This window comes from Thalia democratica, chromosome 2 (assembly GCF_965202585.1).
Source record: "Thalia democratica chromosome 2, ktThaDemo2.hap1.1, whole genome shotgun sequence".
Lineage (NCBI taxonomy): Eukaryota > Metazoa > Chordata > Thaliacea > Salpida > Salpidae > Thalia > Thalia democratica.
Window position 1 is genome coordinate 40605723 of NC_139166.1, and position 125292 is coordinate 40731014.

The 125292-nt window shown below is 26.3% G+C and overlaps 3 protein-coding genes across 3 annotated transcripts; 1 reads left to right on the forward strand and 2 right to left on the reverse strand.

The window, feature by feature from the left end:
* Positions 1-32831: 32831 nt before the first annotated feature.
* On the reverse strand, positions 32832-67677 carry LOC145828585 (uncharacterized). Its single transcript, XM_082936340.1, has 37 exons — positions 67660-67677; positions 67498-67549; positions 65917-66107; positions 55868-56011; positions 55207-55391; positions 54801-54990; positions 54588-54719; positions 53708-53842; positions 53506-53644; positions 53181-53449; positions 52950-53120; positions 52715-52888; positions 52522-52645; positions 51654-51709; positions 51258-51360; positions 51095-51197; positions 50579-50696; positions 50341-50477; positions 50027-50282; positions 49650-49877; positions 49376-49567; positions 49132-49277; positions 47800-47890; positions 47595-47738; positions 45124-45534; positions 44789-45066; positions 44537-44669; positions 43939-44155; positions 42981-43126; positions 42828-42922; positions 42569-42761; positions 36011-36152; positions 35769-35956; positions 35614-35712; positions 34689-34865; positions 34327-34422; positions 32832-32966 (listed from the first exon to the last, which is right to left on the reverse strand). Exons 1-37 carry the CDS (start codon positions 67675-67677, stop codon positions 32832-32834), a joined length of 5808 nt encoding a protein of 1935 aa, XP_082792466.1.
* A 16963-nt stretch (positions 67678-84640) lies between these two features.
* On the reverse strand, positions 84641-95455 carry LOC145849767 (uncharacterized). Its single transcript, XM_082954819.1, has 3 exons — positions 95035-95455; positions 92897-93017; positions 84641-86783 (listed from the first exon to the last, which is right to left on the reverse strand). The coding sequence occupies exons 1-3, from the start codon at positions 95314-95316 to the stop codon at positions 86110-86112; spliced, it is 1077 nt and encodes a 358-aa protein (XP_082810945.1). The 5' UTR covers positions 95317-95455; the 3' UTR covers positions 84641-86109.
* A 26811-nt stretch (positions 95456-122266) lies between these two features.
* Positions 122267-124455, forward strand: LOC145829644 (uncharacterized). The gene is made up of 3 exons (XM_082937495.1): positions 122267-122408; positions 122882-123006; positions 123242-124455. The coding sequence occupies exons 1-3, from the start codon at positions 122302-122304 to the stop codon at positions 123730-123732; spliced, it is 723 nt and encodes a 240-aa protein (XP_082793621.1). The 5' UTR covers positions 122267-122301; the 3' UTR covers positions 123733-124455.
* The last annotated feature ends 837 nt before the right edge of the window (positions 124456-125292 follow it).

The following is a 125292-nucleotide window of genomic DNA, read 5'->3' on the forward strand; positions in this document are numbered from 1 at the left end:
TAATTCGCGGAGAAGGACGTCAGTGGAGCCAAACTTCCCGCCAGAGTTCCGGGGGAACCACTACAAGAAGAGCGGCCGCAGCTGGAGCAACCAGAGAAGAGGAGGAGAAGGCGAGTAAGAAGAGGCCGAGCCTCAACCTCCAGTGGAAGAGTAAGGAACCATCATCATGAACGGTAAACATTGACTTTTAAAAAATTTTTGACTCATGATTGTAATTAGGAATTTGTAAATTTATATTTAAAAAAAAGTCTTTTCTTTACAATTTCTTTAGAATTTCTTTTTTATTTTGTTAAAAAAAGCATTTTTACCACACTTAAAAAGTGTCTTAAGCATTTACTACATTTAAATACTTATAGTTTTAATTTTAATTTAAAAATAGCTAGTAGAGTGTTTAAATCCAGATTTTGAATTAGCTCATAAAGGTTGTTATATGCAAGTACCTTCTAGCACATAAAGTTGATGATCATAAGTATCTCTTAAAATATTATTTCTGATTATTACATGTAAATTATAAAAAGAAAGTTATAAACTTATGTTGCATGCTTATATATCTCTAAGTTGAGTGCTCTAGTGTATAATGGTTTTCACCTTGACTATATTTAAAGTTTTTTTCAGTTTAACAAACGTTTAACACCTTAAAACTAATGTTTATCTAAAAAACCCAAGTTAAAATTCTAAAAATATTTAATAAGAGGGGAAAATGTAACGCCTCTGGCTATAAATTAAATTCAGCAAAAGAGTTTTCTCTAATTAGGGTTTTTTTAATTTGTTAACTTTCTAAATTGCCGCCTTATAAATAGATTATTATTAGAGGTGTGGCAGCTCAAGGTTGACTTTTCTATGTGCTAAATTGTGAATATTGTTATTAATCTCTTATTTTTAGTTCTGTCTCTTAAATTGATATATTTCTAATAAAGTTAAATTGAAGTTAATTTTACTTTGGTTTTGCATAAATTTTAATAAATAAACTTTGCTGTTGATAAAGTTAAATTGAAGTTAATTTTACTTTGGTTTTGCATAAATTTGAATAAATAAACTTTGCTGTTGATAAAATTAAATTGAAGTTAATTTTACTTTGGTTTTGCATAAATTTGAATAAATAAACTTTGCTGTTAATAAAGTTAAATTGAAGTTAATTTTACTTTGGTTTTACATAAATTTGAATAAATAAACTTTGGTGTTGATAATTAATTATATTGAAATTATCTGTAATTTGGTTTTACACAAAATTGAATAAATAAACTTTGTTGTTGATAATTAATTAAAGTAGCAAGCAGCTTTTGGTACTCTTATAAATCTCTGAAATTTACAAACCAACTTTAATTAATTTAAAATAAACTAGTGGGCCACACCTAACTCTTGGTATAGCACAATGAGTAACAGATCCAAGCCCACCAAAAAGGATAGTATGTTCTCTAAAGAGAACATACATCATACTTTAGACAAGGTCATCAACCCCGAAACTCGCTGTAGCCAACGTAATATAAACATAGGGATTAACAAAAGGGGTGTTGACTCACACTCTTCGCGCCGTAGCCAACCTGGTCCATCAGACCAACCACAAGCAACGTGCGAAAGATACCGTGACTAGTCCTTTCAACTTCCACCATCTTGCTCTCAATGGCGGACTATTGTAGTTATTTTATGAATTATGGACTTTTCTCATTAAACAAGGGGTTATGTGTAGCAACACCAACTAAGAAAGCATCATTCAGATACCAACTAGACATCAAAACTTCCAAAAAGCTTAAAATTTACAATTAATACGACGAAAAATTGATTCAAATGTTTTTGTGCAATTTTAGATTTTATTTTATCATTGTTCAGGTATATAACTCTATTTTAACTTAATTTAACTGATTATATAAATAAAATGATTATTCATTCAACTATTACAATTAAGTTTAGGGTAACCTAAAAGTGTGGGAAAATCATGAAGATTAAATCCCCAGGCAAGTATCTGCAGACGCTGCAACAAAAAATACATAAACAATCCAATTGTGTGGTCACTGCCACCAATGTGAACTCACAATCAGCTGTTGAAATTTTAAATAAAAAATATCTAACTAAAAGTATTAAAAATTCTACAAAAGTATTTTTAAATTCTAAAATACAAACAAAAATCATTATTAGTCTTTATATTTAACAAATAAGAAATAAAAAATGTTTAAGAAAAATTTCACAGGAGAATTTGTTTTAAACCTATTCTAAAAGAAGGATAATATGCAAATTTCAACTAAATTATCAAAAAACGAAATAAAATAAAGTTATCTAAAATAAAAGCTAGCTATTCCAATAAAGATTTTAACTGTATGTCTTGAAAAAAAACTACACTTTTCAACAAAAAACTACTTAAACAACATTTTTTTTTTGAATTGTTCATGCATGTAAGAATATTTTTTTTTTAATTAACAAAATTACTTCTCCAGATTTTCAAAATTTCATACAGGTTTTTAAGATTAATTGTTGAAATATGTATAAGTCATTTAAAATTTCAGGGTTGCAAGGTTTTGTAGTGGTATAGTTTAAAAATTCCAGTATTCCAGGTTTTTTAGCTACTCTGATTAGTTAAAATATAATCTTTGAGTGCAGCAAATACAGATCACATTCTACTTGAATCAGATTTAAAAAAGAAGGACTCAACAAATAGCTTGTACCTACTTAATTTAAAAACTAATGCTTTATGAAACTCTTAGAACTTAGGACGTGGATTGGTCTTTCGTCTACCGATATGGTTTGAATGCTTGGCTCATGGGCCAAGCAGGATACAATTCCTTTTTATCTGTCGATTGAACAAATGGCCTCCTATCTTTAACTACAACATATTTGCTGAATTGTACCTCTTTGCCTTTTTTGCTGGGACCTCTGGGATAGCAATGTCATTGCAGTTATTTAAAAAGTGTTTAAAATAACTATTTAATTGTTGGCTACTGAATTTATTTTGAGGAGACTGATAATGAGTATTGTTTTAATTAATCATAGCTTAAAACAATAAATGTATAGTCTTGTAAAGAAGATAAATTGTATGAGGCTCAATTTCACATTTATATTTATTTTAATAGTGTTTGTTTTAAATTTTTTATTATATTACCCTGTTGTTACTAGGACCAACTCGTTATTACTGTTTGTTTCTTATTTTTGTTTGTATTATTTTGTTGTTACTAAGACCAATTTGTTGACAGTTAAAAGTTTACATTCTTGCTGAGTCAGCTAAAAAAGGGGAATCCCGTAATATCAAAAATCGGGCCCCGCCAATACCTGCTGAATATTCCACCAATGCGTCGTAATAAAAAATCTAAAACAACTCTAATAACTTAAACTTAGATATACTAATTTATTCTTTCGAAAATATGTTTTACAAACTAAGTTTCGAAGCTTAGTTTGTAAAATAAATTTTTGAAAGAATAAAATCATTAATTCTCCTCCAGTAGTTTAGATCTCTCTATTTGTTTTCTTTAGGCCTAAACATATAATATTAGATATACTAAGCTAACTTAAAAAATAACTAATTTAAGTAATATAACATTAAACAAATAGTTTTTAATAATTTTATTAGTGTTTTTATAAACCACTAAGTATTAATAATTTTTTTATTAATAACTTATAAAAAACCAAATTTACGTAAATTTTAAAATAAACAATTAAAAGAAACGTACTTTTGGGTTAAAAAAAATCAATAGTGATTAAATTTTTATCTCAGAAACTCAGAAAAACTCAGAAAAACCTATAAACTCGGAAAAATAATAAAAAAACCTATAAACGTTATAACTTAATTAGTTTTAACAAAAACAATGGTATTTAGTATATTTTGTATATAAAATAAACAATAAAGTCGTTTAAACGTCATATATAGATCAATTTTTTGTATGTAAATATCAAAATATTATTAACAGATGGTTTGATGAGAAGTTAATAGAAAAATTAAGTATAAATAAAATTTAACGTTTCAAGGACAAGAAATCATTTTAAAAATATTTTGAATTCTACTTATAACCCTTTAATACATAAATGACAGAATATTGAATATATGGCTAAAATAGGTTTACCAAAGGAATTAAATCAAGATGAACCTTCGTACATTCAAAAACTTTATTTTAAATTCTAATTGCTTGATAACCCGTTTAGTAATGAATTTTATTAATTGTTTGTACTTTTAATAAATATTTTTCATTTGTATCTAAGCTGTTTTTACAGAAAACACTCAGAGAGAACAAAATTTTTAGTAAAAAATAACACAAAAAGGTTATAAAACATCTTGAGTCGAGGTTTTTATCACATATAAACAAAAAAAAAAGTAAAAAAAAAAATTCAAGCAGGTTTTTAATATAAACTTACAATAAATAGTTTTTTTTGGCGAAAGTAAACACAAAACTATAGTTGAAAAGGTTTTAAAATTATTGAAAAACAAAACTTTATAAATAATTAAGAACTAGTTTAATAAAGGAGTAAATTTTATAAAATCCATATAAATTAGACATAAAATGAGTGTAAGGGGTAGGTGTAGGATTTAAAAAAGTTTATTAATTGTAGGTTAAAATATTAAGCTTATACTTAGGCATAACAGTTTAAATTAAAGTAACTACTATTTTTACTTAGTTTAAGTAAGTCAATTATCTTGTTTGTTTTATGTATTAATTTTTTGTGTGTATTACGTATAATTTTTGTTGTTCTGCATTTTTGTAAATAGCAAGAATTATACTTGATTAAATAAAAAGATTAAATTAATTCAAATATTGATTTAGTTAGTTTGTTATGTTAACAAAATAGGTACATAATTAATTATGTTATGATATTTTTATTGAATTATTAGTTATGAATAAACTTCAATGCAAAAACTTTTGAAAAATTGTTAAAATTTTTATATTTATAAACGCAAAATTTGCGGCTATTCCACAGTCATCATGGACGAGCAATTGAAGCGGCTCACCACTTCCATATTTTTACTTATCTATGTAAGTAAGCACATATAATTATAAGAAAATAAATAAAAGGTCTATTATTATTTATCTATTACATTCAAAGAGTATCTTTAAGAAGTACACATTCGTGTAAGGTAAGGATAAGTTTAAGGGCATAGGGGTGTTAAAACACTTTTTTCACATTTTGATCATATTTTATATAGTTTTCACTAAGCTAAAAGATGCTTTTCACAGGTTTTAAAATTTCAAAATAATTTCTGAGATATAGCCGGTAAAAGTTGGAGGCAACAATAGGTTCCTTATGGGAGGCGCAAGCTAAAACGGCAAATAATTAGAAATCACTAAAAATCTATCTCCTCCCACGTTTTTTAGGATAACTACCTCAAATTTTTAGGAAGCGTTCCTTGCAATGTTTACAAAAGTCTTTTGCAACAAAATTAAAAAAAATTAAAAATTTTATAAGAAATAAAAAAACAATATTTAATTTTTTATATAATTTTTCTTAAATAATTTTAATAGTTCTTGCGACAGAATTTTTAAATATTGCAAGGAACATTTCCTAAAAATTTGTAGTAGTAATCTTAAAAATGCTAGGAGATATATTCTTAGTGATTTCTAGTTATTTGCTGTTTTAGTTGTGCCTCCCATATGGAACCTATTGTTGCCTCCGACTTTGACCGGCTATATCTCAGAAATTATTTTGAATTTTTAAAATCTGTAAAAAAAATCTTGTAGCTTATTAAAAACTATACAAACAAGATCACATTGTGAAAAAAGTGTTTTAACCCACCTATGCCCTTAAACTTATCCTTACCTTACACGGATGCGTACTTCTTAAAGATACGCTTTAAATATAAAACGTATATGTTTTAAAAATTTAATGCTTTCCTTACATGGATGTAACCCCCTGGCCTCAACCGTAATTTCCTTTTGTCTTTTGGAAGTATATTTTTGGAAGTATTTCCCTTTTGCTTACTTAATGGAAGTATCATAGTTATAAAATAAATAAAAACATGGAAGTGATTGGCTTTTAATCCCCTACACTAGGAGTGGGCAACGTTTTTAAATCAGCGGGCCGGATCCGTAAAAATTTAGTCTTTTGCGGGCCGGAGCGTTTCGAATTAGTAATTTTCCGGATCCACCCGAATAATGACTTTTTATATCCGAATCCGACTGGATATTAGTTTTAAGTCGAGATCCGGATCCAGTCGGATTCTAATTTAAATAAAAGTTTCGGATCCGGTTGGAGTCTAAATTTATGGATACAGTTAATCACTTTTTTAACCCTTCAGATTCACAAAACTTTCTCATATCTGACAACTTAAGATATAGATTGAGACATGTCAGATGTTTAGATAATGTCTATAAAAAGAATTAACATTAAAATTGAAAAAGGTACGTATGTAAAATATCGTACTTAAAAAAGCACTTTGTTTGGGGTAATTTGACAAAAAGATATATATTCCAACTAAGTTAGAACAACACAAAATATTAGGACAAAATAGTGTGTTTATAAGTACACATTAATTTATAATGAAGTTTTTTAGCATGTTTTAAAGTCTAATTCTTACAGTTTCATTTTGTACAAATATAATACAAAGGTTTATTATTAATTTGTAATATTGACCCTTTGCAGGCCTGTCACTTCGCTCGTGGGCCGGATCCCATTAAAGTTTAAAAAACGGTCGGGGGCCGGTCATTTTCACTCTGAGGGCCGGATCAGGCCCGCGGGCCGTACGTTGCCCACCCCTACCCTACACCCTTAGAAAAAAGACCTTGTGGCAAATCAGAAATCTGTTGTTTAAACAATGTTTTAGATCCAAAACAAAGTTATAAAAACAGTCAGAGGCCTGAGTTACACTGTGAACTTTATTTTATACATTTAACCTGAATTTAATTAAAACTAACTATAACTGTAAATATTATAAGCTAATACTTCAAAAAATAAAACTTTATCTTAATTAATAACTGACCTTTAACTAATCAAAAATTAACTCAGTTTTTTCAAATCAAAAACTAGTGTGTTTCTCAAAAGTATTTAAAAAATTCTAATAAACTAACTCTAATATGAAAAAATTTACCTTAATAAATAACTGACCTTTAACTAACCAAAAGTTAACTCAACCTTTTCAATTTAAAAAATTATGTAAATATTTTAAAAGTATTTACAAAAAAAAAAAAATATTTATTTTTCTAACAAGTTTACAATAAAGTATTTTTATATATTTTTTTTTTCTAAAAATCATTTACATATTTACATAAAAAAAGAAAAAAATATAACTTAAAGAAAGTTGTTCTGTAGTGTGTGTGCATGGTATTTGTGAAAAGAAGAAAAAGAAGAATCATTGTTGGGTGTTTGATTATTGTATTTTCAAAATAGTCATTTGAAATAAGATTTGTATTAGTGATTTCCTCCATCCAAAAATTGAGAAACAATCGAGCATTCATATTAATTTGAATAAATTCTAAAATAAGTTAATAATCATTAATATGTTAATTATAATTGGATAAAATTTCATTAAGGGCGTAGAAGGGGGGTAAATAGTTTTATTGGAAATTTAGTCTCATTTTTTACAAATTTTAAGCTACCAGTTAGTTTTAACATTTTTTTTTGATTAAAAAAATTTTTGAAGCTACAACCAATCAAAGTTAGAGAGTTCAATAGGTTTTTTCTAAAGTGCAAATTCAAAAGGCAAGTACAGAAGATTTCAATAAAAATCTATCGTATTCTTCTTATTTTGAGAAATTGTTATAAAAATGTCTCAGAGTAAAAATAATAAATTTTGAACAACTTGTAGGAAACAATTTTAATTACTCATTATAATGAAAAAGATGATTGTAATTAGAATTATGTTCATAGTTTTTTTAACAGGTATATCAGAATTTCTTCCAGGTTGTAGAAAGTATGATTTATAAAATGTCTCAACTTAAAGATTTTTTGCAACCTTACTCATAATCAAGACACTAATGGCATTCACTAGTGAAACTAACTATGAGCATGATACAAAGCATGTTGACACATTTTTATCATAATTTTTTAAACTCTTTTTTTTAATAATTATACTATCTACAAGTTGTTGTAATATTTAAAAAAAAACTCTGAAAAATTTTAGTAAATTTCTTTAAAATGAAGGAATAAAATATTTTTAGTGACCTTTTCTTTGAAATCTAAGAAAATTGGCTTTGGAAACAATATAAATTAAATCCTAATATATACTTTTTTGCCACTCTTTGAGTCATAAAATCTTCCGTGAGTATCCTTAAACTTCCCGGAGTTTTTTTCAAATCCACTTTTAATAAACTATTTTAATTTTTTCCTGAGGATGTTTTAGAAATCTTGAAACTTCCCTTAATTTTTTACAAAAATCAAAACTGTTTTGAGTTTCCCAGAGTTTTATAAAATTAAAAATTTCGTGAGTTTACCTGAGATTTTGTATAGTTTAAAATTTCCCTGAGCTCATTAGTGTGTGGCAACCCTATATATATTTTATTACATATAAGCCAATGTGAATTCCTAGTAAGTACCTAGGATGATGTTGCACCAATATCTAACTAAAATTATATTGTATTTGATGTATTCTTAACTATAATTTTTGGCTAAAAATTTATATCTTATAAGTACATAAATTGAGTTATATATCATAAACAAATAAAACTCAAATATTTAATCGCTTTTATTAAACAATATAAAGCAATAGTTTTATTTCAATTGTTTATATTGATTATGATATTGTAAAACAAAATCAATCGAATACTTTAGTTTGTCATAAATAAATTTTATTCTCACTATGTATTAAAAGCTTGTTTTAAACAAAGTATATTTTTAGGTTAAACATAGTTGGCATAAAACATTGACTTTTAGCCTAAAATAATGCTTAGAAAGACATTAAATTCAATATAATTTCAGCTTGGCATTGATGCAACTTCATCCTAGGTAATTACTGTGAACTTTTATACAAAAATAGTGGACCCCACCACTCATAAGCTTATATTAGCAGTAGAAAAAAAAGTTCTAATGTAACACTTCAACAGTGTTTTTCGCAGTTGAGGTAGCTTTCTTTCTATTCTCTCAAATTTATCTAACCTAAATTGAGTAACGCGCTTGTTTTGGTGAGTTAGTTTTTAGTGTCTTAGTTGATAACACGTCTATTTCTTGCAAGTGTTGTGTTCCCGTCGTACACTTGTACGTGGCGACTGTTTTTTATATGAACTTTTGAATTAAAGTAGTTATTTGTACAGTTTTCTATATTTTGTTTAGTCGTTTCTATTCATTAATACACCATTTTGTTCAGAGACTCGATTTCTTTATTTAAGTATTTAAGCAATCTAACAATCTTACTACTTATTACTCAAATGATAGTCTAAGTTAAAAGTTGCGTTTAATAAATCGACTTAGCTAAATAACTTAGCTAAGTCAATTCTAAACATTTAAGTAACCGTCACCGATATTGTTATAACGCGTTGAGTCAGATAATATCCAGGTTCGCGTAACTAAGTAACAACTTTACATCATCGGTAGATCGGCAAACTAAGTTAAATTATCATTTAATAATTTTTCTCATCCTACAGATGTATTATAATTAAATTGTATACAAGTTTCAGAAACTAGTAAAGTTTAATATTTGAGAACAGACTTTTGAATTTTAAACCAAGTGTTTTGCTAACTTGTAACAACTTGTAGTGCCAAAATATGATAGTTAGCACCAAAATTCACGGTTGGATAGTTTTATTTCTATGAAAACAGATCAGCCAATCAGCGACACATGTGTAGAATATTCAGCCCAAATACATGACAAAAATGGCCGAAAGTAAAAATTACAAATTAATAAAACAGGCGAATTTGTCACATGCCTAAGAAAAAAAAAACTATATTTAGTGTTTATTACATGTTGCTTGATATTCGGCATAAACAGGGAGGATAAAAGATAAACTTAATAACAAATAAGGATTTTAGTAACAAAAATATAACTACCGAGTACATACTACAAACAAACTAAAAAAATAGCGTAGCTTTTAAACGATGCTAAAAAAAGTTGCAATAAAAAAAAAATTGTAAGATTAGATTGAAAACAAATATCGGCTAAATTATTCAAAACAAATCGTTGACTTTTATGAAGCGTGAGACAAGCCCAAGTTTCTTAACAACAAGTTTTGATCATATCACTTCCATCATCATACCAAAGCTTTCGGTAGACTAAGATCTTGGTTTTGTTATTATTAAAACTTTCCAATGAGTTGAGACCGCAGAAAGCTGTAGTTGTAAGTCTAAAAAAAACTGTCCTGCTTTTCCTAAAGCTACTGCTTTGCTTTTATTATTTTCGCCGATATTTTCTTCTTAAACTATTTACTTAACGATCATGCTAGCTATTTTACTTTTTACCGCTGTTAGACAAGCTGAAATCACTGTGCATTCTAGCAAACTGTAGTTTCATTAAAAAAAAGATCTGTTTGTAGATTGATGAGTACAGCTTGCTTTAGTTACGACTGACTGACTAATAAGTACAAAAAACAGTTTAAGTTCATCGAAAGTCTTGGTCTGGTGATCAAAGTGAAATATTTAAAGTTTGTTGCTTTCTATTAAAAAAAAATCAATTAGCTGATACATAAATTTTTAATAAAAAGTCCATCTCTAGGTTTCAAAAAGTTTATTTTTGCAAATTTATATATTAACTATATCAGTTTATAAGTCTATTAATTCTTACTTGACAAAAGCTTTTTAAAAATAGACTGCCTGATAAAACAAAAATCAATTCATAATTGATAACAAAAATATAAAAAAAACAACTAGTAGCATAGTTTATTTTTAAATCTACTTGATTTCTAAAATTACTCGAGCAGAATGACTTAAGTTTAAACAAACAAAATTTCATTCAGATTTCAGTGTTTAATTGACATTGAAACATTTTAGTTCTTGCAACCTTACCTAGTAACTAAAATCCGACCGTCGTTTACCCATTTATTAATTGCTGCTCACTGAGCTGTTAAAATTGCCCATTTTGTGAAGCCCTAAATTATGTCCTAGAACTCATAGTTTGTATAACTTTAGTTTTTTCTACATCTTGAGGTTGCTAATGCTCTGGTTTATTTCTATAGGTCGTCTTAGGCCAAGTCTTGACAAATTAAATACAGGAAACTTTGAGTTTTAAACCCGCAAGATTTAAAAAAATTATTTTGTTTGGTTTTAACATTAAAACTAGTTTATAGTTAAATGACAACTATCTTGGCACTACAACTACTGTGAGCAGTTTCTCTAGTTAATAGACACTTTATTTAAAATCTATTTATATACAAAACTTAAAGACTTTAATTGAACAAAATATGTACAGTAGTCTTCCATACTAATTAATTTGGGTGGGTGTCACTTTTACACGAGGGGACTTTTTTGCACGGCGTCACTTTTGAACGAGTGGAAAATTTTTCACGACGACTCTTTTGTACGAGCATCACTTTTTCACGAAGGGACACTTTTGCTTGAGGGTCACTTTTGTACGGAGACACTTTTGCACAGGTTACAAATTTTTTTATGGAATTTTTATTTAAAAATCGACCGACGGAAAGTTATTACTTATATTACGCGAAGCTGGTTTTTATCTGACTCCAAGCGCGTTATAATAATGTCGGTGATGTTATTTAAATGTTTAGAATTGACTTAGCTAAGTTATTTAGCTAAGTCGACTTAATGAAATGTGAGTTTAAACTTAGACTATCATTTAATGCTTAGCCTAATTAAATAGTTAGATTGTTAGAATGCTTAACTAATTGTATATAAAGAAATCGAGTTCTAGAAATAAAAGCTGTATTACGAAGAAAATAAACTGCGATAAACATAAAACAAACTATACAAATAACTACTTCAATACAGAAGATAATAAAAAAAGCAGTCGCCTTCGTACAAGAAGTACGAGGCGAACACAGCCTTTTAAGCACGATATGTTATTATTACAAGCTAAAACTAATTGGCCAAAAATAAGCGCTTTTTCTGAATATAAGCGGTTTAAAACTTTGAGAGAAAAGAGAGAAAAAAAAACCGCTTTCGACTTTTAGCAAACAGTGCTAACACTGTTACATTTATTAATTTCTTCCTTTTTTTTGCTATCCTATTTATCCCTAACCTTTATCCTTGGTCGACAATTTTTTTCTTTTTTTCTTTTTTATGAATTTTATAATTTATTTTTAATATATCTTTTACCTGTTTTTTTCCATTAGTAATTTTTATTAGATATATATATATATATATTATCATTGTTACCCTTAACCCTTAACCTCGGTCGGTAACTTTTCTTTTTTTTTTGTTTTTTTATTAGGTTTTTTTTAAGTTTTATTTTATTTTATTTTATTTTTACTATCACTATTACACCTAACCCTTACCCTCGGTCGGTAACTCTTTTTATTTTATTAATTAATCATTTTATACATTTTTTCTGTTATTTTTTTTACAATTCAAATTTATTTTATATATATTTCTTACTCTCGTGAAAAAATTATTCTTCGTGCAAAAGTGACACTACGTGAAAAAGTGTCCCCTCGTGCTAAAGTGACGCTCGTGCAAAAGAGTCGCCGTGCAAAATTTTCCCCTCGTGCAAAAGTGACCCATTCCCAATTAATTTTATAAATTGTTGAAACTGTCCTTTGTAAAATCAAGTGTCAGTTCACTAATTAAGAAATAGTTCTATTAAAACTTAATAATAAATTAGACCACGATTATAAGTAGTCATAACTCATACGTATGTTTTGAACTTTAACTAGCTTTTTTTTTAGTGTAAGTATTTCTTTATTGCTACCTACTTAAAATATAAAGTTTGTATTTAAATTAGTCATTTTGAAAGTTTATTTAATATTTTTATTTAGCTTTGCTCAGATTAATGCTAAAACATGACATTATCATACTGAAAGATTAAAGTTTAGTACAAAAGCTTTTGAAAACTTTATTTTAAGTAGTTACGTCATATATAGTCAAATGTAAATAGTATGTCTATAGATATTAGTTTTAAGTTAAGTAACTTTTTACCAATTTAATTTTTTTTTTTATATATTTTTAAATATATTAATTGAACCACGAAAAATAATTGCTTAAAATATTTGGTCCAAGGACCCGATGCACAAAAAAACCTTTCGGTTATCGAGTCGCGCACCACTTGGATACCTTTTAACGTCTTGTCAGGACATAGTTCCAGGATTTCAGGAAAATTTTTAAGTATAAATTATAAAATAAAATCATTTAAGATTATAAGAATATGTAAACCAGTGACCTGTCTTAAGGGATTACTTTCAAGAGTGACAAATAGTTTAATCTCTTTTATTTTAAATTTATAACAGCAACGAAAGAACAATTTATAAATATATGTACAAAATTAGTCCAAATTACAATAAAAATAACTTTATACACAAATAAAATATCCAACACATCACGAAAATGGCTGAAAACAAAAAAATACTTTAATAATTAAGGGCAGTTTATTACAAATATACTTAAATCTTAATAAAAAAGTAGAATGTTACAAAAACCAACAACAATAAGAACACTAAAAACACACACTTTATGTAGTTTTAAGGGGTGCACGACTGTTCAAATTCCGACAATTCAAATTAGAAAAAAAATGAAAGGGTCACATTTAAAAGTTAATGTATATTTGTCAAATATAAAAAATAAATATGTAGGTTATCGCTAACGGGGTGTTCTACTTCTACAATGTTAAGGGTCTGTTTTACAACGTGCGCTTTAACTTATATAATAGACGTCCTCAAGCTAACGCTTAAACTTTAGTTGATAAATAAACTAATATGACTTACTTATTATTTACTAAAGGTTTAATAAATAAGTTACCTAATTGTTTTTCCAATGAAAATTGATTTTTTAATAAACTTTACAGACCTGATGACTGGTTTAAATAAAGGTGTATTAATAACTACCTATAGGTGGTTGTGTTTTGTATCCTGCTTGAATTTCTATTAACAATAGTTAATATAGGAAGTTGATAAAGCTGTAGATAACTTATACTAGGTTTATAAAGTTGTCGATAACTTACACTAGGTTTATAAAGTTGTCGATAACTTACATTAGGTTTATAAAGCTGTGTATAACTTGTACTAGGTTTATAAAGTTGTGGATAACTTATACTAGGTTTATAAAGTTGTGGATAACTTATACTAGGTTTATAAAAGTTGTGGATAACTTACACTAGGTTTATAAAGTTGTGGATAACTTAAACTAGGTTTATAAAGTTGTGGATAACTTATACTAGGTTTATAAAAGTGTGGATAACTTACACTAGGTTTATAAAGTTGTGGATAACTTACACTAATTTTATAAAGTTGTGGATAACTTGCACTAGGTTTATAAAGTTATGGATAACTTATGCTAGGTTAATAAAGTTTTTTAATAATGTTAAACGTAATTCGAGACTGTGATAATGAATGTATTTACAATAAAATTGCGAAACGAAAAGATGGTACAATACTGTAAAACATGAAACTAATAAATCGAATTATCAATTCTTTTAAAAGACTAAAATACATGAATCAAAGAAGCTGAAAACAAAGAGTTCGTTTTAACAAAACTCATAAAGTGACCTAAAAGCGAACTAAATTCGATAAACAAGATTGAAACCATTTACAACTAAGTGCAGCGAAAAGCCGCAACGACTTAAAGTTAGCTGCTACGCAGCCAAAACTAAAAGCCAGTTTTAAGCGTAACTTTACTTTAAGTACAAGATAGCGCTCTCGAAAAGGAGAAAACGCCAATAGCATTACAAGGTCCTATTAAAAACTAAAACGATTAAACTATATTTAATTAATTTGACGAGACGGCGGAACAACTTGAAAACAAGACTAACTTTTGTTTCAACTTGCTCGTACAAGTTTTAAAATTCACTTTAAAAAACGCTTCAACGATGAATTGCGATAAAATCATACACCACAAATACATTTTAGTTCTAACACATGTCGGTTAGCCTTTCCCAAACCACTTTAACATAAAATTAAACACAATAAAACTAATTATCATTAGAAAAAAACAACTCAAATCTATCACAAACTCGAACTACTTAGTTATTTTTCCAACTAGAAATTTTAAACTCATTTTTATAAACTTTACAGACCTGATGACTAGGTTAAATAAACACCATAAAGTTTATCAAATTTATACTATTATTAAATCAAGTTTATTCCACTCTGTCCCCATGTCACCATCTAAAAAACGTAGAAATTTTAATGAAGGTATCTGTGTTCAATTCCAGCTTTAACTAACTGGACGTCCGGGTCATCATGTCGCTAACCGATGCTTCTACTTATACACTATTGTTGGCCTGCTTTATAACGCAACGTGCGCTCTAACTTGTATAATAGAAGTCCCCAAGATAACGCTTAAATTATAGTCGACTTAAATAAACTAATATGAATTACTTACTATTTACTAAAGGTTTAATAAATCAGTTACTTATACTAATTTAAACTCAGTTCAAATCTGTGATAATGATTATATTTACAATGAATTTGCGAAACGAGAAGATGATAAAATACTGCACAACAACACACTAATAAACCAAATTATCAATTCTTTTAAAAGACAACAATACTCGAATAAAAGAAACTAAAAACTAAATGTTTAAACCAAACTCAAAAAGTATTCTAAAATCGAAATCAATTCGACAACAAGATTGAAACCATTAAAACTTAAGTGCAGCGAAAAAGCTGCACTGAGTTCAGACCGCTTCAATGCAGTAGAAACTAAAAGAACTCTATATTACTCGAGACTGTTGAATTCATACTCGCTTGAGAAAAAAGAAGAAATTAAAAAAGAGACATTTACCGCGTAAGCAGCACAGAACATAATTTTAATAAAGTTACACAGAAGTTAAAATAGACCAACTTTATAACTGTTATTACAGTTTATTACAACTTTGTAAAATAGTTAAAAGTATACTTTTTAAATTTAATTCATTTGATTGTATTTGTTTAAAATAAAAATCACAAACAAAGTTTATTTCTCATGGCCGACACGCTTATCTTGTATGTTTACAAAAATAAAGTTCAGAAAACTAGCAGTAGTCTTAACAATGTAGCATAAAAAAAAAGATTGTAAAATTGTTTAATTTTTCTTTAAGCGTGACGTATTTTTGTAAACTTTTTGTAGAAAAATAATCTGCCATAAGGTTATATTACAGCGGTGCGCTATATTAATTGCGTACTTTTTGAGTCTAAATTCTTATGAAGTTAATGAACTTATAAATTTTTTCCTTATGGAGTTTTTCATCAAAATCGGTGCGCATTTGCAATTACGCACCGAATCAGTATATTGAGTAATAACATGTACTTTCCTAACTTGTCACTAATTGGTATTCAACTTTTTACTTTTTGAATACTAGATAAACATAGTTGAAAAAAAGGCAAGTTAAGCAGAAAAAATAAACTATAAAGGATAAAGATATTACATTCTTTTTTTTTACATTTTTCTTTTTTTGGGTGGCACGCATGCGCCAGTGTCCCTCCCCACGCTACGCCCCTGCTTCGTACACGATTTTTCACCGCTGGAAAATTAAACTAAGATGTTATTGAAACTTTACGGTTAATTAACTCTTAAAGCGAAAATTTAAGAATTCCAAAAGAGTAATGAATTCTTAGAACGCAAAGTTAAGACCCCAAGAGAGTAAATTATTTTATTTAATTATAGCAGACAACTAGTCTAGGAAGCTTTCTGAAGAAAGCTTAGTACGAAATCGAGTCATAAGAAATTAAAGGAGTATTTTTTAATTTTTTTCTTTAACTTATATTTTATTCTGAGCTCTTAATAATACTAAAAAAAATTGCCTTAATTTGTTAAACTTAATTTCAATTTGTTTTCTAACAACAATTTTTTGTTCAAACTTCGAACTATAGTATCTACAGTTGTGCTATAATAACCTTAGTGATTGCAGATAAAAAAATTTATTACCATGTTTTTTTGTTGTTATACACTGCAGAGTACTTATAAAAACACATTTTTAATAAGGTCATTCGAGCTATTAAAAATCTTATTCAGCATTTTTTTAACTTTCCTAGAATATTAAAGTTTTAAAAATTAATACAAAGTTCAATAGCTATATATTTTTACAAAACAAATTTAAACTTTTGAAATGCATGTAATTGCTTGTTTTGTCAACTAACGTGTGTTAAATGTAAAATGTTTTTAATACGCTAAATTTTGTATAAAAAAAATTCGTTTCAACTAAAGTTATAAATGTTTTTAAGTTTCTTATAAACATACTTGAAAGTACTTGAAAATACTTAAAAAATGTCTTCTTTATATTTTTTACTTGTAATTAAATTAATTTAAGTAGTTGCTCACACTCTTTTTGTACTTTCGCACGAAAACGGCTCGAGAATCGAAAGCCATCAACAAGTCGGCGAAGGAGACACAGGGATCCGATGTACCATCAGCACGGTCGCCGAGGGGAGAACAGATGAGGAGACCAAGCATGACGAGGAGCGCGTACGAGAAACAACGAAGCGCGAGTACTATCAAAAAAATTTCTAAAAATTCTTTCAGTTTTTTTTTATTTTGTAAATTGTTCAAAATTTCTAACTATTTCCGCACGTCATCTACGAATTTTAAAGCATTTTGAGTAAAGTAATATTTTTTACAAATAACAAGATATAAGTCGACGACAGCCGAAGGTCATTTTTCATTTATGTTTTATATTAGAGGTTTTTTAGTGTCTTTTACAAATTTAAAACTAGTTAAAGACAATATTTTCTTAAAGATAAGTGTAAATTCCAAAATGGCGGGTTTAAGTCGAGAGAATGTAACTGTTTTAGCACTGTTTTTCTAAAAGTCGAAAGCGGTGTTCTTTTTCTCTCTTTTCTCTCAAAGTTTCAAACCGCTTAAATTCATTTATGCGTTGTTTTTTATATGAGTTAGTTTTTAAGCGTGCTAGTGTTAGCATTGCTATAAGTGTTGTGTTCGCATCGTACTTTTTAAGTACGATGTCGACTGTTTTTTGTATGAACTTTTGAATTGAAGTAGTTTATTTGTACAGTTTGCTTTATGTGTAATCGCATTTTCTATTCATTGTAATACAGCTTTGTGTTTCTAGACTCGATTTCTTTATATACAATTAGTTTAAGCATTCTAACAATCTAACTATTTAATTAGGCTAAGCTTAAAAGATAGTCTAAACTTAACTCGCATTTGATTAAGTCGACTTAGCTAAATAACTTAGCAAAGTCATTTCTAAACATTTAAATAACATCACCGATATTGTTATAACGCAAGGAGTCAGATAATAACCAGGTTCGCGCGTAAATATAAGTAACAAAATTATTAGTAAATCGGAATTGTTAAAAAGTTATTAAATTTTTTTTTTTTTTTTTTAAACATTATGATTTTAATGACTTACGTAGAAAACATTGTTAGTATCAATTTAATTTTTAGTATTAATTTAGCATAAGTTTACCTCATTTTGTCCTACACATAATTTCAATTTTATCATATTTTTATATTTTTTTGTTCTTTCGATCTACTTTAACAGACGTTTTTCGTTAATCATATACAAATCACTTAATCGTTTACTTTACAATATTTTGAACTATTCTTTTTTGTATTTTAAAGTAAGCAGTTATATATATATTTAAATTGGATCTTATAATAATTCACGTGACTATAATAACTTAAATATAAGCAAATTGTAATAAGTAAACCTTTATAATTGTTATAAGATACAAAAACCTTTATATTATGGTCTAAAAATACATTGTAAGTCTGTTGTAAATGTTGTACTATTGCTGACTAATGTATTAACGTTTTATAGTAGGTTAGTTTTAAGTTTCATTTTAATAACTTTAACAAATTGTTTTACAACTTTTATAAACCTATTAAGATAATAAAATTCAAACAAACACTAGGAGAAATTAAATACTTTTGTTATACTAAGTAAAAAAGTATGATTTTTAGGTATAAACTAGATATTAAAACTAGTGATGTACCGAACCCACAATTTCAGGACTTTTTTTTCAAATTAGGATCCGGCCGGACCCGGACTTTTTTTTCAAATTAGAATCCGGCCGGAACCGGATCCGGACTTTTTTTTCATATCAAGATCCGGCCGGATCCGGATATCAGACAAAAATGGCAATATCCGGCCGGATCCGGATCCGGATAGTGAGTCCGGTACATCACTAGTTTTCACATAAAAAGTAGAGCTTACATTTGTAGTTTCAAAATTTTATTTCTGTAAAAGCTTTTGTGATAAAAAAAACTATGAAAAACTTTAAATTTAGTATAAGGAAAATTGATAGAAAGATAAAGTACATCACAGAAACAATATCTGGTAGCTAAGATTAAAATCTATTAAGTAAGATCAACTTGTAAAATTAAAGGAGGACCCCCACTATAGCCTTACCAATCTAAAATCAATTAAAATCAAGTTCTTGAACAAAATTAACTAGAAAATCACAAAATATTGAAAACTGGATCAGCTTAAACTCATTCAAAATCTAAAAGAAAACTAGCCTGAGTTTTTCAAAAAATCTTAAAATTAGCCTAACAATTTGGTAGTAAAGTTTTTAATTTTACAACATAGGTAAAGAGTTGCATTTCTGAAATATTTATTTCATAGTTTAAATTTAAACAAATGTAAATTAGTCACGTGTTCAAAATGAGCCAATCACGGTAGGTGTTTAATTTTAACTGACGAAAATGACTCTTTTTAATTTACAAAGGGTTTGTTTTTGAAAAAATAATTTTCTGTATGTTCTTTTTTACTAACTAGATCCGAATCGGCCGGATCTCTGTTAGGATCCGGCCGGAACCGGATCCGGACTTTTTTTTCAAATTAGGATCCGGATTTTTTTTCAAATTAGAATCCGGCCGGAACCGGATCCTGACTTTTTTTCATATCAAAATCCGGCCGGATCCGGATATCAGACAAAAATGGCAATATCCGGCCGGATCCGGACCCGCATAGTGAGTCCGGTACATCACTAATTAAAATAGTTATGTCATATAACAAACCGAAAAAGTATGTTAAATCGATTAACCGTCTTGATTTCACATCATTAAAAAATCTAGTCCTAGATAAAAAAAATTAACTAATAATTAAACAGACATGTTTAATTGTGTAACAAGTCCGAGGTTAGCCAAATCTCGCCCAGGTAATCTTCTATAAAACATTCACCTAAATCTATATAGTATACAAAATGTTTCAATTAAAACTTAAATTAGTACTTTAGTTAACAAAAATTTCTTCAAAATTTACTTTATTATGTTCAGTTGACATAATGTAAGTAAAAACGAAATAAGTACTGAAAAAACATTTTAAAATAGAGTAATAAATTAATTATAATTAAATTAAGTATAACTAGGAGCAGAAGTTTAGAAAAAACTCCATCAAGTTCTTTGTTTTCTTTAATCAACTATTTTTTCAGAGGATTATTACACGCAACGTATTTACTTTTTATTACTTACAGTAAAGCCAGCATGAAGTTTTTTAACTTTATTCTCGGTTTTTTTTTGCACCTCTAAATTTATATAAATGTCATGAGTTTTTTCTTTGTTGGAAATTTAAACTTATACTAGAGTTTCTCAATACAAGCAAATTTTATTATATATTGTAAGTTTTTAAGTTATATAAAATAATCAAACAACTTATACTTATATTTCATGTGTGATTATCGCTAAATAATCTTAAGTTTTTGTGTTTTTGGAAACCTGTGAAAAGTGTTTTAAAAGATATCAACATTTTTTTTGAAGAAGTTTCTATTATTAATCGTGAGGAACTGTTTTTGCAATTTTAACTTTTGAAAACTTTTAAATTTACATGATAAATGTAAATTTATCTTGCTCTATATACATCATATTTTGAAAGAAAAAAAAGCAAAACAATAAGTCTTCGACACTTAACTTTTATAGGTAAGTTTATTATATAATATATTTTATTTAATCTTTAAATATAATTAACTTTTGGCTAAAAGAAAGAAAAATAAATTTAAGTTCTAGTAAATGACAGATTCTAAATATTTAAAAATCACGTCTACCTCTACTTTTGATTTATTAAACAGTACATACTTTCGTTTTAAAAACTTAGAATTTAATAATGATAATTTTAAATGAAACCACAATACTAATTACGATTACTAGATTTATATTAGCTGTATTATTTCAAGTTTCATAAGTACTATATTAATATTGTTAAAAAGTTGTATTTCGTATAAATTCGCCCAAAATTTGTATGTAACTTGCCAATCTGGTCTCCATACTTGAAAAATATATATTAAACATATAGAATCTCTTCAAAGAAAAAGTACGGAGTAGTCTTTAACGGCTGCAATACTCATTATATTTCTTACATTGGCTACAATCAAAACTAAATATTTAATCTTTAGAATTCAAAAGACTTATACTTTTCCTAATGCTTTTTAAAACTAATTAACTACAACTAATTTATAATCTATTTTATACCTTATTAAAATAATTAATTACCACGAAAATAAATTTAAAAATTCATGCAGTTATAATTATATTTCAGTTTAAATGTGAAATTAGCTTTCAAACAAAACTAATTTTTGCAAAAAAAAATTGAACAACTTTGATTTAAGTTTAGTTGATTAAGATAAGATACTTTATACTAGAAACTATTAGTAATTTAACAAGTTTTTAAACTTATAAACCATTGATTTAATATGAAGAATTTGGTTCATTCTATAATTTAATTTTATTAGCAGCGCCTTTCGTCTGTAAATAATAAACCGTTTTTCTAATTTTTTCAATAGATATTTATTTGACCTGTATTCTTGCTTTGGACTTTAAATTTTTAGTTTAGTGGTTAGTTAATGAACTTGAATTTTAGATTTTATTTACAATTGTATGTACCTTAATTTTAAATAATGTTTATTTAAATTGTATCGATTATGCTTTGGCAATGCGACAAAAATAATTGATAAACAAATAATGAAATACCAAACGGTTGCACAAATGTACAGAACCTAACTCTAAAAGTCAGAATGTTTATATCCGGTTGATGTTTAAACAAGAATAAATTTTGTTCATGAACTTTTGTAGTTAGTTTGAATTATGATATTCTAGTATGTTCTAAATGAGTTTTACAAAAATAACCATGAACCTTATTCTAATGAAGAAGTGCGTGATTCAGACTATTTTGCTGATTGCTGCACTAAAATCATTAAAACAGTTTACTAAATCGTCTCAATATGTGTTGCTGAATTTTTAAGAGAAGGTTTTTTGTTAAAAAGAAATCGGAAGTTTATTTTAAATTGAAAGATTATGCAGCTGTGTGTGTTTTTATCGGGACTCACTGATCGATGAAAGAATTGATGTTAAACTTGCTTATTAAAGAATTAAAATCAAATTTGTTATTGTGTTGAAGTGATCGGGTTAGAAGTGATCAAATTAGAAGTGATCGGGTTAGAAGTGATAGCGAGTTAGAAATGATAGTAAACCCTCTTAGATATATTCCATTTGTTAAGTTTTCAACTCCATTTTAAATATACTATAAGGTAAAGTCTTTATATCTTTATACTGAAAATAGATTTTATACTATAGTAGCTTTTATCAATTGGTATGCCTAGTTTATTTAGTGTAGGTTAGGTATCATATAATTAGGATTATTATTTTTATTTGTTAATGCTTGATTGTTTGGATTGAAAATAAATCTTAACCATTTAACCATACTAAGTTTCTTAATTCAAAAATCTTTAAATTTCAGTTGGTTTTAAAGTAAATAAAAGTACAACCTAAAATGTTTTAGAAAAAAGAAGATACCAACAAAGATTTGTTTAAAAAATATCAATGTGTTGCTTACTCTTACAAAGATTAAGCGAAATTATAAAGTTGATTATCAACATGACCCAAGTAGTACGAGTCTTAAAAGGCTACGTGAAGCTAGAGAGACTTCTGAAAGGCAACATGAGCGCTAAGAAGTTTTTTTTTTAAAGCTAGTGCCAGTTTCCAAGCTGCTGCTGAAAGGGGTGACACCAAATCAGTTCATGAAAAATTGGAAAAGTGGTTGGACTCACAAAAAACTTATAGTTTGTCTTAAAAATATCTTATAACTTAAAAGTTTAAGTAGTTAATTTTTACTCAGCTTAAATTTTTTTAAGACTTATTCTCTTATATTCAACTCATGTAAAGACGTTTTGATTTTGTTTAAAAACTTTCTAAAGCATCAAGTTGTTAATGTTATTATTTTTAGCATGGTTCATTTTATCACAATATAAACACTTAATCTGTTATGCCTAGTTTGTATAAAATAGCTTTAGTATTATACAATATGTTATTATTTTTATTTATTTATGGTTATTTATTTGAACGTCCTGGACAAGAGGTTAAAAGGTATCTAAGTGGTGCGCGATTTGATAACCGAGAGGTTTTTTCGTGCACCGGGTCTTTGAGCCAAATATTTTAAACACTTTATTTTGGTCGTTCAATAAACAATTTTATATTGTATAACAAACTTTAATCCTAAATATTGATCAAGTTTGAGTATTTGCTCCGACTGCTTTGATTTTTTTTTTCGATGCTGTTTAATAGCGATTTTGAAACGTCAACTTTTAAGCTACATACAAAAACTAATGGTTGCCTATTTATTCTTGCAAGTATAAGAGCAAAGCAAAAGGTAAAAAACTTCACAGTTCGAAATATTATCTATACTAATGATGCTGAATTTGTAACTTATTTTGTCTAAAATTTTTAAAAGTACTTAGTCAGTTTTCTTTAGCATACTCAAAATTCGACCTTATTATTAGCCTTTAAAAAGCTTTAAAAATAAAATAGTCAAAAAATAGATACTCTACCATCGATATCCATGGCAAGGATTTTGAAAAAAAAACTTGGCTTTAATATTGCGTCAAACTCATCTTTTGAAACAAAAACAAATTGTTGCTTTGGTAAGGCTTCAGGCATGCAGTTAGAGTGACTTCAAGAGTTTGGGATAATTGAAATTTTAGTGTTCTAACAAGTTCTAACATTTATTGAACTTGTTTATGAAGTACTCTGGTTCTGGTATACAGTAGCAAATCGTTGGTCTTATTGAGTGAGCAGGAGAAAAATCAATACTATCCACCTACGATGCTCCGTCATATCCTTAGAATTGAATGGCAATAAAAGATCCCAAACAAAAAAGTGTGAGACGTATTGGTCTCGCTAGTATGTATTATAGTCCCAGCTAGCGCAGACTTTAGAGGCTTAGTCATGTTCTGATAATGAGCGACAAGTAAATCAAAAAGTTTCTGCTGTACAACAAGTTAGTCGTTAGCAGACGCAACTGCGGTCAGGCAACATTACGTTTTAAGGATCTCAGCAAGCGCGACCTGAAGAGCTTGAATGTCAGCATTGATGAATGGGGTTATTATATTATATCTAAAAAGGATTTCAAAATATGTTAAAATCAGAACCAGGGTAAATTATTTTTCAAGATTTTGAAATTATAATTTATAAGTTTTTATCATTTTGTTACATTATTGTGTTTGTTTTTATATCATTGCAGTTAATTTTAGAAAGATAAGTTTTTTATAGTACAACAATGCATAGTAGATTTCGGCTGACTGCGAACATTAATTCTATTACTTTTATGCTTTGAAATTAGTTTAAGCTTGTGGCTTATAAATATATATTCTTAATTTGATAGGAGAGAACAAATAAAACAATAAACCAGAGCGTAACTATTTACTTAGTTTATAAGTCATTAATTGAAGCTTATCTTTAAAAAACTAGCTAGCTAACATTTACTAACAAGTAAAACATGTAAAAATTAAAGTTTAATCATCAGAAATATCATCAAATTTCATAAAAGCTGATAATTTTTGATAAGATAAAATGTATACAGAATAAAAGTTGAAAATTTTATAAATTTGCTTAAGTTTTAAAAATAAGTACCGCTTAGGTATAGTCAACAATTTTTAAAGTTGTTAGTTCTTCTTTGTTGAAGACACAGTATTTTTAGATATTGACATGGAGTAGTTAGAAGAAGAAACCCTATCTTCATTCGATCTAGTTACTGCCTGAAAAATAAATCTAAACAAAAATACGTAATTTTCATGCTTTAAAATACTCTTAATTATTTTATTCACAAGAAAACAATTTTTTTTTTAATTTAGACGAGAAAAACAACATGCGGCTTATAGAAATTAAAGTGTATTAAATAAAATAAAATTATAAGATATAAAAAAGGTCTTTTTAATGGTATAATACTATTTAGAATTTTTGAATTTTTAACCAGGTAGGTATTTAACTTGATCTTTTCTAACATAATACGTTTCTAACTTTTTTATCTCTAATATTTTTTAAACCTTTAAGATAAAAAAAAATGTTTAGTTGTACAAAGTTAAAACTAAATTAATTAAATTTTTATGTTCTTAACGATTTTAATTTGCCAAACATAGACTGGAAAACTCCTAGCACAGACTTCAATGATTGCCATGAGTGTTTTCTTAACTTTTACACGGATAATTTTTTAATTCAGGTAATCAAAATTCCAACTCATAAAAATGGAAACATACTTGATATCTTAATTTGCATTAATTTTGATCTAGATAGAAACATATCTCATTCAATAACTTTTCCATAACATGGTAATACGTGTGACCATAACTTGATTTTTTAAAACTAAAATTCATAGTCAAAAAGTTATCAATGCTAAAAAAGATACATATGATTTTAAAAAGGCAGATTTTGAAAATATCAATAACTTCCTGACAATAAAGTTGGACCTCATTATTTAACAAGTCAACAAATCTCCAACATTTTTATGACCAGTTTATCAGCTCAATTCAAATCTCAATTAAACGTTTTACACCACTTTATTCTAAAAACAACAAAAATAAGAAATATCCATCTCACATTAAAAAAATTTTAAAAGAAAAACTTATTCTGCACAAAAAAAAAGTAAGACAAAACAATCATTTTCTAAAGATTATAAAAATAAGTCAAAAGAATATCAGTTAGCCGTAAAAAGAATACAATCTTGAATATGAAGAAAAGTTCTGCAAAAACTCAAATTTGAAAACGTTTTATAGTTACGTAAGTCTCAACTTAAATCAAGTACTGCAATACCCGTTCTATATGAAAATAGTTTAGATAAAACAATAACCTCAGATTTTAATAACCTCACCGTTTAGTTGAAGTTTTCAAAAAGTACCTAAAAAAATGATAACCACCAAAGTTTTAAACTAGCTCAGAAAAGTTGTAGTAAAATTTAAAGCTTTTTTATAACTTATGAAGACATTAAAAATTTAATTAACCAACTAAAAGATAAAATCATTAGAACCCCAGAAAATATCCCGCCCTGTTTTATTAAGTCTGCAATTCCAATAATAATTTTTCCACTTGCATTGATTTTCAATTGCTCTATAGAATTAGGTGAAGTACCAAAACAATGGAATTTTTTTTTTGTCATTGCAGTTCATAAGAAAGGTAACAAACACAATGCGTTAAACTATCAGCCAATATATTTAGTTAGTGGCTTTTTTCGAACTTTTGAACACATTTTATCTATAAAAATTTTAAATCACCTTTTTGACTATAACTTACTATCTGATAAACAATTTGGTTTTGTCCCTAACCGCTCGTCAAACAATCAACTATTAACAATTCATGGATAGTTCCTTATCTAAAAAACTATTATATTAAAGTAGTTTACACTGATATCTAAAAAGTTTTCGATTGAATATCACACAAAGGATTATTAAAAATATTGAGTCAGTATGGACTATATGAATCCTTAGTGTAGTGGTTCAAAAATTTTTTTACTGGTAGATCACAAAGAGTGGCCATTAATGATACGCTGTCAGACCTTTTATTTATATATAATTGGAGCCCTTCTTTTTTCAATTTACATTAACGACATTAGTTATTTTATTATTATTAAAGTTTATTGTCAAACGAAGTTCAAACATTGATATCAAAAGTGATATGAGTTTATTTACAGATGATTCAAAAAAATTTAGTGAGTCAATTATCTCTTTAGAATCTACTCTAGATAATATCTACAAATGGTTAAAAACAATAAATTCGATTTAAATCCTACTAAATGTAAGATTCTAAAAAATTAAGTAAACCAAACCGTTTGACCCTATTGACCTATTAATCGATAAAACTAAGATACCAACTGTTAAAGTTTTTAAGGATTTAGGAATATATATATCTTTGAAAAATTAAAATGGAACGTACACATAAGTTATTCATATAATGTTGCAAAAGCTTCATCCTAACAAATATCAAAAAGTTTTAGAACTAATTCAGCTACTATTATGATAAAACTATTTAAAATATACGTTCGTCATAAGCTTGAATACAATACACAATTTTGGTCACCCTATTTAAAAAAAGACATTAATAAATTTGAGTTTTTGCAAAGAAATTTTACCCGGTTGATATACAGCCGTTGTAACATGTCATACATAACGTTCATCATATAATGATAGACTGGTTAAACTTGGATTGAAGTCTCTAGAGTATAGAAGATGGGAATTTAAGCTTTATAAAATTATTTATGGCAAATATAAGGCTTTTTTCAGTCAATTTTTTAGTTTTTCCCATAATAAGTATCAATTAAGAGGAAATGTAAAAAAAAATGTATAAATAATTTTAAAAACAGTCGGTGGCAAGGTTCATTTTTTAAAAAAGCAAAGACTAGGTTGTAACAAATTACCACAGGATGTGGTATCGTATGAAAAGGTTGACTATTTTCGCTTAATACTATGTAACGCCACTGCGTTTAAATAAAAAAGGGCGCTAGAGAGTTTTCTCAAATTAGGGACTTTTTATCTCTTTGTTTACTTCTCGAACTGCTTTAGCATGACGGGGAGTCTAGTTTTTATCTTGTATTAACAACATATCGTTTTAAAAGACTGTGTTCGCCTCGTACTTCTTGTACGAAGGCAACTGTTTTTTATATTATCTTGTGAATTGGAGTAGCTTATTTGTATATTTTGTTATCATGTCATCGCAGTTTATATTCATTTTAATACAGTTTTGTGTTTCTAGACTCGATTTCTTTATATACAATTACTTAAACATTCTAACAATCTAACTATTTAATTAAAATAAGCTTAAAAGATAGTCTAAGTTTAGTTCGCAATTCATTAAGTCGACTTAGCTAAGTCATCTCTAAATACAAGAAATAACATCACCGATAAAATTTACAACGCGCACGGAGTCAGATAATAACCAGCATCGCGTAAATACAAGTAACATTAAAAGTAAATCGGTATAGTTAGATGGTGACCCCTAGTTGTTTAACACGCACCTTATTTCCGTCCGTAACTTATTCTTTTTATTTTCTACGTTTCGTAGTGGTGACCCAAAATTAGTTTAAAACTTTATTAAGACTTTAAACACAATTTACTAGTATCATGGATACACTTTATTTTAGGCCTAAGAGCTGCCAACTTTATAGGGACTGGGAGAAATTTAAGGAAGACAAATATAAAACATTAATAGCAGAGTTTTTCTCTTCTGATCCACCCAAACCAGTACCCTACAGATATTCAAACGTTATGTACAATCACAATCTGACTAACCGCTTACAAAAAACCCATTTGCATTGGTTAATGTCATGTCTAGATAACGACCTCTACCAACTTATTTTATGGGAAGGGCGCGTAGCTAACCGCTTAACAAACCTTCCGTTGTTCTTAAAAGACCACTTTCTTTACGATTGTCCTAATTATAGGAGCATCGAACTAATTGATGAAGCTCGCGAAAACCTCAAAGATATTTTAACAGCCTGTAACGAAATTATAGATTTTAAAGCTGAAATTGATTTGTTAAGTGCAGAAATTAACAAAAGACAAAGTAGGCGCGATAGATTTGAGAAGACGCAGTTTGATAAAAATGTATGGTTCGAATACCAAGGTTTTAGCAACGAACGGTACCAAGTTGCATTAAGAGAAACCTTTAAGCATCTTAACATTATAGAGAATGTTTCGAAATATCTCTCTTTATTAGGCGTAGTCCATGAAATACATGATGTTGAGACGATAATTAAGATATTTGAAAACTTTTGTAGGTACAACCGTATCGACGAACTTGACAACTGCGAAAGAATAAAATTTATCTTATGGTCCAATGTTTTACCTCCTGATGATATGTTTATTTTTTTTGATTCAAACACAACTGAACATAGAAATCTCGCTAACTTAAAGTTATTTTTACGTAACTCATTTACGAGAAATAGTGAGAAACTTAAGCAAGAATTCCGCAAATTAGAAGCCGAATTTGCCGAACTAAAACGCAGAGCAGTTGCTAGCCAATCTTCGCAAGAATTACGCGAATTAGCAACCAAATTACGCGAATTAACAACCAAATTAGTCGAACACAATCGCAGGAAAGCTGCTATAGAATCAAAACGCAATCGCGCTGTCACCATACCGAATTATGACGTCACGAGTACAGCATCACGCAATGCAACGATAATATCTACTAAGAACCAACGTTCTGAGCAACCACGGCCAGAATCGCTAAGGCCAGAGTCATCGACTAGAGCCAAAGATCAGAGCCATGCCAAACAGCACCACAACGGGCAGTCCCAACGGTCAGCGCAATCGCAGCCAGAATCCACAGGGCCCGAGTCAACGGTCAGCGCCACCGAAGCCAGTACCTATGCTACCAGCGCCAACGATCAGAGCCATCTCAGCCAGCACCAAAACGGGCAGTCCCAACGGTCAGCACAACCGCAACCAGCACCAGAACGACTAGAGCCAATGGCCGGTTCAGATATGCCTTCCGTCAAACCGGAAAACGCAAGGAAATTATCCTCGTCTACGACAGAAAGCACAACAGCGACTACAAACACTTCTTCCAACATTACTTCGGCCGTCAGAGCGACAAAATCACGAAAGTTGTCCTTTTCTCTAAACAAGAGCACATCAGCGATTCCAAAAAACGACGAAACTAAAAATGTTAGGCCCGATCGCGAAATCTTAACAAAAAAGCACATTTCTTACTCTAAACGCAAAACGATTGCGAATAACAAAAAACCTTTAGAAATTAGCTTACAGCAAATTTTTAAAACAAACCACGAATTAGTTTGGTTTATATTTCACAAATGGCGTTTTAAAACCAAAATATCTTTGAACAATATTGAAGCACGCATTTTTAAAAATAATCGCGAATTATTTTGGTTCATTTTCCATCGATGGCGCTTTAAAAATTTTAAAATCGAAAATTCTTTAAACACTATCACACGCATTTTTAAAACTAATCGAGAATTATTTTGGTTCATTTTTCACCGATGGCGTTTTAAACATATTAAAATCGAAATACTTGTCAGAAACCGTTGCAAAACTTTGAGTTTTTGTTCAGACGCTATTTTTCACCGCTTGAAAATTAAACTAAGATGTTATTGAAACTTTACGGTTTATTAACTTTTACAGCAAAACGTTAAGACCACCAAAAGAGTAATGAACTTTTAAACGCAAAGTTAAGACCACCAAAGAGTAATTTATTTTATTTAATTATGGCAGACAACTAGTCTAAGAAGCTTTCTGAACAAAGCTTAGGACGAAATCGAGTCATAAGAAATTAAAGGAGTATTTTTAAAGTTTATTCTTTAACTTAAAATTTTATTTTGAGCTCTTACTAATATAAAAAATTGCCTTAATTTGTTAAGCTTTATTTCAATTTGTTTTTTAACAACAATTTTATGTTCAAACTTGAACTATAAATCTACAGTTGTACTATGGTAACCTTAGTGATTGATGTTAAAAAGGTTTATTACCTTGTTTAGTGTTGTTATACACTTCAGCTTACTTATAAAAACACAATTTTAATAAGCTCATTTGAGCTATTAAAAATCTTATTCAACATTTAAACGCTAACAACAACTTTGTTTTTAACTTTCCTAGAATATTAAAGTTTTAAAATTTGTACAAAGTTCAAAGCTATATATTTTTTACGAAAACAAGTCTAAACTTTTGAAATGCTTGTAACTGCTTGTTTTGTAATCTAACTCATGTTGAATGTGAAATGTTTTTAATATACTAAAAGTTTATATAACGAATAATTAGTTTAAACTGAAGCTGTAAATGTTTTTTAAGTTTCTTATAAACATACTTAAAAGTACTTGAAAATACTTGAAATAGTATTTTCTTTATATTTTTGCTTAAAATTTTTTTGAACTTCGCACGAAAACGGCTCGAGAAATCGAAAGTCGTCAACAAGTCAGCGAAGGTGACAAAGAGATCTGATCTACCATCAGCAAGGCGACCGAGTGGAGTACAGATGAGGAGACCGAGAATGCACGAGTAGCGTCTACGGGAAACAACGACTCGCGAGAACTACTAGCGAATAAAATTCTAAAAATTCCTTCAGTTTTTTTGTCATTTTTGTAAGTTGTTAAAACTTTTTAATTCTGTGCGTCATTTACGAATTTTAAAGCATTTACGAAGAAAAATAATGCATTTTTATAGTGGATTTTGAAGTTTTTTCAGCTTAACAACCTTTAACATCTTAAAGTTAATGTTTTTAAAAACGGAAACCAAGTTGGAACATCAAATTGGTTTCCGAAGAACACGAAATTTAACGCCACTGCGTTTAAATAAAAAAGGGCGCTAGAGAGTTTTCTCAAATTAGGGACTTTTTATCTCTTTGTTTACTTCTCGAACTGCTTTAGCATGACGGGGAGTCTAGTTTTTATCTTGTATTAACAACATATCGTTTTAAAAGATTGTGTTCGCCTCGTACTTCTTGTACGAAGGCGACTGTTTTTTATATTATCTTGTGAATTGGAGTAGCTTATTTGTATATTTTGTTATCATGTCATCGCAGTTTATATTCATTTTAATACAGTTTTGTGTTTCTAGACTCGATTTCTTTATATACAATAACTTAAACATTCTAACAATCTAACTATTTAATTAAACTAAGCTTAAAAGATAGTCTAAGTTTAGTTCGCAATTCATTAAGTCGACTTAGCTAAATAACTTAGCTAAGTCATATCTAAATATAAGAAATAACATCACCGATAATATTTACAACGCGCACGGAGTCAGATAATAACTAGCATCGTGCGTATAAGTAACATTATAAGTAAACCGGTCGATTGTTAAAACTAAAAAAATTAATTTAAATAGTACAAATATCAGTAAAATTCAGTAACTTTTCACAAAAACAATGCAGAAAAATGAATAAAATTATAATAGTTACCTCATCTAAATTAACTACCGATTTCTTCATTTTTCTTTTTGTAATTTTAATTAGTTTTAATTCTCTACGCCTCCCTCAAACAGAATACTAGTTTAATTTTATTAATTTTGTACAAATGTTTTTGTACGTCTTAAGTTATCGCCTTTAATTTCAATCAAATAAGTTTAAACTTATTAATGAGTTTTTTTATAATTTTAACTATGTTTGATGTTTTGTTTACGCTAATTTTTTGTTGAATATAAATGTTTTTATTTCCATTTTTCTCATTGTATGTCCTGTTTAAGTGGCTCAGGTTTTGATGCCTGAGTCCAAAATTGCACAATAAACAACATAATAATAATAAATTTTAAAAAAATCTTTTTTAACTATCTTGGATTTAAATGAAAAGTTATAAACATTTAAGCCTAAATAAAGTAAATTTGTTTTTAAATTGAAATAATGTTAAATTATATCCAACTATTGTTTTAATTTAAGAACTAATAAAATTGTTTGTTAAAAAAAATTAGTTTATTGCTGTAGAAAAATAAGAAACGTGCCGATTGCAAAAGATCAAGTTAAAAACTTTCAAAAGTTAGAAAAATCGATTTATAAATGTATTTGTAATTTTAAAAGAATGGTTAAATAACTCAGGCTGATTAAGAAAAACTTATAGACTTTTAAAAAGAAATAGCTATATTTTGAGCTTGTCAAATAAGTTATTGACTTTGTAAAAAATAATTACCAAAACAAGTTTGATAATTAAACTAAATCAAAAGTTTTTTCTAATTTATTTCAACTAATTATCTCACCGAAAACTTGCTTTTACTTCTAAGCTTGTTCAAAGCAGACTCGCTCATAACAGCTCTTTCTTCTGCTTCCTCCAAGTCGTGTACAGTTTTTCGAAATTTTTGTAAGTTTTGATTTGCTTGATCTTCCTATTTGTTGTTTTAAAAGTTTGTATTAAATATTTTGAACTTTCATTTATTTAAAGTATAGTGATGACCAGTGGCGTAGCGTGGTGTTTTGGTCAGGGGGTGCGCAAATTTTTTTCTCAAAAAATCCTCTAAATTAAAACTTTTGTAATTAGCTATAAAAAACTTTTTATAAGTAATATAATTGAAATAAATTTATTAAGTAAAGTAAGTTCGTTAACTGTTTTAAAAAATATTTATATATTACAAAACTAAACAATTAAATAAAAGTATAAATTTCATTAGAATTACTTATACTTGCAAAAATGTAAACTTACTAAATAAAAATTGTTTTTATTACTTATAGTAAACTTTATATCTTTAAAAATTAATATATTCAATAAAACGAAAGTATCTGTTTTATTTACGAAAAAAAATATCAATCTCTTTAATAACAATACAACAGTGATAACAACACCTCATTGCACATAATTTTAATAAAGTTACACAGAAGTTAAAATACACCAACTTTATAACTATTATTACAGTTTATTACAACTTTGTAAAATAGTTAAAAGTATATTTTTTAAATTTAATTCATTTGATTGTGTTTGTTTAAAATAAAAATCACAAACAAAGTTTATTTCTCATAGGCCGACACGCTTATCTTGTATGTTTACAAAAATAAAGTTCAAAAAACTAGCAGTAGTCTTAACAATGTAGCATAAAAAAAAATTGTAAAATTGTTTAATTTTTCTTTAAGCGTGACGTATTTTTGTAAACTTTTTGTAGAAAAATAATCTGCCATAAGGTTATATTACAGCGGTGCGCTATATTAATTGCGTACTTTTTGAGTCTAAATTCTTATGAAGTTAATGAACTTATAAATTTTTTCCTTATGGAGTTTTTCATCAACATCGGTGCGCATTTGCAATTACGCACCGAATCAGTATATTGAGTAATAACATGTACTTTCCTAACTTGTCACTAATTGGTATTCAACTTTTTTCTTTTTGAATACTAGATAAACATAGTTGAAAAAAGGCAAGTTAAGCAGAAAAAATAAACTATAAAGGATAAAGATATTACATTCTTTTTTTTTACATTTTTCTTTTTTTGGGTGGCACGCATGCGCCAGTGTCCCTCCCCACGCTACGACCCTGGTGATGACTACTATGGCACAATCAAAAAAAGTTAACATTTATCATTTGTAGAAACTATAAGTGTAGATAATTAAGCCTTTGTTATGAAAAAAAACATAAAAAACTAATACGCAATGAAATAAGCAAATTTTTTGGCCATGTGCTTATGTAAACAATCTTAATAAAAATAATGATTTTTTTAATTACAGAATAAGTTAAAAACTAAATAATCAATAACTCACTGATTCTTCAGCAATTCTTTTATACTGCTTTAGTTTTGCTTGTAATTTTTCTATTAGTTCCTGCATTCTTGACTGAGTTTTACTATCTTCATCAGCCTATAAGTTTAAGTTTTGTATGCCGTAAATTCTAACGTAAGGCTATAGAAATTAGTTAACATTAAACTGATAAAATACTAGTAATATAAAATTTTACAATCTATTTATCATAAGTAGTTGATAAAAATCTTATAATTTACTAACTTTTGTTTATCACATCAATTTTTTTTAATTTTTTACCGTGTTCAGATGATTAATATTGTTGAAACCAGTTTAAAAATTAAAATTTTATGTATAGTGCTTATTTATATCTAAATTTGAAAAACTTGGAAGGTTAACTCCTTCAGACGACGATCCATTTTTCTATAATTCTTTAGAGTTTCAGCGTGACGACGCTGTTCTCCGTCAAGTTCACCTTCGATGTCCTTCATGCGAGCTTGCACCGCTGCAAGTGCTTTTCTACCTCCCTTAAGTGCGTATGCTTCAGCTTCTTCAAGCTTAATCTTTAAGTTTAAATGGTTTTTGTAAGTTTACTTTTAATAAGATGTTAAACAGTATTCTTGGTGTGCGACTTGATAACCAAAAGGTTTTTTGTGCACCAGATCCTTAGAAAAAATATTTTAAGCGTTTTTTTTCGTTCAATAAACTTTAAAAAAATTAAACAAGTAGTTTTAAATGGTATGTTACGAAAACTTACAAATAATTTAGAACTAGTTTAAAATTTTAATTGTTTAAACTGAAAATTTTATCATTTGGTTTGTTATTAAGAATTTAAACAAACACTTTTCCCAATAATTTTATAGAAGGAAAAAAAGTTTAAAAAAGGTTTGTTAAACCTTTGAGAAGGGGTCGGCAAACTACGCTCTGCGGGCTGAATGCGGCTTTCAAAACGAAAATCTGCGGCCACGAGAAAATTTTTAGCTCAAAATATTTTTTAAACAGTTATAAGAAATTGTTTTAAGGTAAAAACTTATAACTAAGTTCTTAATTTAACAAATACTTATTACTAGTGTTCTAATACTGCTTATTTTCTCACACGTTTAGTTATAAGTAATGATATTTTACTAACCACTACAAGCATTTTGAAATAACTTCTGACCGCAGAACACATTTTCAAAAACTCGGCCAGCGAGCAAATTTTTCTAAGAAAATTAGTTCGAGACTTAAAAAAGGCTGCCGACCCCTTCAATGAGTATTTAAAAAGTCTTTATAAATGACTAGTTATCAATTTTTGAATAAAAAGACAAGTACCCCTAGCTCGTGAACTTGCTGTTCAAAGTTCTTTTTGGCTCTTTCTAATGTTAAGATGTGTTGCTGCTCTCTTCTCAAGTTTTCCGATATTTTCTCAGCCTATGATTGACAAAAATATTATAAAACTGCTATTATGATTATATTCTAAATATTACATCACGAATAGCTTGTTTAGCCCGTTCTTCTGTTTCTTTAGCATAAATGTTTCTTTCGTCTAATTCAGATTTTAGCTGTTCATTTTCAACTTCAAGCTTTTTACGTGCATTTGAAAGAGCTGAGTTTTGAACAGATAAGTTGTTGACACGATCGGTTAGATCAAGGAGTTCTACTTCAGCTTGTTTGCCTAAATAGTTAAATGTTGTGTAATTTATTTTTTCTTTCTTAAAGTGTCTCTTACGTGCACGTTCATTAGACTCCAAGGCATTCCTAGTTTCATCTAGCTCTGCCATCACAATCGTCAATTTTCTTTCTTGAATGACAAACTGTTCACGCATCTCTTCATATTTTCGTTGATCTTCATCAATTTGATCTTGCAACTCCTATGTAAACAACTCAAAATTTAAGCTGCAGTACTAACTTATTTACTGTACAATCTTTAAAAAGGTTTTTTAATTATAAAGCTTTAAAATTTCAAAGAAAAAAATTAGTTACTAATTAAAATAGCTCTACAGACTGATGGAGCTCGAGAAATAGACTTAAATGATAAAATGTTAAAGAAAGTTAATTAAAAAAAAATTATTTGTTGTTCTATTTAACTAACTTTAAAACTTTATAATTTCAAGTCTTTTAATAAATTTAAAATAAATTCACTTTTGTAAAAATGATAGCTAATCATCTCTTTTAGTTAGTTAAAGTACTTGAAATCTTACAAAAAAGACCAAATTTAGTTAAGTTAATTTGATTTACATTACATGACACTTCTTCATGAATAATGGTTTTTTTTTATAACGGCGCTTGAAATTTCAAAATGACTAGTAATTTTTTTATTTTAGATTAGCTTTAATAATAAAAATTTTTACAATAGAGCTATTGGACTGTTTATACACGAACTATTAAGTTTTATAGAGAACTTATTACTTAATGTATCTATTAATTAGATAATTTACATTTTAATTAAATAAATTTTATAACAATTTATATTAACGTTTTATAAAAGCGAATTTATTAACTGCATAGCTCTACTTGAAAAAATAACAAACAATTATAGATCATATGTAAGTAAAGTTCTCAGCACTACTAAACAGAACCTTTATAACATCTTTTTTTACAAAATTTAAGGTATGTAGTTTTATAAAATGTAATATTATAATAAGTAAATAAGTCTTTAAACTATGTAAATTTGTACACGAACCATACATCATATTATAAAAATATTATAAACTTTTTTGATCATAAAAGCTGTATAGATAATAATAATCAATATATAATTCTATTTCCGTTATTTTATACAGCATAGTAGGTATAAAGCATCCTAAAGTTATAACGAATTTAGTTTTTGGACTTTAATTAAAAGTTTGTGATCTGAAAGTCAAGACTCTAACGAACAAGATATTCAAATCAAATTTTAAAAACCCTATAAAGCTTTTTTTTTGCACAAAAAATAAAAACTATCTAACTTTTTTTTTAACTTTAAACATAAGTCTTTACTTTTAATTAGGCACAAATACATAACACTCTATAGTTTTTTTTTGATAGTTTAACCTGTTTCACTACTTGCCTTCAGAAACTTACAGTAGAAACTAAACATAAAATTATAAATAGCTTTTTACTAAAAATAACAGCATTTGAAACTGATTAAATTATCAGTGAGAGTAATGAACAATCAATATAAAGCAATCACTAAATTAAATTAAAATACATTTAAAGGAAAAATAGTGGTTAATTAAACTAATTAGAAAAACTTTATAACCAATTTTTTCGCCCCCTGTCAGGCTCTGGATTGTGCAAACAAAAAGCTTTGATGATAAGTTTCCCTATTTACTTAAATTAACCATTTTGTTAAGATTGACAACTAGAGTGGATTACATGACAATTGAAATTTCGAAAATTCAAATCTAAACACTTCGAATTGCGATGTATCAAATTCAAACAGTTAAAATCATGATAATTTAAACATTTTTATGCTATTTTTATTGACAACTAAATTTTAATTGATGTGTTTTAGTAGCAATTTTCTTTATTCTATTTAGTGGTGTTAAACACTGAATAATTAAAAAATCAATCTTAAAACTATTAATGAAATTTTAAATTTGATCGGTATGTTTCAACATATCAAAACTTTTTATTTTTAATTAAATATATAACTTGTCCTGGACAAGACATTAAAAGGTATCCGTGGTGTACGACTCGATAACCGAAAGGTTCTTCATGCACCAGGTTCTAGTACTAAACATTTTAAGCGCTTTTTCACCGTTCAATAAACTATAGTATAGTATGAAAGTATAAACATCTTACAATTAACAAAGTTTATTTGAAATATTTTTTGACTCAGACATTTGATTTCATTAAACTGCCAAATATTTAGATTGTAAGTCCATAACCTTTTTGTAAAGTCAAAACTAGACATTAAAACTTTGGTCTTATATTTTTATTTGTGTTTTTTTAACTGTTTGTTTTTTGTAAAAATTTAAGGCTCGTCTAATCAAATTTCTGTGGATTTTTAGTTTTAATCAATAAATCCTAATGATTTTGTTACTAATTTTAATTTGACTAGTGAATATAAGATGAACAATGTTAAATATTCATTATTTAAAAGATAAGCAAGCTATATTAAGATTTAACATACTTTGGAACGGGTCTAAATTACACGAAGACAAGATTGCACGAGGGGAGTAAATTGCACGAGTGCACAAAATTGCACGAAGACAATTTTGAACCAAGGGTCAATTTTGCACGAGTTATATTTTTGCACTAGAGTAAAAAAAAACAGAAAAAAATAAAAAAGCAACAGAAAAAAAAAAAAAGGATAATTTAATAAAAAATTTTTTTTTTAATGTTACTGATCGAGGGTAAGGGGTAACAGTAATAGCAAAAAAAAAAAAAATAATTAATAAAAAATATTATTAAAAAAAATTAATTAATAAAAAAAAAAACCTACCAACCGAGGGTAACGGTTAGGGGTAACAGTGATAGTAAAAAACAAATAAAAACAAAAAAATTAAAATAAACAATTTAAAAAAAATAAATTAAAAAATAACTTACTGACCTAGGTTAGGGGTAAGAGTGATAGTAAAAAAAAAATTCAAAAAGAAAAAATTAAAATTAAAATTAAATTAAAAGACTAATTTAAAAAAAAATTAACCCGTGCAAAAATATCTCTGTGCAAAATTGTCTGCTCGTGCAAAAGTGTCTTCGTGCAAAAGTATCTTCGTGCAATTTTGTGCACTTGTGCAATTTTGTGCACTCGTGCAATTTTGTACGCTCGTGCAAGTTTGACAGCTGACCAATATATTTAGATTTTAGTGGTAAATTAATTAAACAAAAAAATTCTCAACTTATTTAGATACAACGAGACAAATGTTCAAAGTTAACCAGGTTTTATTTTTACAGTTTTCTTAATTCGAATATAGTTTTGCTTTAATTAAATATGAATTACTTTTTCGTAACATAATACTCTTACTTTTTTATCATACTTTTTCTATACTTTTGTTAATTTTATAAAGTGTTATAAAGATCTATCATACTAGTCGTTTAGGTTTCAAAAACTCAATTATGTTAGGCAGATTATGTTGATAAATTAAAAGCTCATCAATTTTTAAGGTTTTCATAAATATAAGCATTTTATATTCTTAAAGATAATACTAAAAATATTTTTATTAAAAATATTTAATAACTAAAATTTAAGTAACAGTCATCAATTTTTTTAGTTACACTCAACTTTTTAGTTTTATGAAAACAGTTTTTATCAAAACTATCAAAAATTTAAAAAGAAAAAATAACTTTGTAAAACGGATTCCTTGTTTAATTTGCCTTAAATTTAAATTTTTCACTTTCGAACATCAGTTTCCGAATTGTTAAGATGTATAAAAGATAAACTTTATAGCTATGCACTTAGTTATTGTCTAAAAAGATGGTTTAGCCTAGCTAATATCAATAAAAAAAAAACGAAATAAATCATTGTATAAATAAAAGTATAATTACAGTGACAAAAAAGTTTTTACAGACTAGAGTTAATTTTTGAAGGAATTAAGTAAAACATAAATCGTAGTACTTCATGTAAAATTTAAAAGTTGCCGTTACTATATGAGCAAAAATTAATATTTTAAAAACACTAAATTACCTAACTTTATACAAAATTTTATAGTTTGTTTTACTGTTTTTGTGTTATATTTTCAAAATAAAAGTAAATATCATATTGTAACTTGAATTGAACAAATTAAATTCTATGTTCTGTACATAAAATGGAAAAAGTTAGATTTAATTTAACATATGAGCAAAAAAAAAGCTTCACTCTTAGAGTAAGCAATAGATAGGAAGCTATTTAAAAATTACTTTGATTGGTTTGTATCTGATACTTTTTGTATTAGATAAAGCTAATAAAAATAAAAATATTTTCAATTCTAGTATATACGAAACTTTTTTACTTTATAGTATACATATATATAGAGAGTACGTGTTAGATATGCACGAAGAGATTTTTTCATTTGTTTTTTTTTTTTTTTTTTATCTCTGTTACCTCTTACCCTAAGTCGGTTTTTTTAAATTTATTATTCTACTCTCGTGCAAATTTGCCACTTGTGCAAAATTGACCCATCGTGCAAAAATGTCTTATTGCAAAATTGACCCATCGTGCATAAGTGTCTTCGTATAAAAGTTTTCCTTCGTGCTAAAATGTCTTTGTGCAAAATTTACCCTTCGTGCAACAGTGTCTTCATGCATATTTGACCCGTCCCCAGATATAAAATAAATAATAAACAGTAAATTGAAAATAGGCAAAAAAAATTAAGGGTTATAATTAGTGTTTAAAATATTTTAAACATTGCATTTTAACCCATAATATTTTTATAAAATTTTAAGTAACTATTTTAGATAGAAGAAATAAAACTTTTGATAAAATATTTAAACCGAAATAAGTAAATAAAAAACATGAAGAGCACTTTACATATAGGCTACAAGCTCAAAAAAAAGTAAGCCAGTAAGGAAGAGTAAATAGTTAAGAGTACTTTGATTTTAAGAACAACATTTTTTAAATTAATCTAAACGTTCAGATATTGTTTAAGTTATAATTTTTTTTTAGTATATTCAAGCACAAAGCTTAATTATATAAAGTAAAGTTGAAAAAATAAGATACTTCTTTTTACAATACAACCAGTTTGATTTACAACACTGTTTGAAAATGTACCGGTTGCTAAGTGTGTAAGACATAACAAAGGATTGTTTTAAATTCTGATGTCATTTACAAAAAAAATCTAATGTATAGCAGTTAGTAATGAGACCCAACTTTTTTGTACAGTTTACATATGTTAGTTCAGAATACAACTAATTTACTAAACAACGTGGAAAGCTAGTACTATATAGCTATTTTAACGCTCAAGATTTGCATTTAAATTAACTAAACTAAAAAATGTCTTCTGTTTCAAATGAATGCTTAAAACTAACTTTTTTTATTAAAAATCATTTTATGTAAAATAAAATAAAAGTTTTCACAAAGAAACTTTTAACCTCTGTAAGTAAAATACAAAAGAAAAACATAACAATTGCAGTCTATTTTATAAATAGCAACAGTTATCTTTCAAAAGTTCAGAATAAGCTCTGAAAAGTATTCTGAAATAGTTCCCATTAAAAGCAAGGTCATTCTTTATTGTAGAATTATTTTAGTATATGAATGTTAAGTCTTCCTAAAAAATAATTTTTTTAAAAGGGCTTAAATGAAGAAAATGCATTCAATTTCTAGATGCAAGAGTTTCTTGATTTAAACCTTAAGAGTATATAAATTACAATTTATTGTTTTAAGGCTGTTTAGAAATTAACCAACAAACTAATTTTAATAATATTTTGTAAATTAAAAAGTGTTTACTTATCATAATTGTTTTATTTTTTTTTAATAAGGAAACTCAATAATAATTTATTTTATTACTTGTTATCATTATTTACTGATACTTCAAGTAACAAAACTTAAAAGATAAGCTTTTAAATTTGGTCAACATCAGTTGTTTGAAATATTAGATTGGTAATTTTTTTGTTAAAAGTGATCTAAATGAAATAATTTCGTCAAAATGTAAGAACAACAACAATTTTCAAAGTTCTCATTTTATTGAAACTGACTAACACTTCTCTATTTTTAATAAATAAATAAATTACACGGATTTCTTAATATTGCTTTTTAAGTACTTTTAGTATAACTAATTATACAAGTATAAAAACTAAAACTTAAATCTTACTTTTCCTACTTGTACTAAAACGTTTTTTATAGTATTTTAGTAAAAAACATAATTATTTGAGCTGTGTTAAAAACTAGTGGATAAAGATACTTTTTGTTTAGGATTGTTATATTTTGTTGTAAACATTAGAAACACCAAAATCGGATAGTGAAAAAAACTATTTCAAACTCGAATTCTGGTTGAAAAAAAATTGTACTTATTTAAAACAATTATACTTGCTTTTATTATAAGTTTTTTAAATGTATCAAAAAAAAAATCTATAGCCTTGTGTTTAATTTTAATAAGTGGTGTAAAATAAATAGAATTACGTTACTAACAGCAATAATTATTTTCTAAAATTAACATACAATTTTTAAAGTAAATAAAAACTTCATAGAAATTAGGGTAAATATTTTTTGATTAACATGTTTGTCTGTAAAGATTCATAAAAGACTACTATTGAAAGTTATTGTTTTGACCGACTTAGAAAATTTCTAAATTGAAACTGAAAACAAGATTAGTTTGCATAATGACTTTTAAGTATAATGTTTTTTTTGTATTATAATAAAACTTAATAAAAGTAATATATTTCTAACCTTTATCTGAGATTGAAGTTTTTTGTTTAAATTATTTTGATCAATTAGGCTATTTTTAGCATGATCAAACTGATTTTCTATATCGTTAAGTTTTAATTCCAGTTTTTTTTTCGACTTTACTGCATCTTTTCTCGCCTTAACTTCAAAATCTAAACTTGATTGCATTGATTCAAGAGATCTAGCAAAGTTCTTTCTGTAAGAGTTTTTAAAAAAGGAAGTTATTTTTTTGAATTAAGCTAACAAAGCAAACAAGAAGTACTTCGTATTTTCAAAATCTTCGTCTTTTTCCGCAAGTCTTTTATCAATGTCAGCTTTTACATGTGTTAGCTCTAGTTGAAGTCGTAGCACTCTGCTCTAAAGCATATTATTTACTTTTATTTTATTTTAAAGCTAAAACAAAATTTTTACATACTTCTTCAAGCTCTAGTGCACCTTCAGCTTCTTGAAGGGCTGCTTTAAGCTCATCTGCCTCTGCTTCAGCTTTTTTCTTAGCTTTCCTTAACTCGTGAATCGATTTACCACCACTTGTTAGTTGATCAGTGAGATCACCTATTTCATCTACAAAACAAATAGGATAAATTAAGAAATTATCTTTTAAAAAGAGTTTAAGTAGTGCTTTCTAATCATAGACATTCAAGTATTCAAACTTTAAATAAAATCTATTTAAAAAAATATCTGATCTCTCTTAATTACATTTTAGACATGACATTAAAATGTAAAAATTATCTGCAAACTATTTTACATTTTATTGCCATGTCTAAAATGTAATTAAGAGAGATCAGATATTTTTTTAAATAGATTTTATTTAAAGTTTGAATACTTGAATGTCTATGATTAGAAAGCACTACTTAAACTATATCATTATAATATTTTTTTATGTAGGGAACTAAAGTTAAGATAGTGACAAAGTATAAAAAGACTTTTGTATAAATTCAACATTAAATCCTTGGTGTTTCTTTTACATAAAAGTGTTGTATATTTAAAAACTTACTTATTAAAAGCTTTGTCGTAGTTTTTAAGATCAAATTATCATTTGAAATCTTTGTAAGTTTTTAAAATTTTAGATCTGATAGAAATAAAAACTATTTATACGAAAGTTATAGTTCGTGAGTTTAATTAGACTAATCAATATCTAAGTTACTTCTTAGTCTGATTAGTTTTTAATTATTATTTATTGCCTAATTATTTCACAGCTAAAGCAAAAACTTTTTAAGATCTTATAAGAATAATTTTAAACTTTGTTTTATTAAAAAAAAATATTTTCTAACATATGAAAAACAAGCTAACTTGTGTAAAACTAGTTTTTTTTCTGTAGATAAAAATATATTAAAAAAGTTTATACAAAAAAGTTAAAACAATTTAAAAACAACCTATCAAGTTTTTGTTTTCACGTTTTACTACATCTAGTTGTTCAATGCTTTCTTCATATGATGTACGTAACTTGTAAACTTCAGTTTGATAGTTACGTGATTCACGTTGAGACTCATCAAGTTCTGACTGAATCTCCTCAACCCGTTGTTTCCATGTTGCAATTTCCATATCAAAGTTTCGTTGCTTCTTGTCGAGAGCGTTAATAGTCGCGTTTGCCTTTGTTTAAAAATACAGAAATTTATTTTATACTTGATACTTTACACTATTCGTAGTATATGAATGTTTTAGTATTAACAGATTAGTAATATTGAACTATTTAATATAGTGAAAAGAATAAGTATTAATATTTTCTAAAGAATGTGTGATAAATGTATAATATAGTATTTAACAGAAGTATAAACGACTGAAAACTCATAACAAAAATTAAAGTTAAAATAAAGTTTACCTTATGATTTATAAAGCTTTAAATATTTTAAATAATAATGCATTAAATGACAAAACTTTCTACTTGAAATTTCTAGTATGAGTTGAGTAACTGTTAAATTGTATATTTAAACTAGCTTCAAAAAAAACCGTTTGCTATGTAAAATTACCAACTCTTTCTAAGTCTATCGTTAGATCTTCGATTTCAGCAACCATTCTTTTCTTCAAATTTTCAAGAGTGCTGCATTTCGCTAATACATTCTCTGTACGTTCTTCGGATTCTTGCAAACGGAAAGCTAACTTCTTTCTAAGTAAATTATGTTTTTATATATTTTTAAGTTCCCTAAGTTACAATAAAATGTAGTTAATCAAAAACAAAATCTTAAATACAACTTATTTGATATCATTTTAAATGCAGTATCAAACTTGGCTTCTTCGAGTTCTTCCATACGCTGAATGGCATCAGACTCATACTTTGTTCTCCAGGATGTAATTTCAGCATTGGCTTTCGACAAAGCTCTCTGCAGTTCAGCTTTTCCTTCTTGTTCCTCTTCAACCTGCTCACGAAGCAAATCAAGATCGTGGTGAGCAGCTTGGAGAGCATAAGTTAAAGATTGTCTTTCTTTAGTTTCTTCTTCTAATTGTCGTTTATAATCCTCAATCAAAGAAGTCATATTAGATTTTGATCTTGTTAGATTAGAAACCTGAAAACAAAAACTTTTAAACAAACTATGTATACACATCTAGAAATAATTAATAACCTTGCTCTCTGCATCTTCAAGCAGTTGCAGGTATTCGCTATTTTCATTTATAAGTTTAGTTTTTAGAACAGATAACTCATTAATGACAAGCGCGTTTTCCTCAATTTTGTTGCGGTAATCTACTACGTTTTCCTCTGCTACTCTTAAGCATCCTTCAATCTTTACTTTAGCTTTAGTAATTTCTTCTAGTTGTGAGTTTGCATCTAATAGCTCCATTTGCAGCTGAGAACTCTCTTTTTCTACTTTATTCTTAACTCGAGATAGATTTTCTACTTGTTCAACTAGCTCTCCAAGTGAATCTTGGTGACGTTTTTTTAGTGCTGCCAGATCTGCTTCATATTTAATAACTGATTCTTCGTACTCTCGACGAACTTTTTGTAAGTCATTCTCACGTCGTTTTATAAGTTCAATCTTTAAATTTCAAAAATTTCTGATTAGTTTGTATAAACGTAGCATAAAACTAACTTTAATTATCAAATAATGTTTTTATATCTAACAATTTAACCACATGGTTTGAATAACTTTTGATTTCGCTTAGCATTTTATTTATTCAAAAAAAGGTTTAGGTTTTCTAAGTTATGTACGAGTAATTATTTTTCTTTAATTAAAGTTTTATTTAATAAAAGCTAAAGTCAAAATTTTTTTATTTTAATATACTAATTTTGAGTATATAAGAAAACTCTTTGTTAGATCTTTAAAAGTTTTACTTTAAATGCATTAAAATTTAGGGTATATTAATATAAAATTTCTTTTTATCTTTAAAAGTAAATTAAATGAAATGTCACTAATTATTTCAAACAAGTATGTTTGAAAACATATTTGAAAATTTTCAGTAGCTTCTTTTAAAGCTAATTTTGTCGCTATATTAGAAAAGGTATATGCATTACTAAGTAAGTATTTATAACATGTAATTTTTAGTTTATAAGATCTCTATTTTGATCTATTATACATAAAATGCATTTATTTAGAAAAATATTGGACTAAAGTTTAATTTTTACAAAATTTCATGTTTTAGTTTAAAACTAAAATAAATACGAACCATTACCAATTACTTATCGTAGTTAATAAAGATAGTTCTTTTAGTAAGACTTATGACTACTTGAAGCTTTTCTTACTAAAACTATCAAACTTAGCTAATATACCGTAGTTTAAAGCTTCACTAACTTTAAAGTTATAAAAATAAAACTTCAAGTCTAGCTAATATAGTGAAAATGCAATCAGCGTAATTAGTAATAAAGCAAAGAGTAATTAACAATACATAAGTACTTCCAATTACAATGAAACTAAAAAATAATAAAACAGAACAACAAATTATAAAACAATTTAAGAAAACAAGGAAACAGTATAATCAAAATCTTTATGTTTACACAACTTAGGTTTTTTTAACAAAATACAAATAGCTTCGAGTTTAATTAAATCCGAAATGTGAAAACAATTTTTACCAATTTTAAATCTTTTTAAATTGCAATTACTAGCACATTCAAGGTTATTTACTAAGTGTTCAGCAATAGCAGATCTTTTTGAAGCATTTATTACTCTAATAGATTTATTTTTCTTATTACTCTTACAAAATTCATCGATACTTTTTGGAATATGTTCCTTTACTTTTTTGCCAAATTGTCTTGAGGTCATCCCGACATAACTAGCTTCACAGAAGCAGTTAAACTGGTAAACTACCATACTTTGTTTAAATTCTGCTATCGGATCTTTTCCCCCAGGTCTAAACATTGGTTTGGATACGAAAATAACGATCGGCTTTGCCGAATGACAAGTCTTATTTACTAATTGGCAAATATCTCTTTCTAAAACTCCTGAGAATTTAAACAAAGTATGGTAGACCTCAAGACAATTTGGCAGAAGAATAAAGGAACATATTCCAAAAAGTATCGATGAATTTTGTAAGAGTAATATGAAAACTAAATTATAGTAATAAATGCTTCAAAAAGATCTGCTATTGCTGAACACTTAGTAAATAACCTTGAATGTTCTAGTAATTATAATTTAAAAAGGTTTAAAATTTGTAAAAATTGTTTTCACATTTCGGATTTAATTAAACTCGAAGCTATTTGTATTTTGTTAAGAAAACCTAAGTTGTGTTAACATAAAGATTTTGATTATACTGTTTCGTTGTTTTCTTAAATTGTTTTATAAGTTGTTGCTCTGTTTTACTATTTTTTTAGTTGCATTGTAATTGGAAGTACTTATGTATTGTTAATTACTACTTGCTTTATTAATAATTACGTTGATTGTATTTTCACTATATAAGCTAGATTTGAAATACTATTTTTATTGCTTAGTATACAACTGACGACCGAAGCATGAAATATATTTTGTTCTGAAAATTTGATTCTTATTTATATTGTTTGAAATAATTTATTATAGTGTCAAAACTTTTAATTATTTAAAGTTATACACAGTAGAGACTAATATATAAATATAAACTAATACCAAGTGTATTATTTACAAAACACCTGAGTTGCACTTTCTCCTCCAGCTTCTTCAAGTTGTTCTGTCAACTGATCCAATTCACGAGTAAGGTCGCTTCGAGCACGTTCAGCTTTTGCACGAGCGTTCCTTTCATTTTCAAGCTCACTTTCTAAATCTTCTACTCGAGCCTGTATTTTAAAGAAGTCGTTTATCTTATTTTTTGTCAAAGTAAACTTAAGTTTAAATTACTTGTAACTCTTTGACTTTTCTTGACAGCTGATAAACTTTGTTCCGCTCGTCTTCGAGATTTCCTAATAGTTCATTTATTTCCAGATCTTTTCTAAATAAAAAAAATCGCTAATGTGACATTATTTCTAAACAAAAAGTATAAAAATAAAAATCAATAAGAAAAACTCTGTGTGATTATAAGATAATTTTGACTTCTATTAACTTTACCAACTTATCTTGGTTTGTATGTAAACAAATTTATAAAACAGCAGTAGAACTTATGTACGAGCATAAAGTTAATTTTATAGGCAAATTTATTAACTTTTCAAAAAACATAAAACTTTAATGTCAATTATTTTCCTTATCTTAAAAGCTATCTAAAAAATTGTTTTTTTATTTTAGAGAACGCACCTTTGTCTTTAATTAAAAAAAAAATTTGGTTTGGGGTTGGAATTATTTCATGGGGTCCCTCCAAAAATAAAGATTTTTTTTGTTTTTTTTATCATATGGTATTAAAACCAAAAATAAATATTTTTTTTTAATTTATTTTCTTTTTCCCTTAGTTTGCATGTTATTTAAATTCTTAAATGTTTATTTTATAAATAATGTTATTATTTTTTTACGATTTGGCCCCAAATCAAAATGTAGTATATTACACTATCATTTGCCTTGGCCATTTCCTAGATAAAAAATTGATAAAAGGAAAAAAAAGTTAATAAGAATGTGAATTACAACAAATTTAATTAAATTATTTTATTTTAATTAAATTAGATGTAATTCACATTCTTATTAACTTTTTTTCCTTTTATCAATTTTTTATCTAGGAAATGGCCAAGGCAAATGATAGTGTAGTATACATCATTTTGATTTAGGGTCAAATCGTAAAAAATACTAACATTAATTATAAAATAAACATTCAAGAGTTTAAATAACATACAAACTAAGGGAAAAAGAAAAAAAAATAAAAAAAATAAAATATTTTTGGTTTTAATACCATATGATGAAAAAAAACAAAAAAAAACCTTTATTTTTGGAGGGACCCCATGAAATAATTCCAACCCCAAACCAAATATTTTTTTTTAAATTAAAGACAAAGGTGCGTTCTCTAAAATAAAAAAACAATTTTTTAGATAGCTTTTAATATAAGGAAAATAATTGACATTAAAGTTTTATGTTTTTTGAAAAATTAGTAAACTTGCCTATAAAATTAACTTTATGCTCGTAACTTATGTTATGGTATTTCTATAATATTTTAGAGAATAATTTTAATACTTTTGGTTAACACATAAACTATAACTATATATAAACTAATAACATAATGTAAACTATAGCTATATACAAACAAATATTAACTTTTTTGTACTTTGATTTGATTGATTCAAGTCTCTTTCTAAATCTAAAATCCTGTCTGCTGCTGCCCTTAAATCAGCTTCAAACTTTCTTTTAGATTTTTCTAAGTCGTTTCGTAGTTTCCTTTCTTGTTCTAATGCTCCTTCAGTCTATAATTTTTTCGATTTAATCTTTTATTGTTGGTTAAAAAAAGGTCTCAAGAAAAACAAACCTCGTGGCAAAAAAAAATATTTATTTATTCACTTACATCCTCAATTTGGGATTCAAGCTTTACTTTAAGTTTACTTAAATGGTTTGCTTTATCTTCCATGGCCTGAAGATCATCTAAAGTTTGTTGTTTAGATTGTTGCAAGTACTTGTTTTCTTTTTGTAATGTAGATATACATTGATCTTTAGAATCTAAATCAGAAGAAAGATTCCTCACCTTTCTTTCTAGCTCCTAAGAATTTAAATGTAGGAAAAATAAATATTGTTTTAATACTTTGAAGCACTAAAATATATCCAGAAAGGCTTTTACTAACGTGTTTTTCATTGCCAAGACGCTTTATATTCCCTTCTGCACTTTCAAGATCTTGAGAAATTTCTTCGTTTAATTTTTCTAGCTTTCTTTTATTTTCTGAATACTTCTCATTGTTTTTAATTTCATAATCAAGTTTTTCTGTAAGTTCAGATATTTCTGTTTCTAAATTTTGTTTAGCCTTAATAAGCTGCTCGTTTCTCTCTTCGGAGTCTGCAAGGTTTTCTTGCTCCTAAGAGTTAGTTATAAAAGGTAGCATTTTTATTGCTTTTTATGCGTATAAGTGATAGTTTAACAAGTAAAAGTAGCACTAAGATTAAATGGTTATTAAAGTGCTTGATTAAAACTCAAACTTTACTTAAATGAAATATTTTTACTAACAGCTTGAAGTTGCAAAGTCAGATTATTTTTTTCTGACAGCAAGCTAACACACTTTGACTCGTAGTCTTTGCGCAATTGCTCTTCTTTTTCAAACTTTTCTTTTACTTCAGAAATCTCTGCATCCTTTTCCCTTAACTTGTCTTCAGCTTTAACAACGTTTAGTAGAGGTTTCATCTTCATGTACAGTTTCCACCAGTGCCAATCACGAAACTGGACAAACTTCCTAATGTTACGTTGGATGCATCTGGCTGCAAGACTAAAAAAAAAATGATTTTTTTTTTTTTTTTCAATAATTAAAATATTTTAAAGCTTACACTCTACTAAGCATTTTTTGGAATTCAACTCTCATCAATTTGCCACGAGCTTTTGCTTGAAGTTTATTTATTATTACAGCTAATAAATCGTCACGTCTTTCTTCAAGCTCAGCCAAAACTCCAGCTTTAAAGAATACCTGAATAAAATTTAAGCAGTTAAATTAGAATTTTGCAGTAAAGTTTATGAAGTGGTTGCATAAAAAAAAATATTTTTATTTATACTCAAAAAATGAATTACTTTTGTGTTTCCAATTTTGTACAATGAAACGTCTAGTTCTATTGATGCCATAATAGTTTCTGTCGCTTTTTTACTATCTATAATCTTAGAAACTTTTTTTGCGGCAAGTATTTGGTACCTAGAAAATTAAATAATCAACTAGGCGAAAATGCTGATTTAATTAAATTTTTTTTTTTGAGTATATACGGTCAAAAACAAATTAAGAAAAGTTAGTATTAATTTCAGTTTAACTTTGAGTCTAAAACTATGACCTAAAAGAACAAACTAAATATTTAAAACGTTTAAAAAAAACTTTAGTTAATTTAGAGACGATCCGTTTAAAATGTTTTATCAGTAAGACGTACTTTAACGTTTAATATGTAACCATTGAAATACATCAAGTATATATTATATTAAGAAAGATTGACTAACTTTGGTCTGAAGGATGTGGAATATAGAACAATCTAATTTGACCTTACAACGCTTTTCAAAATCAAAATGGTTTACAAAAAGTACGGTATAAAACTAAACAGTTACCTTTGTTTAAATTCAGGATAAGGAAGTCTATTTGGAAATCCTTTTCGACAAATACGAATACCTTCGAGAACGCCATTACATCTTAGTTGTGCAACAACCAATTCTAAATAAAGTCAACTATTTGTATTTTTTAAATCTAGAAATGTTTATGAATTAAGTTTACCTGAATCTATCAGTCCAGACATCTTTTGTTCGTTTGGAATGATACAACGAACAAAATGAGGTTTGGTATTTCTCAAGTTTGTCATCAGCTTGTTAAGCTGTTCCTTTAATTATGCCACAAGTTAGCCTCGTAATTAAAATTTTTAGACACAACTACAGTGTTTAAAATTGTACAAAATAGTTCATATCAGCTTTAAAACAACACTTAACATATTCTTTTAAAAATGCAAGCTTAAATCATAGTCTAATTAAAAATGAGTCTAACAACTTGCATACAGTTTTATAGCATGCGGCGTGAATTAGTAGGTTACTAAGTTTAAATGGGCATATAGATACATTAACTTCAAAGGGTTTAAAAAGTACTCTACAAAAACGAATAACTTTATTAAACAATTACTCTATACAAGGCAGAAACTGTTTGGAATCCACCTCCTTTTCCGTGTTTCTTTTTACCTATACAAAAATAACTATTTTTAATATACAAAATCATTATTTTATATAAACTAATTTACAGATTTCAAAAAATACTGTATACTTTACTCAATATCGTTTTCAAAGTATTTAGAATACCAATATAGAATTATGTGTCTAGTTTTTAGTCGTCTAGTAAGAGACTCTATAAACAATTTTGTGCTAATTATAAGGTTGTTGTTAAGTTTTCTTTGATTTCCAATAGTATCTATAATTTTTTGTATCTATAATTTTTTTAAGTATTTAATGTAAATATAAATTTTTTTAGTTTTTTTTACGGTTAAAAGTAATGTTTCAAAATATATTCTTAAATATTTTCACTTGATTTTAATACCTACAGTGTCATGAAGAAAAACTGCGACCTAAATTGTATATATAGATATTGTGCTTGAATTTCTGATAATGTAAATTGTTTTATAGTTTAAAAGTTGCAAAACTTCATGATAAAGATACCGTTTGTAATGATTTGTTTTAATTGTTAAAATTTTGATGTTATTATTTTGTTTATTTTTGTGTTTACTAATCTTAAAATGAAATAAAAGTCTTTTAGACAAATGTTATCTTAAAATAAGTTATCTAATCTAAGTTTTAATTAAACAGTTTTTAAAAATCATAAGATAGTTACTAACTTTCTTTACTATGGCTACAAACTAACAAAACTAACACTAGACAACATCTGACTTTAAATGCAAAAAACATATTGAATAGTTTTTAATTGATATATAAACTAAAGGAATATATAGTTATGAACTATACTTTGAAAAAACTATTAGTAAGACAATTTCTAAGCCAACCGTCTTTGTTTTCAGAAAAAATCTGTGGCATCAACTTGTTATTTGATTTTCTAAAAAGTTGAATAACAGTTTCATTCAATGGATCTTTGTTTTTGAACAACCATCCATCAACATTGTACCCAACCTATAGTTTGCACAGCATTTACTTGTTTGTTATAAAGTATTTTGTTATAAAGGTTTATAAGTTTTATACCTCTCCAGCATAGTGCTTGATTAAAATATCTGGTCCTCCTTTTTTAGAGAGTTTAACTTTTTTAAAGGCAGGAGATTTTTTTTCGTGAGCTGTATAAACTTTGTCTCTAAAAGTTTTGTCTGTTGCTTTCGGTACTATTGATTCTTCTTCAAGTATAGAAAATATACCCATAGGCTGAAAAACATCAAATTTTAATTTACAGTTGACAAAAGTATAATTTACGACAACAATAAACCTTTTCTAGAAGCTCAATACAATCCGCTAAATCCATGCCAAAATCAATAAAGGTCCATTCAATTCCTTCACGTTTGTATTCTTCTTGTTCGAGGACAAACATATGATGGTTAAAAAATTGTTGAAGCTTTTCGTTTGTAAAATTGATGCAAAGTTGCTCAAACGTGTTAAACTAAATATGTTTAAATTGTTAGGTTTTAAATGAATCCCTTAACTTAAATAAATTTTAAACCTCAAAAATTTCAAATCCAGCTATGTCAAGAACACCAACAAAGTAGTTTCGAGGTAAATTAGTTTCTAATGTTATATTGAGTTTCATTACTATCCAATTAAACAAATTCTTATAAGTTGCTTTTGCTAGTGCACCAGTTGCGTTGTTACACTGCTCCATATTTTGACCCTTGTTTACAAATTCGTTACCTACCTTGACCCGAGGACGCGTAATTGCTTTGCAAAACTCTGGAGAACTCACACCAAATAGATAAGCCACTTTGTCAGCAACTGAAAAAATAAAAATAAATACTAACAATAAAAAAAATTATAACCACAACTTTTACCATTGACTGAGTCTACATCAGCTTGTTCATCACGTGGTTTTTGTTTATAGGTCATGTTGCCAAAATTACATATACCAGCTGTAATTCTAAAAGCTCCAAGTTTGTCTTCTTGATCAAAGCCTAAGACTTCAAAAGCTTCCTAAAATATTAAAGTAAAAAGAACTAAATTTATATTATCTTTCAGTAAAAATAAATAACCTACATCAGTCAAACAAAACTCTTCTTTATCATCCATTCCATTTACTGTTGTAACACCTTGACTCACCCAAAAAAAGTCTTTAGGATTGGTTGTTAGCTGGAGACTATCGATCATGTTTTGATCGTTACTCGTCATAAGCTGTATAAATAAATTAAAACCTAACTGATCAATGTATTTAATTTGCCTATATAAACTAACTTATTTGTTATCATAATTTTAGCAAAAATATTTGGGTGCACGACTATTCAAATTCAGACAACTCAAACTCCGACAATTCAAAGTCTTAAAAATAAGTATAGAGGGCCACAAAAAAAATGTATATTTGTCATTTATAAAAAAAAACATATATCGGTCATATTAATATCTACAAGATTTTTTTTTTATCATGCAAAACATTAAATATTATTTGATATATTGCTTGAAAAAGGTAAAAAACATAGTTAGTTTTAGTAAGTTTGAAACATCTTGAAAAATATTTAAGATTTTGCAAAAAAAAAAGACAGCTTGTAGATATTTATAAGATCTACGCATGCAATATTTATTTTATTCAAATATATATTACTTATTGAGATATAGTCTTTTAAATATTTTTTTAAGAATTTGAATTGTCTGAACTTGAATTGTCTGAATTTGAATTGTCATGTAACCAATATATTTTAAGTCTTAAATGTTTCACTGCTTTATACAGATCCTCAGGGTATAAATAAAAAACGTTATTTTTTCTATTTAAATTCTGGGGAAATTGTTAACAAAGTAAAACACCATAGATTAAGTAAACAACAGTGTTTGAAATTTTGATAATAAGTACAGTTTCTTTCTTAGTTTTTATTTTTGACCACTTTTAATTATTTTGACTACTATTTTTAGAATTATATAAACTAACTTGATAGAAAATGTGGTAATTCCGTTCTGCACTTAGTTGAAACACTACTCGGGATTTTTCAAGTAAATAAACTTCAATATCACCACCAGAAAGTTTTCCATTTGTTCCAAAATGAATTCGAATAAACTTACCCTATTTTTAAAGTTAAATACTTATAATGCTGTAAGAACGAAATTGACCTAGTTGTAAAAACTTAATATTTTATTTACTTACAAATCGAGACGAGTTGTTGTTGCGAATAGTTTTTGCGTTACCCCAAGCTTCAAGCACAGGATTCGTTTGTACAACTTGATCTTCTAAATTCGCTTTATTAGCTTCCCTCTGAGTTATGTTAGCAGCAACATTTGCAAAATACTGAATCACTTTTTTGGTATTTTCGGTTTTTCCAGCACCAGACTCTCCTCTAGTTTAATTATATTTTAGTATTATAGATAAACCTGCTTTTACATGAAAAATCATCAGAAGTAGAACTGAAAAAACTAAACATTTAAATAATAATATACATATATTGTTTAAATACCAAATACTAAAATAAATAGCATTTTTGAATTTTTTTAAATTTTTTTATACAAGTTTAATTTTTATTGAAGATAGAGTACTTTATTATTTTGAAGCTTACGTAATCAAAATTGATTGATTCTCACGCTCAGTTAACATGTTATAATAAGCATTGTCAGCAACTGAAAAGAGATGAGGAGGCATTTCTGATCTTTTTTTTCCTCGATACATACTTACAACTTTAGCACCATAGACAGGTAACCATTTGTAAGGATTGACACAAATACAGAATAGACCTGAATAAGTCTGATAATAAAGAAAAAAAATATTTTGAAAACTGCGGTTACTCAAGTTATATCAAATCACTGTTGTATATGATGTTCATTTGCAAGAATTTGATAAAGGCTTTAGAAAAACTTTACAAGCATTCGTGTATGCAATATTTATTTACTTCGATTAAAATACACTTGTTATAGTTATAAAATTAGTGTCTTAAATAGATAACACATAACTTCAGATTATTTTTTAATAAATCCTCGCAAGATGCTAGAAAACTATATATATTTACTCACCTTATCTAAAAATTTATATAACAGTATATCGTTGAACTTTTTATGTTTAGCATTGTAAAACTCAGTAATAGTTTTCTAAAATTAACACAATATTGTTATAATGAAATGTACGTTTTACTTTAAGTTGTTTTTTAACTTTTTCAATTAGTGAAATAGTGTTGTAGTTTTAAGTATGAAGCTAAATTAAAAAGACAATAACTAAAAACTAACATAAATACGCATTGATTTAAAGCGACTCTTTAAGTTGTTTAAAACACTTGCTTCATTTAAGAATGTCATGTTTGCCATGTCAGATACTTGTTCAAATTTTGGTGGATTCATTTGCTGTACCATCTCTTTTTTTAAGATGAGCTCCTTGATAGAAGTAAAGTAAACATCTTGGTTTTTATTCATACTAATAAACTAAAGTGTTAAGTTTTTATAAAAATGATATATATACTTTTTTGAAAATGAGTTACTTTAAAACAGAGTTTTGGTAAACGTTGGTTTTTTAGTTTTAGAGTACCTAATAAAACATATACTTAGTATGGGTAGGTGTCAAATATGCACGAAGGGACACTTTTGCACTAAGGGTGAATTTTGCACGAAGAGAAATTTTTACTCGATGACACTTTTGCGGGGCGTCAATTTTGCACGAGGGGTCACTTTTACACGATGATAATTTCGCATGGGTTTATTTTTTTATAAGTTTACTTTTTTTTCATTATTTTTTTTTATTTATTATCACTGTTGCCCCTAACCCTCGGTGGTCGGTAATATATTTTTTCTTCTTTTTTGTTTTTTTATAAAATTATTGTTTTCTTGCTTAAGCAATTTTTTTTAGCTACCTTTTAATATTTTTTAACTATCATTGTTACATTTAACCCTTAACTTTTACCATGTCGGTAACTTTTTTTTTGTATTTTTATTAATTAAATAAACTTGTTTTTCGTTAATTATTTTTATATTCGTTTTTGTTTTTTGTTTTTACTATCACTATTACCCCTAACCGTTACCTTCGGTCAGTAACTTATTTTTTATTCTTTCTGGTTTTTTATAAATTCATCTGTGTTTACTTTTTTTCAGCATGTGCAAAAGTGTCTTCATGCAAAAATGACCCTTCAAGCAAAAATGTCTGCGTGCACATTTGACCAACTACCATTTAGAATTTTACTCGTCTTAGAATATTTTTGTCAGAAATATTTTCATTAGAAAAATATTAAGTACACTTACGATAGTTTTAAGCTATAGCGCACTTTTGAATCTATATTTTAATAAGCCAGTAAACAAACAGAATACAAAAAGCTTTAAAGTAGAGATATTTAAGAGGCCTTTAATAAATAAATAAAATTTAAGTATATATAAATACAGCTTACCTTATGTTTTTTACTTTTTTTAACGTGTACCTAAAGTAGACTTAAAAAACTTATATTTAAGTCAGTCAAAAAAGTTTAAGCTTTACTAAAATAGTTCGTATATATAAAAAAAAAGCGCTTGAAAAGTTAGTTTGGTCTAAGGACCTGGTGTACGAAAAGACTTTTCGGTTATCGAGTCGTACAACACATGGTTTTACAATTTCTTACGAGCTATTTTTAATGTGAACTTTTAAACCTTAAGAGGTATAACAATCAATAAAATGAAATATTAGAAAAGAAAGGTTAACAAAAATTAACTAAGTTATAGGTTTAATTGAGAAATTTTATTCATAATGTACTCAAAAACTTGTCTAATAAGATAAAAATTTAAATAGAGTCTAAGTTTAAAACTTAAATGAATAAACACAAAAGTAGAGAACATTTTTAGACTTAAAAAAATTACTGTTACTTAATTTTTAAAACGACATAAACAATACTAATAGCAGACATGGAAAAAACTTGAACAAAAGGTTACAATCTTTTTAAATAAGGTAAAACTTTAATAAGCTGACATACTTTATGTTGATTCTATCAGTATTTTATGCTAAGAATTTAATTTTTATTTTTTTAATTGATTGAAATACTAAAAGAAATTTATAATGGAATAAATAAATTTAAAAATATTATACAATTTTAATTAGTTTATAAAGAAGCTAATTTGACCATAAAACATTGTAACTTTTATAAATATTGACATAAAAATAAGTACTGTAATATTTATACACTATGCACTTAATGAGAAGAAATGTTAATGAAAAATAATAATACCAACAGAAAAAATTTACTGTATTAAATATATCATAGTTTTTCTTGAATACCTTTCTAAGCCAAAAAATATTACTACAAAGAAGCAAATAATATTTGCAAAAATAAAAAAATTAAAAATTATTTTTAGGTTTCCTCAGGAAAATAGATTAATTTCTTATAAGTAAACTTGAGACAGTAATCTCAGCTTACCATTTATTTATATGCTTAACTCTCTGTTAAAATGTACATCTAACACTTAATTTTTATATGGGCGTATACAGAAATAAACATATATATAAAGAAGTTTGTAAAAAATTTGAAGCTGGTTCAAAATAGTAATCTTAATAATTAATCTAAAGAATAGCCAGATAGAAAATGCAACGTCTTAGACTAAACCACTGTTATTGTAACCAAACAGATCAACTTTTGAACTAAAGTTTTTGGGTATTAGATGACAATTATTATTAACTCCCTAAACACAAGTAAATAAACAAGTAGCAATGATCAGATATAACCCTGATAATAACTATTTAATAAATATTTTTTAGTTCATCCTGGAAATTTCCAAAATGACTTAGATTTTTTAAACATAATGGTAGCTCAGTCCATAATTTACTACCTTGGTAAGCAAGCAACTTTTAACCACTCTTCTGGTGAATCTAGATAGAAAGTAATTTGTTTCTGAAGACCTTGTATGATAATTATGGATATCTTTAACACTTTAAAAGTAATAATTAAAGCTAGCTGGTAACGATTTATTCTTTAATTTAAACATAAAAACACCTAATTTTTATAAATACAGGCTTTCAACACTTAAATGTTTTTTTTTTGGTTTTTAATTTTCTGACACTATCACCGTAATTCTTATAATGTAAGCATCTAAGTACTCTTTTTAAGAACATTGATATCATTTATAATTTTTTTTTTGCTGTTCCCCAGCACAGCAAACCATATCTAACATTGAACACTGAAAAATAAATAAAGACTAAATATAATGCTTTTTCATTTACGAAATGTTTTGTTTTATATAATACACCCAATGATTTTTATAATTTTGTTTTTATAGTTTCTATATATTCTAACCAATTTAAATTTCTGTCTATAACTATTTCCAAATATTTATAACTTTTCGTTTTTTTTTTAATAATTGTTTTACCTATTTTTACAATAAGATCTCTATTTTTTCAAAAACTATTTTTTGATTGATGTATTACCATAGCTTAATAGCTAAAGGTGGGGATGGGTAACCTTTCTAGTCAATAGGAAATTTTAACAGAAAAATTTTTTGCATCCCGGGTTTATTAGAAAACAAGTCTTTGCGGGCTTCGTAATTTTGGAAAATTGTGCATACTAACAAAACCTAACTCTTTGAAGTCGTAATTGTGTAGAAATTATGAACTAACAACCTTTATTGTTTACTTAAAACTTAATTCAGAGCACATTTTTAAGTATTTGTTTTCAAAAGTACATCACGATCTAAGATTTATGTTTGCTGTGCCAGATCCGGTCCGCAGGCAGTATGTTGTCCACCTCTATTTAAACGTAAAATTTACTAAAGTATTTAAAAACAAATCGCCGATAACATTTTTCTACAATTTTAATAACAAAAAGAATTAGTTTTAAAAACTAGTTTTCAAAACCAACCGTTAATCTTAAATAAACTAAAACAGAACACGGTACAATTAAAAGTCAAAACGTTTATTGTGAAACAATAAAATTAAGATTAAAAATAAGAAAGTAAAAAAAATAATTTTTATTCAGATGTAAAAAAAATTATACAATTTTTTTCTTTATGTACAGCAAATTTGAAGAGATCATTAAGACGAAAATGCTCAATAAAAGCACTCAAATTGAAAAATAGTATAATATTTAAAATTTGAAGGTTTAGATTGTTCGGGGTGAAATAAATTTTTGAGGAAAATATAAGTTTAAAAACTGCATCATAACGTTTTTGGATTTTTGTAAATTTTTTACCACTGTTTTTCGTCTTTAAAAGACCTTTAAGTTGAATAATTTCAATAGCTGGGAAACCGAAAGGCGAAACAATTGTTCTATTTTTTATATTCTTTTTACAAAATATTTTTATAAAAACACTTACTTATGGGCTTAGTGAACAAGACAGAAATATTTTTTTAGAAATTCTATTATATATGTCTATTTTTTTTTTCTTTTTAACAAAAATTATGGAAAAGGAGAGCCTATCTACAACAAATTAATTTTTATTTGAAACAACTTTTCATTGGCCTTCAAAATTTGACCAGACCCTCAGTTTTTTTATATAATAAATTATAAGATAGCAGAGACATAGAAAGCTCAAAAAAGTTACAAAGCTAAAAAAGCATAAGAGACGACGTGTGATGACGTCATAAATTTTAAAATCAAATCTCACATTTTCGGCCCGCAAAAATTTAAAAGCAATGTTAAATATGAAAAATATTAAACTTTGTAATTGTAAAAGCTTTGTTTGCTACAAACTTTTGTAGTTGTTCAAAATAAAGTCGGTAAGGAAATTGTTAAATAACAATTATTTGGGAATTTGTAAACAATGATTAGCTATTATTACTTCAGATATTAACTCTGAACTACTTAGTTTAGTTCTTATGAAAAAAAATTCAAAGCAATGAGGTTCTTCTTCTTTCCAAAATTTATAAGCCAAAAATGTAGCTAATTAGTATCTAATATGGAAAAAAAGATCTTTTTCAAAGTTTGTTGCAACTTACTATATAATACGTCATAATAAGCACGCTTAGTTGGTAACTACAACATTTTAACTAAATTTCTTTAAAATTTTTTAAAATGTATTTAAGACTTTTAATCAGGGTGAGGCTTGTTTTAATTCCGCTTCTGTTGCATCTCACGGACGCACAAATAACAAATAGCCAAAGAGCCGAAAAGGGGGAATTCCCGTACACGGTGCAGGTTCACGACCGCAAGCCCGTGCACGAAATAACCGGCAGCATCACTAACATATGCACGGGAGTCACAATAACAGCAAACTTTGTGCTCACGGCGGCTCATTGCGTCAAGCGCCACCCGAAAGACAAACAAGTGTTACAGCTAAAAGAAACCACTAACTACGACACGTGGGTCGTCGCCGGCGACATCAACACCAAGCGGAAGAACGCCAAAGTTCTGCCTCACGGTCACGTGCGCACCACGCGCAGGGCAGATCACGTGATACCTCATTACAAGTACGATGACTCGCAGGTTCCTCCCTTCTACGGCGTGCTGAGGAAAAGTGACGTCGCCCTGCTGTACTTTGCCGATTCGCTGCTGAGCCGCAACAACCCCTTCGTCACCACGATCGACATCGGAGCTGTAGCTGTGCCGGCAAAGTCCGTGTGCAAGATAATGGGTTGGGGCAACACGAAGCAGATTTGGAAGAACAGAGTCGTTCAAGAAACGGGAAAACCCATTTATCTTATGTGGGGGTTGGGAAGGATAGCAGATAGGTGCGAAACAGTTTGCGACCACGACTACTTTCAACCGGATATTCACTACTGCGTCGTTGCCGCCGGCAGGCCAAACCAAGTACCTCTGAAAGGAGATTCTGGCGGTCCGTTGGTGTGCAAGATAAACGGAACAGAAGCTTTATACGGAACTCATATCGGCTCAATCGGACGAGCGAGTTACTACACCAGGCTTGAAGCCTACGAGGAGTGGATAAGAGAAACCATGAAAGAAGTGACGAATCGAAGGGAGGAAATCGTGAAAGCGGCGCAGAGGAGAGAAAAGAACAGGAAGAAGAATTACAGAAGATACTTAATACGAGAAAGAAGACGAGAAGAATTGCGAGAAAGAAAGCTGCAGAGAGAAATGATAGAAAAACAGAATAAGGATCTTGAAAGGATGGAGAGAAAAATAAAAGAATTGAAAGAGAAACTAAGGAAAAGGAAAAACAAAAAAAGAAACAAATACATTCGAAGCGAAGAGCTGTAAAGAAGCTTGCCGACTTTAAAACGAGATATAATTTTTCGGTTAAACGTACAAAGTTAATAAATAATTTAGTAATAATAGAAATAAGTAATGAAATGTTTTGCATTTTATGACTAGTTTTCAATCATATATACTCTATCTGTAAATTAATCCCACCTGAACAAGATTTTAAAAAGTATCCGTGGTGTACGACTCAATAACCAAAAGGTTCTTCGTGCACCAGGACCTATGATCAAATATTTTGAGCGTTTTTTCATCGTTTAAATAATCTTGTTCTTGAGTACTTGTTTTGAACACTTATTTTAATCTTAAAGTAGACAGTATAGATTTGATTGATTAAAATCGTAACTTACTTATCCAAATATCATTAAAGCAATTTGTTACTGATTAACCTTTTGGTCTGCTACCGGGTACGAATTGATTTTTAACTTTTTTACGTGATACTATTCTTGTACCTTCTTCTATGGTTTAGTTAGTGACACTAAATTAGGCTAAGTTGTTTAGGTGGTAGTAAACTAATCGATGAGCAAAGATCTAATATAAAAATAGACTCAGAACACAAAGAAGCGCTTGTGGCCTTAAATTTTCTTGTCTTTTAATGTTTATTCGACATAAGCTGATTTCCGATCTGTTGCTTCTGATTGATCTCGGTAATGAAAAGCTACAAATTGCTTGGTTCATTTCTTGATTATGCTTAATAACTTAAAATACAGAGAATTTTGTTTATATTGAATACCGTGCTTTCAAAAATCCTTAAAATTCGTAGTGAAAATGCATCTTAAAGCTGATTAAAGCAAAATTAATTTGTGAACAAAACATCTTGCATAAATTTAAAAACAACGAAATTTTTAAATATTCTTAAAGTTCAGTTTTCTCTCCCCTTAGTTATAGTTTTTCGAAATGACTCTTGATAGTATATCCTTGCTCTTTTAGCTTTTTCCTAGTGTTGGTTTATTTTTTTAAATGTATTTAAGTTGCTAGATGTTTACAGAAAGTTCTAACGGAAAATTGAGAGCCTCTGTTATCAACTACGGACTTCACAAAAAAGTGCATATATATTTTTAATAAAACCCAAAGTTTTTTTCTGAGAAATAAATGTTTCCCTGGCACTCAAAATCAGACCAGGTGTTCAGTCATTTTAAAAAAGGATTTTTTTTTAATTTTTAGACAGCCTTTTTTACTTAACGCATACATAACGCAATTAGCCTCTTTTTAACTTTTAGAAGATATGTCCTGACTCTATTAAAATGTAAAGTTGTTAACAGTATTTTAATTTTAGATCTCAGAACATTTATCTTTATTACTAAACTGTCTAACTAGTTAAGTGCTTATTGAAATTATAGATTTGAATTTATCTTTTTACACTTTTGAGTTTACAGAAGTTATATCTACAGCATTAGATTGTAAAAAAAATGTTGTTATTTTTTTATTTCTAGTGTTTTGATATATCCTTTGTAGGATCATCGAAGAGACAATTCATTAAATGTGTTTAAGAACATGATTTATCTGAGAAAAACGGTACTGTGCATGATCAAACTAAAGAATTATTGAAAAAAAAGTTTTTTAAATTGTAATAATAACTACTATACTATATTTACACCACAAGATCATTGACAACGGTTTCCGAGATAATCTATGACTTTATTAATTTAGTTGTTATTAGCTAATATTCAGTCGTCTAGTAAATAGTCTTTGCTGAATATATCCAAAATATTACTACAAATTTTTATAGAAACTTAACGTTTAAAATCAGATTTTCTTAAAGTTTGCCTACATTTAGACTAAATATTCTCTTTTTAATATAATTAGATAAAAATTTAACTTGTTTAGAACAAACATTTAAACTACACCTTAATTACTTAAACTTATCTTTCTTTGAAGCATGTTGTAAATAAGTTTTAAAACAATTATAAAAAATTTAGTTATTCTAATCTATATATTTTAAACAATATTTTCTAATAAAAGCTTATAAATTCATAAATATTTTTATCATTATTAACAAATAATTTATAATAACATGTTAAGGTATTTTGAATACAAGAACTATAATTTTGAAAATACAAAAACCTTTTTTATTGATTTATGTGCGTTAGAATGCTTTTAGAAAGAACAAATTTTAAATTTCAGATGGTAAAAAATTATATATAGAAAATAACTGTTCAAAATATAGGTTTAATCGTTTGCTAACAAAATATCCTAGTGAAATAACTTAACTGGAATATAAATAAAAACAAATTGTACAGTAAGCTTCCTTTATTGCACTAACATATGTTTCTGTGTGTTAACGAATCAACACACTTCAACTGGGTTCTGTAAAAAAATAATTACTGTAATGAAAGAATAGAAGCATAGAATAAAGTGGGTGTATACATGTTTTTCATTAAAATAAACTTAACTTATTCTACAGATAATAACTTATACAGAAAATAGTTAATAATATGTAAAATACTTCATATTAAATCCGACTGTTATAAAACTATATAATATTTGTAATTCTTAAGTCTAAAACAAATAAAGTAAACTAAAATACACAACAAAACAACAAATCATAATATAAACAAAGCACTCACGTTAAATGGAAAGAATAACTGATTCAAATTTACTGTTGTTAATGAATGAACGAAATACATTCGTTACATATAATAATTACGTCACAATATAAATGAGGTTATTTCAACTGTTTAATTTGTATTGCAAAGTTTGTTAATTTAGTTTTTATGTTTGTAATCTATTTCGAACAAAAATAAAACATCAACCATTAGTTAGTGAATCAATAAAATTTAACAAAACAATAACAATAACTCTATAACAAGTTTGTTTTTTTTGTGTTTTGATTTCTTAAATTTTAATTTTTTTCATGTTTGATTTTTACATTTCAACTAAATCTGCTTCCTAATTGTATATAACTTTTATTTAATCTTTACAAGCATTTAATATATAATATACATGTTACATCGAGTTTCTGTGACTTTTATTGTATTCGCGTTGTTTACTTTAAGTTTTATTAAATTTTATTGATTCACTAACAAATGGTTGATGTTTTATTTTTGTTCGAAATAGATTACAAACATAAAAACTAAATTAACAAACTTTGCAATAGAAATTAAACAGTTGAAATAACCTCATTTATATCGTGACGTAATTATTAGATGTAATGAATGTATTTCGTTCATTCATTAACAACAGTAAATTCGAATCAGTTATTCTTTCCATTTAACGTGAGTGCTTTGTTTATATTATGATTTGTTGTTTTGTTGCGTGTTTTAGTTTACTTTACCTGTTTTAGACTTAATAATTACAAATATTATATAGTTTTATAACAGTCGGATTTAACATGAAGTTTTTTACCTATTATTAATTATTATCTGTAGAAGTTATTTTATTTTAATGAAAAACATGTATACACCCACTTTATTCTATGCTTCTATTCTTTCATTACAGTAATTATTTTTTTACAGAACCCAGTTGAAGTGTGTTGTTTCGTTAACACACAGAAACATATGTTAATACAATAAAGGAAGATTACTGTACAATTTGTTTTTATATATAGAAAATATTTTAAAATCACCTTGTATTGTGCAAAGTTAAAAATGATTTGAAGAATTTTTTATATAACTGGGCTTGATTTTTTAAATCAGTTTAAACGATCTAAAGTTATTTCAATGCAATTTTTTTTGCACTACATATCAAAAAAAAAAGAAAAAAGTTTTTTATGATGATGCAAGTTCATGTTTAAGAATATATCAGAAAGATTAAAGGTTATTATTTTACATGGTTAAATTAAAGTATTTTGTTACATTTTTGGCTATATAAAAGCAGAAAACTCAAAAATTTAAAGCAAGTTCGAAATAAATTAACTTTTTGTTTTTTGAAGCTAATGTTTCTTACATACATCTGTCACAGTTTTAAGCCAGAGGTCATTTAAACATATTTTCATATAATTGAGCCCACCCCCCTGAAAGTTTTATTTTTAACCACCAAAAAGTATTCACAAGATTTTTTAAATATTTTTTCGAATGTTATCTTTTTTCAGCTAAAAACTCAGAAGTCAAACTTTTTATAAATACCCTAATGTTCACCGAATCTTTTGTTCTATGCTATCAACAACAAACAGACTACCACTGATCTAAGTGATAGCTAAGCATATGATACTACTAATATTTTCTAATGTTATATACTTACGTTCCCGCTTTCAGTCTGCACAACGGTGTTATCATCTTTTTCTTCAACTAAAATTGCTTTAATAAATCCTTGGTTTTTCTGCCACGCCCAAACACTTTTTTTGCTATCATAACAAATATTTGCAAAACTGAGACGTTCAGCTTCTGATGGTTCCAAAAAAGGCATTGGATCATCATCAGGACCACATTCACCTGGTTTGTTGTTATGTTAATTTAGTAGTTGTTTCTTTTTACTGAAACGAACACGAAAACAAACTTGTTATAGCGTATATATTTATACAAAGGCTTTTTGAAATAAAATTACAATTGAACTATATGAATAGTTTGGGATTAACTTTTGTGTTTAATAATTTGTTGAGCACAAAGCTTTTTCTTTAAGTACCTATAGCTATTAATATTTTAAAACAGCCTAAATTCAGAAAATAATTTCATTAACTGTTTATTGAACGTGAAAAAACTCTCAAAAAGTTTTTTTCTAAGGACTAGTGTAAGAAAATTCCTTTGGTTATCGAGTCATACTCCAAAGATACAGTTAAATGTTTTATCAAGGACAAAGTCTATTAAAGTATTTTAATATGAAGTATACTATTTAGTATTAAAGTATTTTATTTTTCAAGTATCAGTTCAAAACCACACAATCTACTTCATTTTAGTTTCTAATACAGAATACAGATTTTTTTTCAAAATGTTGCAGAGATGCCTATCTATTTTAATTATTCAAACAAAAACAAACTTCACTAACATTATACTTCTATAAAAGCCTAAATACGTTTCAATTAAGAGCTTTATAAAAAAGTAAAAGTGTTTTGATCAAGTCAGTTGAAACTAAATAAAAAAGTAATAAGAGTTTATACTAACAAAAAGATAATTAACCTTTTGAAACTCCATTAGATACAGGTTTGGGTGTCATTTTATAACAGGATTTTCAACTACAAAACAAAGTTAAAAAACCTAAATAGCAGTTTTTATTTTTTTTTAATAGATACTTAAAAAATGTTTATAACATTACAAATTATTACTGTTTTAAACAAAAAACTATTTAAAAGAAAATTCAAATACAACATATTCATATTGAGACTTTGAAAAACACTCGCATTTTTTAAGAATTATAAATTGTTCATTTAATTTAGTTCAATCAATACTCTAATTGATTTATTTGTGTTAGTTTACTAGGAAATAAAATTTACAAAATAATTAAAGCTTTACTTAATTTTTAATTATTCAATCTTATAACTTAAAACATTGTATTTGAACTTTAAAAAAAACTATTTTTTTTAGGAATCATAAATTGTTCTAGTTTGTTTAGTTCATACAATACTCTAATTGATTTAATTGTGTTACTTTACTAAGATACAAAACTTACAAAATAATTAAAGCTTTAGTTTACTTTAGTTTATTCAAACTTATAACTTAAAACACTGATGTTTTTTTTAATAAGCAACCTCAAATTTAAAACAGTTACTATAAAGTTGTCCAGTATTTACAATACATTTTGTCCTAATAAGTTCAATTTTATGTAAAACAAAGTTTAAGTTTGTACTTTAAATTTTTATACCTTTTCTCGAAATATTCAAAAGCTAACTTATATATTCTAGTCGGTTTGAAATAATAACATCGCCTTTTATAAACCAAGTCTATTACGTCAAACTGTAAAAGTCAAAGATTAATAAGATTTTTATAAAAACGTCAAGTAGTAATATACATTAAGAGATAGTTCTTGCACAGATCATTGATCAAAGCTGACTTGGTTTGAATTCCCCATAGATGGTTATTTGCTCTTTAAACTTATATTGTTGGCACGGCCACATTTTGATTTAACTTTATAAAAGTGAAACATTTTAAAAAGTTACTCGTAAAAGATCGAACCTGAAAGTTAATTAAAACTTATAGCTTTTTAGCTTACATGCTAAATATAAATTTTAGTTTGTAAACTAATTGATGTATTACTTATATTGCTCAATTTAGTTTAAACTTTAGATATATTAATCATATTATGAAGTAGCAGAAAAAGCTATGTTTAACTTTAATTTTTTAGTTTTTCAGAAAGTTACATTTTTGTACTTTATACTGGTTTAGAAAATAAATAAGTTAGTAGGATTATATATAGCTGAAAAGTAACGATACCAATTGTAAAATAAATGATCACAAAATAAAGCAAGTATTAATAACTATTAAGTTAAAAACATATTTTCTTAATTTTCAGACGTAGAGCAAAACATTTCGCTGACTACTTAAAAAACATTTTAAGAGTACTTTAGTGGCTAAAGTTACATTTCACATAGTTTTAAGTTAAAACATACTGTAGTCGTTGGCTTAAATACGTACTTTGAACACAGTACAAAAGTTTGTACTTAGAAATCCTGATCTAAACCTAATTCAAACTTTATACACTAAACCTAATCTAAACTTTTATAAAGCCCTATATGTTTACAGCTGATTAAAAATTCCCTAACCAAAAATTAATGTTACTTCTTTTGAAGCTAAAAGAAGTTTTAAATGATTAAATTATTTGTATATATTCAAATTATTTTTTATTTAACTATCTTGTATTGCCAAACTTTTTACTTTTCGTGATTTTTTTATTAACTTTAAAAATAGTTTGTGTAAACATTTTAAGAGCATATACTTGTACGATAATGTCATGTTAATTTTATTGTTTGTTATTGAGGACGCAATTTTTTACAAAAAGTTTTAATTTTAACTATAACATATATTATAGTTTATTGAACGAAAAATAAAAGACGCTCAAAATATTTGGTCTTAGGACCTGGTGCACGAAGAACCTCTCGGTTATTGAGTCACACACCACGGATACCTTTTAACATCTTTTCCAGGACTATATACAGGGAAATTTATTGGTTTTAAATTGTTTGTACTCATAACTACAGGAATTCACTTTAAAGAAAAACTAAAAAAACTGTTTAAGTTGAGAAAAGTTATTAAGCAAAACTATTTTAGTAGAAATAAAGTGTGTTTTATTTGATTTAATAAAGAAAAAATAAAGGTTTACAAATTTGATATTTATGCAATTTTTATCTTTTTAAAATTTTATCCATGAAGTAATTTATTTGAAGTGTAATTTTTTAAATCATCAATTTTAAAACTCTAAATCTGTTAACTTATTGTCAATATCAAATCTAGTGAAACGCTGAAAAAGTTATATAACTGAGTTTTTTAAATTTTTATGTTCTTGAAATATCTTATTTAAAACTAAACAACACAAATTTATTAATAAAACAATTTACTTTAATTTTTTCAACTGTACTTAATGGATTTTTTAGAAACAACAAAAGTTTTTAATCTAAAGGTTAAAATATAGGTATTTAATTAATTAGTTCTTGGTTTCAAACCAATTAAAGTTGTATTAATTAAAACGTCCTGTTCATTATGAAACTTACAAGCCAATTTTAATTTTATACTGATGAAAAAAAACAGCACTTACACTCACTTTTTTATTTTACAAGAATTTTATCATTAGTTATAGTTTAATTTATGTTTACAAAACCTAAAAGTACTATTAACGCGTTTAGTAGTTTTGTTTTTTAATGTAGTTTATAAAATGAAACATCATTGATACATAAAGTTTTACGAATCAAGCGTTGTTAAATTTTCTTAAGTTATAGTTTTAAAGCTTGAGTACGTTATTTTTTAGTTTTTGAGTCAAATGGTCCACTGAAAAACAAGTACATTAAATAATAACTATTATCAAAATTTTCATTTAAATTTTTGTTTATGCTCTAGAGTCTAGAGTCTAAACTAAAGCTGGGCAATCTACGATCCGCAAGCAAGATTCGGCCCGTCGATTAGAAACTTCTGGCCCGCGAATAACTTTTTAGCTCTAAAACAAACAACATGTAACTTTTACAACGAATGCTGTCAAGTATGTTCTGAAATTAGTAATTATTAAACGTTAATGGTTAACAAACTATAACAGTAGCGTTTCATTGCAATTATTCTTTTAAAACGTTTGTTTAATTTTAAGTACTTTTTATGGACCAAAAAATTGTTATTTTATTAAGAGATTAGCCTGCAAATTTCTGGTAAACTTGGCCTGCCGATTAGAAAAGTTACTCACCCCTAATCAAGTCACTAGTATCTAAGGGTAAAATCACTCACTTATTTTAACTTTAAGTTGAAAAGTTGTATAATTTTATCTGTACTCATCAAATTATTTTTTTTACATTTTTTTTACGAAACAAAGTGTATACTTTAAATACAAAGTGATATAGCTTGTTTTTCTTTATTTTATTTTTACTTGTATTTTTTTGAATCAAAAAAAATCGGCGAAAGTCTACAGAGCATAAGCCTAGACTTTCGTATGCCGTGAGACAAGGTCAAGTTTAACATAAGTTTTGATCATTACAATTCGATCATCAGACCACAATTGTCCGGTAGACTGAGACCGGTTTTAGTCTACCGAAGGCTTGTGGTCTGATGATCGAATTGGTATGATCAAACCTTATATAATTGATTTATTAACATGAAATACACATGTTTTTTATGTATCTTAAGTTTGAGTAATAAAAACTTACATCATACAAACTTTAAAGTACTTGTAATAGTACAATCTTTATAAAATAATGTGATGAGAAACCATAATTGATAATGTCAGTCAATACATTGTTCCAAAAAAGTAAATTGCAATAATTGATTGACGTTGTCATTTATTAAATCACTTACATACTGACTTCATTGGTATTGCCAATTGTTAATTTAAATGTGTACTTGAATATATCCCAATGGAGAGCTTTTAATCCACAGTGTATTAGATTGATTATAAGCACTAAAGCTTTATTTTAACATTACGATATGTTTTTACGATACAAAGGTTTAAACTTCGTTGTCATTGCATACATAACTATAAACATTAAAAATTCAGAAAAAAATTATCAAACTAAAACTTAATAACTTAAATAATAGTTTCATACAACAAAATTAATGTACAGTAGACTACCGCTTAAGTACGCACATTTTTTGGTACGCACCTCGCCTTAAGTACGCACTTACCTAGTAAGACAAAAAAATTCTAAATTTTCTTAGACTTAGATTTTTTCCAAAGACTTGTTCCATAGAGTCATTTTTTTACGCTTTCCATTCATTTTTCTAAAATTTCAAAAATTTTTTATTTATAAACTTTCAGAATATGTGAAAAAGAATGGCTTATTTTAATTTGACATATTACATAACTAGTTAACCTCAAAAACTAGTTACAATTTTTTAAAGTCAAAATAAACATATAAAAAGAAGCAACAACAACAAAAAACTAAAATTAAAATAAAAACAATGAGCATCTTATCATTGTGCACTTATACTACAAATGTTTCTACTGATATAAACTTTCTTATAAAAACAGACCTAAAACGTTTTCTTTCAAACAAAAAAAAAATCAAACACTTTTTAGCTAATAGAAAATAATAATAAATGTATTAACTAAGCTAAACTTAGCTTGACTAGTTATATGTAGAAACTTTTTATAAAAAAAAATAATCATTTTAAAATCTATTAAAAACTTTTGCAGATTAGAATTATGTATCAAATGTTATTTAAAATGGAAATACTTTTTTATTAGGCTTAATCATTTGGTGGCTAGTTGTAAGAAAGAAAACAAACAACTAAATTTCATATTATACTATGTTGTCAAAAAGTACGCACTACCCGTGCTAAGTACGCACTTTTTGGTCGGGTTCAATTTGCGTACTTAAGCGGTAGTCTACTGTATATCGTATACAAATATATTGTTTACTTTTTACTTTTGTAACAGTAAAATTTCTCGACTTAAAAATAAGAAGCTTATTATAAAAACAAATTAAAAAAAATTAAGTTGCATATTAAAATATTTTAAAATAATATGAGTTTTGTAAACTTTATAATTTAAAGGAAGTTTTTATTCTGTAAAACAAAAACTAATAAACAGCTAATAATTTAGCACTAATATAAAAGTAATTATGTTGTGTATTAAGTGATAGAATTGAATGAAAAGTAGCTTTGTTGTCTGCTCTTTTTTAGAAAAGAATCGGGAAGCTTGTAATAATTTAAATAATACTATTTTGGTTAATAAACTTTTAATAAAGGCTTTTTTAATTCTAAAATTTGATTAGTAAGAAGAAAAAGATTATTAAAACATTTTCAATTCTGCTTAATCTAAAAGAATTCTACTTGATAAGTAGGAATAAAATCGTGGATAGAAATAATTCAATGTTAATACTTTAAAAAACTAGTTCAATAACTTGTAAGTTTTTATCTATTTTTTTAACTTTATTAAAAAAAATTTTGACAAGTTCATTATTAATACAATAAGTCGAAATTGCGAGAAATAAATCTAGGACTAAAAAAATATAAAATAAAAAACGAAAAAGTTAAAAGTTTCTCTAACTTTAAACATATGTTTGTGTTATTAATATGGTTTTTTGAGTTTTTCCTGCTGAGATAAAGTTTGTTATATTATTTTTTACACAAAAACATCATTCTACTAAAAGGTAAAAGTTTTTATACAACTATTTAAACAATATTATCAGAAATTGTTTATAAATGTTTCGTTTAACTTAAAACATACTAATATATATATAAGACTGAGTCCATAACAGGTCAAATAGATTTAAGCAGTTTTAAAAACTAAAGAATGTCCTACACTTTTCCATGAAAAATCTGGTGACATTTGTTTTCTAAAAAAATCGTAAGCAATTAGTTTTCTACTTTGCTATTAACACTACTTTTAAAAAAATATTTTACACATGCTTTTTGATTTTTTTATTTTAGTAAAAATTGAACTAAGTTAATTTTGATAGTTTATTTTCGGTAGTAACTTTATATAAAAATTTGAGACAACAATTCATTTTGCAGTATATTTTATTTTTTGTGAACTAAAAATTTTTCAATCTACCCTTTTCAATAGTTTTTGTAGATAACTAAATAGATTTTTCTAAAATAGTAAAATTAGTAAAATTGTAAGATTATGCGTCATAATAGGTAAATAAAATTACATGTACTAGGCGATGCTAATGTAAAGTTGTTTAACAAAATTTAAAGTATAAAGCTTAAGTACTAGAAATTAAAAGCATTAATAGCAATTTTAATAAGAGGAAACCGACTTTTTTAAACTTTCTTAAAATAAAATTAAACAACAAAAACAAATCTTAGTAGTGAATATACAATAATTTAAACAAATTAGAGTTATAAACAAATTTTAGTTTGCATAAACTTGGCTTATTAGTTTTAATAAATATAGACTCTAAAAAACTTAAATGATACATGTTACGTCCTTTACAGACAATTGAGAACATATTATCGTTTTAGTATAACGATAATATGTTTTCAATTGTTTGTAAAGGACGTAACATGTATCATTTAAGTGTTTTAGAGTCTATATTTATTAAAACTAATAAGCCAAGTTTATGCAAACAAAAATTTGTTTATAACTCTAATTTGTTTAAATTATTGTATATTCACTACTAAGATTTGTTTTTGTTGTTTAATTTTATTTTAAGAAAGTTTAAATTAGTCGGTTTCCTCTTATTAAAATTGTTATTAATGCTTTTAATTTCTAGTACTTAAGCTTTATACTTTAAATTTTGTTAAAACAACTTTACATTAGCATCGCCCTAGTACATGTAATTTTATTTACCTATTATGACGCATAATCTTACAATTTTATTAAATTTACTATTTAGAAAAATCTATTTAGTTATCTACAAAAACTATTGAAAAGGGTAGATTGAAAAATTTTTAGTTCACAAAAAATAAAATATACTGCAAAATGAATTGTTGTCTCAAATTTTTATATAAGTTAATTTTATTTTATTTTTTACTTAAAAAACAAGATGTATACCAAAACACATAATTTTACCATAAATGATGTAAGGAAAAGTTTTCTACAAGTGGGGAATTGTTTTTTTACTTTTTTTATGTAGCATATATCTCTTAAAGTAATGTACAGTAACCTCTCGCATCTTTACGCACTTGTGATGTTACGCACTCCCGTTTAGTTACGCATTTGAGAATTTTTAAAAATTCAAAAAACAAAAAATTTATTTTTTTTTAAATTGAACAAATTAGGTTTATGTATATTTTTAATTTAAAATGCTAACTCCCTCTCTATATCTTTATTCCTTGACTAATTGATAAACATTTACTTATCCTCAAAAATTCCATTGATATATTTTCAATACAATTTAAGACAAGTTTATCCTTATGTGGGCAAAGGTCAAATTAAAAAATAATGTAGTAACATAAACAGTTTTTATAAAACATTTTTCTTATATCTTATATATTTTCGTTCAAAAGAAGAAATCCATTATAGCACCAAATGCAAACTTTTGTAAAAGTGTATAGAAACAAATTTTATTATAAACACCACACCATTTCTTAATAGTAAACAAATCCTTAATTAAAAATTGAATTTGCTAAGTAGAATAGAATATAAATGTGAAGTATCAAATAAGTCACTAACAAACAAAGATAAAGAAAAAACCTACTTATTATCAAAACTAGTAATTTTTTTTACTAGTATTATTATTTTATACAAAGTTAAATCCTTTTTTTTTAATATGTGTATAATTTTATCTTTTGTTTTCATATTTTATAAATAAAGTAAACAAGCTGTTAAAAGTCCCAAGTCTGCTTTTAACTAGAAGCAATATTAAAAAACAGCCATTATAGTAAGTATATTTGGTACTTTTCGTATCTTTACGATCTCTCGTATCTTCACACGTTGTTTCTGTGGACACAATGTGCGTAAATAAGCGAGAGGTTACTGTAATGACAAATGTAAAAATATGCTGCTCAAGTTTGGCAACGTTTACTGCGAAATGACGTTGTTTACTTAAAAAATTATGGCTCAAATAATAAAAAAACGGAATCTATGTACAATGTGTCATCGACAATATTAAATTTTAAACGCTAGCATGTATACTCTCTCTAAGCCCTGTTTAGGACGATTAAGTTAAATGGTGGGGTAACAATAAATAAAGTGACCAACTTTAAAATTTTGTGCCATAATAAAAGTTTTACTTTTTAGATTGATATTTTACTAGTTTTAGTTTGTTATTTAGTGTTTGACGCGTAATTAGCAAGGCAGTAAAAAAGACAATTAGAAATTAAATAACTTACTGGGTTTGTTTTTCTGAGTTTCTAATCAAGGGTAAAAAAAATGTGACGAATAATTGATGGACGTTTTAAAACTTACACTAGATATTCTGGCATTTGTATTGAAAAGTAAAAAAGGTCACGTTTTAACTAACTAAAACTACAACTGCAGCCAGTGAAGACTTTTATTTTTGACATTTTTCCAGCGACCACTAAATGCCTACCCATTCATGCGCAAGAAGGGGTGTGGCGATTATTATAAATTTTTGCTAAGGAGGTAAATATGAAAAATTGTTTGGGAATCCTGCTCTAAAGAATAATTAATGTTTGAATGCATCACTAAGGTATGTATAGGCCTTTTACCTCACAAAAACCGGTTTAATGCGACAAAAAGATTAAAAGAGTAGTAGTCCAACCAACTTATGAAAACGAAAATTTATAATTAATTATGAAGAAAGTACGGACTTAAAATAATATTTTTTTCGTAAGTTGGTTTTCTCCTAAAAAGTCATTAGAAGCATGTTAAATAAACGGTAAAAATATTAACAGGTGAATAGAACGGGAACGGGTCTAAATTGCACGAGAGGACGAAATTGCGCGAGAACAAAATTTTACGAGTGCACAAAATTGAACGAGAACAAAATTGCATGAAGCCAAATTTGCACGAGGGTACAAAATTTCTCTAGCTAGGGAACAAAGTTGCACGAAAACGATTTTACACCAAGGGTCAATTTTGCACGAGTTACATTTTTGCACGAGAGTAATAAAACAAAAAAAAAACTAATAAAACACATAAAACACTTAAAGATAATTTAATTTAAAAAAAAAACAACTAATAAAAATTATTATTAAAAAAAAAGTAATATACAAATAAAAATAATTAAAAAAAAGCTACCGACCGAGGGTAAGGGTTAGGGGTAACAGTGATAGTAAAAAAAGTAAAATAAAAAAAACTTTAAAAAAAATAAAAAAATAATGAAAAAATTGTAATAAAAACTAATAAAAAATTACTTACCGACCGGGGATAAGGGTTAGGGGTAACAGTGATAGGAAAAAAAAAATAAAATAAAAAATATTTAAATCTAATTTCAAAAATAAAAATAAGATAATATTTAAAAAAAGGTTTAACCCGTACAAAAATGTCTCCGTTCAAAAGTGTCTTCGTGCAAAAAAGACCCTTTGCGCAAAAGTATCTTCATGCAATTTTATGCACACGTGCAATTTTGTACGCCCGTTCAAATTTGACAGCTATCCGAATAGAACAGCTTTATTAAGTCAGTTTAGACGGATTTAGAGACTAAAAAATATATTTCTAAAGTTTATTTTAAAATGTTTAGCTACCCAAAAAGGTATATGTTTTAAAACTTTTGTTAAACATGTTTCTTAGATTTTAATTATCCATTAAAAATACAAATTTTTCCCTTTACAAACTGTACAAAATTAGCTTAAGTACAAAACTAAATACTGCTAAAACGTTTTTAGTTAAACGTCGTTTTTAATACACCAAAGTAATTTTTTAATATTTACTATTCGTTTATGTGTATATCAAGCAGTTTTGAAATAAATATATTTTTTAATTCATTAAAAAAAACTTCACTAATTCCTTTTTTTCACTGTTTAAATAGTGATCTACCGGACCCGGCTGGATACGGCTGTTTTTTGCTTGGATCCGGATCCAGTTTATTGGAAGGACTTAGCTTTCTGCGATCAGCTTCTTTTAGTTTTATACTTGAATTATTGTGTTTTTGCTTGAAATTTTGTTATATAGAAATCTTTATTGCTCTTTAGCGCATTTTAAATTTCTAAATTAATAGCCAATTAAGATTGTTGTTTTCGACAGTTTCAGAAGTAGTTATTTATAAGCGTTTATTTTTATAAAATATGCATATATGAAATGAGGTTTACTATCACTTCTAACCCGATAATTGCTATCCCAATCACTTCTAACTCGATCATTCATAACCCGATCACTTCTGACCCGATCATTTATAAGCCGATCATTCATAACCCGATCACTTCTAACCAAATAATTTATAACCCGATCACGTCTAACCCGATCACTTCTAACCCAATCATTTATAACCCGATCAATTCTGTCCCGATAACTTCTATCCCGATCACTTCTAACCCAATCATTTCAACCCGATCGTTTCTAACTCGATCAGTATTTTGTCATTTAGGTAACTAGAGTTTTGTTTTAACACAAGCAAATTAAGAAAATTAGACTGTTACAAGTGTATTATTTAGATACAAAGATTTTCATATTTTAGTCTATAAGCTATGCTGTAAGTCTAGCGCAAGCATTGTACAGTTATTGACTAATCTAATACTATTTTCTAATCGGTACGCTTAAAAACTTGCAACAAATTGCACAAACATATTTAAATAATAAAATTTAATGGAAAATTAAACGAACTTGACACTTATGCTTTATTTAGTGGAAAATCATAACCTTTAGATATAACCACTTTAACAGATTTGTTCATTAATTTAAAAAGTCCGAGGGTTATCAAATTTCGTTTAATTAATCTTCATTAAAGTTTTTACTCAAGTTTATATAGTATCAAAAAAGTTTTAATTACGACTTAAATTAGTACTTAAGTTAGTATATTTATTTTTTCTAATTTACATTTACTTTATAAAAAAGTATTTTAACGATCTTTTGCTCGTAACTATACTTAATTTAACTTATTTTTAAAGTTTTTTGTTTTCGTTGTTATTTTGTTGGTACTCACATTGTTTTAACTCTTGCCTAATAAAATAAACACAAAAAAAAATATATTAGCATAAGTTTTAGTTTAGTTGTACTTAAAACTGAAAAGTAAATGAAGTGATAATAGTTTACATATATTATATAAAACTAGTTCAACATTTTAGAGGAGATTTGATCATCCTCGGACTTGTTGTATTAACAAACAAGATTGTTTAAGAGCTATAATTTTTTGCTCTAAGTCTAGATAAAAACTTATTAATGAAATAAAAGCTAGACGGTCAGTTGACATTACATGGTTTTGCAGCTTGTTTAACGACATAACCATTTTTTTAAGTTTTATTGAGAAAGGTTGTACCTAAAAATTATAATTTTTTTACAAATAAAACATAAGAGTTCAAGTTCGTTTAATGTTCCTTTAAACACCATTATATATGTATGTTGGTGCAAGTTGTAGAAGAATTTGTGCAAGTCTTTAAGCTGAAAATGAAAACTAATGACTACAAAGTAGTGATAGATTAGTCAACAGATGTACAACGTTTGCACTAGACCTACAACATAGCCTATAAACTGTATTATGAAGATCTTTGTATCTGAATTTGTAAAAGTTTTACTCGAAAAAAATGTTTAACTTTTAACGTTAAAAATATTTTAGCTATGTAGTTGAGAATAAGATTAAACTTAAATAGAGAAATCACAGCTTACTTCAAGAATCCTACAAAGCAGAGATTTAAAAGTGTTCAAACAGTTTAGTGAGTTTGAAAATCATTCTCAAATAGTTTAAATTTTAAGACATTTTTCTTGACTTAAAAGATTCAATACATAACAACTTCTTTGTTCTTAAAGTTAGTTTTGTATAGAATTTAATAGGTAAATGACACAACTAAAACGAATTAAGTTTTTTTTTTCGAATCCGAGTTTATTGGGCTGGCAATAGAGCCAGTAGAAAAAACGGGTCATTTTGGCTTTTTTTTTAGTCTGTCTAGCACATCTCAAAAAGTACATTCAATTTTTCATTAATTTTCATTTCAATTTTCTTCAGCGAATATTGTTAAGTTTAATAGTCAGTTTTCTGTTTTTATATAAACTAATTTTTTTTGAGATATTGGCCATTTTTAGTTTTTTCAATTTTGTTCTTTATCTAGGGTTTCGTTACTTAGTCAAAAAAAAGAATATCTAAGTTCACTGACGAATATCGATATTTTTGTTAAAAAAAAATATGCTAATAAATATTTTTTAACGTTACAGAAACTAAAAAACATTTAGTTTCCGTAGACCCTTTTGTGATTCATAATTTGCGTAGCATATATAAAAAAAAAGAATTTAAATGCATGTGCCGAAAATCCTCAGACATTGGATAAAGGATTTACCCGATAACCCTAGAACAAATTAACTTTATGCAATTGTCTAACACTTCTTCGATATACACAACTGTGCCAAAACTTTCAGAATGAAAATTTTACTTCGTAAACCAAGTATAAAACTTAATCTTTTACGAAGTAAAATTTATCCCAGCTGCAAATTCTGCTAGCTTTATTTATAAAATATTTAAACCCGGTTTACGTAAGTAGAAAAACTTTGGCGTTTAGACTAGATATTCTAATTTTCAGACAAAGCTTAAGTTATTTTCTTGTGTTATTTTAAACATTGCTTTATTTTATCAAATTTTTTTTTTTATAGTAACGTTAGTTTTGTTTAGTATAATACTCAATTTGAAAAAAAAAAGTACAATCGAATAGTAAACAGTTATCTTAATTAATTTTTCATTTCAATTTAACTTTTAAATTTAAATTTGCTTAAGTAAAGTTTAATTAGTGTAAGGTTATTTTGAAATCGTAAGTTTGTTGTTTAGATTATACTTAACTTTAATTTATTTACCATAGTAATTTACTGAAAAGTTTTGGTAATAATTGCTTTAAAAATGTTTGTTATCGTTTGTTGCTATTAGTGATCTACTGAAACCATTATTTAAGGATCCAGCCGGAACCGGATATATTTTTTGAAATTGAGATCAAGCCGTAACCGGAACCGAATCCATTTCTAAAATTAAAATCCGGCCGGAATCGGATTCGAAACCATACTTATTTTTTCACTAATGATTATAGATCACTAATGGTTATAAATGCTTTATTCAAGTTTTTCAGTTTTTTTTTAAGTTCTGAATTTTTTTATATTGTTATATAAATTTTCATGTTTACTTGAAAGTTAGTATTCAAAAAACTTATGAACTGTGCTTGTTTGCCTATCTTTAGAGAAAAATTAGTATATATAAAAGCAAAAATGATTTTTATCCAACTAGTACCGATGACTTCGGAATTATTTATTTTATCTTGTTCGATAGTAAGTTTTTAAATTATTTCATATACAAACATTTTCAAAAATATTTTAGGCTTCAAAATAAATAAATTTTCTATTTTAACTCCTGTATCAAAGTTAATTTATAAAGTGGAACTTAAGAAAGTAGAAAAAGACAAAAAATGAGTTGTTTAAATTATTTTAATATAACTCATATTTTTTGTTTTTATAAGCTATTTTTTTTTAATTTCGAGTAAATATTTTTTTAGAACGACTAGTTTTTGAAAATTTTTTATATGTTTAAAGTTTTTATAATAAATAAATATTAAATACTTATTTAAATCATTGCTTGTTTAGAATTGAAATATTTAACTATTTTGTAACAAAAATTATTTAAAAGAGTCCTGTTTTTTTGTTATGAGTATTTTAAACCAACTTTAAAAATCTTTGAATAAAAACTTAGTAAAGTTTAGATAAACTTTTGTATTTAGTTTTTTTTTTTTGTTTTAGTTATTTATAGTATTATAATGTAATTAAACTAACTTATATGTTTATATGTAAAACATATATATAAAACTAACTTCAAGCTACTAAATTATAGTATATTAATTATTATAACTTACGAGTATTTTTTCAATTATAATTTTTTTTATTAACTTGTAGAAACATTTATTAAAACATAAATTTGTGCTAAAAGCTGTAATATTTATAGACTCCTTCAACTTGTTTAATTCTAATATTCTAAAAAACACCGTTAGTAAATAAAAATTACTTTATAAAAAATTTTAAGGATTATAAAATAAAAGTTTACTTTCATAACTCTTTATAAAAAAACTATTTTTGAACAATTAACACTTTTAAAAATGTATGTATTTTTTAAATATTTATCTATTTGTAACGCTGTCGTATCATACTTACCTATGCTTATCCGATTGAAATTGTGTTGAGTTGTATAGATAACATTTCATTCAAAAATGTTTGCTGTCATTAACACTTGTGAAATCAAAACTTCTTTTCAAAAAAGAAATCAAACAGAAAGTTTATGTTAGATCACGTACAAACACTTAAAATGTTAGTCAAACATTTGGCACAACATCTAATTAAACAAGCTTTCGTTGTTTAATGTTTAGTTTAGACATCTCACACCCAATCAATTACTTTATACCATTTTTTATATTTGCTCGTGTATGGTTATTTACTTTTTTGATCATTTTAAATTAAAGAGATATTGACTTAAGGTGTTTAGAAAGAATTCAAACTCTAAATGTTATCTTTAATAAAATTAATTTAAACAATTCAGATTGAAATAAAAGATTTTTTTTTACTTTATTTCGTTGTTATTGTAAAAATACAATCATTTAAAAATAAGCTGTATTTTATGATGTTGTTTAAACGGATGCACGACTATTCAAATTAAGAAAGTTCAAATTCCGACAATTTAAATTTAATAAAAATGCGTAAAATGCCATATCTAAAAAGTACTGAGTCTTTAAACTAAATCAAAAATGAGCTGTAACTTTATTAGTTATCTACAGTTGTTTTTTTCATTTTACAAAGTTTTAATTATTTTTTTAGATATGGTTAAAATCAGTAAATAACTATAGTAATTTTTAATAGACTTAGAAATTGATTTTTAGCAGTTTTTTTTCAACTTTTTTTAATGTTATAATTTTATTAGTTAGATCTAAAACCTCTTTGACTTTTTCTTAATGTTTAGTACGTTTTGAGATATTGCCTCTTAGTTTTTTTTTAAGATTTTGAATGGTCGGAATTTTAATTGTCCTGATTTGAATAGTCATGTAACATATTTAAACACGTAACATGAGTTCTTTTTTTAATTTATTGAACGAATTTGTGTTCTTTATTAAGCTATAATACTTTCAGAGAACTTAAATGTACTTTTCTTAAGTTGAAAATATATAAAACGTATAAACAAATTATAGAAAAAAATGAAACTCAAACTACAATTTCAAAACTAAAAATTAAAAATAACTTCCATAAAAATGCTGATACTTTAGATATAGAATATTATTTATAAGATGTAACTTTAAAAGGCGTTAAATCCTAGAGATCATGATAAGCTAAGCTTATAATATTAAACATTATTATACATGCTTTTTTTCTAATCTGTGTTAATATTTTATAGAATCCGTATATCTGTTCTTAAATTTATTTGAGAGCAGTGAAACGCCGTTAGTCAGAATAAAGTTTTAACACAAAAAAATCTGTAGAATATTAATTATTTAATTAAAAAAATATGCTTATTAATCTTTTAAGCTAAAACGAACTAAAATAAAAGTGTTAAGTTTAATCTTTTATTAAAAATATCTTTATTTATAAAAACAAAAAATCATTACAAAATTTAAAAAAATAAGTACAGTAGTCTTATACTTTAGTTCGCACTTTGAACAAAACCTAAAAGTGCGAACTCAACAAAACATTTTTTTTTAATTTGTTTTTCTAACAATTTTAACCAGTATTTATTTCGGCCATCATCAACAAAGTTGAGATGTTTTATGCCATCGATAATAAACAATGAACATCACCGCACGACCAACAACAACAGCATCCGAGACAACCTACGACCAGTTTTGTCCTTTTAGGGCTCATCAGACAGGCTTAGTCGCGAGAAACCGCTGTTGTGATCTTAACCAAGCGGGCTTAAGTGCAAATGCACTGAAGCGACCGTTTTTGGGCAAAGTCCGAAAAATTGACGCAGGCAAATTGTTCACAGCCCAACGTCTAAGACATTGTCAGCTTGATGTGAGATTTTACTCTCTACGCTCGTTTTATCAGTTTTAGCTGACAATGTCTTAGACGTTGGGCTGTGAACGACTTGACTTCGTCAATTTTTCGGTCTTTGCCCACAAACGGTCGCTTCAGTGCATTTGCACTTAAGCCCGCTTGGTTAAGATCACAACAGCGGTTTCTCGCGACTAAGCCTGCCTGATGAGCCCAAAAAAGGACGAAACTGGTCGTAGGTTGTCTTGGATGCTGTTGTTGTTGGTCGTGCGGTGAAGTTCATTGTTTATTATTAATTTTAACAAATTTTGCATTTTCTGGAAGTTTTGGGATTTTCAATTCTAGATTTATCCCACCTAAATTAAACTTAAAGTAAAATTAGGCCGTATTCAAAACACTTTTTTAGTACTATCTTTCCACGTTTTACTAAACAATTTTTATGTCTTTTGCAAAAACAAAGCTTTTTTAAATTTAAAATTGCTAAACGAATAATAAAACTAAATACAGCGTACACCAAATCTCAACCTACCATATGTGTCAGAAAAACACTAATGGTTATTTTTGCATGAGTCGACACTTATACAAGTAGTCACTTTTGTAGGAAACGTAACTTTTGCGCAAATTGTCAATTTTGCACGAAGTCATTGTGCACGAGTCCTTAATTTTGTGCGGAGACAATTTTGTACAAAAATTCACTTTTAAACGATTAGTCAGGTTTGTACAGCATAAAAAAAAAGTCATCGCAAAAATTAAAATAATCCTTTTTCGAATATTATAATTATTGACCGAAGAACGTAGCGTTTTTTGGGGTCAGTTTTCTCACAAAAGATGTCTTTAAAGTATCAACATTTGGACAAAGAACATAAAATACATTTGCTTATAATATAGAAAGCAAATCACCGAAAAGCTCAATCATTTAAAGAATCAAATTAAGCAATGCAGGAGGGTTCATCTAATTACTCAAAAATCTACACAATGAACTTTTCAATAGTTACTAGTATAAACCTCATTTTCTATGATAAATTTAAACCTCATTTTCAAGATTTTCGAGTAATGATGTTTCCTGCATTGAATGATGTATTTTATTTTTAAGGTTATATACATTATGAGCAAAAACTTTTTCTGTTTTTTTTTATCTGGTTATTGTGCTTCAATACACACTTTTAACATTATAGACTACTAGACTCACAAAACGTGCCGTTGTCGATAGTTTCAGACAAGTAGTTTTACTCCTATTAAAAAAATTAAAGAAATCATAGAAAAACTGAGTATATTTATTCTTAGTTTCTTTAATTGTAATTGTATTTTTTTATGTTTTTTAGTTTTTGCTAATAGACCGTTTTTGAACTGTTTTTAGAACTTATGGCCAACTTGGTATAAGGTTTAAAACATGTACAAAGCTTAATCCAAAAACAATTTATTTTTGCTTGACTCGTTTTCTTCAAATATCAATTCTTTTTATTTTATTCAAAGTAAATAGGTTTGTGTAGATTGATATAAATCAGTTGAAAATATTTTAGTTGTAATTACTCTGCAAATAGCTAAAATTTAGCATATCATTAAAAAAAATTTAATGATTAAATTAAATTTTATGTGTTCTACTTTTTTACATACTGAATATAATATTAATGTGTTTGTAAACCTTTTCTACATAAAATATTCATTATTTACAACCTCTACCTAGTTCTTTAAAAAAAAAAAAATTTTAACTAACCTACTTATTTATAAAATATTTAGTTTAAACAGTAATTACTGTATATATTCTAATTTTAGTAGTATTGATAAAAGTTTAAATATATCTAATTGTAATTAGTTTGAATTAAAACAAGATAATCTTTATTAACAATCGATTAGCTTGGAGTTTTTAATATTTATTTAAATGAAAACTATAAATTAGTTAAAAACAACTTACATCTTTATTAATAATTAAATCTGAAGTATTTTAAATATCATAAGTTATAATTAAGAAAAAAGACATAAACAAGTTCTTATATATATATAGTTAAGTTATTTAACTTGATAAATCAAATCTTTCACACTGAGCCCACCTTAAGGGCTTTATTAATAAAAAGGTTTATTTCAAGAGGTAAAACTCAAAAGACACGAGTTTCGTGCTTATGCTTTCATCAGCTTCAAAACAAGAAACTATTCTTTCAAAAGTTTTTGATAGATTCAAAATTACGTCATAATCTATTTATGTTAAAATTTTTCAACTTCCATTTGTGTGTTTTGTTTTGTGCTTTATTATGAACTTGTTTTGAAGCTGATGAGTGCATAAGCACGAAACTCGAGTCCTTTGAGTTTTACATCTTGAAATAAACCTTTATTTATGTATATATATATATTTATACATTAGCTAACATTATAATTTTTTTTAATCGTAAAACACGTTAAAAATAGCGTATAAGAATTTTAAAATGATAAAAAATTGTTAACTTATTTAGTTTTCTTGTTTCTAATAAGTAAAAAGATAACAAATATTTTATTTAACAAATTACTTTTTTATATAAACTTGGTATGTTTTCAATTAAAACATAAAAACAAGTAAATTATGAGTTAAATTATTGATTTTAAAGTCAAAAGAGGTATTTAAGTACCTTACAGTAGGTGCTATGAATAGTTTTTTGATAACACATGTATAATTTTTTAAGTGCAAAAAATTTAAAGTTTTAAGATTTTTTCAGTTTGAAAAGCATAAAAGAATCACTACGCTACTTAACTTGAGGTTACAAGTTACGTCTAAATATTTTAAAAGGTGTAGTATGAAAAAGAAAATACAGTTCAGATGATGATAGTATCAGTTGAATTAACAACTTCGTTTATAATCTTTTAATACAGTTTAAGGCAAACTTGAATCTCTTTTAAAAGATTTATAAGCTTTCAAACATTTAGTCTATTCTATAATAAAAGGTTTTTAAAAGATAGTACACCTAGAATTAATTTTTCTTTCTAAACAATAGTAGAAAGTAACAACATTCGAATTCTAAAAAAAAATATGTTAAGATAAACAAATTACAGTCCAACAGATTTAAAAACACATAACTAAAAATAGTTAATTAAATATATATTTCTTTCAGAAATGGTAATTTAGGCACTGGATTGAAGCTTGGTTTAACTAAGTTTTGAAAATAAATCAGTTAAAAGATTTATATAACACATATAATTATCTGACTTCTAATAGTTAAAGTCATCGTTTGTATATTCAAAAATTATATTTTAATTTATAAAAAGGTAAAGAAGGAAACAAAACAATATGATTATATACTTAACAAATTCGATTCTATTTAAAATTACGCTGCTTTAATTAAAAGCTTGTCAAATGTAAATCAAAAAAGTTTAGTAGATTTTCAAGATTTTTCAAAATATTTACTTGTTTGCCGATATTCGAAAAAGATGCAAATCTTTCTTGTTAAACTGTAAACTGGTAGCTACTTGTTGTTGTTGTTGTTGTTGTTGCTGTTGTGCAATAGCTTGCATAAGCACAGCTTGAGCTTGAAACAATTGTTGCTGGTAAGCCATTTTAAAATGACTCATGTATGCAGCAGTAAAGTCTACTCTTCGATTAGCTTGTTGGAAATTCTGATAACTAGGAGATTGCCACTGTGTAGTTATTGTGTTTTTATTTTTTCCAAGAATATTATCAATTGAAAAAGGGGTGACAGACTTATTTAAATTTTTACTTTTGTTCTGAAATGAGCTATTACAGAAGGATTCTGCTACTCCTACTAACGAATTGTAATTTTTTAAAGATGAATTATGTGTCGGAACTTTTCCATGCTGAGCGAAATAAGATGATTTTTGTGTAAGTCGTTTTCGTCGCCTACGAAAGACACCATCAGCAAAAGTGTACTCGCTATGTGGATTAATTGTCCAGTAGTTGTCTTTACCCCATGGGCGTGAGGGATCTCGTAAAATTTTTTGAAAGCACTCATTTAGAGAAAGATTATGCCGAACAGAGTTTCGCCAGCCTGTATAAGAACCTCGAAAAAATGAAAAGTTTTTCATCAAGTACTCATTTATTTCAGCCAATGTCAGTTTTCCTGTTATAAAACTATTATTTAGCAAATATTAACGTCGAATTTTTTTAAACTATTCTAGCACATCGTATAACACAATAAAACTAGTCTTTAAGGTATATCTTACTTTTAAAAATGTCTTTATTTTTTTATTTTCTATTTTCAATGTTCTATTGATTAATAAAAAATATATTTTACAAATACCACTTAATAAAGCTTTTAAGTATAAGCTTATTTTAAAATGAGAAATTTATAAATGTTACATATTTTTCACGCAAATTGAGCTAAAGTTTACATTCAAATGTACAATCTACACAAAACTAAAAAAAAATATTGACATAATAATGTGCAGAACGTTTTTATACAAAAAATCAACTTCGCTTCACACTAACATACAAACTTTATAAAATCTCAATGAATGACCTAAAAACTTAGAAAACTTTAACAATTTTTTTATATGCCTCCAACATGAAATTAGATTGTTCCTCTTGTATAGGCATCCTTTTTCATTTAGAGCAGGGGTCGGCAGGCATTTGGTGGTTGCAGGCCCAACTTCAAAAATATTCACGGGTCGCAGTTCTAGTTTTAGTTTTTACTCTTCATACGGAATGAAAAATCTAGTTAGTTTTCAAATTTACGGTGAAATGTACCTAAAATCTTTTTTTTTTTGCTCACATGGTTAAATCTCAGTATATTTTGTAAAAGTATAATTTTTTTTGCAGGCTAAACTTGATGTTTTCAGGCCGCACTTTTACCCTTTACGGACCGCAGTATGCCGACCGCTGATTTAGAGCATACATTACGGCGGTAGCTTCTTTTAAGCACAGTCTAAACCACTAAGTTGTTATGCATGCTCTTTATATAAATGAATGCCAAAACTAGAGGAAAGATTTTATTTCCTCTTGTAGGCATATTAAAAAGTCTTTGCTAAAGTTTTATAAACTTTAAAGTCACTCATTAACACTTGGTAAAGTTTGTTTTACAAGTCTGGTCGTACAGTCACGGCTAATTCAACTTGTTTACTTTAGTTTTTATAATTGGTTAATTAAAAGAAAACAGATATGGATTTCAAAAAGTATGATGTTTTAAAACCAAAATTTAAGTAAACAATAAGGACACGCGTTTTTAATTCTAACATTTTAAGCATTATAAAACTACATAATAACAGAAGTCTAATGAAACGGAAAATATTTCAATAGCGAAATATTTTTAGATATGTCACTTACATGAGTTTTTGTCATTCTTAAGGTGTGGTTAGACAATTGTCGTAAAATCTATTTTTTACTTAATTTGTTTATGTTATTCTATAAAAATAACACAGAAATAAATAATTTAGCATTATTACATTTTAAAAATATTTAATAAAACTATACTTACCACAGATGTTCTTGTGCTAAAACTTTATTTCAACTAACGGCGTTTCACTGCTCTCAAATAAATTTAAGAACAGATCTACGGAGTCTTATTCAAATAGAATAAGATTGATTCTATTTGAATAAGACTCCGTAGATCTGTTCTTAAATTTATTTGAGAGCAGTGAAACGCCGTAAGTTGAAATAAAGTTTTAGCACAAGAACATCTGTGGTATACATTCCGATAAGCTTAGCTTATCAGGATCTCCAGGATTTAACGCCTTATAACGTTACATCTTAAAACTATACTTATATATATATATATATCTGTTTTTTTTAAATATACAGATAAAAAAAGGTTAAAAACTTATTTAGATTTTAATGAAAATCAGGTACTAAATTAATTATCTAAAATATAAACAAGCAATTTGCTTTTTTAGAAAGAAGTATTTGGTTTTCTATGAGAATCACCTGAGTCCATTAGTTTGAAAGTATTGGTATTTAGGTCTTTAATATACTTGCTCTTGCCAATAAAATATGAGTAAATATCTTTTTAAAGATAATTTTTTAAATTTCATTTTCAAGTGTTTAGGTTATTAACATTTAAAATTTTGTCTATTTTACATTTTTCCGAATTTGATATTTACTTATGAAGTGCAAGTTAGTGTATATAAATTCTAGAAAGTAATCAAAAGTGTAAACTTTTCGTAGATACTAAATCCATTAATGTTAAAAATATATGTACATATGTATTAACAAATACATAAATAAAAATTAACTTAGCTTTAAAGTTTATATGTAACTGCTTATAAAAAGTTGATGAAGTAATTTAGACTTCGAAACAAACATGAGCTCATATAAACACTTCCAAAACATTGTTATAAAATTACTAAAATTAAAGCAGTGTTTATAAAGCAATATTTAGGTTTAGTTAGTGTTAGATAATGCTTAAAAAAAATGCTTATTCTACTTTTTATTGCAAAAAATGTTTTGTTTTCTTTTTAGTAAGACTTAGTAATGTGAAAAACAAATAAGTATAGTGACAATGTATTATGCATTGTAGAAACAAACAACATTTAAAAATTAAAAACTTTGAATAGTCTTAAAACAATAAGTTTTATAAAACTTTTAAATAAACTTATTTAATTGGATTGAAATGCTTATTTTAGTGTCTAAAGATTACTAAACGGTCGTAGTGTTGACTTAGGTTAACTGACAAGTTTTTATTTTTAAGAGGACAAATCAACATTATTTTTCTGTTATAAAAACTTCCCTTACAGGTTTATTTTGTTTCGGGTTTTTTGCTTTGTTAACTGTTTTACCAGCTACTAAAATTTGAAAATGAAAAAGATTAAATTTAAGTAGGAATAATGAAATAAATATTTCAATTAATAAACAAGAATTATTTTTTCAAAAACGACAACAAAAGTGAAATTAGTACGTCAGACTACAGGATGAACTAAGTAAACAGTTTACGTTTACACCACCATCCCCTTTTTGTCTTGAATAATTCCAGCAACAGAAAATTACTTAAAGCTTGCAATCAAAACTTAATAAAGTTATTTTAATAGTAAAGCATAAAATTAAATATTAAGTAAATCTTTCTTACCTTTAAGAACTTAGTATGTGACTTAAATAAACGTTTAAAATTTCTGTTGGTTTTTTATACTGTTTTAAAGAAATAAATCATATAAATAATAGTATTCAAAAATTTTAAATCAAGAGAGCTTTGTATATATTTTTTACTAGTGCGTTTTTAGATTTATATACATAAACTTCACCTTATATGTTTTATAATAATTTAAGTTCATAGCTAATAAAACTTCTTTTACAAAAGATCAACATGTACTTTTTTATTAACTCTATATTCAATAAAAAATAACTTTTAGCCCTTTGACTTTTATATGGAACATCACTTAATTTCCACCGCTATTAGCAATAAAAAACTTCAAACTTGTACAAAAATCTATAAGAAGACGCATTTTCTAAGCATTTTTACTAACAATTTTCTAATACAAAATTTGTTTATCATAGAAGAATGTGGTTTTTAATATTTGTTATTTCGTACTTTGCTTTTTAAAAACCATGAAAAACATTAGAACAGCATTAACTGTTGTTTTAATTTCATTACACAAAGTTTATAAAAATATAATATTTAACCATCTAATATTAAAAATGGTAAAGGTTTTATATAGTTAGACTTTAAATTAAATATTGGAGGATTTTTATAGTTAAAAAATGTGTTTAAAACCGTTTAAGAAATTTTCAAGTAAAATTATAACATGCGGGAATTCAATAAAAGAGTAAAATATTAAGAGAAAAATTTGTTTTAATGTATGTTTTATAGTAATTCGGAAAGATGTTTCTGTATTGCTTTATGTTAAGTAAGGGGCAGTAGTGTGCTCAAAAGTATATCTCAGTGTAAAACTATCTTTTATAAAGACCATTATTAAAGTATTTAAAAAGCTTAAGATTTACTAGCTTGAATTTTTTTTTTGCGTGAATCAGAGTTTTTCTCTCAATTTTAGCTCCCCATAGATTTAAGGTACTACTAATTATTAAAAACTGCTGTTTTTTGAACAAAAGTCTTACTTTTATTTAAGTTAATTGGATCGCTGTTTAGTTTATTCAGTTATAAGAAAGCAATTTTTATACTTTATCAAAAACTTTACGTTGAACCTTCAAAAGAATAGTATAGTATTTTATTTTATTCAAATGTTTTACTACTTCCTTTAGATGCTTACTTAAAACGAAAACTAATTTTATAAAACTAAAATTTTATAGAATTTTTTTAGTTTACGGGTCGAAATATTTAGTACTTGAGGCAATTATAAAGCTATTAATGCAAGTATGATCAATTATAATTTTTATTTTGCTTATTATATTTACAAGAGAAACTTGTCAATACTTACGTTAAAAATCCACTTGTAAAACTTAAGTGTTTAATTATTTGTTTGACGTGTGTAATGTATATCGTATTAATCAATTAAACTAATTAGTGTCTTTTTATAAGCTTGTTTTTGTTTAAAAATCCTTTTAAAATTTATATAACTTGCAATAGATTTAGTAGAATATTTTTTTTTTTAATTATTAATATTTATACTCAATCTTATTGCTAAAAAAAATAAATTATCACTAACACAACCAATCTTAGCTTGATAAAAAAGAGTCTAAATAAGATGAATAAAATTTGTAAAATATTTACTTTTTTTTTTGTGACTCTTTACAATTTTAAAATTTGTTGTTTAAAACTACAACTAAATAAGAACAAAATGGTAGTTTTGGTTGACTTTAATATGTTTAAAATTGTGATTTACTTCATTAGCTATTTTTTTTAATTTCATTCGAATTAGTTGTTTAGATCTATCAAATTAAATTATAAATACTTATTTACATAAATTCCTACCGTTTAAAGTTCGTCTAAAAGTAAAGTTATTTACTTATCTACTCTTATCTAACTTTTATCTAAGAAACTTAATAACTATGTTTTATAGTTTTAATTGCAAAGTATTATTAAAATATTTTTATGTATATACAAACAATGTCAGAAATAATACATTTTATTCGGTAATGCTTGTTTGTTCACTCTAAATCTGATACTTCTATACAATAAATACTGGACTTGTGTTTGTTAGCCGACTTTAAGTGAAATTTTAGCTTGAAGAAAACTTAAGTTTGACTGTTATTAAAAAACAATTATGCTGTTAAAAGCATACAAAAAAGTCAAAATTTTCAACTCAAAGAGGAGTAAACTTAAATTTATGGAAATCATGTAAGTGCAAATACAAAAGCGTCCTTATCCGCGTCAAAAGATTAAATCTTTACAATGTTAATATCCAACGTATTTAGACTGAATTCTGTAAACAAAATCAATAAGCTTTAGTGCAAACAACCTTTAACAAACAAAAATGCACTTTGTATAATTGATCTTTTGGATGCGGTACATAAAGCTGAGTATGAAATTACTTTCTAAATAATCTACTTTGTTTATTATTCATTGTTTATACTAAACTAGTAGTTTTACAAAAAGCATCAGACAGTAGACAGTTTTTGAAAATTGTAAAAAGAATAAAAAAACATTAAGGACAAATTAAGTTATTAGAATTTGTTGTGTTTTATTGCTTTTTATATTTAATTAGTTTTTAATACTCTAGTTCTTCATACTTTTCATAATAGACAATAAGTAATAAAGTAGTTTTGAAAGTACTAGAATTTTAGTATGCTAAAAGAGATAAGAAGTTTTCAAAATTTTGGCTTTATATTTCCAAACAAGTTACATTAAAATCATTCAATTTTAAAGTACAAATAATTAAATAACTTAAATACTTTAAAAATTGTTAAAATTTGTTGTATTAACTTCCAATCTTATTTAGGTGTTTTATAAATATATCATTCATATCTTTATATAAAATTTTACTTTTTTATTTACAAGAAAATTGGCTATGTATCTGTTGGCTATGAAAAGAAATTTATTTAAAAACTATACTAAATAATTTTATTACTTTATTTAACATACACATAACATTATCGTTTTTATGATACGTGTTCAAAATCGGTGTTATAGTTCTCGGTACTTCAGAAATTAGTTAGAGCAAATTATACTTTTAATTAAAATGGGCATCAGCTTACGTACATTTCGGGTTTTAATAATTACTATCTAACAAATTTCAAAAAAAAACAACCGTTTCTAGTTGTTTCTGAAGATTGTTCGTTGTAATATATAAATAACAGTGTTTGTTTCTATTTAAAATATAATTCATGTTTATAATAGCTTTAGAAGTAAACCTGTAGTTGAGTCTCTTATTGCCATAGCGATAAGAGCAATATATGAAAGTGGAGGTTTGGGTCTTCTTTGATACGGCTTCCCGTTTGCGACATTATAATTAGTTGTCTTAGTAACAGTGTTCTGTTTAAAAGAAGAATTTATTTGTGCTTATATACAAAAAGTCTACAGCATTTTAAAAACAAGAAACAGTTGTTAATTAAAGTCTATGATTAACGAGTACGTTTTTTTTTCGATTTTTAAGAACCAACGAAAAATACAATAAAGTATACTGCTTCTAAGTTTGAATCGTTTTAAAATACATTAAAAATTTAGTGTTGTTTTTTATTTAAAACTTATGCAATCTAGAAAATAAGTATAAATTTTATATTGTTTTTCAATGCTAGTAGTATAGTATAAGGTATAATCAAATCAATGAAATTGGGTGCAAGTGTCATGTTAAGCAAACAGTTTTGTTAGCTGGTTCCATCAATTGTTGTTTTGTTAAATATACAAAAAACTCCTAAAATTAAATCAAGTAAAAAGCTTATATTATTAGGAAGGAAGATCGCATCGTTGAAAATTAAACTAATGTTTTTGTAAGTTTTTACTCACTATCTTATTAGTTACAAATACTATTCACATTTTCAAATATTTTTATTATGTAAAAAATAAAGTGCACACTAAATTAGTAACAGTTTACATAAAGCGATACTTTTATTCTATTATAGGTTCTGTTGTATTACTTTGTTTTGATAGTACAATTCATTGTTCTCCATTGTCCACTTATCCGAACTTTACATCAATGAATACAACATAAAAGATAACAAAGTTTAAAAAATAGTTAAATAATTTGTAGTTATCTGTTATTTATATTGTGTATATTTCTTAATTTATTGACGTTAAAAAATAAAGTTTTAGAAAGTTTCAGAAGAATTTTTTTACTTAACTTAATCAACAATACTTATTGTAATACATATATACATATATATTTATTTATCTAATTATATAAAAACTATAATTTATACAGCTGTTTCAGGCATGAAATGTAAAATTTCATGTGCTCCTTAGTAAGCTACAGTTTATTATATATATATATATATATATCCTTGTTATCATAAAATTTAAAAGAAACTTTTTTTTAGTATTTTTACTTAACTTACATTCAAGCAAAATTTAGTTTGTTAAGATGTGTAAATTTTTGGTTGTGTTATAATCTACTATTTATAAATTTGAATATGATGTCCTTAATCTAAAGAATTTTTATAGAACCTTTATCAACAATTTTTAATGCATAACTTTTAAGCATAGGAAACTTTTATTATTTAAAAAAAATGTCATAAATTTAAAAATATATTTAAACAAAGTTTTGTTATAAATGACAAAAATAACAACTACTTTTATTAATTTAGTTTCTTTATCAAAATTTTAAACTAAAGTTTTTAGTTTTACCTTATAGTACTTAAAGAAAACAAAGTAGCTTAAGTTTTATTATAATTAGGTATACTAAAATATCTTATTAGCTAAATATGATAAATATTATCGTAAAAAGTGTCTAATAAAACATTTAACAGTTTGTGAATAAAAATAGTCAATTACTATTTTTTAAATAATTTTTATCAAACTTTTGAAAATACAATTTAGTCTTATTTTTTAAATTAAATTTGATTTAATATTAATTTTTATTTTTACATTATACTTTTTTTTTTTTAATTTTTACGAAAAAGTATTAATACCTCCTTAAGAAGTTTTACATCAATATAAACTAAATGTATGCGTATTCAAGTTATATTTTAATAACTAGCAAAAATAGCTTTCTCAAATAATATGCTATTAACAATTTAATTAGTAATTTACCTTTTTTTTGGTAGCAGCTCAGTTTTATAGTCTAGTTTGTTTTGTATCTCGTTTTTTTTTTTTTAAAGTTTATTTACAAAATTTTAAGAACATTAATTTATCTTATAGTTGTAAATTTTTGGTGGTCTAAAAAACTAAGTGTACAAACATCATTAAAACAATGGTTCGAAATAAGACTTTTAGTTTGTTTATCAAAAACGTAAAGTATTTTCTAAGCGAAAAAAACACTTGCTTAGAAGGCTTTAATAATATTTTTTGTACTTTATATTTCTAGATAAGCAAATATAAAAATATTTTTTTTTACCTTTTTGCCATAATTTTTTTCTTTTACAATAGGTTGATGCAATCGATTTGAATCACTGGTAACATCATCTTCGTCAGTAACATTGATAACTTCTTCATCTTCTTCTGAACTTTCACCAGCCGATCCGTATCTGCCTGAAACTAAGTTCGCCTTTCTTTCAGAGTCCTTTAATGCAGTTGGTTTTTCAACTAATGAGTATATTGAGTTATGGAATGAGTTTTTGCTGGTCATGCTTTTTAGTTCTGCTAATGTAGTTTTGGACTTTTCCGAAAACCATGTCATTGTTGTCTGTATCAGTAAATACTTATCTTAGTTAAATGCTATCAATACTTTGTTTCGAAAGTTGTTGTAAAAATTAAATATTAATAGAAAACTGCTAAAATGATTTATTTTGAATAGTTATTTCTATTTCTTTGAAGGCCTTTCCTTTTTTCTCTCTCGTGTGCAGCTATTGTACTTGGCAGTTGAAGTTTGTTGGAAAACACTTCAAACTGATTTCGCAGTTATGACGTCACTTTACAAGACAGATTTCAAGTAAAATAAAGTTCAAATGGATATTTTGAAGAAAAGTTATGTTTAAGCATTTTTAATAGATTAAGTGTTTAATTGACCATATTAAAACAATGACAATAAGCTTTCAACTTAACTTATACTGTTTGATTTAATTCTACTTAGAATAACATTATATTAAACTACTTTCAAAAATTTGTGAACTTTAAATTTCAATACTAAATTTAGTAGTATTGGCTGTTTTTTTTTTGTAATTTACAATAGCAGAGTAAAATTTTTTTTTTAATAATTGATAATTAGAAATTTTGAAATAATATTTTAGCACATATTTAGTTCTTTATTTTTAGTTTCAAGACAAAAAAATACTTTTTAATTTATATAAATACCAGCAACAAGTACTTTCATTTTTTTTTTATGATTCTTTTTACTAAGTTGTTTTACACGCAAATTAACCTGTTTTAAATTACCTGGTTTTTAAAAATGGTGTTAAAAAAGTACTTTAAATTATACAAACAATAAATACAGCTTCTATTATCTTTTAAATTAGAAAAAATAGATTTCAAATGAAAACGGCTAGCTAGAACTTTTCAAATAATTTTTGTTAGTTGTAAAATAAGATTAGTTTGCAGATTAAAATTTTATATTTATTAAAATATGTTAACTTTCCTTTTTTAGTTTAAAACTATTCGTTAAACATTGTAACGAGGCTGAAAGTTACAGGTTTCTTTTAATTTGTATTTTATTTGATGAATGTTTTATACTAGTTAAACTTTTTGAATTCAATAACATAATATATTAGTTATACTCAAAAAGAAAACATATATGCTATAAAATTACGTTTAAGTAGTTTATTACGTTAGAATTTAAAACGAAAAAAATGTAAAATTAAATTTTAAAAAAAGTTACTTATTTTGAAAAGTTTTATAAGTTTTTTTCATTAGTGTTTACTATCTTTTTACAATATTCTATGAAAAAATACGGTAGGCAAAGCTGTCCAGTGTCCATGGACCAAATCTGGCCCGTCGAACACAAATCTGAAGCGACTGCAACATACTATTAAGTTTCATAACAATCACGAAAAACAAATGAGTTTGTGCTTTTATATAACAAACATTTGAAATGTGTTTTTATTAATGTTTTCGGTTACATGACAATTTAAATTTTCAAATTTCAAATTTTTACAGATAAAATTCTTAAAAAAATTCCTAAGTGCCTACATCTTAAAAAGTATTATAAATCATAAAAGCAAAAAATACTCTAAATAAGTAATTAAGATGGAAAATAAATCATTAAAAAACTATATTAAAAGAGTAAATTTATAGCTACAAAAAATTGCTATACTTTAGTAAGTTTTTGCCAGTATTTATTTCGGCCATTATCAACAAAGTTGAGATGTTTTTTGCCATCGATAATAAACAATGAACTTCACCGCACGATCATCAATAACAGCTTCCGAGACAACCTACAACCGATTTCGTCCTTTTTAGGAATTATCAGGCAGGCATAGTCGCGAGAAACCGCTGATGTGATCTTAACCAAACGGGATTAAGTGCATATACACTGAAGCGACCGTTTGTGGTTAAAGTCCGAAAATTGACGCAGCCAAACCGTTCACAGCCCAACGTCTAAGATGTTGTCAGCGTAATTTAAGGTTTCAGTCTCTACGCACGTTTTTGTCAGTTTTAGCCAGTATTTATTTCGTCCATCATCAACAAAGTTGAGATGTTTTTCGCCATCGAAAATAAACAATGAACTTCGCCTCACGACCAACAACAACAGCATCCGAGACAACCTACGACCAGTTTCCTTCTTTTTGGGCTGTGAACGATTTGGTTACGTCAATTTTTCTGACTTTACCAACAAATGGTCGCTTCAGTGTATATGCACTTAATCCCGTTTGGTTAAGATCACAACAGCGGTTTCTCGCGACTATGTCTGCCTGATAAGTCCTAAAAAGGACGAAACCGGTCGTAGGTTGTCTCAGATGCTGTTGTTGTTGGTCGCACGATCAAGTTCATTGTTATATAGTAAGTATTAAAACTACTCTAGCCATACCTCAACAAATTAATAAACTTTCGGAAAATAAAAATGCTCAGCTCATGTAGGTTAAATTATTAAAGTTATAATAGTACATGTTTTTATTGGTTTTAATATTTATTAAAAGAGATAAATAACAGTTAATCAAACTTATAAAAATTTCATCTTCCAGAATTCGAACTGTCAGGTTCTGAACAGTCCTTCATTTATGTTTCAGTACAAAGTGGTTGTCATTAAACTTTAGCTTTAAAAATTTTTATTCAACTTTTTAGTATAGTTTTTCAAAATTACACTGCCCGCAAAGAACTTTTTCTTAAGAAGTCCAAAAGACTATTTCTAATAAAACTGGCCAACTCTAATTTAGAAAATTATTAACTTCTAACTTGATTCTAATTAAGTATAAGCGCGTAATTTTATAGTTTGTCACTTTATCGTTTCAAAGTTAAATTTAAAATATTTTTTTTCTTATTGTTTTGAAAGAGCATAATTCTTATTGTGTTAAAATTTAAAAAACTAAGAATAGAAAAAGAGTTGTGCATTTTTGAATGCTACAGTTGAACACTTGATCAACAGTCCTGGATATGCTAACCACTGCTGATACTAATTTTTTAAACTACACGGTAAGGTAAAATTTTCGCGACTTAATTTGAATTAAAAACAGACTTAATTCATTTTTTAAGTCTAAGACACTTTACGAAAAGGTAATTAGTTTATGCTGTTGCATTATTTTGTTTTGTCACTTATTTTTTTAATAGTATTTTTGTTAATTAGTTTAATAATATTTAACTGGACAATATTTTTTATTTTTAAATAAGCTGTTAAACAAACATAAAAAACAAAATTTTTGTAAAGCTTAAGGTCAATTCTACTTTTTAATACACATTTTGAAACAGTAAAGTAGGACCCAACTCTATTTATGACATAAAACTCATTATTATTTCTTTACACATTCCCTTTTTTTTTAATACATACATTGATGGAGAATGTATACGACTAGCAAACGTTTAAAGTTTTTAAATAACTAATAGCAATTTTGTTAATATACGCTAAAATTTAATTATTAGTGCTTTAACAAAATAAAACTAATTTCTTCAGCGAATATTAAGTAAGTAAGAAAAAGTCAAGTAAAAAAAAAACTTGCTAGCTCATTAAATTTTGCTACAGCTAAAATTTTAACCTACGTACTATAATAAAAGCTATCAAGTTTATTTTTTGAAATTCTTTTCAAAAGTTCTAAATTATTTTCATAAAGTTTTTAAACTATTTATTAGATTAGTTTAAAAATACATTAGTAAAGAGTAATACCTTAAGCAGTTATGTTAAAGTATTCAAAAGCTTTTTAGTCATATATGGGTCGTTTATTATTGGTATTTTATAATGAAGAAAAAAAAACGTTACAGCTAATTTACTTTTTAGTAAACTGTAAAAAATTCAGCCTAAGTAACTCATTAAACTAATGTTGTAACATTTTTGTAAGACATCTGCTTTTAACAACACAAGAAAACACTTTTGTATAATATTTGAAATTAAAACATTTTGGTTCGAAATTTTTTGAGAACTTATAAAAAAGCAAATTAAATTCATTAACCTACTGCGTAATTTCGCTTGTTAAAACTTAAATAAAATAACTTAAAGGTATACGGCAGGTGCAATAAACGAGTCAGGTCCAAATTTGAGATTTGAAATTACTTTATTTACAGAATGTTATCTTTCTAAAAGTCAATATGCATCTTATTCAATACAAATGAACAATCAAAATATAAAACTTTATAAATTAGAAAATAAATTAAATTTAGTGGAAGACGATAATTCTTAACTCGATCATTTATTACCAGATCATTTCTAATCCGATCTATCAGGTCATTTCTAACTCGATCAGTATATAATAAACAATGAACTTTACCGCAAGATCAACAACAACAGCATCCGAGACAATCCTACGACCGGTTTCGTCCTTATTAGGACTCATCAGGCAGGAATAGTCGCGAGAAACCGCTATTGTGATCTTAAACAAGCGGGCTTAAGTACAAAGTACTGAAGCGACCGTTTGTGGGTAGAGTTGAAAAAATGACACAGCTATATCATTCACAGCTCAACGTCTCAGACATTGTCAGCTTGTTGTGAGATTGTAGTCTGCGCTCGTTTGATCAGTTTTAGCCAATATTTATTTCGGCCATCATCAACAATGTTGAGATGTTTTATACCATCGATAATAAACAATGAACTTTACCGCAAGATCAACAACAACAGCATCCGAGACAATCCTACGACCGGTTTCGTCCTTATTAGGACTCATCAGGCAGGAATAGTCGCGAGAAACCTCTGTTGTGATCTAACCAAGCGGGCTTAAGTTTAGACTAACTTATTTAAGTTTTAAACGAAAATTCTCTGCCTCTTGAGCGAAGTTACATCTTATAAAGTTTATTTATTACACAAAATCATTGTTCTATAGATTAAAGAGAATTTTACCACTGATCATTTTTAAAAACATGCTTGCATATTTTGTGTTTTCTCTTAATACTATTTTAACAAAATATTTATAAAAAAAGATTCTCTGTTTACTATTTACAATAAAATAAAAAGCTATAAAATCAACTTCCAATCTTCTATGTTCCAGAGACTTCAAGCCAAGTTTAGTCATACTTTGTCTATGATGTTTTAGATATGTTTCAACGGCTGCAAATTAAACATGAAAATATTTATAATATCTTTCCAAGATATGGGGATTAAAGTGGACTGTTAAACTCCAGCTTAGTACGAATATATAGTGTAAATAACTTTTTCATATTGACATTTTAACAGAATTTTAGAACTTTTTTACTTAGTAGCATAATAGTAAAAAACAATATTATACATAGTTAATGTGGTTGTCCGTTAAAATTAAAAAATACTAGGTTCTAAAAATCTTTTAACACTGCATTTGAGAGTAAAACTGTGTATCAATTAAGAGGACAGTTGGGTTAGGTTAAAATTAATTATTTATAAGATTTTTTTTTAAATAAAAGATGGTTAGGAACCATTAAAAAACCACTGTCTCTTTTACAAAATACTAACATTGAAAAGATCCTTCGTTTATTAAATAAACAGTATCAGTTCTGTAAAAAACAAAAAAGTATACTAGCAAATAGAGAAATTTAAATACCGCCAATTAGATATTTTTAATTAAAAAATTAAATAACACTAAAATAAATATTTTATTTTACTTAAATACTGAATTTCATACTCTTACTTCAAGAGTAATAAACACTTATATTTGAGATTAGTCAGTTAAGTTTATTATAGTTCTTTCAAATTTGAGAAACTGAGAAAACAAAACTTTAGAAATCTATTTTTGTTTACTGTATATAAGAAAAAATATTATTATAAACAACAAAGACTTAAAAAAATCCCCTAATATTGTACTAGATAAAGAAAAAATTATGAAGTAATTTTAATTTTTTATTATATTAATGTTTATTGAACATAAAAAAAGCGCTCAAAATATTTGGTCAAAAGACCCGGTGCACGAAAAAACCTTTCTTATATCGAGTCGCACACCATTTAGATACCTTTTAACTTCTTGTACAGAAAAACATATTAAAAATATTCTTTAAAAACACTGTTTAAATCAATTTTTGCCTTAGTTTTTTAAATCCATCATTGTGCTGTAGAGTCTAAATTAGTTCTTATAGGGCTTTCTAAAAACTGGACTGTGTATGCATTTTCAATCTGTTCTAGTATATTTTCCTTGTGAATTTTTTTTTAATGTATATTTAAAGCAAATTGGTCTTTTATTTCATGGTTTAGTTTAATTTTATTGTTATTTCTATATGTTTCTGTTGGCTTTCCACCTCTTAGTAAAGTTTTTCATAGTTCGTCCAATTTATAAATCTTTGCATATGTTGCATTTAGCTGCATATACTTTATAATTTTTGCGATTTAAATATTGTTTAATTTAATATCTTGTATTTTTATATTATTACTAATCATACTTTTATTATATTTTCCAAAATTCCCACACAAAGCATACTTTCCACGTTTAACTGTTTTGTTGTTTTCTTTTTTTGTAAAGTTATTTTTGTTTCTTAATATATTTCTCAGTGTTTTTGGTCTCTTATAAGTTAATCTTGATAATTCTGTACTTTTTACATTGTTAATTTAATTTCATATTTAAAATATCTCTACAGTATCTTTTCAATGTTTTTATACTATTCAACACATTTTCTTATTTTAAACTTAAGTTTAAACTAAAAATAGATCCAAAAATGTGTAGTTTTAAAAACCTGTAAAAAAAATTTGAAAAAATGAGTGGCAACCCTGTATTTAGTCAAGTTTTCAAAAACTGTTTAGTTTTCAAAATCAAAAGAGGCAGACTACTTACATTCCATCATTTTAAAGTCTTTTTTTTTAGCCATTGGTAACCATTATCTATAGATAATTGTAAACATATATTGACTAGCTTAATGTTTTGGCATCACGTTCATATAAATTTATGTTTCTATGATATCAAGTTCTGTTAGTGTATCATTATTACATTTATAAATAGAAGTGGACGGGTGCACGACTATTCAACTCGGACAGTTAAAATTCCGACAATTAAAATTGATAAGAAAATTAAAGGTTCACAACTTAAGAAGTAATGTATGTTTAAAACAAAGTTTTAGTATTTAAGTAGGTCTTATTAACATCTACAAGCCATTTTACTACTATCGCAAAATTTAATTTATTTTATGAGATATGGGTAAAATAAGTTTTAAAATACAGTTATTATTAGTAATTAAAAGTATCTCTCAAACCATTAAAAAAAATAAGAAAAAATTACTGTAAATATTAATAAGACCTACTTTTTTTTCACATTTTTATAATGTCTATCACTTTTTGAGATATAATCTCTTCAGTATTTTTTAAAGAATTTGAATTGTTTGAATTTGAGTTTTCAAAATTTGAACTGTCATGTAACCAAAATGGACCAATCACTTCACCTTGTGGTACTTAACTAAAACAGTTAAATAGTATGATACAATACATTCTTATAAATACTCTTTGTGATCGATTGTTTAGAAATTATTAAAACCTATATACTAAGCTTTCTATAGTCTATACTGAATTGAAGTACTTATTATCTTTTGATGTGACACTGATTCAAATGCTTTTCAAATGTCAGTATAGGGTTATTTATTAACATTAAAATAAAGTTTTAGCCAAGAGTTTAAACAGGTAAACAGCTGATTGCATGATTAGCAGTTCGGAAAAAAACAAAAAATTTAGCTGTTAACAGATTATAATAAAAAAAAAAGAATAGTCATAATATACTAGTAATTCGACAAAAAGCTGTTAGTAAGGGACATTGGTCTACAGTTTAATAGATTGTGTTTGGTATTAATTTGTGTACTGAAATGATATATGATATATTCCACTGTTTTAAGATAACAACTATATTAAAACAGATAGTAAAACATTTACTAATAAATTTCGTCTTAATTATTGGATAAAATAATTTTTTAAAAGTTTAATTTTTAACTAAAACTAAAGTTTAAAAATTAAATAACTGTTTAGTACAGATGTCGGAAAACTACAACCCACCAAGCAAAGATATCCGACACGCATAGTGCTTTTATATAGTTTTACTAAAAAACTTTTGAAGGTGAAAGTTCAACTTATTTATAATAAAAGTTTTTTTATTTATATTTCTTGTGAGTAAGCTGCTGCTTACTTTGCGTATAATTGCATTGCATATTTGCTCTTACTTTTTTCAATTAAAACTCATCAAAAAAACACGAATGGTGTTATTTTCCTTTTGATTTATCCCGCTAAGAACTTTTTCAGTAAACCTGGTCTGTTCCTCATAAGTACTACTAACACCTTGTTTAGTATTTAAATGTGGTTAGTTTTATTTAATATTAATTATGCTTAAGTAAATTAACATTATTATAAGTCAATAGTATAGAGATTTTTATAAATAATTGGATGGGTTTACTAAAAATTAGTTCGCGGGCCAGATTTGTTACTAAACAATCATTCGCAGGTCATGTAAACTAATCCTGAATAAAAAAAATGAATAAAAGCAAAATTTTTAAATGATAGCTTTAATAAACATAACTGTTTACTCATATTCAAGATAACAGTATCTTAAACATTTTTGAGTATTCCTTATAAAAGCAGCTTATTTTAAGTTGTTTCGCACAAGTTGTAGTATACTTTGCTGGCAGGAGATTTCTGCTTGTGGTTTGCCTACCCCTATTGTAAGTAAAACTTTTTTTTTAAACAAACTTAAAATTTAAAAAGTTTAACTAAAAAGTATAAAAAAGTTTAATGTTAAGGTTACGACAAAGAAAGAAATAAATGAATATGTGGGGAGCACGGGGGGAACTTTTAAAACAAGGTGGTATGGTCATAATAGTGATTTGAAAGTTTACAAGGAAAACGGAACCGAACTGTACAAATATATTTGGAAGCTAAAACACAATAACACTAATTACATCATTAAACGAAAAATTTTACACCACATCAAGCCAAAAAGGAATCCGCAGAGAATATGCATGACCTGCACCTATAAAAAGATAGAAATAGCAAACGCTGACGGGAGAACTTTCCTAAATAAAAGGAACGAATTAATATGTTCATGCGTACATTTTAAAAAGCTTTATTTAAAAACTTAAGAACATTTTTGATAAGTACATCACTATCTTAATTTGTACAAGCAAATATTTAAACCAATTTGAAATTTTCAAATGCATAACGCCATAAGATTCTAAAAGCTTATTTTTTAATTACATCCCAATACAATAGTTAAACTTTTTTAAACAAGTAAATTCAGCTTAATGCTTTAGTTGAAAAGTTGTTTTCTTTTTTAGTTGTTCACAAAATTTACAACACTACTAAATGTTAGTATATGTACATATCTATTTGTTTGAGTTTTAAGATTATAATATTGTTAAGTAGCTTACATTTTAAAAAATTTAAGGTAAACTAACCTAATAATGGTATGATTTTCCTATATTAATAACTTTAAACTATAATTTTTTTTTAGATTTTTTTTTTGTTTTAGTTTTTTTTATTTCAAGTTTAGCCTATTGTCTTCTTGCATGTTATTGTAGATATTCTTACAGACTTTATTCAACTGATGATCTCGTTTGACTAGGTTTAAGCGAGAGAAACATTGTTTTTGTATTAAATTTTGAATTGAAAAGATTTGAATTTTGAATGTTAAGGTTTAAAAGTCTAATTTGGTTAACAAGTATTTTATTTTTACATCTATGGTTCTACTTCCTTATTAATTTTTCTTAAAAGTTTGTTTTTACAATGCTTCTTAGAATGTACAGCTGTAAAAAGTTTTTTACTCTCGTTTTAATTTTTTTTTTCTAAAAGTTTCTGGCACACTCGGGTTTGTAATTAAAATATTAGCCAATCGTAGAGAAGGTTTATTTTCTAAATTATCAAAAAATCATTCATAGAGGACTTTTACAACATACTGACCGATTCTAAATGTAACCTTTGAAATATTGTTACCTTGTAGCAACTAACACAATAGGGCACAGTTCATGTTTGCACGGCGTCACTTGTGCACAAGCTGCTCGTTCTAAAGTGACGACTCGTGCAAAAGTGACACTTCCCCTACACAATGAATGACCATCACTGTATTTATAAGTTATGTTATTATTTTCTATAATAAGAGAAAAAATTATTTAATACACTTAATGGTAAGTGTACAATATATCTTAGCACGGGCGTCGTTAGACTATTTTCTTGGAACATGTGCTACCCTTAAAAATAAAGATCTTGAAAACAGCTAAGTGTGGTTTTAAAATGAACTTTTTCAATGATTTAAAATAACTATTATATAACTTTTAAGAGCCTTGTTTAAGTAAATAAGTTAAGATTGTGCATTACTTTTGATTTAAATATCGAACTTTAATTTAAACTACATAGCTGTTAAAGTTAAACAAAACACTTATTTACTTGTAGAAAAAAAGTACAGTAAGTTTTTATTTAATTTTTACATAAAAAAGTTGAAAACCGGGACGACTACCGCACGTCTTTTTGCACCATGTTTACTTTTTTTTAAGTTTTCTTTCTTTTAGTTAACTAAAAACATTCTAACTACTCAGCCATAACATCAACATAGTAACGCTTCAACATTTTCTTTAATGGGCAATTAACTTTAAAGATACTTTAGTAACACAAGTGTTAAAACCGTTAAAAATTTCGTTGTGACATTTTAAATTTTTGTAATTAAGTTAAGTTTTGTTAAAACTAAATAGTTTCAGCTTTTAAGTTTTGTTCAAAAGTTACTATTTATTTTACTAACTTATGGTTATTTACAGTTTTTTAGTTTTTGTTGTAAAGTTTCATCTAACAATTAGTATTTACCTAACATTTAGCTTAGTACGTTTCTGAAAATATGCAGCAACAGATATTTTTTTTGCAAAAAAATAATGTTTTAATTTATTAGCTTATAAAGACTCTGCATTTTAATTTTAATGTGCAATTATACATAGATTAGCACTGCTATGCTACTTGCTAAGAATCCTTTTTAAATATAAAAGTGCTTACTTTACTCTGTATACTTTTAGTGTACTTAGATGTTTACGAACGAGATTTATTTGAAAACTTTTGGTATGAAATGAAGAAAATTATTTGTGTTTATTTTAAAGGCAAATTTTGATAGGTTTACAATATACATAATTTGAGACACGTTAGAAGTTATATGGATGCGTAGTAACATAAAATGCCATAAATTCAGCTATTTCTTTTACTTTAACATTCCATTTATTTTTTCTAATATAGCTGCGTACTTTAACATTTTTAACATTTGAGGTAGTTTAAATTTCTCTTGACCCCTATGACATCATTACACGTCGTAACCGGTGTTTTTTTGCAGCCTCGTAACTTTTCTGAACTTACTACACCCATAGTGTCTACGGCTAGTATACTTAAATGTCAGTCTTATTTGCATATATGCTGAGTCAGCAAAAACACTATTTTTCATGTTATTTTTCATTTTAATTGTTAAAACTTTTTTTTAAATTAATTTTTAATACTTTGGGTAAGCGTATAAACCAAAAAATAATAAAAAAAACTTTTAAAAAATTGCTGTCTCAGCAAATATGCAAATCAGACTAACCTTAGAATATACTTTTCGGTATCTACTAACAAAATTTGCAAATTTAACAATTATAAACTAATTTAAATTTTTAGAACTTATTTTAATTATATTTTTTGTTAGGGTGCACGACTATTCAAGTTCCACCAACTTAAGTTTCTAAAAAGTACTAAAAGATTCACAACTCAAAAAGTAACATAAATTTAAAGAAAATAAATAGTGCGTATCTCGGTTTAATTAATACCTACAAACACTTTTTTTAGTAAAGTTTTTAATGTTTGTCGAAATATGACTAAAATAAGTTTTGAGATATAACAATTTTAGTGATTTTTAAAAATATCGTTCAAAGCTATTTTTAATTTCAAAATTTATTTTAAAAATTATAATCTTATTAAATAAATTTGTATTATTTTTTGATTTATGGCTCTTAAAAGATCTTTTTAAGAAATTAAATTGTCGTAATTTGTGTTGTTATGTAACTGTTTTGATAAATATTAAACTCTAAGCCTATTTTATGGTTAATGTCCACTTAATCTATTTTCTTACTACCGTAAACTATTATGCTAACACTATTCATTGAGAAAGAGACTGTTTATGAAATAGTATTTTGAGAAAAAAGTTAAAATTTAGATGAATGACGAAAAGTTATTATTAATAGTTTTTACCAGTGGTTATCAAGCTAGTCGAAATCTGTACACCATAAATCGCAAAATAAAAATTCTGTTTACCCTATTGTGGTCTTCATCAAGAATGTCTAATGAAAGTTTCAAAAATAGCTTTAAAAACACTTTTATATAACAGCTATTTTTTAGTGTGTTTTGGCATATTATGTTAGTCTCTTAAGTGCACCTTTTAGCAGATATTGTTACACTATTCTTTCTTAGAGCTTTTATTTAGTTCATTTTTAGCGCATTTTAGTTATTTATAACTGCGTTTTATAACGGATAACTTCACAGTTTTAAGGAAAGGGGATACTTTTGAAGAAAGGCAATCACACTCAAGGCGGTTGAGCTTCTTGCTGTTGTATTGCATTTCGATATCAAGTTACCTAAATAACCAAAAACAAAGAAAATGTTTTTAAATCGTCTTCAAAATTGTAAAGAAATTAAGGTTTAATTTTTAAAAATAACCGAACCTGTTAAAATTTTAACTTTTACTTAGTTGATCTAAAATATTTATATCTGCGACCATACCGGCAACATAAAAGTACTAAAAAGGCAAGTACTGCAAGTATCTGCGATCATATAAACCTTCTGAATATTTTAACCTTAAGCTTACTTTAAGTTTATTAGAAAAGAACTGATCAACTATTTAACTTTTTTGGGTATTTATGTCAAGCGACAGTATTATATGCATCCTGGACATCTATGAGACCATCCAAGCAGAGAAATTTTAACAAGTATGTAAGATTATTTTTCTCTGTAATCTTACTGTTTTTGTGAAATTGTTTAAGGATCTCAGACATCTAAAAGCTTCTAGTTTGCTTTCAAACTTTACGAAGTTTTTTATATGCAACCAGGATAAAGTAGATGTGCTTCTAAGCTCACAACAAACTTGTACTCTAAGTCAATGATTCTAAGATAAACTAAAATTTGTGCGCAGTAAACAGCAGAAAATATTTTGAAGCAAACTAACATGTATGTTGCCGGTTTGTAATTCTCGGTATGAGTTTTAGTCTATACATCAAAGTTTTTTGTATAAGTTAAAAACTAAATTATGATCAGCCCGCTATCAGCCGAAATCGGCTATGCGTGTTGTGCTCAAAAGAATAGTTATGTGTATAAAGCACCACACTTAAAACAAAGACAAACACAAGGTGCAACAGAATATTAGTAAAACAATTAATTAGTAAGTTTAAAAAAAGATATTCACTCGTCCTCGATCCTCATAACACGAACAAGTCTACGTCGGCTGATGGTAGAGTACTAAAATCACTACGTCTCAACACTTTTCTTTTGTTACCATAAAATTTGTTTCTTCTCCTGCACGCTCGACAAAGTTCACGTTTTGCTACCGTATAAGCAGATTACTGCATAGTGCATAGCATACACAGGCTTAATAAACGCTAGCCTTGTGCGAATACTTAATTAAAACAATATGTATATTAATCAAATTCGACTAAAGTTAAAATAATTTCAAACAATAAAATAGATAAAAACTCAATATTTTTTTTTGTACTTTAGCTACTTATTTTGCTTGTACTTATATGAATAAAAATGTTGACCCAAACAAAATTGTTTCCGAGAGTTATATATGTAGTTGTGCTTAAGCCACTGCTAGATATGGAAATACGTAAAAACTTTTTTTAAGTTAAGACTTTACGAAATTTTAATCACTCCAGATTGATTGAGTCATTTAAGATTCCATAATTATTGTTCAATAAAAAAATACTATTTCACAACAATTAAAGAAGCTTTGTACTTCTTCTAATCTACATAGTATATTTTTCATTCCAAAACAGACATTGTTTTGAAATTGATTTCTTCCAAGTTGTTCTTATACTATTGTTTTGTATTTTAAGGAAGTATTTAACACTAAAAACTAAAAGACGTTGATGCTACTTTAGGATTATTCTAAAACTTCTGCTTTATTTGATAAGAAATGTAGTAAAACTAGATTTTTTTTTTGATATTAACTGTGTTTAAAACTTCATTTAAAATACAGTTCACGTAAAAAAAGTAAAAGAAAGAATCCTTTTCTAGTAAACCTTCGAAAAATGTTTAGATAAAGCAACATATTAAAGGGTTAATAAAACTTGGACACGTTTGGAATTTTTAAGTAACAGTTTAAATGTACAAACCATTGCTAATTATTTTATAATCTATAGTTAATTTTACATTTTTTAATATGTTTTACTAAGTTTTTTTACACATGATTAGATTCTTGGTACCGAAACTTAGTCTTTATAATTACCGTTACATATAATTCTATCTCCTCATCTGCAAACTCAACCTCTATAAAAGAAAAAAAATTCTGATTTTTTTTTTAATGTCAAAGTTGATTTTTGCAGTAACCTTTTGATCGTCGTTTTGATGGATTAAATTTAAAATGATTTTTAATAATACATTTTAAGTTCATTTAATTTTCCCAAAAAACTTTACTGACGATACTTGGAGAAAAATTTGTAAATAAAAAGTTATGTACATTACACAGTCTCAAAACTTTTTTTTTTCAAGTTTTTCATCATAAAAAAATATTTAAATGAGGTGATGTATAAACAAATAAGTCATTTGTCTTATTATAGCTAGTTTTTGTTGGTGAGTTGAAAAGAAACATTTTAAAAGTTCTTTTTGTCCATAGATGTATGTTAGATACTTGGACGACGGCGCCCGGCTTCCAAAGAACTTATATGACCTGGACGGATCTTTGTGGCCAGAGTCTCACGATCCCTTGATACTGTTTTTTATCAAAGCAGCTGGTTATTTATAGGCTGTTTTATTACTGCGCTTTAACCTCTCATGATGAGTTATTTACTATATAACAACCTATATACTAATTTTAAAACCTAAACTAATTTAACACTAGCTTGATAAACTTTAAACACTGCAGCAATTGAGTTAGTTAGTATTTATAACAAATGAAACGCTTACTAATCTAAACTAAAAAGTAGAAAACATAAACTACCAGTAAAAAAGCTTTATATGAAAGACTCTTTGAACTTGAAACCAGTGAAAAACAATTACTTATTAACTAAACATATTGTTATAAACAAATCTTAACTATTTGGTTTTAAGTGTAAGACTAGATTTTTAATAATAAGTCTTCTTGAAAACTTATAAACAAAAAAGTAAAGCACGAATAATGTTCTTGTTTCTCAAATACCTAACTACTTCTAGACAGGACTTGACTTTGAAACTTGTTTTACAAATAATCTAGATTCTAAAGCCAACCCCTTGGTTTTAAATAGTATGTAGTATGTACACGTATTGTTTACTTGAACATAATTTAATATTGACCTTTTCACAGTAAAATATTTCGTTTTATATAAATTTGCCGAGGCGATAAATTAAATAATCACCTAAAATAGTTGTTTTACCTTGGTAAGAATCTATTTTTTAAACGTAAACATTTGAAAAGTATTTTGTAGGGTTACTACTTTTTAATGTCTTAGTTATAGTTTTTGACTTTTTTTGGTCGGCATTGAAGTTAATTAGAACATCTAAGGCTGGTAATCTAATCAAAGGAAATCGACAAACAATAATTTCTAGTTTCTTTAATTTATGTTGCTACTGAAGCTTCTTGCCATTTGATACAGCACAGATTTTTCTCTTTCTTCTATAAAATTGCATGCCACCTTCTTAAGATTACCAGGCTATAAACTTTCTGAATCAAAACCGACACCACTAAGGATGGCCTTCGTATCTCATTATTAACACTTTTGAATAAAAAACGGGTACACAAAGTTGCATTAAATTTTTTATAAAAGTTTTTACTTTAAGAAATAAATTTCTTGTCTACCTAAAAAAAGTTCAAATATTATTTATTACTTTTTATAAAGTTATTAATAACTGAATGTGTCTTTAAACAAAAAAAAAGTTTTAAATTACAACGAAAACTAAGGAAATAAAAATTCTATTTATTAAATCAAAAAAAACTATCACTTAGTTGTCATACTTAAGCAAGCCCTATTTAATACAAATGACTAGAAAATTATTTCACGACGTACTAACGCTCATACTTTTGAGCCTAAACTGGATGTTTTGCTGCCTTTCTCTGTCTTAGGTTATAATAGTTATTGTCGTTTTTGATTACGTCTTCCTGAAATTTGGTTCAGGAGCACCATAACTTAAACTTATCTCAGAACATAATGCTTGATGGTAACAACTTGGGATGGGTTCTAACTCTCGATAAGATCTCAGTTTTAAACGTGATTATTTTCGGTGTAAATAAAAACGTTAACTAATTAATCACAAATAAATGAAGTTTGTGCGAGACCTTTCATTTATTAAGTATTTATGAGGTAAAACATTCAGAAGAATATACTTTTTTAAATGCTTGAATACATAATATGTACAATAATTTCTTTTCCTTCTAAATTAGTTTAATATTGATTAAAGCTCGTTAACTTTGAAATCAAAAAGTAGATTACCTTTTTATAACTGCTACCAGTGGCGTTGCGTGGTATTCTTCTTAGGTGGTGCAGAAAAGAAAATCCGAGTTGCCAGTGCTTTAATTGCCTCCACTCGAGTTGTCCCTGCTCGAGATTTGTTTACAATCGCTTGTGGAATGATACTTAAGCCTGTACTGTTTTAGGTAATTTTCAACTTAGCTTACTTACTGCAAGATATCGATTTTGCGATAATTCTTGAAGAAATTTTGCTTTTTTGAGTTCATTTGCGGCAGTCAGCTAAGAGTTTGCGGCAGTTTAGTGAGCAAATGGCCGTTGTCTAAATTGGAGTTTTATAAGAGATTTTATTCTAAAAAATAACTAAAACGTTATAGATACTTAATTTTTGCTTACAAAAGTTTAAAGTGGTGCAATTGCGGCAGTGCAACACCCCACGTGACGCCCCTGACTACTACTACTTTCTAAAGTTTTTAAACACACGTTCATCACTTAAAGAAGATAAATTGTAAAGTTAACCAAACAAAAAACATTTACTATAAATGATACTTCTTTCAGGTTTTTGCTTACACAAAGTTAAGTTTTTTACTTTTTGAGTTGTAAAAATATATATCTCCAACCTAAATTCAAATTAAAACTGAAAACTGATAATTCAACCACGCTTAAAAACAACCTGTCATATTATAAACAGTTTTTTTTATTAAGTTAATTCAACTTATCTCATTAATTAAAGTTAAAAATTTTCCAGCTTAATTACAACTATTTCACAAAAGCAAAAAAAACATTTATTTAAATATATTGTACACCTTAAGTTCACGTTTTGCAAGTAAGAAATATTATTAGGGGTGCACGTCTATTCAAATTCGGACAATTCAAATTCTTGAAAAAAATTGAAACGGCCACAAATAAAAAAATTATGTGTATTTGTCCAAAATAAAAAATACATATGTAGGTCATATTAATATCTACAAGCCATTTTTTCTTTAAAAAAAAAATTAAATATTTTTTGAGATATGGCTTAAATAAAGTAAAAAAACATAGTTATTTTTAGTAATTTTAGAAGATTTTAAAAAATATTTAAGATTTTGCAAAAAACAAAAAAAATGGCTCGTTGATTATAACAAGATCTACATATATATTTTTTTCTTTTTTCAAATTTAAATTAGTAATTGAGATTATAGTCTTTAAAATATTTTTTCAAGAATTTGAATTGTCGGAATTTGAGTTGTCCGAATTTGAATTGTCATGTAACCATTATAAGTGTAAGTAAGGTTAAAATTCATAAAATATATTATTTATGTGTGTCGTTTACTATCAAATATGTAAAGACAATGCTGATTTCACTGATCAATGCCAGCAAATGGTTGCTTCATGCTTTCATTTATAAATCGTTTGTAGTTAATAGACTGCAAGTTTGTCAGTTGTGACTGACTAATAAGACCCAACTAGGACGAAACCGATCCCATTCTATTGTTAGCTTGTGGTCTGATTATCGAATTGGTTTGATCAACACCTATGTAAAACTTGAGCTTTTCTCACGACGTACGAAAGTCCAGGCTTCTGCTGACTTTCGCCGGTGTTTTTGTTGAAGTATGTAAAGAGGTATAAAAACAGAATTTTGAATGGACGTTTATACATAGATAAAAAAAGGTTAAAGTGAATTAGATAAATATATATGTTAACAACTTTAATAATAAATATACGAAAAAATATTGCAATAGTTTTTAAGTACATGATTTTCTTGTAGACATTATGGACATTTTACTTTTATAAAATGAGATTTCCTGTATTTTCTGATTAAACCTAAAAAAATACTTTACATTAGTTAATTTAAACCCAAAAAAACACTGTAAAGTATTTTTAAACCGTTACAATTTAACAAGTTATGTCCTTTCTAATGTATATAAATCAAAACTATTAAAAAAGAAATCTTAGAGTTTCTTTGAGAAACCAAAATCAATCAAGAGAAACTAAAAGGCTTAATTCAAGAAACTTTTTTTTTTCTAATTTGGCGATCACAATAGTTGATAGCATTAACAAACATCTTCTGAATCTTGTTTTCTGCAAATACCTGTAATCTTTATAATTTTGTTTGTTAAACTAAACTTGTTTAGTTTTGTGATAACTTTTTTAAAGTTATTAAATTTAAATTGTTTTACTGCTTGTCTTATTATTAATAGCTTTTTTTACGTAACTTAATCTTTACAACAAAAATTAACAAGTTGAACAACATTAGTGATCTACCAAATCCAGATCCGGATCTATTCTTAAAACTAGGATCCTGCCAGATCAAGATTCTTTGTACTTTTCAAAATGTTTCTGTAAAATTTAGGTAAGTTTCAAAACCTCCTCACATACGCCTGAGATTTTTTTTTGTTTTTTTGCTCTTCATCATAAACTCCAGAACATCTCGTGTAAGTTTCAAGTTTTCCATAATATCTACAAGTATAATTTATAAAGTTTTCTACTAATATCTAGTTTAAGTTTCAAAACTAAGCACAATTACACTAACGATCTTTTTTTGCTTTTTATCATTAACAGAGAATATCTAGTGTAAGTTTGAAAATTCCCCTCAAGTATGCTTAAGACTTGTTTTTTATTATCCCCTGGATCTTCAAAACAACATAAAAATATAAAATCAGTGATATACCGGATATTAGATTTGGTAAATCACTAATTAATTGGTTGTTTAAATAGTTAAAAACCTTAATTTAAGACATTTTTTCTTGGGTTTAATTCAACAAAAGCTGCGAAAGAAAAACATGAGCATTTATTATTTTTCTATGTAAACACATATAGCTAAACAGTTTGTTATACTTCAATAACTCAATTTTCAAACAAAGTTTATTTTTTATCATAAAAGTTTATAACTTTTCAACGACTAGTAATAACTAAACTTCATTTGATAATTTTTTTTGTTTGTCGAAAATTAAATTAGCTTTTTCTTTCTGGTAAGTATAAACTTTTGATTTCTCTAATATAGTTTTTATCTGACTTCGTTGTCTACTAAATTTTCAAACTACTTCATTTTTATTTTCTTCAGTAGTAACAGGGCCTAAATTATCGCTGCCTGTTTAAGTAGACATATTTTATTGACTCTATAAGAAATTTTTGTTGAACTAAAAAAGCTGTATAAAAAAGTCTAAAGTTATACCTTTATAAGGTTAGTCATAAGATAAAAATAAAAATACAATCTTCAAGTTCAAATAATTTAAAACAGTCTAACTCTCAATGAATATAAATTTTAATATTTGTTTTTGAACTATTATGTACATTTTAGTTACGAAGTACTAAGCATTTATCAACACTTTACAATTCAATTTTTGAAGGCTAAAACTTTTATTTGTATAATTTAGTTTGCAGTTGATGATTTATACAAAACTTGAAAGTTCACGCTTAAATATTTATATCTACAATGATGCAAAAACATTTGTTTATTTAATTTTATTAAGGCACAATCTTCTTGTACCTTTTAGTTATAATGTTTAATCCTTTTGTGTTATTATTTTTATTTTTTACTCATTGAAAAAAAAATTATATTGTTTAACTTTAACTACAACATATAACAATCAAAATAATTAAAATTACTAGAGATGCTTAATTACAAAAGTATGACTTTTTCCTTTAGTGTAGCCCGCGAGCAAGCTTTTTTTGAACAATTGGTCCGCGAGTTAGAAAAAGCGGCTAACCTTTGGTTTAGACATAAGAAATTATGTCTTATAACGGCTTGATTTACAAAAACTCATGTTTTAGCAACTATGGTTTAAAGTATCAAAAATGTCAAAAATTTATATAAAAAACTAAACAAAAGGCCGTAAAACTTAAATTACACAAGTATCGATGTTTTTCACTCGTAATACAACTTCATGACAGTTTAACTTTTGTTAGGTAGACGATTAAGAAAACTCAAACTTTTTTTCTATTTTCGATCGACTCCCTTGTCTAACTTACTTATGCTTTCTTTATGTTTACATGACTGATCAAATTCCGACAATTTAAGTTCAAGATTTCAAATCAGTCAATTCAAATAACTACTTTCCAAACTTTAACAACTTTAATCCGAAATTCCAAACTGCGACAGCAAAAGTTTTTACAACTAAAACTTGGACGACTTACATTCCGACATTTGTTCATTTTTGATACTTTTTAAGAGAATAAATTTTTTTTTAATTTCTTAGAATGTTTTCTGTTTCAATTGCCCATGTTTTGATGACTGGTTCAAATTCGGTGTAATAAAACACATAACTTTTAAATGTTTTAAGGTTTTCCGCCATGTTATGCGGGTCAGGTTAATTTGAGCTTTAGTTTTACAGCAAAAAATGTACCATGTACATTGAAAATTGAGTGCTTATAAAAAAGGTGATCTTTGAGTTTTCAGCTCCAAAAGTGTGACAAACATCAAAATAAAACTCTATGGGACTAAAAAAATGCAATCCTAGAGTTTTTAGATGAAAGTTGTTTTACATGAAGCAATTGTTATAAAAACACATTGAGCAGAATTTAGAATGACTTTTAAAAAAATTGTGGAGGCACTTTTAATTTTATGTAGTCTTTATCACTTTTCTTAAATTTTCTTGAATTTTCTGTTATTTTTTACCAAAAAGCGTTTCGTGAACTCTCTTCAAATTTACTTAAATTCTGATAGTTATATTAATTAATGCCCCCTGATAGCCAAAATTGCCCCAAAGAAGCGATATTGCCCACTATAGGAAACCCTGATCTACAGTCAAGTATTATTTTGATTAAAAAATTAGTTCAATGAAATATTCTTAATTATAGCTACAAGTTTAGTATTTTGAATTAGTAATTGAACTGTAGTTAAGTATTTTGCTAATTTTTATCTATAATTAATGGTCAAGTTAAAGTACGAATAACAGCTTTGGTAGTTACATAATTTTTTTTTCCATATTTAGTATAAATAACTATTTGAAATAAAATCGTGTTCTTCGTAAAAAACTTTTAAATTTAACTAAAATAAGACTTTGAAATAATCTATAGTATTTTATAGCAGGGCTACCTACAATAAATATTAGCAAATATTATACCTATAAACCAACAAACCTAAACATTTCTATAATTAAAAGTAGTTTTCTTAAAGTTGTTTATTTATATAATAAAACAAAAAAGGATAACTAAAAACAATTTCTCATTAAAATACCACCAAGGATGTTCAGTATGCTATGTAAATAAAATACCGAGATTGATGATGCTTAGCGTTTCAGGACACACACGATACTACAAAACTTCGTCTAAAAAGTTGTTTTTGTTCGATACTTGGTAATTGTTTTTGTATTTTTCTCATTATTCCCGCTAGGAATTAATTTTAAAGACTTATCCTTAATGTTTGCATATTTCGTTTTGTTATTAATAAAGTTTTTTTTTACAAAAGTAGTTTACTTTGCATAAACATTTTAAGTTAAATTTCATCACATAACGTGTCAAAGTTTAGTTTTATTTAGAGACGGAAGAATAGGTTTTAAAAAGTTTTTTTTTTTGGTAAAACACCATATGCAACAAATTACTTACATAAAAATAAATATAATGCGTTATTTGTAGAATATGTTGTAACTTTTTTTTAAATACTTTTACGATTTTTAAGTTAATAAAACAAACAAGTGTTTCAAGCTTTCAATTTAGTATCAATAAAACTTTATAAAGAATCTTAAACATTAAGCAGTATACGTTTTTGACATATTACAAACTCGATGATGAATTAGCTTGTAAAACTCATGAGAACTTTTAATACTTAGTAGATTAACAAATTAATCAGTTTTAGATAAAGATTAGTTCGTCAACACTTTGCTTAATAATGACTTAAGTGACAACAGAAGACTTGATAACTTATTTCGTAACAAAACAAACTAGTCGGCTGATTTAACATTAATTTTTTAGGCGTTGTTTATTTTTGATTAATGTTAACTTGTTAGTTTGTAAAACACTACTAAACTTTAAAAATTGTATAACTCTAGGAATGGTTTTTAGTTTTTTTCATAAATTTTCGACTTTTAATCAAAAGTTAGCAAAATTGTTGTTGAGACAATAAAATACTAGTACAAACAAAATTTTGAACTTCACTTTAAATAATTAAACAAACTACAAGTTATTTTACATCTTTTTTTTTACAAACAGTGTTAAAACGATATTAAAACATGCATTCAAGGAAATTCAAAAAAGTATTATTGTACATATAAGAATATTCAAGATACTTATAAATTTTAATAAAGTCTAACAATTAAACAACTTGAAACTAAAAAAGAAATTGTAAAGCTTTAAAATTTTCGTTTGAGTTAGATAATAAGTACCTATAAATTCATATGCAGATTGTATAAACTTAGAGTTAACAAAAAATAAAGTTTCATAAAACTTATTGGCTACCAAGAAGTCTTTAAAAAGAATATAAGACAAGTCTAATTTAAAAAAAATGTAGTTTTATTATATTAGTATAAACTTTTATCACGTGTTAAGATTTATATTTTATCTGATTTGTGCTTTTTTTGTAAAGTGATAAGTTTTAAATGATAAGTTTTTTACTTTAAAGTTCAATTTGATAAAAAAGATGACTTTTATAACAATTGTTTTCTTTAAATTTATTATTTGATATTTTTTTCAAATATAAATTTTAAAAATAAATTACAAAACTAAGAACCTTTACTTGTAACTTTAAAAAAATTGGGTCATATTAATTTAATTTATTTTTTCATTTTATTCTATGGAATCGGTTAACGATAAAACTAATCATAAACTACATTTTATTTTAGTTTAGAAATATACAAATCCAAAAAGATTTTTAAAATACTATTTATACTGGTTTAAAAAGTCATATGTTATGTTAATTTAAATTATAATTATTTGTTATAAAAGCTTACAAATTATAGATTTAACAAGATATGATACGCAATATAATTATACTCAACAATTTATACAAAACCAGTGACCACATCAATTTAGAAATATATGACTCACTTTGAAAGCAAGGCTTAGTACTAAAGTTTTTAAAATGCTCTACTTACGTTAACTAAGACTACAATTTAAATTTTAAAAAAACATATTTAAATACCGGTTTAATTTATAAAACATATAAACTTGCTATTGATTAATTTTTAAGTTTTATGAAAAATTGTTTAGTATTTTGGTAATTCTTATATAAACCATATTCTTTTATTTTTGTTTTTAAGTAGGTTGTATTGGATTTTTGAACAATTATTATTTACATAAAAATTTAAATGTTAGTTTAACTTCAGAAGTAAACTAACTTTTATGTTTTTAAAATTTTTAAAGAAAAACAAGTCATGCAAGCTTTCATTTGAAAAAAAACGCTTTATTTTGCATCTAAATTACTTTGGCCCAGTACAAAGATACAAGTTCAACTTACAAGCTTAGTCCTAACAACGCAGACGAATTGAATTTAAATTAAAAACCAAATTTAGAAAAAGTAGTAACAAACTAACTTAAAACAAAACTTTTAAAAAATAACGTAATCTGTTTTTAGAAACTAGGTGTAAAAGTTTAAGTTTTATGTTGATTTTTACAAATTGGTGTACTCATTTATACATTTTATTACCTAATATTTGATTGAAATTTACTAATCTTTTTTGTTTTAAAAATATACGTTCTAAGTTTTTTTATTAGTATTTTTTAACACCTACCAAACATTAAAAAACTTTATTTTAGTAGAAATAACTATTTAAACTTTAGTTTTTAATTTTACTTCATCTTAAGTTATGCTTTTAAGCTCTTAATTATTTGTAAACACCCATTAGACTACTATTTGGAGAAAGTACACATGCAAAACGAGAGAATATTTTTTCTCTGGTAAAGTTTTCAATAAAAACTAAATTCTTGGAAGAAATTTTTAAACAGTTTGATCTATCTCAGTGCCTTAGATTTATTATTCTAAATAGCTTAGTTTAGTTTAGGATTTTCTTTTATATGTTTTTTTAATTTGATAAAACTCATCGGATAGACATTTCTTTTATATCTTTTAAAGTCTAAAGAACTCGTGTTTTGTTTGTTTTTGGAAAACAAATTAGTTGTTTTAGTGTTTTTTAATTGCTAATTTATAAAGGCTAAAACTAAAGTTTTAAGTTGTTAAAAAAAGGATAAAAACTTAGCTTTTGTATTATAAGATTATTTACACTGTGTACTTTTTTGAGATAAAATAGAGACAAAAGAACGGTTTTAAGCTTTAATATCTATTTATAAGTAGTTTAAAACATACATATAACTTTGATTTAAACTAGTTTTACATACGCTTTGTTGATAACAGAATTGTAAATTCTTAATAACAACACCAAAAGTCGTATGCTGTTTAACAGACCATTTTGTTAGATAAACTGTTGTTTTATCAACTACGCTAGCCTTTATCTTTCTAATTTCTAAATGTCTTAAAAATTATTAATAAAAATATTATTTGTGTTTTAAATATGTTTTGAGTAAAAGTAATCTTAAGAATTTTTACAACAAATTACACAAAAAGTTAAAAAGTAAGTTTTTACTGAAGTTTAAAAATTGTTAATTTGTATTTTATCATTGTAGTTACTAAAACCTATAAATCTTAGAAACAGTTTTATTAAAAATATTTACTAACGAAAACAATTTATTCATAGTTTGTAAACAAATAAGTTTTTTTAAAACTGATACCTTTACAAATGAATAATTAAATTTATATTGAATTGAAAAATAATTTTGAGCTTATAGTTGAATAAATGCTAGTATAAACACAAACTATTTATCTATTTTTCTTATTAACTTTCTCATATTTTCTAATATTCAAGCATAACAAAAGATAAGTTTGCATAAGTATAACAGCAGTAAAAAACAATTCTTCAAACTCAAATGAATTAAGTTATTGTCTATCATAAAAATAAACTACGAAGCACAACCAAATAAAATTCAGATTACAAAAATTATTTTGTTCACTTATTATTTCGAGATTTTAGAACATTCTTTTGATATGCCGATTTACAGAATTGAAGCTACACCGCCTCTGCTCAAATTTATTAACATAAACATTAGCAGTTATATACAGAACTTTTTTTTGTATAACTTAACTATACTTTATCAGGCACTTTTTAGGTATGACGAAAAAACTTTAAACAATGGCGGTATAGTAAAGAGTAATGTATATAACAAAAAACGTTTGCTAAGTTTGAAATAGAAATTAAGAACTAAAAATTAATAATACAACTTAATATACAACATATTTTATAAGTTTTGTGGTTTTACAAAATTTTGATAATTGAGTTTGTAGAACTTTTTTTTAAAAGTTTTTGCTAACAAAAGGGAGATACTATAACAGCTTATATACAAGTAGGTTGAAGAACATATAAATTATTTAATCATAAAATGATATATAAGAAAATCCAAAGTATTTTATGCAAAAACTTTTTAATAAAACTAATCTTCAACAACATAAAAGTTTTATAAATCTTATTTTTGTAATTAACTTTTAAAATAGATAATAATAAATAAACAATATTTATCTTTTAAACTATATTTTTGTAAAAAGAAGCAAGGTAAACTTTTCTTACTTAAGTACATTTAAAATTTACAAAAAATATTTTTTTTTTATCTAGATAAACATTTTAACTATTTTCAACTTAACATATTGTTGAAATTGTTTTTTTTTGTGTACAGTACATGCAATTTAAATTGTTGTTTGTTTCTAGATAAAACTATTGAAAGTAAACATAAAGACCGTCACTGATGGTATATGTCGGTATGGTAGTTTTTTTTTTTTTTTGGTAAATTTAGATAGTACCTTATAAATATTTTTTGAAAGTCATGATGGGAGTTTTAGTTAATTTATTGAAAAGTAGAAAATGGTAGTTAGTTTGAATTCTACAAATATTTTCATTCTGAAGTTTTAATTCTAATTTTTTGTAACAAATCCAGTAAATGTTTTATAATTTTCGTAAAGGTAAATTCTTATTACACACATTAAAAACAGTCAGTTTATAAAACTGTATAGGTATAAAAATTATTATTATTAAATACTTATGTGTACTAAGAATCTACTTTATCTAAAATTTTCAAAATGTTGACTTGGTTTATTCCCAAAACTTAGGACAAACTCTAGTATAAAAAAGTTAAAATTAAGTAATAGTAGAGTAAGTTTACTAAGTAGAACAGAAACATTTTTGGTTTAATAAATTCATCTACTTTTCAATAAATAAGTATACATTCTCACAATTAATATAACAGTAAATTAAAAAAAAAAGTATCGGTGTAATAAGACTGTTTTTTGAAAACTCTGCTTTAATATACCTATTAAAGTTTTATAAAAAAAAAATTTGTTTATTAGTCTAAGAAATTTTGTACTTATACGGCCAAGGCAGTCAGAACTAATTTTGATCGGTCAATATTTTGATTAAGTTTAAGTACTATAAGTTGTACTATGAACCTTCTTAAAATATGTATAACATCAGCAAACACTTATTCTAATTTTAATGAAAACACTTTTTTTTCAAGCTTCAAATTGGACTTTATAATGCTTGTCGAATAACCTTTCTATATGATATCATCAGTCCTTATTTTTTAGAATTATTTTTAAATCTTATTATAAAACAATAAAATGGCTAAATCTAATGCAGTTAAGCTACTTAATTACACAGTACTCTTATCTGTTGTACTAGTTATTATTCAAACAAGTGAGGCAAAGAAACGACAAAGAGTAAAGAGGTGATATCACTATTTATAAATTGTTTTTTATCGTTTTAGTTATTATGTAATCGATAAAAAAAATTCTATGAGGCTTAGTTATTTCAAAATATAAAGGTTGTTTTCTTGGTAAAAGACTTTGTTTTGTCACTTTCAAACTCTTAAATTTGATGTTGTAGTAACTTTAATTGCGTTAAATGTACATTAAACAAAAAAATAGCCCGTAAGTTTAAAAATAATAATTCTAACAAATAGTTTTATATTAAATTCAACACAAATTTATATATCTAAAGATTTGCTGTTTTATTTTACATAAGTGTAAAACGAAAAAATGAGTAAACTTTAATTTTGATACTTCGTTTTAAAAATTTCGTGTGATTTGTATTAATGAAGTTTCAGTAAATAAATAGTAATTTTTTATATATTTTACATATAGAGAGCTTCAATCTTTGAAATTCTGCAAAAAATTGTTTATTAAAACTCTAATAAATTAGATGTATGCCGGCTTTGTGTCACGCCTGTAGTAGAAGAATCAGAATGTGGAGAGGTAGAATCAGAAGAAGTTCTGACATTACTGACGAAACTTCAACTATTTATGAAGATGTTTTACCAGAAAACTGTAATTTTTTAAAACTATTAAGATAATCGAAACTAAAAAAAAATATTTCTACTTAGTTATATTTACAGAATACAACAACTAATAAACTACATAAAAAATATTTTTAAGTAAATTAAAACTTAGATTACCGTACAAATAACTACGCTTTTTTAATACCATGAGCTTAATTTAATCTTATATATTTTGATAAAACTAAGATGAACTAAAAATATTCGAAAAAACTAAATTTTTTTAGATGTCGAAAAATTTTCTCAAGCAGAGCACGAATTAGTACCAGATGATTTTGACAAAATATTTGGTAATCTTGATATTACACTGCATATGACATTGGCTCAAAAACGAAGATTTTTATATAAAGTTTTCAATCGTGCTCAATCCGTTTGCAACAGTTATCATGATTGGAAAATGAAAGAAGCTTTCTTATATACCAAAAACATAACTCTTCTTAACTACACTTCAATACCAACAGATATCGGTTGTAAGCTATTAAAATACCAAAAAACCTTACAACGAAGCGGAAGAATTACTGTTACAGAAATGTTTAATTACATGATTGCACAGACTAATGTTCAAAACAGTTTTCTTTTGATAACAAATAATAGAAAGTACAGGAAAAGATCAACGGAAAGTGCTTTGGAGAGTTGTAGGTATTTAGTAAAAAGACCGTGTTGCAGAATGCATTTGCGACATAGAAACCTTATCGGTTACCGGTTTAAAAAGAACTGAAGTTTAAGTTAAATTAAACAGTAATTTGTGAATTATTTGTGTCACAAGCTTTTGAGAGATAAACTTAAAAACAAATATTTTTAACTGTAATCTAAGAAGAACAAATATTATACATTTTAAGCTTAAACTAGTTTAGTTATAACTCAATAATATTTCTTAAATCCAAAGTTTTCAAAATGTTTTATTTTAAGTGTTGACTTGCTTAACTTTGGTTTTACTTTTCCTTCTCTCTATGTTTCGTTTAAAAACACAGTAAAACAATTTGCTGATTATTAACTTTTTTTCATATTTATTTTTTGTAGAGATTAAATCTTTTGAATTTAGTCATAGGAATAATTTACAGTAGTTATTAGAACACGTTATTCTTAAAGTTTATAAGGGTTTCTCATTTAAAGAATTCCAAAAACAAAACCATGATCAATTTCTTTCGCAGGAAATGCTGTTTGTGATCATTCATTAAGTTTAGTGCTAATCCCGATATACACTACAAAAAACGTTAATGTAAAATTTCACCGTGACTACATTTATTGTTTTTATCTAAAGAAAATAATAAGCACTTTAACCTAGTACAAAGAAAATAGTTTTTTCGTTTATTTTACTTTCTGTTTTTTATATATACAAACATATTAGTTATATATATTTATAAAACTAGTTTCGAAATTTGTTTTTGTAAGAAATATAATTTTATAACTTAACTATAGTAATTTAAAACCATTAAAACTATTTAAAAAATTGCTAAGCGAGTATTTTACGATTTTAATTAACCAATTTTTTTAATAAAAAGTTCCGTAGTCTTTAATAAAAGCTTTACTTTTTGTTAACGCGATTTAGCAGGCCATATAATCTTGATTTTTGTTTTAAACATAAACAATAGTAATTTACTTTACAAAACGATAGTAATTTACAAAATAATTCCATTCATTGCGAAATATGTAATTTGAGTTAAACCAACTAATATTCAAACCATGTTTTTGAAATATTTTAATCGTTACTAGTTTTATACATCTAATATAAAAAAATATAGAGGTGTTTTTTTATAAAGACAAACACAGTCGTTAGTCAGTTATTAGAGTTATACACAAGTTCACTGTTTTATTAAACTGTTACTTGTGTATTAGCAGAAAAATTAAAACATTTATACTTTGTAGCAATAAACTAAAAAAGTTTTAATAGAAAACATCATTTTTTTGCAGATATATTTAGATAAAACAAATATAGTACATATATTCAATCATAGTAACCATTAGTTGAGCAAAAAAAAAATAACAACTAGAATTTTAAAAAGTATACTTGAGTTTAATTTATAAAGTTTTCGTTAAGTTTTTTAATTATTCGTTATAAAATGCTTGTTCTAAAAGTAATTTAAACATTTGTTTTTGTTTACCCTTTACAAAACTTACAAAATTAAAAGAAAAAATTACGTTTCATAAAAAAATAGTATTTAAAATCCTTTTTTTTTTTCTAAATACATTTTTTATATTTGTTTTATAATATAAAATGACAGATTAATTTAAAACAACTTTTTTTAAGTATTTACGAAGTAATATACCATGATAGAAT

Bases quoted from the DNA above. Each gene is read 5' to 3' on its own strand.
- LOC145829644 (XM_082937495.1), top strand. From the start codon at position 122,302: ATGGCTAAATCTAATGCAGTTAAGCTACTTAATTACACAGTACTCTTA. The intron at 122,409-122,881 runs GTGATATCACTA...CTAATAAATTAG, and splicing joins AAACGACAAAGAGTAAAGAG to ATGTATGCCGGCTTTGTGTC. The intron at 123,007-123,241 runs GTAATTTTTTAA...AAATTTTTTTAG, and splicing joins AGATGTTTTACCAGAAAACT to ATGTCGAAAAATTTTCTCAA.
- LOC145828585 (XM_082936340.1), bottom strand. The intron at 47,891-49,131 runs GTTAATATTTGT...TTTTTTATTTAG, and splicing joins TCAAATCAAAGTACAAAAAA to AAAAGATCTGGAAATAAATG. The intron at 34,866-35,613 runs GTACTTGTCTTT...TTAAACTTAAAG, and splicing joins AGCAAGTTCACGAGCTAGGG to ATTAAGCTTGAAGAAGCTGA.
- LOC145849767 (XM_082954819.1), bottom strand. From the start codon at position 95,316: ATGACATGGTTTTCGGAAAAGTCCAAAACTACATTAGCAGAACTAAAA. The intron at 93,018-95,034 runs GTAAAAAAAAAT...TCTTTTAAACAG, and splicing joins AAAAAAATTATGGCAAAAAG to AACACTGTTACTAAGACAAC. The intron at 86,784-92,896 runs GTTTACTTCTAA...GTTTTATAACAG, and splicing joins AATAAGAGACTCAACTACAG to GAAAACTGACATTGGCTGAA.